Source organism: Mytilus californianus, unplaced genomic scaffold (genome assembly GCF_021869535.1).
Source record: "Mytilus californianus isolate M0D057914Y unplaced genomic scaffold, xbMytCali1.0.p SCAF_3, whole genome shotgun sequence".
NCBI classification, from domain to species: domain Eukaryota; kingdom Metazoa; phylum Mollusca; class Bivalvia; order Mytilida; family Mytilidae; genus Mytilus; species Mytilus californianus.
In genome coordinates, this window is record NW_026262679.1 from 105,491,749 (window position 1) to 105,635,927 (window position 144,179).

The following is a 144,179-nucleotide window of genomic DNA, read 5'->3' on the forward strand; positions in this document are numbered from 1 at the left end:
AATTTGCAGAGAAACCAATGTTGACCTCTACAATAGTTAACTAATTCTATAATTTAAAAAAACAGCCCTGTTGACTATACTACAAAAAAGATTCACAATAAGGTAAAGCAAGCCATGTTGACCTCTACCAATGCGTATGCTAATACATTAAAATTAAGAATTTTCAAGTCTAATATAATGTTGAAAAGCATTGGACTTCCATCTACCCATGTTTTGGATCAAGGCGTAAGGCACCCCTCTGGCAGCTATAGATGTTGCAGCTCCAATTCTGAAACAGTTACCTTTATAAAAATTTGTGTCTAAACCTACGATAATTAACAAACTTTTTACTGAAGAATTGAAATATAAACATGAAACAGGTTTTCCACATTTAAATCGAAATAAAGGACCATATGTACATTTATTTAATCTTAAATATTCCTCAATAGCTTTTACAGGACAGAGATTATTTCCAGGAACTTTAGCTATAATAATTGATAATGTCTTACTTTTCAGATTACTGTGTTTGTAAAACTTCATAGTAATTGTCATATTACTCACATGACCATTTACTCTTTCAAACCTTATATCTTCCTTTTGAATTACTCTATAGAATTCAGACTCCGTTTTAACTGCAATTTCTCCAATTCGCAAAAAACAAAAATGAGCCAAAGCCATCATAGCCTTTAACAAAACTTGATTATAAATGCCAACTATTACTTTTGGTAGAGCCTGAACTAATTTTACAAGAATATCATAGGTTATTGGCAACCTTGTATCAACAGAATGTCTTAACTGTTTTGTACCTTTCAACATTTTCTGAACAAAAAATGTGTCGGTTGGTTCCGGAAAAACAAATGTTATGTATAAAACTGATTGCTGATATGTATGATGCAATTGTAGACGGTTGGTAATTTTGAATAAACAAATGTGAAATAAAATGAGCAACCATGACATGAGTAGATGAGTAGATGAGAAGAACTACAAGAAAAAAAAATCTGACAAAAATTTGAATACACATTTAACATTCTATTATAAGATGACACTGTAGTATCAGATAATGATGCACTTAAAGGTATTTTAGTCATAGATGCAAAAATTGGGGTGGAATGGCTACAGGAGTTGGATTTAACCAAGGAGCAATCTGGTGAGCTATCTGAAAAGAAAAACTAGACAACAAGTCACAAATAACCATGAAACCTATAATTAAGAGCAGTTAACTGTACAATTTTTAATTCGATTATCAAACCTTCAAATACATTTGGCTGTTTAAAGTTATTGTAAACCAATAATATATAATTATAAATTAGGCCGTTAGTTTTCTAGTTTGAATTGTTAGCATTTTCCATGTATGGGCATTTTATAGCTGACTATACAGTATTGTCGTTTTCATTGTTGAAGGCCGTGCGATAACCTATAATTAATTCGATATAGGCAAAGATTGATACATGTGTTTTATATGCATGATTATATTATTACTTGTACCTTTACAATGAACTACCTCTGTGTATCAAATATTGGTGCCAGGAGCCTGGTTTTCGAAAGTACCTTATGACTAAGACATGTCTTATGATGGTCTTAAGACATGTCATAGTCGTAAGATATGTTTTCGAAAGTGTCCCAAGTTACGATATATCATAACTTTTGTCGTAAACTTTAGACCCCTCGCGACATGACTTATGATGGTCTTATGTTTATCACCTAAAATTTAATTACTTTTCGTGTATAATTTCATGTGCATTACAATAAACATAATAGTTGTGTTGCTCAGTCGGCTAAATAATAAAGAATTATTCTTCTCCACTTTGCAATTAAAATTTGAATCTCCTGCGACGTAAGATTTTGACTCCTTTTCTAACTACTAACTTTACATATTATTTCTTTCCTTATATAGTACTTTATTAACGTATTTGCACGGGCATTTCGTTAAGCGAACACTCGATATATCGAATCTTAAAAGTATTCACAATCAAATAACACTTCATGTATGATAATACATAAACGCGAAGTTCAAGATTTTTATTATAAATACAAACCAAATTTAAACAAATTATTCAACACAGAATTTAATTCCTTTTCATATATAATTCCATGTTCAATATAATTGGGGGAAAATTAAAATATTCGTAAGTAGTAAGATTGATTTGATGGATTTTTGGTGTTTTAACGCCACTTTTAAGCACCGCTTTTGTGCTATTTCGTGGCGGCCAGTTTTTATTGGTGGAGGAAGCCGGAGTGCCCGGAGAAAACCACCGACCTTCGATATGAAAACTGACAATCCTAGTCAATTAAGATTTGAGTCGAGTGCACCCGCACGAGCGGGGTTCGAACTCACAACCTCAGTGTTGACTGGCTAGTGATTACAGTAGTAACTACTTAGACCACTCGGCCACCGAGGCCCCTGTAAGTAATAAGAATGGTAATAACTTATATGTTCATACTTATTATCTTTATATTTCTTTTTATAATTTTTTATTTTTTTAATCATTATTTAAATTATTCACTTATGACAGTCATAAGAGCATCACAGGTATTACCTTTGATTTACATTCTATGACATATCATATGATAGTCATGAGATTTGTCTAATGACATATCTTACGATACTTTCGAAACCAGGCCCTTCTAACAGATGTGTCCAGTACCATGTCAGCCACTTTATCTGGCCCTTTTGTCTTTTTTAAGGAAGTACTATTGAAGACACTGAACATGGTCTATTTGATCGTTCTGCAATAACATTATTGAAACTGAAAGTTTAAAAGACAAAGTACATTTCAGTTTAATTTACCTAAACAAATACAGATTATACATTATCAGATTAGCCACTGGAATGGAATTCTCTAAACTACAGATATTTTATAGAGTGCAGTAAGCAGACTCAAGTACGTACTTTAACAGTACAATGACAGTTAATTACTTCTGGTGTTTGAAATATTGTTTTAGATTTACATTAAATCATTTGTGGCGACATATTTCTACAGTCAATAAATATCCTTATATATTCTTACGGATTGGTAATGAAAATTAAAAGAAGTAAAAATTTTAAAACATCAAGATAAAATAACTTGAAAACAGCACTGAAGAAGGGTACATGGAGGGTTTTTTTCAAATCAGTATAAAACATTACCTTCCTTCTGCTAAAGTCCATTTTTTAGTCTCCCGAAAAAAAAAAAAGAATTATATTTAAGTGCACATTGTTAAACATTCAACGAACATGTTCTTAATTTGAGTAAAAGCTAGACCAGGTTGAATTTGTTATAATTTTTTTTAATCGGATCATTATCAAGTAAAGAAATTGTGGCAACCAACCACAGTCCCGATGACCGACGACGACTGTATAGAAAAAGAAAATTTGGCACAATGTGTTGAACGTTTAAATCATGCAAAACTACCTGACTGTACATAAAAAAACATTTCACGATTTATAACACAATAAAAACCTTAAAAAAGAATCATAAAGTTGTTACGTCAGAAGCGCTATTCTGGATTTTTCTTCATGAGGAACGATTAAATCCCAAAAAATTGAAATGAAAGGATTTTTAAATACTTGAGAAGTTGTATGGCCAAAGGAACCTTATCATGCAAATGTATTTTGCCGGGTACTTAATGACGGATAGCGTTTGACGTCTTTAGCCGAACAGTTTTATCATTTTTACTTTTTTATATTCCTGTTTGCTGGTTCATATTCTGGACGCCATTCTTTGCTCCTTTCAATTGGTAAAACAGATAACAAAATACAAATCATGAAACTTTGACATGAAAAAATACTTAATACTAAACTCGTTCAAAGGGTATCTACACGTCTCAATCTTCAAAATCGATTACCTAAAAATACTACAATCGCTAACATTTTTAATAACAAAAATCGTGGTTACCCTTCTATCTATAAGTGTCATGCCAAAACATGACTTACATGTCCCCGTCTTTCCACCAACAATACGGTACGGTCCACGTTTAATGGTCGCACATTTTCCCTAAATTTTGAAACTGATATTACTTGAAAAACTAACAGTATTATATATTTACTCACATGAAACAAACCGGATGCGGTATTCAGTACGTAGGTGAAACTGGACGATATTTATCAAAACGCACGCAAGAACACCTTTATCGTTTTAAAAGACCCCATAAATTCAAAAGTATCATTTATAAAAACTTAATAAGCACAATCATCCTTTTAAATATTTAACAGTTCAACCTTTAGAAGTAGTTAATAAGCAGCCTGGGGAATCTCATTCAAAATTTGTACGATCACGAAAAATAATTGAATTAAATTGGATTAAAAAATTACAGACAGTCTATCCTCTCGGTCTTAACGACAATCATGGGAATTGGTAATATATCTAGAACATATTCTGTTAACATTTTAGATATAGTTTCCAAAACAGTACGTAAAAACCGTTCTCATGGGCGTAGAATAAATCGCAATCAAAGAAAATTTCGTAATAACAATACTAATATTTCGGACCTAATTTCTATTTCAAAAAACAACGGTAGACACTATCTATTAACCAAGCTCTGTTCTTTGCCTGTTAAAAAATTACATCAAATTTTGGAGGAATGCAACACAATTCCATATTGCAATCCTATGTATGAAATCGTCCAAATTATAATTGCATATTGTTATTCTAAATTGTTTCTCAAAATTGATCGCCCTGAAAATCACATAAAACATTTTATTAAAATTAAATATGTCAATAAAGGTTTTGATTTTGTAAATATTGCCGGTATTTTTAATGATCATTCTGTTAAAGAACAAATTCCTGGCTATTTTGATAATACTGAACTCCCTCTTATTTGTTATGTTTACAAAAAATCTACCCGGAAATATGTGTTTAATTACAGCGAAGTGTGTAAAGATGTTAATATCAGTGACAATACACCTACCTCATGAAATTGCAGTAAATCCGAATACATTTATGGCCCCACTTCCCATGTTATAACAGGAGACCTTAACATCGTTCGTGACCGAGAGTTGAAATCATTCCCCAGTAAAGGGCCTAAATATCGTCCCCCGTCAATTATTAATTGGAATGAGTGTCGTAACATCATTCATGACTCACTCCGTACTTACTGCTCTAAATGGATAAAACGAGAAAAAGCTGACAAGAAATCATTAGATTCTTTTTTTAATTCGGTAATGAACATAGTTGATATACGTATTCAACATTTTAAAGATCATTTTACTCCTAACAACAACCATAATAGCCCAATTTTCCGTATCAAACATAAGCTAAAAGAACTCGCCAAGGAATATATTTTTGTCCCGGCTGATAAGGCTGCTAACAATATCATTATTGTTTGACGTAAATTTTACATTGATGTTCTACAAAAGGAAATCACGAATTCACCAACATTCCAACTGACTCCATTTTCGGAAAATGACATCTGTAACAAACATAAACTTTTAGCCACCTCTTTACAAGCAGAACCAAATACAATGAAAGTTCCAACTATGTACTGGCTTCCAAAGTTGCATAAAACTCCTTATAGATATAGATTTATTTCGTCTTCAAGCCATTGTTCCACTACTAAATTATCTATTCTACTTACAAGTACACTTGGTACAATCAAAATCCTGGTAATAAATTGTTCAAATAAGGCCTTTAAAAATAGTGGAATTTATTACTTTTGGAGTGTCAAAAATTCGTTGGAAGTACTTGATAAATTGCATGCTTATATTGGTGATTTCGAATCTGTTCAAAGTTTTGATTTTTCTACCCTATATACCACGTTGCCTCATAATCTTATTAAGAAAAAATTCACACACCTGATTAAATGTGCATTTAAAAAGTCGGAATGCGAATATATATGTTCAAACTCTTTTAGGTCATTTTTTAGTAACAACAAACAAAAGAACTATGTCAATTGGACCTGCTTTGATACTATAACTACCCTTGAATTTTTACTAAATAACATTTTTGTTCGCTATGGAGATTCCGTATATCGTCAGGTTATCGGAATTCACATGGGCACTAACTGTGCACCACTTATTGCGGACCTGTTTCTGTATTGTTATGAGTTACAATTTATGACTAAAATCAGCAAAGACCCATCGAAACAAAACCTGATTCAAAAATTTAATAACACTTTTAGATATTTAGATGATATATTGGCTCTCAATAATGACGACGTCAGTATGTACACTAAAGAGATTTATCCTGCCGAACTGACTTTAAATAAAGCTAATACTAACAATGAACACTGCCCTTTCCTGGATCTTGATATCTTTATCTTTAACGGGAAACTTAATACCAAAATGTATGATAAAAGAGATGATTTTTCATTTCCTATTGTTAATTATCCATTTTTAGATGGTGACGTTCCCTTGTCGCCATCTTATGGTGTTTATATATCTCAACTTGTTCGATTCGCTCGTGTATGTAACAGCGTATTGGATTTCAACGAAAGAAATCTCTGTATTACTGAAAAATTATTACACCAGGGTTTTCAATATCACAAACTAGTCAAAACATTTACTAAATTTTATCATCGGTACAAGGATATCATTCGTAAATATAAATCAAAATGCAGACATCTTATACGTTCAGGTATTTCACATCCAATATTTTATGGTAATATTCTTTACAAAGCACAAAAATGTCGGCATTCACCTCAAAAGTTAACCAAACTTTTAAACAGACTTATTCGGAAAGGATATAGTTACGATACTGTTGTCAAGTCATTAAGGATTGCATATTTTGGTATTTATATTGATTCACTCATAGGGTCTTTGCATCGGAAATAAACACATTTATTCTAAAACCAGTTGTTGGCATGATACGGGTTATGTTCTCGTATATTTTATGATGGTATGATACTAAACCCCTAACGGGAGGGATTGTACTTGATTTTCATATGATGAAGACATAATCTTTCAATCAGTTTAATTGAGGTTTGGAGCTGGAATGTCAGTAACTGCTAGTAGTCCTTTGTTTATTTATGTATCATTGTCATTTTGCTTAGTTTCTTTTGTTACCTATTTTGACATCGGACTCGGACTTCTTTTAAACTGAATTTTGCTGTGCGTATTGCTATGTGTTTCTTTTTTTCTACATTGGCTAGAGGTATAGGGGAGGTTGAGATCTCACAAAACATGTTTAACCCCGCCGCATTTTTGCGCCTGTCCCAAGTCAGGAGCCTCTGGCCTTTGTTAGTCTTGTATGTTTTTTAATATTAGTTCATTTATATGTTTTGGAGTTTAGTGTGACGTCCATTTTCACTGAACTAGTACACAATTTTATTTAGGAGCCAGCTGAGGCCCACCTCCGGGTGCGGGATTTTCTCGCTGCATTGAAGACCCATTGGTGGCCTTCGGCTGTTGTCTGCTCTATGGTCGGGTTGTTGTCTCTTTGACATATTCCCAATTTCCATTTTCAATTTCAAATCAACCTATAAGGTCAATTTTCATGAGGGAGTTGGAATCGTATTTTCTAAATAATCTATAAAATATCAGCGGATATTTAAAAAAAAAAGGTATGTTAAAATCATGTAAGTGCCGAAGCTTAGACTACTGAGCTGACGATACCCTCGGTACTGACAGTCTATCAGAAGCGGTATCTACCCAGTGCTAGAAAATAAAAATAACACTTTATAAATAAGATGCGTCCGATGCGTTTTTCTTGATTCGCCATCATCAGGAACGCACAAAACAAAAACGTTGAAAGCCAAGGTTGCATCAATACTCAGCAGCTTTATGGTAGTACACTGCACATATGTTAAATATTAGCGCAAATAAATCTTCAATTATTTTTATATGTCTTCAGTCATCTTATACAAATTTTAAATCTAATTCATAATACTTATTATTCAGGAAGTATGTCTGAATTTTCTTTAAGGGTATCATTGTAGGTTCATCATAGAAATTTTGATTTGTTAAAGATTTTGCTTTAGACAACTTCCTCATTAGAGAAAGACGTATATTCACTTCATTTGTGCTTTAAAATATGGTTTCAATACATTTGAAAAAGACATTATTACTTGTAAAAAATTTTGTCTGTAGCCTTTAAGTTATTTATGCCTTTTAAAATAATTTTCAATACATCTGAAAACGATATTGTTTTGTACATAATACTGTCGGTAGCCTTAAGTGTTTCTCGTATTATTTTGAATATGCTTGTAAACAGTTGTACAATGTATAAGAGGTGTAACAACCGCAACACTGAAAAGCTTTTAGCTGAAATTTTAAGATCTGGACTCAGGAATACTATTAATGTTATTTCATTCATTCTTCAGAGATAATTGAACGAATAAGACACGTAAGTGAGTTTCGACTCAAAAGAAATAGCACTTTTGCTCTGGCAAGGCAGGCAGTACATGGCCAAAATCAGGAGCCTGTAATCTAGTATTTTTCGTTGGACGCAGTCTATCATATTTGTTTTTCGTATAGTATTCTCTTAATAAACCAGGCCATAGGTTTTCTCGTATGAGTTATTTTACGTTTCGTCAGGCCTTTTATAGGTTACTATATGGTATGGGTTTTGCTCATTGTGGAGGCCTTAAAGTGTCTATTTTCTATATATACATTGAAGACTTCGAAAGATCATGCAGTAATTACTTATGTTTACAAATGTAAAGGATAAGAAGTCTATTTCGTCACTCTTAATTCGCTATATTCTGTTTATCATGGAATCAATTTTGTTGGTCTTGCAGACGGTTAAATCATTGGTGGAGTTTGTGGTTTTAGACTTATCTTTCTTATCTTTCGAGAAACAATCAGGAAAATGGCAAATATGTATTTGATAATAACGAAATTTTAAATTCCTTACACCATAAGCATTTAATTTAACAAGGAAAAAACCCTGATTGTATTTTCATACGTGCGTGAACGTTCTGCGTTATTGTTTGGAACTTTTGTCCTTCGGTCCAATCTTATTTTATGAAGGTAAACTGTGATGCGTTGACGATTGAATATATCTGTATCATTCGTCCGATCACCTTGTGTGTGCTTACATAGGAAACGAAGTGTCGACATTAATAAGAATCGAAAAATATTCGGAAATCATATTATTTTCCAATGAAATTTATTCCGTATCATATAATCGAAAATTGATATAACATACTACAGTGATTATGATAGCTTTAATAGACCTTATCGCTATTTGGGGATCTGCGCCACTTTACCCGAGAATTTGCGACACTTGAACTATTGACGTCATACAACAATCATTTTTCCTTTTTGGCGTCAGACATTTCCTCTTGTGACTTCAAAATTTTACGGGAACTTCTGTAATGTCCAGTAATGGCGTACAAATAGGGATGGAGAGTTGTCTCATTGGCACTCATACCACATCTTCTTATTTATATATAAGATGTATAAATACAGTCATACCGTTTATTTTATTTTCGAAGTTGGAGAAGCGACACACACACAAATATTCTCCTATTCATACATGTGACAGAGTTGTCAAGTCACAACTGGAGATTTGAAAATTTTCTAGGCTATTTAGTAATACAGATGTGAATGTTGATTAGAATAGCAACATTCGGAAAACCACATCAAGCGTTAAGCTCAGATTTGTTGTATAGTTCACTAAACATGTAGCCAAGGTATCTAAGCATGAGTTCGGCTTTGATGAAACTTGTTTTAACGCATTTGGTAAAACTTAATATTGAAAAACACGTCGTAAATGGTTTAAAAAAATATTGCACCTTATTTACAGCTTGGATAAGTTCATTGCAAAAATGTAGGAAATAATACTAAACTGTTTCCTTGAATTCTTTAAAATGTTACAGATATCTCCCATATTGCTCATTAGGAATAAAAAGGACAATAAAAGTCTATTATCTTTTTGTAATAACGATTCATATTGAAACCTTTTAGAGTTACAACTGAAAGGAATTCCATTTCAACGTTAACCTAAATAACTTGACAACTAATGCTATAAACAAAGTCTCTAATACCGTAACGATGTCAAAGTGCAATTTACTTTGGAACAAAGACTTAAATACTTCATGGAAAATAAATTGTATGTTAAATTATATAAATTTGTTTAGTCTATTGCGCTGTTCAAAGATTCAAATACGTTTATATTGTGAAAAGTTGTAAACAAAACAAACAAAGTTAGTATTTTTAGGAGTTTTTTTTTAACCTGGAAAATGGAAAAGCTTTAGCCAAAGAAAAAAAAAGTTTTGCATTCTTATCTAGATGCTATTACTATAAGTCTTAATCCACAATACAAGAGGCAAACTATTTGAATACACTTCATTTATGCTGTCTGCTGCCACCTTGTAGATTAGATGCGTAAGCGGTTTGATTTTGTCATACACAATTGTCGCTTTTACAATGCGAAGAACTATTCTATACAATAAAATAATGGAACAATTTCCTCCTTCATTCTCAAAAAAATGAAAAGGGAGTTAGACGATATAATCCCCCTTCACCATTTTTCCACCAATATTTTTGTTTAAACATTATAAAAACGTAAGAATATACATACTCGCATTTTGAATTTCTCTGAATCATTACTTTATGGGTATTTGTTGGCTTTCGTTTTTTTTTTTTCAAAAAGAGGCAAAGGTCGCACTATAATTAGAGTTACGCATCCTATGAAAAAATACCCTGCATTAAAAAAAATCGCTTAACATTAAAACGATCTGAACAGATCGGCTGAAAGCCATGTATTCTACTTTAGCGATATTAGCGTTTTGACTTGAAAGCCATGGCATGTATTGTACTTTAGCGATATTAGCGTTTTAACTTAATTAAGTTAAGTTAAAACTAAATGTACTTTAAAAATTGTAAACCTTCAACAAAATCTATATTAAATCCAAGAAATTAAAAGAAGTAGCTTAATAAATAAATGATGACTATAGCATAGATCAGTTTAAGGATAAACAATCTGTCTAACAACATTGATACATTAGTTGAATTTGATTCATTTACCGACTTAAGTTTGATATGCAATTTCTTGGGCAGGCAAAATCAATTCGAAATAAAAACAGTATCGTTCTCAACATAGTCACAATAAAAACAGTATCGTTCTTAACATAGTCACAATAAAAACGAATTCGAACAAAGTGCGAAATATAATCATCTTTTCATTTTTAGCCGAGTTGCGACGAAGTCGAGAACTCGGCTTATATATGTTTTATGATAAATTACATTAGCTATTGATAAACTGAAATTTTTTGCAAATGGTTTGCTGGTGTAATTTTTTGAACCATATATCAAACAGTTAGTAAACTTGGTTTGAGAAAGCCCGGTGAGATGAAAAAATGTCTCTTTTGAATTTGAGATCTGTAGATCAAAGGTCAAGGTCACAGTAGTGAAAGATAGACTGTAATTAGGGCAAATATTGTGTACGAGTTAAATATTTTTAATTATATGTTCAACATTTACCAAAGCTTAAGAATAACAGGACCTCTGTATATGTTGGAGTAGGTCAAAGTTCAAGGTCCATCATTTAACATAAAGTGTCAACATACTTAACATTAGTTAAATCCTCAAAAATAGTAACCGAATCAAAAACTTGTGTTTCCTTTACTTCGGCTTTTGCACTCATCGTGTTTCTGGAATTTTCTTTAAACAATCCATTTAAGTGAACTATTAGTTTAACCACACTGGATCGTTGTTCCGCATTATAATATCGAGTATTAATTTAAGTTGAAAACTGATAGACGCATAGACGTTCCATATCACTGGAACAAGGTTGTGATACATTGATATAAATCATAATTCAAGTTAGAACATAACTGATTTTTCAACTGTAGTGAACTTTCAAATACCATAATGTTACAAAACACATGCTCTGTGACAATTATCTCGATTAAAAGAACAAATTTAACATTTAGTTAGAACAAAAGAACGACTTGCGTTATACAAACATCTTAAAATTCGCTCTAATTAAAACAAAGCGAAAACTTAAACGTACTATGCACTTGTACAATCATGATACGTGATTTGTGTATTGATAACATAATTGTCATGCTTGTTTGACGTTATATTCATTAGACAGTCTGCATAAGGATACTTTTTAAGAAGAATTAAAACGAAGCCAATACTATCTACCTTATTACTTCCCAGAAGCCAAACGAGACAAAAACCCAGCTATTGAGAGGTCAACAAACGGTTTGCAATTATATAATTGACCTATTTCAAGAAAAAAGTTAAACTTTAACTCGCCAAGTGTCTAGACAAATTTCATGAATTGCCACTTCTAAATTCTAAACTACTTCACTTTCACTTTCCTTGAATTATTTTCATTGCACAGTTTATCATAAATAAGGTAAATCAGCATGGTCAGTGTAGAAATGTCATGGCCATTTGTATTAATGTAAATAGAGAGATTTGGAGGAAAATAAATACATTAGTAAATATTTGGGTACAAATGGGGCATAATCACTTCTAATAATCATACAACCATAATGATTTCCACAATAGAAGCATGTTAACTTCATAGAACTCTATACTGCTTAGAGAAGTTGTGCAAATATCACTATTTGGATATTTAAAGATACAAAAGATACTGAAATTAAAATGAAGTTCTAAAAAATTAAACTTTCACAGAAAAAACAAGAAGAAGTCCGAAAAATGTGTATAATATCGCTATCAATTTGATTATACGATGATAACTATCAACTGAAAGGGAGGCTGAACGATCAATATCCAATTTCGCTGAGCTTATACGGTTGTAATTGAAATACCATAAGAAGTCTATTCATTGTAGAAACAAATAATTTAATGAAATCTAGGCGTCCGCAACTAGTTAATACTGAATCTGACACGATCATCACAAATTGACAACCATCATTCTAACCTTTGATATGACGAAATTACATATCTGTCGGCACCGCTCGTGTAGAAATGAATCGCTATTTGTAAATCATAAGTATGAAAAATAATCGTTGGTTTAAGTAGGTTTTCGTTGTGACAACATTTTCTCACGGAAAACATTTTATGGTACAATGTTTATTTTTCACAACAAAGCCTTAGCTTTAAGGGGTATTGGATTTAATTGTGTCTTATAGAGATAATTAGACGAGTACGCCTTAACATATTTTGAAAGACCTGGCATAAACGTTTGAATAGCTAGTTTCGTTTCTTGTTGTTCCTCCGCTTTAAGGATAAATAATCTATTCTTGTTGTTCCTCCGCTTTAAGGATAAATAATCTATTCTTGTTGTTCCTCCGCTTTAAGGATAAATAATCTATTCTTGTTGTTCCTCCGCTTTAAGGATAAATAATCTATTCTTGTTGTTCCTCCGCTTTAAGGATAAATAATCTATTCTTGTTGTTCCTCCGCTTTAAGGATAAATAATCTATTCTTGTTGTTCCTCCGCTTTAAGGATAAATAATCTATTCTTGTTGTTCCTCCGCTTTAAGGATAAATAATCTATTCTTGTTGTTCCTCCGCTTTAAGGATAAATAATCTATTCTTGTTGTTCCTCCGCTTTAAGGATAAATAATCTATTCTTGTTGTTCCTCCGCTTTAAGGATAAATAATCTATTCTTGTTGTTCCTCCGCTTTAAGGATAAATAATCTATTCTTGTTGTTCCTCCGCTTTAAGGATAAATAATCTATTCTTGTTGTTCCTCCGCTTTAAGGATAAATAATCTATTCTTGTTGTTCCTCCGCTTTAAGGATAAATAATCTATTCTTGTTGTTCCTCCGCTTTAAGGATAAATAATCTATTCTTGTTGTTCCTCCGCTTTAAGGATAAATAATCTAAATATGGTCATTATCCTTGTTTGTGTACAAATTTATATCTCAAAACTTTCAGCAAAAGGTTCATTCTCCTGTGAAAGAAAAACAACCAAGTAATTGTTGCTGATAAAACGGTTATTATAGCTACAATATCAATAACATGAAATAATCGCTTGGACTACATAAGATAAATCACGCTAGTTCCGTACTTTTTAAATAAAAATACACAATAATACAAACAAACAACAGATGTAATTGAAATGTTACTGTTCGTTCTGTCGAATTTATTTTTCCTCAGCTGAAAATAAAGTTTCCATGTGAAAAAACGTAATCAGAGCTTTAGGTCAATGATCCAGTTTTAATTGAATTTCTAATTGCTTTCACGCATTGTCTATTCGTTACAAATGTAATTCAGTTTCTTTAAGTGGATGATGTTTGTTTTTGTGAAAGAAAAAGAGTAATATTTCCTTAAAGACATTGTTTCTAAAGATATAAAGCTTAAGGTCATTGATTAGCCAGCTTTATACATTGTACTGCACGCAAACTATTATCCAAAAGTGTTCAGCTTCCATTAAGGCAATTGTGGGTTTGTCATGTTCTATTGTTTTATAGGTCTAATATAATATTGTCACTTTTTACAGCACTATGGAAGCTTGCTGTTCATCTTCTTTTACGTGAAGATAAATTTTGTAATCAATGATAATTTTCTTCTAGACAGAGAATAACTTTTACTACACGTTAATCGTGCTTCCATTAAAGCTATTTTATGATCTAACTATGGTCTGGTACTATCCTGTCAAAACATCAAATTATATGGCGTTATAGCTTATAATCATAAAACCTAAGGAAATAATAAAATCGAAACTAAATCAGAAATTATCTTGCTGCAAATGAATATTTTATTTACAATAACATTCCAAAATAATTTGAAATGACTTTCGCTATTGAGGATATGTAGTCAGTCATTGGAAGCGCTGCACATGCATTGATTTAAATAATATCCAATATCGAAGCTTTCAATTAGTAAAATGTACAAGTAGTATCTAAAACTAATCAGCGCAATCTAGTCAGACATTAAGTAACTTAACATGTATGCAATCCTCGGTGATTGTTATGTGCAGTTCGTTTTGAAATTACGATACTGAGACGTAACATTATGAAACCAATCAATCTTTTCCATTGAAGTTCATATTTTGCTTTTTGTAATGCTACAGGAACATTTCATCTATAATTAAAAATAATACTAATATTAAAAGGGAGAAAGAAGTACGAAATAAGGTTGCGTCGGTGTTACCCGTTATACTCCATTGAAATATGTGAACTTTAAAACGATGTATTTTGTATCGTTAGGTTGCTTTCTCATAAATGCTAACCGCGCATCTCTTTTAATGTAATTCATATTAATAAAAACAACCGCCATCAAATAAACAAATTATGGTGTTTTGTTAAAAACATGAAATAGAGCATATACACAAAAATGATTACCAACCTATATGTAAGTATATATACAGAAAATTCTTATGAAAGTTTGAAATTTATTTCCTTCGTAACTTGTAAAATCATGTATACAATGTACTATAAAGTTTTCAGATTCCTGGTGGTATTTTATGACAATTGTAATATATACGTGGGTGCCACCGGTGGATCAGGATCTGTTTACCCTTCGGGGCACATATGGCACCCCGGGTTGTACTAGGATCCGTTTAGCTCAGTATTCAGTTTATTATGTAGTGTTTTGTAGACCGTTGTTTGTCTTTTCGTCTTTCATATTTTTTCATGTATGATTTTGTTCGTCTCTCTTTCAATTGACTTATGTGTTTCCCTCTTGGTATGTTCCACCTCTTTTTTGTTAGAAAAAAATAATTTTGCAGAAAATCTATACAGGTCAATTAAGAGTTGAATGCCAATTCATTATGTTATATATGTGTGCACCAGTAGTCCTATTTAAAAAAAAAACCTTTCAAACATTCCAAGGTGCAAATTAGAAACATTACAAACACGATTCAGATGGTATATCTCACTGAACATTCTACGAGATGCACTTTATTTGGAATTAGTGAAGTTATGATATAAATTGACTAAGTTAAAGATCAAATTAACATAAAAGGTAAAAACATGGATTTTTTTTTATATTGGTAAACCAAATGAATATAGTCAAAAGTATAAGTTAAGAATGAAGTCCTGACTTCAAAAATTTGTAACAAGTAACTCAATATTAGTGTCACAAATCACCGCTATACTAATTATCATGAAGCAATTCCTTTTCCCACTTACAGATCACGTTTCCTGTGTTTTCCCTCTTTGGGCCTTTAAGTTATACTTTTTGCATGTACCCTATATGCAGGCCATAATTGCAATTTGAAAAAGATGCAGATTTTTCCTGACATGAAATATGCTGAAAAAAAAACAAAAATAGAAATCATGTTACCATTTCAACGTATTAAAACGTTTCCCAAATTCACTATCTTAACGCGGCACTTGATTTTATGAAGCTTTCCATGCAGATAGTGAGAATTTACTGTCATATTTGGAGACCACTAAGTCATTTCCAGTTGTATGTTTTCTGTAAAACTCTTTAGGATTCGGTTTTATATTTTTGTAATGACTTGCAGGAGTACAAGAATATATGGGGTCCATTAAAAAGTAAACATTTTAATGATCCCATATATTCCCGTTTACCCCCTGTAAGTCAATACTTGTCGAATTAATCACCGTATCAGTAGGTATGCTGCTTCTTTTCTACATGTAATTTTGCATGGGCTCCATAGAGATCTGTTACGGTCAATCTCCATATTTCATAGTGTCACAATGAACAATCGCTAGAAAAAAAACCCGTCGCAATTAATGGTTCCTTGCTATGTCGGAAGTATGAGCTCCTAAATTATTCCATGCCTTATGCTAACAACAATTGATAATGTCCACCATCCTTTGTTGTTTACAATCAATCGGAAGAATCGACATGCGCAGATACCTTCCATGCTTCTTCCCAAATACGTAGTTTAGTAAAATAAGGGATTGTATCGGAGTTGATAAATTTATTTTCCTCTCATGCAATGCATGTCTTGTGTACAGCTATAATTATCCCTTAGATCTCTAAGTCGATTAATACCGCCTCTTGCAAATTTACCAAATTTAGTAAAACATGTGAATGAATTTATCTTGTTTTATAATTTCAAATAACCTTCCAAACTGTATACTTAGGGAAATATAATAAAACAACAGAGTATGTACAGAATATATTTCTACTTGCGCCGTTGTTTTAATTTAGAATTACGAGAAAATGCATACTAACTTGTATGTCTCTGCTGGAGAGTTGTCTCATTGGCAATCATATCACATCTTCGTAGTTTTATATTAACATTATATATGAAAAAGGAACACTGCAATTCACGTTTTGTACTTCTCAAATAAAACTTGAAACTTACTGAAATGGGCATTTGATTATGATCCGACGACCTGGTAAAAAAAAACAGGGTTATCTTCAGAATACTCATGTTTTTGTCCTGAAAGTGTGGGTAACTTTTGCAGCTGGATGTTTATAAGTCTTCAATCTTCAAATTCATGTCATTTTAAATTTTTGTGTTTTTCTCTCAGTGTTTTTGGTTTGAGCGCTTCTGTTGAAGGTAAATAACAATGCGGACGCTCTTAATTTCTTTAAAGGTTATTTTTGATTTAGGCACTGTTTCGATATCGCTTCTTGTGGAAAACTAGTACAAAGTAAAATAACAAAAGTACCGAACTCCAAGGAAAATTCAAAACGGAAAGTCCCTTATCAAATGGAAAAATTAAAAGCTAAAACACATCAAACGAATGGAAAACAACAGTCATACTCCTGACTTGGTACAGGCATTTCCTTATGTAGTACTCAAGGGTAACATTAGATAGGTAGTCAGTGCTTCGGTACTGGCATGAATTATAATAAATTTAAAAATTATTAAGAAACTATAGCTCTAACTCCCTCAGGCAAGGTTGAATTAAGATGGATTGGCAATTCATTAAGGTTCCCTTTGGTCATACAGCTTTCCGAGTATTCAAGTATTTAACCGGCCTTTCTTTACTTTCGATTGTTTTAGGTTTAGGCGTTCGTAATGATAGTTAATCCAAAAAATGTGCCGGATGCACTCAATATACTTAGTCATTTTCCATATCTATCACTGGGTCGATACCGTTTCTGGTGGACTGCTACTCCGCTCGGTTATAATCAACTCTACCAGCTCTGTAGTCATTTTTTCAGTTATAATCAACTCTACCAGCTCAGTAGTCAATGTTTCAGTTATAATCAACTCTACCAGCTCAGTAGTCAATGTTTTAGTTATAATCAACTCTTCCAGCTCTGTAGTCATTGTTTCAGTTATAATCAACTCTATCAGCTCTGTAGTCAATGTTTCAGTTATAATCAACTCTACCAGCTCAGTAGTCAATGTTTCAGTTATAATCAACTCTACCAGCTCTGTAGTCATTGTTTCAGTTATGAGTTATTTATAACATACCCTTCCACAATTCTCCGTTGATAAATTTAAACCTATTTAAGAAACTAAAAGGTTGCAATTTGTTCGCTTAATCGTTACTTAATAAGGTAAATCCAGAAAAGCGCTACGGGTGCACCAGATTTACTAAGTTTCATTTTATTATTTAAACATTTCGTGGAGGTTAAAAGATGGCAAATTTTATACTGGAACATTTAGTTCCTATAAATCTAACGCGGTATCTGAAATCAAATACAAGTAACCAGAATGGGTCCAATGGGCCCAGTACAATTAAAATTTAGATCTTTCTTGATTCGCGTTCTCGTCAAAGTAATAAGCATAGCGAACTCATAGATATTCAATTATTACAATTTGTAAATGTTAAACCAGTAGTTGAAGTTTGATTAAATATTTCTAAGCAAAAAAATAATAATCAAATTTGGCATGTTGTATATTTTTTTTCCGTTACACAATGCAGGATTAAATAAAATGACAAATAATTATTACGAATTTCAAAGAGTGTACTAGAAAAATATTTAAATCAACTAATGAAAGCCTTATATTTTTACAATTACAATTACATAACCTAAGTTTTGATTTTTTTTAATCATTTCTCTTATTCGTTATTTGTCAATAGTGATTCAGGAACACATTTCTAGCTTCAAATTTCCTTTTTAGTATGTAATAACAAATAATAGAGACTATTGACGTTTATTGAAATGTTCGATTTGCTTTATCAGAATTTAGAATTAATGTATTTTCAGGACTGATTACATAATGGGTATTATTTGCTTTCTAATATGCACAAGCATTTGAAATACTTTATTTGCATTACGATAATCAAACAGATACAAATATATCATATTACTGGAAGTTTTTGTGTTTAAGAGGATAAATCTGTACATTAATCTAATCAATATTTTCGTTTTTTGCATCTTTATTAAGAAATAATATCCTCTTTATTTGATATTTTGCTAATTACAAAATTTATATAATCTCGATGAAATTAAAAACCAAACCAGTGTTATGTAAGTTCATCTAGATAAAATACGTTCAAACTGCTTATGTTTCTATTATTTTTGTGATTTTGATATTCCTTTTCGGTTGCTTAGAATTGAAATTAACTTGAGTTATCTTTCATTGTACGAGACTATTATAAGCAATACTTCATACTTGCACTTGCCAACACTTTTTGACATTCTTTTGGTTAAAAGTTATATTGAATGCTTGAGATTGAATCAATTTAGTAGTTTATAACAAACCAGAAGCAATACAGCTTATACATTGTAGATATATCATACATGTATATATCATAACAGAACATTTCAAATACAATTGGAGGCAGGACTGCAAGATATAAATCATCCAAAGGATTATCCATACAATTGGAGGCAAGACTACAAGGAATAAATCATCCAAAGGATTGTCCATACAATTGGAGGCAATACTACAAGGTATAAATCATCCAGAGGATTGCCCATACAATTGGAGGCAAGACTACAAGGTATAAATCATCAGAAGGATTGTCCATACAATTGGAGGAAAGACTACAAGGTATAAATCATCCAAAGGATTGTCCATACAATTGAAGGCAAGACTACAAGGTATAAATCATCCAAAGGATTGTCCATACAATTGGAGGCAAGACTACAAGGTATAAATCATCCAAAGGATTGTCCATACAATTGGAGGCATGACTACAAGGTATAAATCATCCAGAGGATTGTCAATACAATTGGAGGCAAGACTAAAAGGTATAAATCATCCAAAGGATTGTCCATACAATTGGAGGCAAGACTACAAGGTACAAATCATCCAGAGGATTGTCCATACAATTAGAGGCAAGACTACAAGGTATAAATCATCCAAAGGATTGTCCATACAATTGGAGGCAAGACTACAAGGTATAAATCATCAAAAGGATTGTCCATATAATTGGAGGCAAGACTACAAGGTATAAATCATCCAAAGGATTGTCCATACAATTGGAGGCAAGACTTCAAGGTATAAATCATCCAGAGGATTGTCCATACAATTGGAGGGAAGACTATAAGGTATAAATCATCCAAAGGATTGTCCATACAATTGGAGGCAAGACTACAAGGTATAAATCATCCAAAGGATTGTCCATATAATTGGAAGCAAGACTACAAGGTATAAATCATCCAGAGGATTGTCCATACAATTGGAGGCAAGACTACAAGGTATAAATCATCCAAAGGATTGTCCATACAATTGGAGGCAAGACTACAAGGTATAAATCATCCAAAGGATTGTCCATACAATTGGAGGCAAGACTACAAGGTATAAATCATCCAAAGGATTGTCCATACAATTGGAGGCAAGACTACAAGGTATAAAGCATCCATTGGAGGCAAGACTACAAGGTATAAATCATCCAAAGGATTGTCCATACAATTGGAGGCAAGACTACAAGGTATAAATCATCCAAATTGTTTGGATTGTTAGGCTTAGCCTTTAATACATGAGTAGTTAAATATCACTGACAGGTTCATAAGTTCTACCTGGTCAATGATTAAGCTATTAATAGCTCGAGTGCTATAAATATATTTTATCGACTTCCTAGCGTTGTAATAATCTCAAAGAGTACAAAATATTATACATGAAATAAAGAATTTAAAAATACATATATCGCAAACTTAAATACTTGTCAAAAGTTGTATTATATAGACCCATATCACTTTGACGTCCGTCCGTCCCCGATATACACACCGAAATAGGTTGTATCTCTAATTGTTAAAGTTGTGCTTGACAAATGGTTATAATTAACATTTCTTCATGTTTCTAAAATGTTTCAAGTTTGTTATTCATTACAGATTGTAAACTAAAGGTATCTTAACTTTATGTCTATTTCACAGCTACAGGTACTTCTTTATCTCTGAAAAATACATATATATACATTTAGTTAAGTACTATGCAGTATATATTTTAATTCTTTAGAGAAAAGCGCATATACTCAACTTTAAGAATCGTCACCCTTTTGGCTAGCCACAAAACCAGGTTCAACCCACCATTTTTTCTTAAAATGTCTTGTACCAAGTCAGGAAAATGGCCATTGTTATATTATAGTTCGTTTCTTTGTGTGTTACATTTTAATGTTGTGTTTCTGTTGTGTCGTAGTTCTCCTCTTATATTTGATGTGTTTCCCTCAGTTTTAGTTTGTAACCCGGATTTGTTTTTTTAAAAAAAGGGTTGCACACATTTTGGCAAAGAAAAAAATAATGTCTTAAATGTACATTATTTTTCAATATTAAAAACAAACTTGTAGCTTTAAACTGAATTGCGCGTAACATGTTGTATCAAAATGTAAAAACGTATGAGAAAATAAAAATTCTCATTTTTTTGTTTTATTTTCAGTCTGTTTAAAAAAGGGTATGACAGTTCCAATATGCTTGGGTCATTAATACAAATGTCAAATTTAAAAAAAATGTCTGTAACATTTGGTCTCTTGTGGAGAGTTTTCTCATTGGGAATCATACCACATCTTCTTATTTTATATTTATAGTATGTACACCCGACGCGAGTTCCGTCTACAAAGACTCATCAGTGACGCTCGAATAAAAAAATTAAAAAGGCCAAATAAAGTACGAAGTTGATGAGCGTTGAGGACCCTAACTTTCAAAAGAATTAGACACACACAGCTACGGTTATCTATTTTTTGGGTTAAAAATCCTTAGTAATTGACTAGTGTGTCAAAATAAGTGTTGTGTAATAAATCACCCCAGGACTATCATTCCGTCGTTGTAATTAAGAAACGTTTTATCACCAGTAATTTGGGGCATTTGTATGTTTTACCTGTTTTATTTCTTTTCGCGTTATCTAAATGTAAAATTAAATATTAAATTAGACAGAATTTTAATTCAATCAATGTCTATGACATAATTCAATGTAAAAGTTCTGTGAAATCTAAAATAGACACAGGAGTACAAACTAAGTAATCAACATCATGCACTTAATATATTTTTGATAACGCATATTCATTCAAAACGCATTTACCAAATTTTCTATGGCATTAATATGCGGGAATCATAGTCGATTATATGATATTTCAAAGATGTTTCCTCAGTTAAATATATAGAGATATATATCTAGATATATGAAATCTGATCAAATAATGTAGGATCCTCTTGTTTAGGATAATTAAGTCCTTTCAATCATTATGAGTTTTACTTTGCATGTTGATTTTAGATTGAAGTGTACAGTTCAGGCAATCTACCAGTGGGACATTCATGTGTTACTTCAACCATTACATTACCATTAAGAATCAGACGGGTTACAATATGTTTATTGATAACAATGTCCTTTTAAGGCTTAGTAATAGAACATATCATATGTAAAAACCTGTCAGAGACATCAGGCTTACATGTATAATGTAGTCATCAATGTAGTCACCAGTTGTGATGAAATAAAAATGTTTGAAAGGTCAAATTTATTACGAGAATTAAGAGAATTGAAATTTGTTTTTAAAATAACACAAACGGTACCAATTCTACTGCACCAGATGCACATTTCGACAAAAATGTCTCCTCAGTGATGCTCGATGCCAAAACATTTGAAAATCTAAATCGTATGCACAAAATGGGGAGCTAATAAAACCAAAACGTTCTAAAAGTATAAGAGCTTTGCATGAGGGAGATGTATTCCTTAATTTAAAATAATTTCCAAAATTTTGTAACAGCAAATTATCCGTATTTTCATGCTAGTACCCAAGTACTGGCTACTGTGCTGGTAATACCTTCGGGACTAACAGAACACCAGCAGGGGTATCGACCCAATGGCAATGATAAAGATCCCAAAATTTTGATAACCCACATATGCGGGGAGGGGGGTCTTAGTAGTGTGCATGATTTCAACATTTACGGAAAACGACCGTTTCAATCTAATTGAATGCCAGCACAGGAGTGTCGGACTACTAGCCTATGATAGCCTGATGTACAAAACGCCACCAGCAGTGCCATCAATCCAATACATTGTTGTAGAAACTCATCAAAGATACCAAGCTAATAACTGAGTACACCAGGCGTGTGTTTCAAGACTCGTCAGTGGCCTCAAATAATTTTTTTTCTAAGGCCAAATCAATAAAGAAATTGCAGAACCTTAAAACACAAAAATTCTATATAGCAGTATATATTTGTAGGATTTTGCATCAGAGAGTATAATTCAAGCTTACTTGTTTTTTGATTTTCTCTTAGTCAAAATTCATTTTTATTTGTGCATTGGTATATTAACCATTTTTATCCGTCTTTTCCGTATTAATTTGGGTTAGTAAGTCAGTTATTTCCGTGAAATAACTTAAAAGAATTTGAATCAATGCTTTTATAATCTTAATATGTTGTAACTGGTGCCAAAATGGAAGTCAAGTTCAATATCAAAGATTTTCATTTGTGCCTTTCTGGAGTTATGGTTCTTGGTGGATTGGGAAATTGCACTTTATGTCGTTTCTGTGCAATAACGTGAGTAGTTCAACTAATGTTTTAGAATTTCTAACATGATTTGTCGATTAGTTGTAAATGGGAATTGACTAGCTTTCAGTGACTGTGATCTCTCTCAGATCAGTACTTTGAGTCTTTTGTCTTTATATTATAAAAATAAGGAGATGTGGTATGGTTGCCAATGAGACAACTCTCCATTACAGACAAAATTACATAGAAGTAAACAATATTATAGGTCACCGTACGGCCTTCAACAATGAGCAAAACTAAAACCACTTAGTAAGCTATAAAAGACCCCGACAAAAATCCAATTCAAACGAGAAAACTAAAGGCCTGATTTAAGTACAAAACAATAAACGAAATAAATATATGACGTACAGCAAAACTCGACAGTGTTGTAATAGAACGACATTAGAACAAACTATAAAAATTAGTTGAGAAGGCCTTAACTAATCAGATCGATACAAAGTACAGATCTGAGAATACTCGCAGTAACTGTAAGCTAGACCAAAGCCAATAACAACTAATTCAAAGATGTATACTGTTACAGTGTTGAGTTGCTAACCTTTTATAATAAATTTATTTAAAGTATCGGTAAGTTTTCCTTGGTAAACAATATCCCCGTAATAATTAGGATGTGCTTACCCGTTTGTAATAAGTCTTCTATAGGTATACAGTCAAACTTCCAAACCAAATATATGGATCTATTGAAATATTTAGTAAATTACATAGATTACGTTCATTGAAACCCAAAACGTCATTACAGGCGCGGGCATACCGAACGAGTTGTGATATTTAATCACCTTAAGATGGTACCAAAGAAACCTCACCGTCCCAAAGAGGAAAATGAACAATAGTGAACGAAAAAATACACGCTTGGTTAAAATTGTTTGTGTAGAGTTTCTCGTGTACATCTGAAATATCTAACTCCAGGAAAGGACAGTTATTACCGTTTATATTTGATTTATTTAAAGTAAGTTCCATTGGGAAAGATAACGGTAATATTGCTGAATTTTACAATAAAATGCAATTTAGACGGGTTTATACGGAATTTGGTCATAAACTGTGATTCTTTACAGTACAGGTCTGCTATTAAAGGGGCGCAATTGGTGCCCATAGGAAAACCCACAACCTGTCGATAAACTTTATTGCCGAAACGTACACAAATGTTGAAAGGAGAAAATTTACAGTTATAGCAAAAAAATGTGCAATCGGATTTTTCAAACGACCGTAAAACTAAATAGGAAAACTTTTGTTTTATAAGATTATTTGGAAATGTAGTGTAAAAAGTTGAAAAGTCAAATCTGTCAACCGAATAAAAAAGACCATCAAAAGCACGTAATTTATCTAAAACATCCAAAGAATTTTTTATACGCCAAAAAAGTTAATAATAGTTTTTTCGTGTTTTATAACGAAAGATAATTATTAGTTTTTTTGTTATTCAGGCCAATCTGACAATATTACTGTAAAAGGCGTAGCGATTGTTCGATGTGCGAATATACCCTAAGCGCGACATGCATTGATAGCGCTACATAACAACCTGCAAAAATGTCCATGTTCACAAGGTTGAATTTTAGTTAAATATTTGACAAAAAATGCACCAACAATCAATCAGTTAAAAGGCGGAAGATGGAGAAGGGTTGATAAAAGGGTTGATTTAATGTCCTTCTATATAACTAAAGCAATGAGTATATAAAAAAAATCAGCCAATCAGATCAAATCATATGTTTCAGTGAACTCTGTACTACAAGTTAGATAGCCTTATTCCTTAACACTCCACTGACTTAGTCTTATTCCTGGAACCTAGATGGAAACCAAATATGATGAATGGAAAATATACCAATTAAGTTCAGAATTGACAAAAGTGCGAGCTTAAACAGTCGGCGATCTAGTGACAAAATATTACCTCCCCTAGAAACACTAAAAAAACTAGATCTTCTCCATGTTTGTTCCATTTTAGCAAGGACGCTATCAATTATGGATTCACGGGAAAACGTTCTGGTAAATATTAAAATAGAAATAAGTTGGAATAAAAACAAAACTTCCATTTAATGTTATCATTTCACTTCTTAAGTTACAAACGACGAGAACAGCAGGCTATAGAAGCTTGATGTAAAATTGGTTTAAAATGTTGCTATGCGAATAAATTCCTGGAGTACCAACTTTAATTAATTTTCTACTGGCTGTATACCTTTCTCGAACATGCTAATTATCCGTATATATTTACAGCTAGATCAGAGAAAGTCAGGGAAAAAATTCCAAAGGAATCGATATGCAGCAAAGATTGGCATTTTTGAAATTAAGTTACTAAGCAAATTCAAATGGAGCTTATCTCGATGTAAACATTGAATGTGAATAGATCGAGAAGACCGCAAATACATGTACAATAATTGAGACGACCTTTTCTTAAAATTGTATAAAAAAATAGTAGAAAGATACCTACTTTATAAGAAGAGCCATCTTTAATTTCTTAACCTGGACAGACAGACTTTTAATTTTTATATTCACGAAAAGACAATATTTCTCTGTTGTATGTACATTTGACAAGAGCAGACCGGAGTACGCGATAATTTAGGTTTGAAAAAATAAGTATACTTTGGGAAATTGTAACATGCTCACGACTTTGTGGAACACTCCGAAAATTGGTGACACGATAGATCTTTAGATTTTGTATGTACATGATTTTTTCAATTTTTTTTTATCAACATGCAGCAAAGCTTGGCATTTTTTAGATTTCAGTTTCACAAGCTTCTAATGCAAATTATCTCGATAAATACTGAACATAAAATATCGTTTATTTTCATGTATATTTCAAATAACACAGTTTAACGAAAGATACCAGAGGGACAGTCAAACTCATAGATCGAAAACAAACTGACAAATTTAAAATGTACAATTATTAATTAGAAATAACTTTTGATCAGTATCGCCACGGCATTGTTTTATTATTGTCTTTCTCTACTCTATCATAAGAAGAGTGAATTTTCTTTTATTTTCGTTCACTAGATTTCCCACTGTAAAGCGACCCTTTAACAGCAACCGACAAGCACACATTAATAGGAGATATGACTACTATGTGTGACCACGATTTTAAAATTTATCGAATGGCTAAACCTTTTGAAATTTATTTTGATAATTTGGTTGATTGATGAGTCAGACGATATTATATACAAAGAGAATTTAGTAAATAGGTGACAATGCTAGATGATTTTATCTAATTAGAAACTGAATTTATTTTTAAAAAATCGTAAAGACAAGAACGAAACAAACATCTAATAATATCCTTGTTTTACAAATAAATATATTTTTGATGTCTTTTTTAATCATTTATCCTTTTATTTTAGCAAGTACCAAGATTTGATACATGCCCGTAAACTAGAAACTCAGGATACTACAGAAACAAGAAAGGTCTGCTTCATTTCTATATCTTTTTCTAAAAATTGATGGTGATTTCCTTTTTAATACTTTCAAGTTCTAATTCTCGAGTAGTAACTTTACATTTACCACCAGCATCTGGCATGAACTATCTCAGATGAAATGGTATATTCAAGGCAACAGTAGTTTACTGATGTTCAAATTTCGCAAATCAACTATGAATATACATACCAATATTTAAAAAAAAAACGGAGGGAATGGCGGGAACTCCAAACGGAGCACCATGGGGTATATAAAATTAAAAAGATGTGATATGATTGCCAACAAGACAACTCTCTGCCAAATGACATAGAAGTTAACAACCATAGGTCACCGTACGAAATTCAACCATGAGCACTACCCATACCGCATATTCAGCTATTCAAAGACCTGATTTTTGCACAATGAACGAAAAACAAATATGATAAACAGCAACAAACGACAACCACTGAATTGCAGGCTCCTGAATTGAGACAGGCACATACAGAATGTGGCGGGGGTTAAACATGTTTGCTTGCACCAAACTCTCCCCTAACCTGGGACAGTGGTGCAACAGTACGCCATTAGAACAAACTATAAAAATTAATTGAAAAGGGCTTAACTCATCAGATCGATACAAAGCACATGAAAACTCTTACAAAAACACAAAAGTCACAAAGTACAGATCTGAGAGTACTTGCAGTAGCTGAAAGCTAGATCAAAGCCAATAACAACTATCAAAGTTCTAGTAACAGTTTTGAATTGGTAACATTTTAGAATAGATTTATCTAAAGGATCGATAAGTTTATTCTGATCGTATCTAAATTTATGGTCTCGGTAAACAACATCCCCGTAAAATAAGGATGTGCTATCCCGTTTGTAATAGGTGTTCTATAGCCAAACTTATTTTTTATTGAAAAATTTAGTAAAAGTTTAAAGTAAGTTGTGGTAACGAAATCCTTGACTCAATAATTTACCAGTAATACATAGATTACGTTCATTTAAATCCAAAACGTCACTACAGACACGGACATAGCGACTGAGTTGTGATATATAAACACCGTAAGATGGTGCCAAAGAAACATCACTGTCAAGAAAGAAAGAAAATTAACAATAGGGAACGAAAAAACGTCCTTTTTTGTCGAAAATATTTCTGAAGAGAGTTTCTCGTGTAAATTTTTAAGTAAGTTCCTTTGGGAACATTTCGAAAGTATTTATAAAATTCATGATTATTTATCGAACAAAAATCATCAAGATAACGGTAAGTTTTGTTGAATTCTATAATTAAATGCAATCTAGACGGGTCTATACGGAGTTTGGTCATAAACTGTGATTCATAACGATACAGGTCTGCTTTTAAAGAGGCGCAATTGGTGTCCATAGGAATATCTACAATCTGTCGATAAACTTTATTGTCGAAACATACATAAATATTGAAAGGAGAAAATCTACAGCTGGCATCATCTCATCACACCTCCTGTAAATATATCTAGCATAGTTACCTTTTTCATAAGAGAAAAAGGCTCTATATGAGTTGAAAATATTTAAATATGTCATCAGATTTTTGAAACAACAATATAATTAAATAGGAAAACTTTTGTTTTTGATAAGATTATATGGACACGTAGATTCGAGTGTTGAAAAATCATAACTGTCAACCGAATAAAAAGTACCATCAAAAGCACGTAATTTATTTAAACCATCCAAAGAATCTTTTACACTTTAAAAATAGTCAAATCCACTATTTTCATATGTTTTATTACGAAAGATAATTAATTGTTTTTTGTTATTCAAGATACTCTGACAATATAAATGTGAAAGGCACAGTAATTTTTCGATGCTCGAATTTACCATTAGCGCAAAATGCATTCATAAAATTACATAACAACACGCGAAAATGTCCATGTTTACAAGGTTAAATTTTAGTTTTAGATTTTGATAGAAAATGTACCAACAATCAATTAGTTTTAGATTTTGATAGAAAAGGTACCAACAATCAATTAGTTGAAAGGCGGAAGGTGGAGAAGGGTTGGTAAAATAGTTGATTTAATGTCCTTCTAATTAACAAAAGAAATATTAGAATGATTATATAAATAAAATCAGCAAATGAGATCAAATCATATGTTTCAGTGAACTCTGAGCTACAAATTATATAGTCTTATTCCTTAACACTCCACTGGTTCTTATTCCTGGAACCTAGATAGAAACCAAATATGATGAATAGATTGGAACATCAATACATTCTTTGGGTACCTAAGAATATCGTTAATTTGAAGGAAAAAACAGTGTAACGTACATGGTAATAATTATATTATAAATGCACAAATCCGCATAGACAAACAATATTTTGCAGAATATACGAGTAAATTTGTATGTTCCCTCAAAGATTTTAAACTAATCTAACATTCGTCTGAATAAAATTCCTTTCAAATATTGCCCAATGAATATCTGGCATGCAAAACTTAGATAGAGGACATGGCAGCCAGAAAATGCAAACCACCATAAAACAAATAAAGATGTTAATTGAAAATACCAGTTTATTTAACATTAGGGCTAACTACTACACCATTAATGCTTACCGCAAATATTTATCTTATGCAGACTGAAAAAAGTCTCAACGAAGTAATAACAGAAATTGCAAAAAAACGACAGTGTGTATATTTCGGGATGTTGTTGGTTACGGTAAAAGTGTCTCTAGGTGTGATTAGTATTGCAAAGAATTTGACTTACACTCAGAAATATACCAATTAAGTACAGAATCGACAACAGTGCGAGCTTAAAGTGACCCTTTAACAGACAGACACACAATAATAGGTTAATAATAGCAACACCTAGGTAAAATTTTTGAAAACTTTTTGATAATTTGGTTGATTGATGAGTCAGACGATAACATATAAAGGACACTAAATAGTTGACAAATGCTAGCTTACTTAATCTTTTTTGGAACTGAATTTATTGAAAAAGATCGTAAAGACAAGAACAAAACAAACATCTATTAATATCCTTATTTTACAAATAAATATATTAATGATGTCATTTTAATTATTTACCCTTTTATTCTAGCAATTACCAAGATTTGATACTTGCCCGTGAACTAGAAACGAAGGATACTACAGAAACAAGAAAGGTCTGCTTCATTTCTATTTTTTTTTTGTCTTCCAATTGATGGTGATTTCCATTTTATACTTTCATGTTCCGATTCTTGAGAAGTAACTTTACATTTGTCACCAGCATATGGCGTTAACTGTCTCAGTTGCTATTGTGTGTTAAGGAAACAGTAGTTAACTGATGCTCAAATTGCCACGAATATACATACCAAGATAACAATGAATTAGCACGATTCGATATTTTAAGCGTCTATTGCTATTCTTGCATCACCGTTATGCGAATCGACGCTCAGTCAAAATAATTAATAAGACTCAAACGGTAAATGTACAGATCACACAAATATAATGGTCTGTAATGATCTTAAACCGCGAAAACATGTCACTTGATAGCTGAGACATAGACACATCGTATCAGTCAACCAATTCTTGATGCTGACCTTCAAACGTATGAGGTGTCGATTCAAATTCCTCTTCGGCATAGCACTGCTTTGGCAGTATTTGTGTAAGGAGCAGACCTCTGTTATTGAAGTCTATGTACTATGCATGCGCATATGGTATCAATTAAGAAATGCAAACGATTTACGATAGGACGGAGGGTATGTTACTGCTGAACTATTGAAACTTCCGAAAGCTGAACCAGAGCTTGTTTTCATACAATGGCACTAACAGGTGTGTACCATAATTGCAAAACTACTCCAGCAAAGATATGAGAAAGACATTCTGTAATGAACAAGTTTTACGCCTTTCCGATTTAGTTGGTGGTTGCACTGTCTCAATATCGCAAATCACTTAATGTCAAAATTGCACATACAAACTTTGCTTATCTGACATTATTATCTGTTTTTTTTTTTTTTTTTTTTTTTTTTTTTTGCTTTTTTCCTGCTTCGACACTTATTGGTGGGCGCGACTTTGAGAATCGTGCAACGAATGAATAGGGGTCGTGCGAATATCTTTGTTTTTACTCCTTATACTTTTTAGCAGATTGTGAAACCGGTACTAACCATCGGTATACTACCTGAATATTCAAATTACTGTCGCCCGTACAAGTCGCCAACATTTACCAACGTTATTATAAGGTACTGTAAATTCGGAAATTATTGCAAGGTTTTTATTAATGCGAGAAATGCGACTACTTCTTTATTACAACGATAAGAACTCGCATTCTGCTATCTGATACATATTTCTTATGCAGCTTTTCCGAAAATCGCAATGATTAAACTCGCATTTTTGTTCTTTATTTAAAAGTCGCGATAATAAATGCACGCAATAATTTCTGAATTTACAGTAAATCATCCTCTGTCTCCCCTGTTATCCCAAACTGCACAGACTTGAAGGTCTGTGTTACTCAAGTTGTACGCTTGGCAGTAACAATTATCAAATACAAAGCAGATCTTACTATTTAAAAACTTTAAACTCGTTTATAGGTAAGAATAAATTGTACAATAACTTTCAAAGATATGTCACTAACGTCAAATTCTCCAAATAACCAAAAACCATTAGTGACTGATTTTGCTTAGTTCGATTTTTAACCCTTTGGGTTTTGTAGTTGCATCTAAGTAATTATTTATATAATTGAATGCAGATGGTCATTATTAGCTAAAATGAATTCTATCTAGTCCATATCCAAGTTAATGTGGACGAAAATTGTTTCCATATTTAAAGAGGTGTAAAGTACTTACAAAAAAGTAGTGACCCTACTTCCTAAAGCAAAGTTTACTGCTTTGAAAGCAAATCCAGAGAAGCACTTCGGACGCACGACATTAATGAAGTATTATTTTCATTTACTTGCACTGGGTCGATACCATTGGTCTCTTTGGTCATAAAGCTCTTCACGTGTTTAGGTCTTGTACATCCTTTGCTTTCAAATGCGTTGGTTGGAGCGTTGCTGCTGAAGGTAAATATAGAAAAGCGCCTCGCACACACAAATTTAACGAAGTTGTACTTTCATTTACTAGCATCGAGTCGGCACTGCTGTTGGTGAACTGTTAGACCCCGAAGGTAGTATCAACTCAATAGTCAGTGAGTCGGTACTGACATGAATTTAAAGGACTGTTCTTAAATTCTCCATTGATAAATTAAGAAATTATTAACATCAATTCTCTGTATGGATGACCCAAATATAAAAAATTGATGGCCAAACAATTTTTTTTTAAAGTTATATTTTTTGGGTTCAAATTAAAGGAATGAACCATGAGGACATAAAACAGACCAACATTTTTATCACCATTTTATTGCCATGGAACAAGGCTGTCCTTGGATTATATAGGCATTTTTGTGTATTTCAACAAGTGACGTATTATTGAAAGAAATTTATACAAATTAATACAATTACTTCCACTGCAGCAGTTGTGTTTAGGATAATACATGTGTAAAAAATCATTAAAACCACATATTTATAAAATTTGAGTCTAATTTTTAGCTTTAAGTGTGGTTATGTAGTTTTTTTATTGAAAAAGTACTTGATTTTTTGACCATTTTGAGCATGTTATTTACTCCAAAAGCAGAATTTCCCAAATATATCATTATAAAAAATGAAATAAAGGATGTTTTCTCATCAAATTTACCTAAAAATATTTTTGAGGCAATAACACTAAATGCCACCTACATAGAGATTTTGTTGATCCTCACCCTTATATATTATGGTTATATTAGTCGGAGCTTTACCAAAATATTATTAAATATTAAAAATTTAAAGAAACTGTATCAGTTGTGATTGTTAAAAAACAATTTAAAACAAATTAGCACAGCTCATCTCCTTTAATGTGTACAGTAATAAAGTACAGACCCCTGAACTGACTGTAGTGAGTTATGTCCCCTTTTTGAACTCTTCGGTAATAAGAGAGAGAGAAGATCTACACAAATGGCAGACAAACTAACTTCTGCTGTCAACTAAAAATATATTTCAACCATTATGAGTGTAGAATGCCCTTTCTTTAGGAAATTTGCATCAACCAATCGTCATCCAGGAATACCCTTATACCTGAACAGTTTCAAGCAACAAACTAAAACACATTTTTTGGCAGAGCTAGGGCTTATACATTGTGACTCCAACCCTCATGATAAAACTAACATTTGTCAAAACCATTTAAATCTAACTCACCAAGTATCAGCAAACAGGAGTAGGAACAATAGTGTGACGTTCCAGAATTATTAAAATGCACACAAGAAACAAAGTAGGAGCAAAAGAGTGGCTATTTCTGTAGACAGAAAAATTGGGGAAGAACATGTTCCCATCATCATTTACAGAAATACCGGATATGTTTTACCAGTTGGAACAGGTAGGTGAAAATATGTAAAACCGATAATAAAATGAAAAAGTTTCATGAAATTTTATGCAACTTACTAAGAAAAAGTTTAGGATAAATGTCAGAGAATAATCCAAAACCTAGACATGCAGAATTCACAATATGGACATTGGACATGTACCTGCCCTGTTTAACAAGCTCTTGTTAAGTCATGACATAGAATATAATATGGATGACAAATAATCTGACCCAACAGCTACATTTTATCAGGCAAATAGCAATGAAAAGACATGAAATCTGTTCTCCATATTGTCAAATCATCAAATATATACCGGGGGGGGGGGGGGGGGGGGGGGGAGTCAGGAGCACAACAAAATATTTTCAATCATTTTGAGGAAAATTATACTCAATTTTAAGTCGCTGTAACAATATTAACATGTACAGAAATGGGAAACGAATATGTTGCTTTGTTAATACTCAACCTTCTCAATTTATCAGTATCAGAAGAAAAAAATACATTATACAGTTAATTAATGTACAACAGAAAAAAAATAGACAAGCATATCATCCAGTATCCAAAACATTAAGCCATCTTATCTGCTCCAGGATGTCATGTTGTCACCTATAGCATAAGTTCATAAAAATGAATGAAATATTTAAAAAAAAAAAAGCTTATTATATTTTTTAAATAAAATTATTAAAAAATAATTAACCCAAAAACACCAGTTTCACATTGGTTCTGTGGCAGGCATTGTACTTGACACAAATACAGCAAAATTAAAGATAAGTTTGTTTTCCCTGAAGAAACGTTTTTTGTTAAATATAGGTAGAAAATTCATTTAACTCCATTTTGTTTAATTTTCAATGTCTTACCTGTAATACGCTTTATACATCATTTTCAGCTTGATGTTGTAGAAAGAAAAGAAAAGAAATATCAGTTAAACAATTTGTTTTCTGATTGTAAAAGCTGTCCAATATTATATCAAATACTATGTATCTATAGAATACAAAATAAATTAAATCTGAGAATTTAAATATAAATTTTCAAAAAGGACCTTTTTTTGGCTAGAAGGAAAACAAACAAAATTTTGATTTCAGTCTGATACTATGTGAGTGTCCATTAAAAAATTTATCATAGTATGGCTGTGTTAACCCTTTATGTTAAATAATTTAAAAGTGGTGATCACTAAGAATTGCACAGTTCTAGTTTGTTGATCTTCAATGAAGAACATTATAGGTGATCCGTCACATTCAAGGGTAAAAGAAATGTATATTCCAATCATGCTTTTGATCTGTTTGTGATACAATTAGAGGAGTATGGGTACTAATTTACTGATACGATACTCTTATACCATACAAAGGTGGCTTCATAATTATGTATTATTATAAATATGTTACCATAATGTAGTCTTTTTTCTTCCTTAAATTATAAATACAAACATCATTTATTTCTTTGAAAAACAAAAGGGCCATAGATTATGATATAAAAATATTAATACCACTTTGAAAGGAGTTGTTTTTCTTTCCATTTTAAAAGAAATACCAATAAACTAATTCACCTTACTTTCAAATACTTATCTGTAAACACACACACATATCATATAACTGAAATAATCACTGCATGTATGGAATTGTAGTATTGGAGAATAAACTTCATTGAGCCATGCATTTGGAATTTGATTAAGTGCATAGTCCATAACAATAACAAATTTGCAGGAGATCTCGAGAGTAAAGTAAACAACCAATACACCAGGCTCATAGGTCAGGGTCCCATACTTATACAATTATTATACCTTTAGATCAGAAACATCAGTACCATGAAGGAGTATTTGAAAAATTGCTTATTTATGTGCGAAAATCTTATTAGGTTAATAGTAGGTTCATATTTTTTGGGAAAAAAAGGGGGGGGGGATTATCCTTTTTGAGAATTTTTTCCAAAATTATGTGATAATGCCCCGCAAATTTTTATTTATAGATGTATCGACAAAAGTAAGCTCTTCGTTAGCTTGAAGTCATTTATGGTCTACATTTCTGCAAAAAAAAGTTTAGATGGTCCAAACTGGGCCCTTTTTGGCTAAATTTAACATATTCTTTAAGACCTGACTTCCTGCCATGTATACTCAAATAAGATATCACATATTGCTAGGTATATTTATGTTTTTTTACTAAGCATATTATGTTGTTCATCAGTGATGTTTTGTATTTAACCTTGCATTAAAACCTGAGTTTTACCATATTTAGAATGTCAGTTTGGAGTTTATTTTTTGTCCTGGTTGCTAGGGAAAGCCTTGTCTCTAGCAACAATAAAGACGTTACCATAGAATCAACATTTCTTGTTTATTTCTAGTTATAACACAACTAGCTTGTACAAAAGAAACCTTTTTCCAGTTGTATTTTTTTTTCAAGTGGCCACCTGTTGTTTGATACTTACAGAGAATTGATGTTAAGAAATAAAGTTTCCAACTCCCTCAGGCTAAGATGACCTTAGATGAAATTGACAATTTTTTAAGTCCCTTTGGTCAAATAGGTCTTCACGTGTTTAAGTCTTATACATCTTTAGCTTTGAAATGTTTTGGTTTTAGCGTTCCTGATGAAGGTGAATAAAAAAATGCGCTCCTGAGTCACAAAATTAATAGAGAAGTATTTTCATTTACTAATGTCAGTTTTCGGTTGTGTAATATTGGTTCCGCCTCTGTTTATGAGTTTTCAAAAAATCACATCTATATAGAAGGAGATGATCTTTGATTGCCAATGAGACTCAAATCAAGCAATGACCAATGGACAACGATGAAAAATAAAAACAATTGGTCTTCGTAGTATTTGACATAACTTTTGTATACTGTTGTATGTCCATTGATCGCTTTTCGTTTTTTGCCATGATATTGTTATTTTTTTTTCGACGTATGAGTTTGAATGTCCTTTTGGTAAATTTCGCCTCTCTTTCCAAATTTTCAGGTAATAATGCTCTTTAATTTCGTCACTGATCGGGTCTTATGTAGACGAAACCCGGATCTGGCGTACCAAATTATAAGCCTGATATCTTTGATGAGTTTTTTCTATAAGTTTTTCATTAAATAATTGACACTTCATCATCTCTGTAATCTTCTTTGGTTTTCGGATATCAGCTTTAGTTCTCGGATATTAAAGATATGTTGTATATATAAATCAATATTCTATAAATAAATTTATTAGTATTTGTCGATCAAAACATTCACGGATTACTGCTAAATCTAATATTAGCACTATATCACTTTAAGTTTTATGATATTTACAATGCAAATTTTGATATAATAAATAATGAACAATAAGATACAACAACTTATTTACTAATATTAACCGAGAATAGTTATAATGACATATTGTGTCATCAGTTATTTCAATTATGGAATTGCATATAAATAGTTCTTTGCATATGTTTCACGTTACATTCACCCACATGCTTAACTGGCAGAAGATTCTGTCCTGAAGTGTGATTGTTCATGAATATTAATCCTTCATTGTCACAACATATTATGGTCATTTGATAAACCTTTATCGACCGTTCGAATAGAATTGTTTTCTATACATGAACTTTTCAACCATTATTGAAGTGCAAACTGATAACTTTATATCGGATCTTTTGAATGTGATGTACTTATACAAATGGATTTTACATTGTTAATAATTCAAACATGCAATCCCGTCCAAATCAATGCATAGCTAAGTAGGACGATACAACATCAAGTATGCTAAATAGTGCAAAACAACTGCTTCTGAAAGCATGATCCCTTAATTTTTACAATTCTGAAGTGTTATCTGATGTCATCATTTATGTTGTTCTAAAGTTGAAGGAAAACACTTTGAAAGAACATGGTTCAATTAAATATTCGATTATTTCCTTTTGAAAAAAAAACATGTTTTGAAGTAAATCAGTACTTCTCAAGACTAGGAAAAATGATAATGTAAAATTCGAAGATTAAAGTAAAAATCTACGATGAAAGTGCAATATAATGTTAATCATTGCATACCTTTCACTGTTTTTTTAGACAATCACAACATATTTCTGAGACCAAACACAGATGTTGAGATAATTATTAAGTGTATCAATTGTTTCCTTCTAACAATTGAATAGACAGATTATTATCAAATTTTAAATGCACTTTCGTTTTTAAATAGAACAAGTGTCTCAGACAAAAGAGAAGAAAACATAGATCCGTGCATGGCATTGAAATAAATAATAAACCGTTAGCGTATGTTATATTATATTTCTGTACATGTGCGACCACCTTAATATGTTTGGTACTGTCTTTCAATTAGTCATCTTGTTGAAAAATATTTATCTTCTATATGTGTAAACACAACTCATTTCATTACCCATGTCTCACCATTCCAGTACCGAACTACCATTTTAAAAACATACAATTTTATAAAGCGATGAATAAGAATTGTTTTACTATATACATCTTATAAAGATAAACGTGTCAATCGTAAAAACACTATTTTGATAAATTTATATTACATATCACACTGGATAAAAACCAATTATAGAAGGACCCGTAAAGTGCTACCGGTTATGTGCGAGTATAGTCACTAATATTAATAAACAATTTGACATTAAATAATGAACACGTCTGTTCACACTGGACGCACTGTTACCCGGGTTTTCCATATGAGATGATTTCACAACAGTCTTTTTATCTTGAAAACCTGAAAAAGAATATCCTTTTAAAGTTTAAGAATGTATATCAATAATTCTAAAGCAATCCAGCCTTAAGATGTTGGATGTGTACTAATTGATATTTTAGTCTTAGATGCATGATTTTTTTCATTAGTTATTATTGGCTTTGAACTAGCTATCAGTAACAGCGAGTACTCTCAGATCTGTACTTTTTGTTGTGGGGATGTATAAGTACCCTGCCACATCCACTCCGTGTTTTTGTTAGATGTATTTCTATTTGTATCCATTTGATGAGTTAAGCCTTTTTCAACTGATTTTTATAGTTGTTCTTATGTTGTACTGTTACACCACTGTCCAAGGTTAGGGGGAGAGTTGGCGCCTGCAAACTAGTTTAACCCCGCCACATTCGGTATGTGCCTGTCCCAAGACAGGAGCCTGTTAGTCAGTGGTTGTCGTTTGTTGCTGTGTAACATATTTGTTTTTCGTTCATTATTTTGTACATAAATTAGGCCGTTAGTTTTCTCGTTTGAATTGTTTTATCATTGACATTTCGGAGCCTTTCATAGCTGACAATGCGGTATGGGCTTTGTCCTTGTTGAAGACCGTACGGTGACCTATAGTTGTTAATATCTGTGTCATTTGGTCTCTTGTGGAGAGTTGTAACATTGGCAATCATACCACATTTTCTTATTTTTATATTAAAATACATGTTAAGAATCGATATTAGCTAGACTAACTGAACACTTAACATCGGCCACTATCATAAAACATTAATCTTTTTCAATGATTACGCTGAGCAATTTGGTACATTTATAAAACTATATAATCTATATTTAGTCAAATTATACACGTAGTGGTCAGATACCAGATAACATTTGTACCTTGGGTAGTCGTATCAGCTTATGCTTAAAACAAATTCATGATCTGATCATATCTAACATAGAATTTGTTAGTAAGGTAAGTGTAAAACTATAATAATGGTGAATACTAAAGTTGTCTGTAAAATTTGTTTCTATGTATTGTTTTGAAATAAATAGTTCATTTGATTTCTCGTTTGGATTATTTCACACTTATCACGACAGGTTCTTTTATAGCTTTCAAACGGTATATGTTCGCTCATTATTGAAGGCCGTTTGTTGACCTATGTTGCTTACATCTTTTGGAAAGTTGTCTCATTGGCTATTATACCATATTTGAATATCTGAAACATACACTTACAAGATTTGAACATTTGATTTCTCGTTTGAATTGTTTCACACTAATAACGACATGTTCTTTTAAAGCTTTCAAACATTATATGTTCGCTCATTATTGAAGGCCGTTTGTTGACCTATGTTGCTTAAATCTTTTGGAAAGTTGTCTCATTGGCTATCATACCATATTTGAATATCGAAAAAATACACTTAAAAGATTTGAACATTATCCGTAATTGAACTATTTTTCAGTTCAAAATGAATAGAAAAGAATAGGTATATTGTGTTCATGACACAAAATTCCTACACACACTTGACAAACCCTAATTGAAGGAACAGATCCTTTTATTTGATATATTTTTTTCTTTGATTAGGTCATATCATATTTGTAACTTGAAACTAGAACAACCAAACATTACGTAAGTCGATAGGTTTTAGCATCCACAATCTTGTACTAAAATCCTGATGTTCTTTTCTTGAAGTATTCCAAAAAGTAAAAGTATATATAAAACAACATACATTTATATAGGGCAAATAGTACGTTTAATTATAAGGTTTCACTAAAAATACACTAAATATGTTTTACTTCGTTAATAAGTACAAGTCAAAAGATACTCACCACGTTTGTCATGACTTGAATCAGCTGAAAAAATACAATGTTATTTAAATGTCAACATATACAAACTATCTTAAAAATGGAAAAAGGTAGCAGAGATAATTGTGTGAATAGAACTACGTAATGCAGATTGTGTGAAACACTTGCAGTTAAAAGTCGCTACCCATTCTTTTTACAATGATTCTTGTAAAAAGTGTGTGCACAAATTCAGTACACATTTACTATGATCAGTAGTTAATTGTTTCGGCTTTCAGTTCACTATTTTATGGAGGTAAAATATCTCAGGTTGTTTGTGACATGCCATTTTTTAAAATTCTAACTACAATTATCCAACTTCCAAATTCTTATTCATAAAAAGTTGCAACAAAATAACGAGGTCATCTTGCTTATATTAAAATTATAACGCTATAAATTTTTATTGTAATAAACACTTTGTATACGTAGTACATTATTGTTGAGCATCTTTTGTAATATACATTATAAATTTCCTGGCTGCTGTAATGTGGAATTATGTGCTTAAATCTGCCAAAAACAATGTCATACAATTCCAAGGAAATTTAAAATCTTCATTGTTTCATATAGGTTTATATTTCACTTACCATTTAAGACGACAACATGGTGGCTATCAACGTCCTTTTTCGAACTCCGACATATATATACTCCAGTGTCCTTCATTGTGCTCTTGGCTATTTCTAACACACTATAAAGAGTTTTTGTTTCACTGTGTCTATATTCTGTAATGAGTATGCCAGCATCTATGTTTTGCTGTAATTTTAATCCATTATGAAACCAATCCATATGCTCCGGAGTCAATGAATCACTAGTTGCATTGCATGTTATACGGATAGGTTCGCCTTTCTCCGTGAAATTTGGCCCTGATATATGTATTGCTGAAAGAAAGAATAAGAAACCGAAATTTTAACATGCAGAGATATATTATATGAGTACCTGAGAACTTACAGCAATGGCATAATAAAGAATTTTGCGTTGCTTGTTGGCTCTATATATTTTTGTGATTATAAAAGAGAGGTGAGGATACCAAAGGGACATTCAAACTCATAAGTATTGGATTTGAATCTTTTCCCTTTCCCCATTTTATTTTCTATTTGATATTTTTGGTTTCGAAAGGAATGATTATTTAATACGGTATTACAATATCAAAACTAAAAACAAGGCATCGTACAGGCTTGTTCAAGAAAGAACTACATATGCGACAAACATGTGTGAATGGAAAAATGAGATAAAAGATGCAACGGTGCAGTGTTCATAATATTTTTTTTAAATCCAAAATTCTATAGCAAATCATGAGATATTTTACTTATAACTGTTGTGTTTTGTTGCTCGTCTGTCTGTTGGTAAACATGTTTAGAATGTTAAGACAAGCTTAAAGGAGACAGATTTAATACTGCAAAAAACTATTTCGAATTAAACCCCTAGACCTATAAATCTAAGCGGATTTTGTGTGTTTGTGTATAGCAATACTTTCCATGCAGTGATAAAAATTAGAAAACAAATACGACATGCTGTTAATATTACAAAAGAAAGATAAACATGAAATTTATGTGCAAGCTTATTAGTTTTTATAATATCTTATTACTAGTTTCAGCCATAATTCAGATAGAATATTTTGTCTCCAAATCATGTCTTTTTAATCGGTATAAATAGGAGTAGTCTGGTTCACGTCAAGCATTTGACAAAATTGTATATTCCTAAATTATACCGAACTGTGTATGCCCTTTAATCTCAATCGTGTAAATCAATTCAAAAATTCCTTTCACATTGTTTTTCAAGCGACGGATAACGTTCAGGTTATTCTATGAAATAAAACCCCAATAAAGTTTCGGGATTGAAATATGGCCACTTTGAAATATAACGTCCAGAAGAACATTGTAAGATATCTGATAAAGAGGGAAGAAGGGCATTTGTGCGATATAAATATCAAGTTTGCGTTCTGAATATTTAACATTTTTCAATGGACGTTAATGCAACTTATTTATCTATCAAATTGAATATAGTAAGTCAGACATTTAAAATGAGAGGAAAGGCTGGCAGTTAGCACGTTTAAAAACTTCCACTCTAGCACAGTACTGTACGATAGCATGATTTGAAAAGGAGGAGGTATGATAGAAACCATCATTTGGCACATGAAATTGCAAAACTAGTCAAACTCTTTCAGCCTTTCAAGATGATGTTAATCTTGGTGGTAAATGAATAGGGTGAAACAATCTGGAAAATTTAGGGCAGAAATGGCATTTGTGGTGTCATAACCATGTCAAAATAAGATAAGTTGATTTAAAATGACTATTTTTACACCTATGGTATGGCAACAATTAACATGAGCCAATGTTTTACCAAAAAAAGATGTTGTACATACGTTAACATTTCTGTATAAGACATTCTTTTGTGGTTAGCCCTTATATCAGTATCATTATGACAGCGAAATGAGTCTTTTCGGCAGTTTTTTAGTAATGCAAAGATTGTCTGCAATTTTAACTAACTTAACAAATATGATATTTAAAATCATAGATTCTGATATCTGACAGGATTATGTTTAATCTAAAGTACCTTTTTTTATAAATTCAAGAGGCCAAAATTTTGGCATTATCAACTTTTTTTTCCTTTATCATTTGTGACTTTAATGAATTAAGAAAACATGCAATGCAAGTATGCTATTGTGTTTCATTTAACGATTAAAATAATAAAAAAGACTTCAGCAAAATAACTTCAAGTGTAACATGAAATTTTAAAACATTCAAGATAAATTGGTTTACTATACCCGTATGATTCCGTGGGCTTTTAGTAAAAATTTTACTTGGGAAAACAGTAGCTGTATAATAAATAAAAAGTAAAATGTATGTCTTTACCACAAAACCATCGACTAAAAAAGTTTATATATATTGAAGACATCTCCTGCGTATTTTATTACGACCGTAAGTTGGTTTTACAGATTATCGGGGGAAAGTTTATGTAACAATCTATATTTAATGATAAAGAATAAATTGCTACTTTGTTTTTCATTTCAGTTAGTTTATTTTTTATTGGTTTCTTTGGAAAAGTAATTCACATGATAGTTTTAAGATATGTACACGTATATATTTTTTTATTGTGGAAATGCCATACTGTCGCTTAGTACAGTGGGCTTCATCAAAAATCGTTTTGTCCGTTTGCCCACACATCGTATCTTTATTTCCTCTTTAACCATTTGTTATAGATAAAATAAAACCTTCAAAAGATATATCGTACATAATAGAAGTTTGCACATCCTATTTTATCTGTTGATTCGAAAAATATTAGGAGTTGCACATAACAAAGCATAGACTTTGCCATAATAAAACTGATGGGAAAAGCGAGTAAATTATTATGTATAGAAAAGCAATGCATACAGCATGCTATGTTCTATTAAACGATGGTTAAAAGTGCTACTGTTTGAGTTTAAGAAAGAACTATTTTAGTATACATATATGAGTGTAAAAACTATACAAGCAAGATGGTCCTTAGTTGCAAAGTTAGTAAATCTAAACTTAGTGTGATTAGTAAGTGATTGTGTACCTGGACGAAATATTGTCTTCTTTTCTGAAATAGAATATTGATATAGATTGTCTCATTTTGCACGTGTAAACTATTTACTTACATTCGATTGTATGGGCAGTGCTTTAAACATGATCTAAATGTATATTATTTCAGGATTTCATTCAAACAACAATCAATCAATCAATCAATCAATCATTTATATTTAAGGAAATAATTTACAGTACTGTATTTGAAATGTTGCCACCGTCAAATCGTCTACTGAGTGACGCAACTTTCCAAAAACACTACTGTTATACTTAATGGAATGCAACGCCAGTGAAATAGTAAAACTAAAACATTTGAACATTCGAGGAAACGTCAAAAGCAATTGTGCAACTTTGTTTTCAATGAATGAGGAATTGACGACAGACGTCATTCAATCTAAAGTGGCTTTACATTTCATATTCCGTTACAAGAAGGAATATATATAATATTGAGCACAACTTTCAAGTGAAACATGATATGCTGTATACATATTTTTGCGCAAAATCCTTTGATAAGACAGTACCAACATACTTATATTCACAATATTTTACCATTATACCTTGTGAAATTTAAACTTAATCATATAGATAATTTGTTCAATTCTTCCAAACAGTTAACAGGCAAAAACATTATAACAATGATTAAATTCGTAAGAGATATGCTTGTGAAACACTTTAGAATAAGCTAGGAAACAAAATACGCAAAGAAATCCCTTTGAGTCATTTCAAAAGTTTTATAAATTGCTGGGGTTCACCTGTCTTAAATCTATAGCTTAATGGGATTTAACAGATTTAGCTTGACAGTGCTTTGATTTAAGTTAATTTACTCTTATTTTGTATTTGAATACAATTAATTTAATAGTACCAATTTCACTGCACCATATGCGCTTCTTGTTGTATGCTTTAAGAATTAAATCAATTGCAACTGTATCACTCGTGTTGGCATGTTTTTTCTGTCTTTTTTTACAAGTTTAATAAAATCGTAACCTATTTACAGAATACCCGACAATAAGGGCAAAGCTAATAAGTATTAATGTTTGATTATCGATTTTGAAATACTTAGTTTTTAGGTATTCTTCCCAAGAATGACAATTTATAATAGAGCAAATTAATGCATAATAACTTTGCAAGAAAATCTTGGAAATATTTAGTTATTCATGTTAAGCATAAAAACAGTTTTTATTGGTTCTATAGTTACAAATAACAAAAGCAAAATCTTGAATGTCCCCGAAATTAAAATGGCAAACTCTTGTTTTAATAACAAAAAAGGACGGTTTTATTTATTTCAATTCATCAATTTAGTTAGTTTTTATGGAATTTTCCTTGAGTGCATTGTGTACATAACCACCCGGTATATTGGAAACATTTGAAAGTTAATGTATTTTTATGAGAGAGTAAAGATAACTACAAATGCAAATTATTTGACGGATTAAAGGATTTATCTTTAACCAAAGGTTATATAAAATTCTATCATATACTTTAAAAGTGCTCTTAAAATACTAACATTATAATCAAAGAAGTTAATGTTCTATTTAATGGAGGTTAGTTTTAATACCATGTTTGAAAAGGGGCTGTCTTTCTCTTTAACATATTTGTCTTTCGTTGCAAAATAAATATTGTCAGCACTTTTCATTGAACCAGGATTTTCCCCCATTAATACATGTAACGTTCCTACGTACTCAATATATTAATAAATAAATTGATTAATTGTAAAAATGTATGCATATACACAAGTATTGCAAAACAGGCAGAGAAAACATAGTTTGATCAGTTTTAAGATTTTAAATAATATGCTATAAAATATTGAAAAAGAGAGTAATATATAGGCGAAATTTAAATTTATGTTCCTTTTTCAAGTCACCTATATATTGATTACATTTTGTATTGGTGCATTATTTGTTATTTTATAAATGAAAATAACATTAAAGCACTTTGTTTGCAATTACTCCAACTTTTCTTAAACAAGACAATATACGTCAAGTATTATATTGAAAATACCTCCATGAAAAACCAACCTGCGGTCTACGAATTGCATAGAAGTAGTATATTGACAATACTTCTACGACAGACCAACCTGCAGTCTACGAACTGCATGGGAGTATTATATTGACAATACTTCCATGACAAACCATCCTGCGGTCCACGAATTGCAGACTCATGGGTTCAGTTGATTAATAATTTAGTAAAATATACCAATGTTCATTAATTTGTTCATTTGTAATATATATCTACATGTTCTTAAAACGACAACACTGTCTTACTGAAAGCATCCCACATCTATGTTTGAAGATATAAATTATTTATACGTATACATGTTATTAAAGCAGAACAACACAATTCTTGAATTCACGACAATAAACACAGAAATATGTTAAAAAAGAAGATATAAAATTACCTTTGGTTTCTTCTACTGGAGGAGGATCTGAAAATAAAAGTTTCGTAATAGTTATATATAAAATAGGGACGAAAGATACCAGAGGGACAGTCAAACTCATAGATCGAAAATAAACTGACAACGCCATGGCCAAAAATATAAAGACAAACAGACAAATAATAGTACAGATGACACAACATAGAAAACTAAAGACTAAGCAACACGAACCCCACCAAAAACTGGAGGTGATCTCAGGTGCTCCGGAAGGGTAAGCAGATCCTGCTCCACATATAAAATTTATATAATTATAAAAAACATATTACAAGAGTAACAATGCTAAACTATTCAGTACTACAGATCATGCAGTTAAAATATTTTCTCCTTTTTTTTAGTTTTAATAGTAAAATATATATTGTAGGGTTTCTACCCGTGTTGGTTAATAATGGCTGTGTAATGCAATTGTTTGTTGATGGTTTATGTTTAAAATCTAGATATTAAGAGGGTATATGCCGCAAACTGTCATATATGACGATGTTCGTTTTGCAACAAAAGGTTTAAATATAAGTGCTGGTTTAAAGTAATGTTTTTCATGAAGATTTTTATAACAGATTTCGCCAAAACAGCCCAACCCGTCAAAGGTCAACTTTACTTTTGTGTAAATATATTTTATTGTTTCACAAATGCAATATGAACAAATCATTTACAAGAAGAACAACTACTAAAACTACACTACATCTCTTTTCGTCCAAAGGGAGAGATGAATATTACGGAGCAGTGAATGTTCGCAGTTACCTAGAAAACTAGCTCAAAGTACTTGACTTGCTGATATGAAAACAAATCACATATATCCTTATTTCGGTGTTGTATTTCGGAGTGGATTTCGTAGAAACGTCGTAATCAGTGCAGGATTTTATTGAAGCTAATCAAAATAAATGTACCAAGGAAAAGATGTATTGAGATAAAATTTATTGGGAAACTCATTTTAGGTATCGACTTACTGGTTCAAATTTCAATTTAGTGATTCATTCATTTCTAAAAGGACTTGTTTAGCATAGGTAACTGTTCAAAAAGGTATACACATTTAAGTTATGAAATACATATATTATTACCTGTAACATAAAGCCTTATTCTCCTCACTAAATCTTCTTTGGTACTTATTTGACAGTCGTAAAGACCAGCATGTGCTTTCGTGACATCTTTAATAACCAAATTCCATTTATAGCCTTTGTCAGTGTGGTCTACACTGTGACGTTCGTCAGTTGTAAAGACAAACTCGCCGATTGTTAAAGCATGTTTTTGGTCAACTCTCTTCCAGATAACCTAAAATTAATCAATAAACTGCAACATTGAGGAGATTCAAACAGTATATGTCCTTTATCTAATTATATCTAACTATATATAATGAGGATAATTTTTCATTTTAAAAAATAAAATAATAAAAAATACCGAACTCCAAGGGAAATTCAAAACGGAAAGTCCTTTATAAAATGGAAAAAATCAAAAGCTCAAACACATCAAACGATTGGAAAACAACTGTCATATTCCTGACTTGGTACATGCATTTCCTTATGTAGAAAACGGTGGATTAAACCTGGTTTTTTAGCTAGATAAACCTCTCACTTGTATGACAGTCGATAAATAAAAGATCTATCGGCTTTAATATCGGTAAGAGATGTCCCGTTAAGTTGTGATCATCATCAAATATCTGTTTTAAAGTTGATCAGAACGGAAGGAAAATCATAAAATGTATAAATCAGTTAATCAGTTATGGATTATTTACTTAAAAGAGCTAAAAGAACGAAAATATTTAATGGCCAATTCGAAGCTCGATGCAGACTCGTTGTAAATAAAATACCTTGGCGGTATAATCAACCCTTTAGAATCCGCCTCTCTGTTAATAGTAAACAGCCAAATATTTTTTTATTTACAAATTCAAAAAGTAGGCGGGTTCCTAAATACATCTTTCCATGTTCCTTAAGGAACTTCCATGTTTTTTTTTTCGTTGGATATTGTCCTTAGATTAAAGTACATGCATAATTAAATGAACAAATGGATGGTATCAAATAATAATAGGGCTAGCTGGATTAGAAAAGGCCATTAATTTTAAATAAGACATGAATAACTAAGGAATTCAAACTGTGTCATCCTGTGACAGTTTAAAAGTTCATTATGACTTGTTTATTTTAATATTTCTTATCATTTCCGCGTTATTCAAAAGTTATAAGTGCACGATGAGTGTCGCTCAGGAGTACTTTAAATTTAATTACTGTTTTTAACAATATTATTACTGAAAACATAATACCACCAATATTCAAAAATCGACCACAACATTTGTCATCTATAAAACATTTACTCTCCTTAAATTTATATAAAAGAGACCACTAATTATTCAAAATAATCATTTTGAAGAAATATTTTGAAAGTACATATTTCACTTTTTTAACCGATTCGTGATAATTTTTGTGTTAATAAAGGCTATCAACTAAACAGCGATGTGCGTATGATGAAATTTAGTTAGGTAGGAAACATAACTATATTTAATGAAAACAATATTCAAATCTTTAATTTCAATGTTTGAAAAACAACCCCACGGGACTGGCTTGGGTAATCACATTCTGTGTATATTTGTTTTGTTCTAAATACATAAAAAGTAAAATAACAAAAGTACCGAACTTCAAGGAAAATTCAAAACGGAAAGTCCCTTATTAAATATCAAAATCAAAAGCTCAAATACATCAAACGAATGGAAATACTTTCAATTGGACAGACGAGTATTCTAGTCTCAAAGAGTATCATCAGCTTATTGGTCAGCTGGCATGATTTTATAACATTCTTTTTTGATTAATTATGATTTATTTTAGAAACTAAGGTTCCAACTCCCTCAAGCAAAAATGGTCTTAGATTAAGATGGCTCTTCTTTTTATGTCTTTTTCATTCATTCAAGTAGCTCTTTAGGTATTCCGGTATTTATACATTCATGGCTTTCAATCATATTGGTTTTAGCTTTTCTGACGAAGGTAACGTTTTACTTTGGTTTCAGTTTATTCCCGATTTTTTGGGAGAAAGGTTTCCACAATTTAGTTCTCGAAAGCAAAACTGCATAATTGTTGCACTTTTCGGATTTTATAAGAGTTCATATTTTCATAGCTTTTTAAAATTGCATTACCGTGAAAGATTTTATGGCAGTCGCACTGATAATCTTCAATCAATTTTACAAAGGAAAATATCTCTGACCGCAAACCACAGAAATAGCAAAGGATTAAATAGTTGAATAAGATAAGGTAACAGATTCAGTCATTAAACAAACTTACGATGTTATGTTGTGAACAACTGGCGTTTGTGTATTGCAACATATTTGCCCGACATTGATACTGATAGATGACCTATGTAAACAAGCTATCCCCTATCCGGCGTCGCATCGCTTTCAATACAAACAAACAATCTATTATTTGAACAATATGCAATTAGACAAAAGTAATCAGATGATGTTTACATAGGTAAATATACCATATGTAAAAGATTTTCGTAGGTCAACATCGTTCGTCATGTGTTATTACTACAATGTTTCTGATTCTGTAAACGTGCATACTTTCTCGTTGTTTACTTTCGGCATATGAAAACCGTATGCGGTCAATTTCCGACTCGCAAGTGATGACAGTCGCTTTAACCACCTCGATAGGTACAAAGAACACTCAATATTGTTTGGTTATAATGGCTGCATATTGCACATAAAGATGATTCAGTTTCTTGAACAAACCATTGATCTTAAGACATGAAACTTAAGAAAGAATGAGTTTTTTTTATATATATATAAATATAAGCAACAGTGTAGTTTATCGATGTTCGCATCTCATAAATCGGTTAAGAAGACAAAGTAAGGCAAAAGACAAAACTGAAGGAATCTTATGAACTCCAAAAGGAGCAAGACCAGATACGACGACAGGGTAAGCGTCTCCTCTTTTCATGCAGTTGTATAGCTTATATTTAAAGGTCTCAGTTTGTTTCCTACATCAATAAGCCATATATCAAAAACCGTTTATATGGTCAGGACTTAAGTTCAATTTGAAACATGCATACCAAAATGAGTTTATACTTTTTCGATAACATTAACGTTATGAAATTTACTGCACCAGATACACATTTTAAAGATTGATGTCTCTTCGTGGATGCTAGAAGTCAAAATCTTTGAAAATCAAAAATCTAATACAAACTTTAAAGAGCTGATATAACCGAAAAGGACCAAAAAGTATAGCCAAATCCCGACATAGAATCGGAGTTATGTATGACAGAGATACATCCCTTGTTTTTGACTGTTTATTTTTAACAATATATATTATTTCTTACTGGAAAACAAATCTGATTTATGAATATCTGGGTTTGCTTTGAGCAATTTGGTTTTTTTTTTTATTGACGCAAATACCAATTATTTTTTTCTGACTATTAAATGTTGATATTAATTATTAAAATAATGTGGTATAATTGCCAATGAGACAACTCTCCACCAGAGACCAAATGACATAGAAGTTTACAGCTACAGGTCACCGTACGGTCTTCAACAATGAGCAAACCCCATACCGCATAGTCAGCTATATAAAGCCCCGAAATGACAAATATTAAACCATTCAAACGAGAAAACCAAAGGCCTCATTAATGTACAAAATAATGAACGAAAAACAAATATGATACACAGCAACAAACGACAACCACTGAATTACAGGCTCCTGACTTGGGACAGACAAATACAGAATATGGCGGGGTTAAAAAAGTTTGAAGGCGCCAAACCTCCCCCTAACTAGGGACAGTGGTGAAACAGTACAACACAAGAACAAACTATAAAAATCAGTTGAAAAGGGCTAAACTCATCGGTATAATTGCCAATGAGACAACTCTCCACTAGAGACCAAATGACATAGAAGTTTACAGCTGCAAGTCACCGTACGGTCTTCAACAATGAGCAAAACCCATACCGCATAGTTTGAAGGCGCTAAACCTCCCCCTAACATGGGACAGTGGTGTAACAGTACAACACAAGAACAAACTATAAAAATCAGTTGAAAAGGGATAAACTCATCAGATCGATACAAAGCAGAAATATATCTTACAAAAACAAGTCATTCAACAGTCAGGTATTGTATTATGGTATTATAGAAGACAAAGGTATTGTTTTCAAGCACTGTTTAACGTCCAGCAACATGTTTGTTCACGTGCTTCTAGTAATTCACAACGTAACAGTCCGCTGTAAGACTTGACCTTACCTGGACACATTATTCTGACTCGGAGCAGACCAGTCTTTGTTCTTACTCCGCATGTTTAGCGGAGAATAAAGGCAACAGTAGTATACCGCTGTTCGAAATTCATAAATCGATTGAGAAAAAAACAAATCCGGGTTACAAACTAAAACTGAGGGAAACATATCAAATATAAGAGGAGAACTACGACACAACAGAAACACAATATTAAAATGTAACACACACACGAACTATAATATAACAATGGCCATTTTCCTGACTTGGTACAGGACATTTTAAGAAAAAAATGGTGGGTTGAACCTGGTTTTGTGGCTAGCCAAACCTCCCGCTTTCATGGCAATGTTAAATATAACATTAAAATGACAACATTACATGACAGGACTACAATACAAATAAATGGGATAACATATAGGACAGAGAAACATACGAATAATAGCTAACAAAAGATACCAGGTTTAAAATTTAATACGCAAGACGCGCGTTTCGTCCACAGAAGACTAACTCAGATCAAAAAAGTTCGAAAGCCAAGACAAGTACAAAGTAGAAGAGCATTGAGGACCAAAAATTCCAAAATGTTATGCCAAACACGGCTAAGGTTATATGTCTGGGATAAGAGAATCCTTAGTATTTAGAATAATTCATACTTTTGCAAACAGTAAATTTATAAAAAAGACTATATAATAGATATACATGATAACACCGAAGTGGTGACTAACTACAGAATAAAAACGGATACATAAAACAACATAAACCAGCACATAAAAATTCACAGCCGAGTTGGCCAAAGAGATCAACGCAAAAAAAAGTGACGTCACATTTGAATTTCTGAAATTTCCCCAAAATAGGATAGAATTAGGATAGAATTCAAGATTTGGTTTATAATACTTATATAACATTTATTAATAACAATGAAAATTACAATACAAATTAATATAAAATGTGGTAGTAATTAGATAATTAATAGTATTATCATGGAAGTATTATATTGACAGGAACTCCAACAAGCGGACTTCAAACGTTTATAGTGCGATGCCGCAAAATCGTTAAGTATCTGTTAATTAACTCGTCTGTCTTATGGATGCATGGGTTCCGATAAAATTTTTGGAACCTCGTGAATGATCGTAATTTCGGAACATACCGAAATAACCGGATGTGTACTTAATTGTCAAGGAAATGACATTTACCGACCATGTGAATGACAAATATAATGTCAGTTTTTACGGGTTTTGCTGCTTAAAAACAAATAAAAAGAAAAGAAACGAAACGAAATCCCCCCGACTGTTTTCACCGATTAAAAAGACAAAAAAAAACAAAAAACTGAAGAGTAAAAATACTCACAAGCCATAAACATTTCAGTTTAAGTTACAATCAATTTTAAAATAGTAAGATTTATTCATGAGAGTGCCGTTGGCTAAACACGCGTAACTGTTATATACAAGTTAGGCTTGAAAATCATAAAATTCTCATGTAAAGTAAACGGAAAAGTTTTTATCAGTAATTATTATCGCGTTTTACTGCTAACTTTGACAAACATTTAACTGAAGTGTTTAATGAAAGAATTTCCAACAAAATTTAATCCAAAAGTTGGCCGGGGGGGGGGGGGGGGGGGGGACGGGGTTAAAGAGCTTTGATCCGAAAAAATATCAAATATTTTGATTTATTGTTTACTGAAAGTCCAATGGCAAATATTTCATGCAATTAAACAAGAAACAAAATCATTAATTGCTTAGCACACGGTGTAAGATGTTTCAGAACTGTTAAGCTTTTAAACACATAAATAAATTCTAATTTGGTTTCCATGATAAAAAAAATTAAACTGCTTAGGGCCCATCATGGTGATCGTTCTTTAAATGCACCCAGAAATATTTAAAGCCATCCGTAAAAATAAATCTGTCAGACGTCAGAGTAATCTCGGACTAGGTTGAATGTTTAAGGTTGTTTACAACTTTGGAATTATTATAAAAGGTGTAACAATTCATCTGCATGTCTCGTAACCTGATATTGCTATGTAGAGGTCATCACATGCGTGTAATTATTAACCTCATTTAGTCTTTAAAACATATTTGATAAATAAGTTAATAACATTTTACGATATTTTACGATAGAGAAAACCATAAATATTTGTGTTACACTCGATAAAAGTTTACAATCTTTAACTTAAAATTTGAGTTATCCGGCACCATCCGGCACACTACACGCGCATCACATTATTTTTTGCAAACACTCTACTTCAGAATCATGTAATTTTCCTAATCGGATATTTCCCGATTTCCAAGTTCCAATGATTAAAACATACTCAACAAAACTAAAAATAAGCTTGCCCTCTTTCCGAATGCAGTTAATTTTCTTATGTCATTCTGTTAACTATGGACCGATTTTTTCGATCTTTTCAGCTTTGTTCTTCATTTATTGAACGGAAACAGGTGTTGTTATTCATGTGGCGATTCACAAATAACCACGGGAGTTTCCGTGTTTATTTACATTGGTAGGTAGATAAGACAATCGATACCAAATCACGTGATAAGACCAGCTAAAGTTAAAAGAACAGGCGAAGGCGGCATCACAGATACCCCACAAAGGAGTTATCACGTACTTGACAAACTGAGTCGGAACCTTTTATTTTCTTGAAAAAATCAGTGGGATGGGAATGTGCTAATTTTTCGTTGGAGTTCCTGTCAATATAATACTTCCATGGTATTATCTAGCTATGTCGGTGTTTCTTCTAAATCAAACTGTAAACCAAATATATCGTATAAATTTAGTTGACCCAAACTAAAATCTAATTAATGAACTGGGTGATTAATTATCTTTGCCATAACACACGAATACAACAGAAAAAAAATAAGATTTACAACTGAGAATAACAAATATAACATCAAAACTAAATACATGAATTTTGGATAGAAAAGTACCGTGACACGTCTTATAGGAATGGGAATTCACACTCAGCAAAACAGTCACAATCGGGAATAAGTCACGTTCGGTAATTAAAAGATCAGACGACGTAATGTCAAACCACAATCTAACACATGGTGTAAAAATGTCCTTAGTTAGTTTGGACAAAGACACATCGTATGGATCGACCAATTCGTGATGGTGTCCGTACAATTTACGGAGTGTCATTTTTAATCTGTCCTCCTCATAACTTTGTTGGAGCAGTTTCTGCGTTAGGAGCACACTCCTGCATATGAAGTCCGTATAGTGTGAACATGCACGAGCATAACGTATCAACTGAGATATGTAAACACCATATGAAGGGGCAGAGGGTATGTTACTGCTGAGAAATGGGAAATTGATAATTGGGAAGTTGAAATCGTCCCGTTTATCATAGATTTTCGTGTGAAGTCGTCCATCTGTGTCAATATTGAGGAAAAGATCAAGGTATGAAGCAGTCCTTCTAGTATCAGTAGTATCCTTAATTTCAAGTTCACTGGGATATATGAGATGTAAGTATTGGAAATATCGGTTATTCAATGATAGGACATCATCAATATATCGGAAAGTAAAATTAAAGAATTTTGCAAGGTGCTTTTTCTTTTTGTCTTTTAGAAGGTTCTGAATGAATTCTGCTTCATACCAGTACAAAAACAAATCGGCCAGTAGGGGTGCACAATTAGTACCTATTGGAATACCGACTGTCTGTTGAAATATAAATCCATCAAACTCAACAAATATATTGTCGATCAAAAAGTCCAGCATTTTGATAATATCATCTTCAGTATATTTTCTGGTAGATTCAGTGTGGTTCTTCACAAAATATGAATTATTGTAACCCAAAACAAGAAATTTGTATCTACGATTCCCATTTTTATAGAAAAAGCTCTGTTTAGTGAGATGGTGAAGTCGATCTTTCAACTGAGCATGGGGAATAGTAGTGACACAGCAAATACCAAATGTAAAATCTTTTGTTTGATCTGGGTGGTGATCGAACCCACGACTTCGGCCACTCTCGAGGCGAGCACGCTCTAACCACCGAGGCGGTTGGATTAAAAATATACGTTGACAATAAGCCTTTCCAACTAACTTGCTTCATATTGTTTAATTTGTTTTGGCTTGATTAATGAGATTAAAAAGAGTATTTTTCAACTAGATGATCTACAAGATCTACTTCAAACTCTGGCAATTGATAAGTTGAAGAAATATATAGTCATGTAATGAATTGTTATTGCAAGCTCTTCGGATATTTTCTTTTCGATTTATCTCAATAATTCTATTTCTTATCCAGGTTTATGGTGTAAGATAAGGTCAGAGATTTAATAAGCTGGTTAAGACGGCATATTGATTCTAATAAAATTCTTGAAGATTTTCACAGCTTACATGGTTACTGAGGCAATGGATCATATTTATATATTTATTTTAAAGAAATTTCAGCTCTTTATGAAAACAGAGGGGGGGGGGGGGGGGGATACCAAGTGGACAACAAAAGAAAAAACCCTCAAACCAAAGGAAAGCCGACAATACCAAGGTAATCAGGAAACTGGAAATATAATGTTGATAGAATAAGTTATAAATTTTCTTTGCAGTTTCTACCAACCACTTGCGACATTGCACTGTGTTATTGTATGTCGCGACCTACTTATTCAATGACCTAACTTAACATCAGAAGTGCCATATGTTCATGTAAATAACGAAGAAGTACAAGGTAGGTATATGGATCTACAATTATTAATTAAGCAAAAACTATATAACAACATGATGTAATGACACGATGTCAAAGCAAATCCACAAGGAACCGTAACACAGCTGTAACGTACTGGTGTCGGTTTTACTACAGCCAACGGAAACTATTAATTAGCTTAATATTTACGAACGTAGTAAGTCATTTATCTAAATACCAGACGTAATGAGAATGATTAAAATGTACCGCAGACCATCAAGGAAAATAAACTATTAACTTGTATTAACCTAAGACCCATTACTTTTCGACACAACATAACTGACGCGATCATAGTCATGTAATAATTAAAATATGTGCATACATGCAACTATGAATATAAGTAGTACAATAGACCATGCAAACAATGTTGTCAATAATTTATTTCTTTGTACGTTGATGAATACATGATGGGTACAATTACTCATAACATTATCCGTGCATTTAGCATATGCCAAATCATAACTGATGATAACTATTCCAATGTTCTCCTACACTGTATACATGTACATAGCTAATTGGATTGCTGTTTGGTCAAGATATGTAATAATTACATTAGAATGTGTACCGACTGTATGGGTAATCAATTACAGTGGTATGTAAGGTATACAACATTCTCCCACGATAATTGGACTAATTCAGCAAGATACATATTTAACATAGATATCATCATATCTACTAATGATGGCATACATGTGTAGTTTTTATGTTTAGCGCAATTATAAATTCAATATACAAACCTTTTTAGTTCCGAGATTGACAATTGAACACGGTAGCACAGCTGTTTTACCAACGTAAACAGTGATATTTGTCCGGGTTTCTTTAAATGAAGGTAATATATAACCATTCCATCCAGCAGCCGAAACTGAAATAAAAGATACAAAAAATCATAAAAATATGGAAACGCAGTATTATTGACAATATATTAATCATAGATACCAGGATTAAAGTTTTGTACGTCAGGCGCGCGTTTCGTCTACAAAAGACCCATCAGTGAAGCGCGAATAAAAAAAGTAAAAAAGGCAAATAAAGTCAGAAGATGAAGAGCATCGAAGACTAAAAATTGCGAAAGACAATAAGACAACTACCCACCAAGACGATGAAATCAAATTAGTCAATATTATAATGGAAGTAAACAAATGGCTGATAGCGCTTTAAGCAAAATGAACCCGATGAGGTTTTTTCTTGGAACAATGATCTAGATTGATATCTGAAAATACCCGTATGAAGTCACCATAATTACCATAAAGCCTTCAAATGTCACATATTATCATCTGCATGACTGCACACGAACGTTTACCTTTTCAATTTACTTGCAGGTCTGACAAAAGGGTAAATGCCATATTTTACCAAAGAATGATGCAGGTGTATATTTGTACATTTTGTTACTATATGAAGTCAGGAGTTTGTCAATGTTGTAAGCATGTTTCTTTGCAAACAATAGAAAGAAAGAATATAATCTATATGATGATGGTGTACTAATCCGAATCGGTTGACCAACCGGAAATGGATAACTGATAGTAACACATATTTACAATAATAAATACCCATTATGTCAAATATCAAAATACTGTAAAAGGATTGCCTATTTTATAGGGTATATTTTTTTTAATCTATACCCCAATTTTCCCCAGACCCCCCACCCCTTCTCCCCTTTTTACCTTCCATTTTCAGCGTATGTTTTAAGTGTAAAGGGAAATATCCGTATATATGATAGCTGCTTGTCCAAGTTAAAAACATTTACGTTATATTCTTTTTTCGCTACCAGCCGTTATTAGACATAAAATCATATATTCACAACTATGATCTATGTTTTGCTAACGTTATTTCCGACAACTACAAGCCACATGTTCTAGAAATCTTCGTTGTCTCTTTTAAAAAACATATCAACAGACATCAGCTAGGGACGCCAGTTTAATGGGGTATTGCATTAAAGCAGATAAGAAAGAATAGTGAAATTATACCTGTTTTCAATATAAACGCGGTATCATTAATTGTAATCAAATGGTTTCTTCCAATCTGTTTTGATACTTCATTTATTTTCTCGATAATTAAGAGAAGGATTTTCCATAAACTTATAGATTGATCTGCATATCTGAATAACAGTCATCTGAAACATCCATAAAGACGTTTTTATTACTCAAAAGAGCTATTTTTTGTTTTTAATATGAAATTATATAATCATTAACTCAGTTACAGGTCGTTGTAGATTAATGTTCGGAAAGAATAGCATACTTCCGTTGTATAGAAATAGGATGACAAACGGGGACATGACAGATGGGAATTATTCTTATGACTAATACAAAAATGGAAAAATGTTGTAGAACAATAATTATTAAATTTAATAATTACGTAATGATATATTTCATAATTGAAAACGGCTTTGCTGCAGACACTGGAAGTGACTGTTAGGCTAGGGGACTCGTTTCATAAAGACACTATTACACGCTAATACATGTTGCATGATAATCGGATCATAACAAATAATACGGCGTATCCAGTGCTATTACTTTATTGCATGCCAATTTTGAAAGATAAATGAAAGAAGATTTTTGGTTAAAGTTGATTAAAGAGTAATCCAACGACATACGGACAATAAAAAACAAATAACATTGAAATCAGCATAATGGTCTTCGACAATAGAAAAGTGTCAATCCATTATGCCAAAATCTATCTGGCAGAGAGTTTTAAAAAAGTTTTCAATAAATTCAAGATAGAAGTCACTGCCAGATGGCAAAAAACATTATATGTAAGATGAAATTAAACAAGAGACAGCCACTTATGTGGTTTCTGACTGGGGACACGCTCGTGAACTCTTTGTGGGGATTAACATTTTAGTTTTTGACCCTCCCATTTTTATTTCGATTTGATTGTTTCACTATAAAAGAGATACATTATGATACTAATTGTATTAACTTTTCATTTCTTTCGTAAATATAGAATCAGATGTATTTCATTCTTCCTCGTTATGATAAGAGACTGTCGTGTTGCATATCAAACCAAAACTTCGACCAATATTTTTTCTGACGCTTTGTGACTGCTTTTTCCTCAATTCGTTAACTGTTACACACGCAAATATCTTGCAATATAGCTATAATACCTTCTAAAAACTATAACGTTACAATCCTTTGACAATTGTCACAAAAACAATTATTCAGTTAAACTCACTTCTTTCAAGATACGGCGAATATTTGCTCAATTGCATGAAACAACCCAAAAACACGTCATATTCCGGAAAAATTTTAGGCTTTTCCGGAAAAAAATATATCTCAACACCATATTCATGCCCTACATTTACTAAACCCAACTAATTTTTATCCTTTGATCTCCGACCGATGTTGAACCAAAGTGTTCACTGAAAGGCGATTACTTTAGATTGTATATTGTTTTTTTTTTCTTCAAATAAAACTTTCCATAAAAAGATACGAAAACCAAAGACACTATTGCGTAATGATGAATTTAGTCATAGAAAAGGTTAGGAACATCAGGTTACCTTACCAATTGACATTCGCCGATAAAGTTATCATATTTGTCTATGCTACGGTGAATTTTTATGCTCTATCAATCTGTTTGATTTTTTAATAGCTAGAAGATATTTGAAGTAAAGCATAATTTTTTTTTTATATTTAGATGAAATGTCTTGATAGAGAATGAAAGCGATAAATGATATAAGCGTCGTATATTGAAGAAATGTAATCTTTAATGATGGTTCCAGATATCTGAAAGTGAAGCTTTTCGTATTTCCAAGATGTGAACTAAGTGCAAATAATGCACGATAATATATCTTTTCTGGGAGCAATTTATCAATTGGAGTACGCACGCATTTGTGTCATAATGGGTGTAGTATAAGAATATGCTTCATTTTGAAGCGATATCAGAAAATAATCAAATCTAAAATTAGTTTCTTTACCTTCTTGATCCCCTAAATTAAATTCTTCCAGCTGCATGCTTGTAACTTTAAGTTCTTAAAAACACGTGAATGAGTATATGAAGGTTAAAAATGCTTTTAAAGACCTTCAAGATAAGTTGTTCTTTTTTAATTCTGCGCCTTGACAGATTTTACCATTAATTGTTGTTTAAAGAAACTAAATTAAAGTTCCAGATAAAAGCCGCATAGACAAATCTATAGCTCATTATATCGATTTCAAAATACAAAATACGCCACAGAAAACCTAGCATGTGTTTAATGGCCCTTAACATATAGTCGTCCTGAATATGAATGAAGTAATTACCACTGGACTTTAACAATAAGTGAACACAATCGGAATCGCAAGATCAATAAACCAAGTGATAAAAAGTTCGTCCCCTATCATGCTATTCCACATTATCAGTCAGTATATATATGGTAAGAGTCAAAGCATTGAACAAGACTACATTTTCGTATACCTTGAATATGTCAGATGGATAATACGCCAGTTGTTAGATGAATCTGTCATGTGACTTCCATCACCACGTGACAAAAATGTAAGCATCGTCACTTCCAACACAATCATGTTGAGCGAACGGGTGAAAAAGTTTGATGCTATACTGCACAAAATATACAGGAAATTAAAATCTAATTTGATGGTCACCTTAATTCCCTTTAGTCGTACAGGAATTGAGATTACGTTCTTACGGAACATAGATTATTTCTAGACTACCCTGCAGAATGATGCATCTTGAAAATGCTTTTATACTTTAATAGTGCAGGGATACAGGCGCTCATTCTATCTGGATAATGACGTCATAAGAGCGTGCGTAATAGACTTTTTTCATATTACCGACTTTTGACTCTGAAGTTTATATTTTTTCGACAGTCAAGTCAAGTAAGAGCAACGTAAAGAAGTAAAATCAAACTTTTAATCGGTACAATTTTTGGAGAAAATTAATTGCTTCATATTTTCTTTACACGACAAAATTCTCGGAAAACAGTAAACTTTCCCCTCAAATTACACCGATTATATGTTTGATTTTACTTATTTTGGTTGCTCGTACTTGACCGAGTACCAGGATGTCTACCACAGAAAAGGTAACCTGTAGAAAAATTAAACAATCCGGAGTCAAAAGTCGGTAATATGAAAATAGTTTATTGACGATCTTTTCCGGTGAAAGACATGATTCGAGAAACAGCCTATAGCGAACATGACTTTATGTGTGATCTATTGCAAAGTTAAAATGGTCTAGAATCTTGAGAAAACAGCGACACTGAAAGATCAACCAATGTGTAGTGGTGACGAAGATAATGAACTTGTAAGACCAGTCGTTCTTCTGCAAATTGTATAGCATTAAACTTGCTGTAGTAATTGTTGGGGAAGATTCTATTCTATCAGTTGAATGCAAATCGTCATCAAGAGTATAAATAACTTAATAAGATCTAGAAATGGATAATTGTCAACAAAATAAATAAGAAAATACTCCTAAATAGTATTTATTTATGAGAAATCGTTACATCATTACATGGTTTAAAAAAAACAACACATTTCTAAATAGCCAAAAAAATAACAAATAGAAAATATTCAAATTGCAGATTTGATGTAGTTCTTAAAAAGCAACATAACGATATATTCCAATCGGTCTAATGATCATATTGACTTGTATAGTATTTATTTTATTCGTAATAATTTATAATCAATATTCAGCGGATACAGAATGGCAACTTTCAGATATTGTAATTTGTTACTGTCAAAACTAATTCTGCCATCTATTATGATTCATTTTCAAATGAGTATAATTTTGTTAATAAATCGAATTTAGATAAATCAGGTTCAAATTCTGGACCTCTTCTATCAATAATTTCATAGTCGATTGCATTGTTGATCAAAAATGTTTCCGATTGCTGCAACCAATTACCCAAAATATCAAAGTAACGAAACACTAAAACATACATTAATATTTGTCTTGTAGATGGAACAGCTGCATCGCAATCTCATTTATCATACGGAACAGTTCAAAATAGGGCTGTATATCAAATTAATAATATTAAATTGGCATATAAGGGTGTAAATAAAATGATAATTGACAGGTTTGATATTATTCTTCAGCTGTCATTTCGGTATGTGCTTCCATTGCAATCTTGGATTTCCATTAAGGATATGAAAACATACGTTATAGATATTGGAAGAAACGGATTGACGATGAAAAGTATTCATAAGAAACAGACATTTCCAAATACATTTCAATAATGTGTTTCTTAATTAGTTTTTGAAACATAGGCTTGAAATGCATTCGTCAAAATTAAACTGCTGTAGGAGACATTATATTGAAAAAATCTCATAACTTTTTCCTTTTCGGAGGATGTAAAATTTTAAAGTATAAGTCAAACAATGATTAGTATTTAAAATTAGAAAATGACTTAGCCACAAGGGTTTTTATCTTTTTGTTGAATAATAAAACAAAGACGTAATATGTGTTTCCTCGGAGGGGAATTGTCTTTTTGAATAAAGATAAGAACAGCCATATTTGTTTTCATCTGTGGTTAGATTCAGAAGTTGCTGATTTCATATTATAGAAAGAATTCCAAATTACACTTTAAGAGATAAGGTAAATGAGATGTGTCGCACTTATGCCTACATCAAAGGTTAGTAGAAGTAGCATCTAATCTGTACATTTAGTACTTTCGTGTCTTTTACAGTACTAATTAGCACTTCAAACGCCTGTCTTGTCAACTTCCGGCAATCTGATGAGATAAATGTCACTTATGTTATTATCTTAGTATGTCAATTTCGGGACAAATCATCTCAAATCCATTTTAGTTGTGTACCTTAGAAATAGGTTCGTTCTATCAAAGAAGTAATACCATAGATCTATAGCTCTATCGTACAGATTACGCGGACGTAATATCCTTTGATCATATTTGTCTAGGGAATGAAAAACAGAAAATTCAAAATCCACTAAATGCATCATCTACCAGGCTTCTTGGTCCCATCAAGTTAAAGAAAGGCTCTTACCATGCTTAATCTTCTTTTTGATGTGATACAAAGTTGTGGATTATTGTATAATAGTGTCCCCAACATATTTCTAAAAATTGAGTATTTGTAAGTAAACTACGGAAGATCAATTTTTGACATCAGTAAAAAGGTTTTACTGCATGGCTTTATACACTTGCCGTGAAGTATATTTTATTGATGGTTTTCTTCATTAAAGTTTTAAATATTGTTTTTGTTTTATAACACGATGAAATCATATTTACATATTGAAATACATGTAATGATGTTTTGCGTGAAAGACTCGTATATCGATCAAAGATTTGAAGGCTCCTATGCGTTGTTATCTAATCTTTTAAAACAACTATCCTTTTTAAGTACATGCTGTTTACTTTTGCATTTATAGAACTTTGACATCTCCGTCGGTTTCTAATTTCATCGCCCTAGATCTATCGATTGTTTCAAATTGACTTATTCTTCAATTACAGTCACAGTAGGAAGCCTCCAGAGAGCGCTTTACAGATGATGTTCGGGAAACCCCAATTCATTGCTAAATGTTTAGATTACAAAAATATTTAATAAATTAAAGTATGGTTTTATTGGTTCAGTGATAAAGACAAAATTGGATGATTGATTTAATACGTGTGGACACCCAGTCATCCCACCTGGTTTGGTTAGATGATAAGAGATGACAGACCGATAATCTGCAACATGAGCCCTCCACCTAGTCAAATATTGGAAGTTAATACATATCATTAATGCTTTATTTGCTTGTTAAAATGGATTAAGTCGTACTATATGTGCTTAATGACTTTTGAAATTACAGTAAAGTATTTTGTAAAAGGTTGAGCTTGTAGAAAATTATTTTCGAATTATGGTAGTTATTTTAAATGATATGGTATTAAGTTTTTATAGATGATTATGGTTTGTCATTCTTTGTCGTGTGACTAACCGTTCGGTCTGAATCATTTCAACTCCAGATATTAAGAACAAATGGTTTTATGTTAGATATTAATCAAAGACTCCAGATATTAAGAACAAATGGTTTTATGTTAGATATTAATCAAAGTCTTAGGTGCACTTTTTTTTCCTGAAATGAATATTATCAGTAGAATTGGCGTAGTAGCATACAAAAATTTTAAAAAACCAACAACAAAAAAACATTTGCCCCACCAACTAAAACAGACTTGATTAAAATCTCTTAACTTTTTTAAAATCAATTCTTACATACCATAAACAAAATGAAAAACACACATGCCTTATTATATGTAAATTGAACAAAAAATGTGCAATAAGTTTAATGTGATTTATTTAATATGTCGTTCAATCATTGAAATGTCAAATTTAGGCCAATAAATTATTTCTTTAATTAAAATTGAAAGTTGTTACGTACATTTCTTAGTAAGACAATGGCAACATGTTTCCTTTATATATGTACACAGAATTAGAGAGAGAATAAAGGTAATAAAAACGGTAAACACGTGTAGTAATATAAATATTTCAATGTGCTCCTGTGATTGACAACAAGTGAGAACTAAAATTTTTAATTCAGATGCATGTATAAGCCAGCGTGACTAATTGTCTTTCCATAGTTTTATATTTTCTTGAAAACATGTTTCATTTTGAATTATTTGCCTGACCAGTAAATCTGTTTGAAGTTTATAGAAATATACACCGAAAGGTATTATAATACATGTTACACAAAAACCTTTTATTTTTTTTTTATTTTGATTAACTAGAAGGCAAAAACGAAAGTAAGAGTACCCTTAATGGCCCGTCAATGAAACTTGGTCAAAGTCTTTGAGGGATTTTTTTATAGTGACAACCGTCAGAGAAAACTGATCAAATACTTGGATGGAACAGAATAGTAACTGACAGTAAGGGGAAAAAGACTATAATACATGTATATTTTGATATATAAGGTCAAACTATATATTGAATTGTGTCCTGCCTCCTCGCAAAAAAAAATAAAGTAAGTAAGTAGGTAAGTAAAATGATTTTTTTTCAATATTTTACATAAACTGTATAGGAATAGATTTTAACGGTATTCGCTAAAAATTAACGGACTTAAGACGGTGCTTAACCAAAAATGTCCACAAACATGTCTTAGTGAGAGCATGAAAATTTAGGGAAGGTAGGGATAGAGAAAGCAACTACTTTTTTTCTGGCCTAACCATTTTGTATAATGACAATTTTCACAGATGTAACCCTCTCCAATAAAGTGACTAGCAATAAACTTATATAAATCCGACAAAGATAGATGTCAAGCTATGGATGTAAATGGATTAAGAAGTCTCTAGGTAATAATGATAAATAGTACTTGTCATCAACTATTATAGTATCTATAAGTCAATTGATTTGTCTACCATCCACTCTATTAAATTAACACCTAGATAGATTTCCTGTACAATTTTCTTATTTTATATCTACGCTAGAGTTTTTTTACGTGCGGTCGGAATAATATTATTTTGCTAAATAACCCAAGTAGTATTGAATATTTTTTTTATAATTAAGCGAAGGAACGTCAACAAAACTCTTTCCTGGTAAAAGATATAATCATCTAAATTATACTTAAGTTGTGCGAGTCATAAATATACAATTTTATCGATGTCTGCTTTGCTTTTATCAACAACTTAAACATATAATTTCTTCAAAAAAATAGATAATAACTAAACACATTTGGGAATAATGATAAATCTATCTACAGATTTGTATATTCATATTCAAATTTCGCCAATCCGTTGGTACTAGATCGTATAAGTTCATGAACACCTCTCGTATGATAAAGGTATTACTTTAACAAAAAGATTACTTCAATCTTACAGATTATCTTTTAGTCGGTATAAGCATGGAAGTAATATGAGTTCTATATAATACCCCCATGATATAAGTAAGGCATATCAGAAAGAAAGCTAGATTTAGTTTTGATAAGTTAACAGTTTTTCTTAATAACTTTTATTTGAATTAATAAATATTGAATCGACAGATTGAAATTTATACAACATAATTTATGTTTAATTAAAAATAAACAGAATAATGCTTAAATTGTCCTTAAACTGATAAGCTAAACAAATGACCATTATTTATATGTACATTATAGTATTATAGTTCAAATATTTAATCCTATTTCTTTTTACATCGCGATGACCGTGAGGGCATTCCGATGTATTGCTATCGCCTAGATTTCCATTGCGTAACATTCGTTTTGAGTTTTTTTAACTGATCTATGAACATGATAAATACGCGGATATTAACGAGTGCAAAATAACATTCCTTATCGTTTGCTATAAATACATCTCTTCAATGAGTACTGATAAAAACATTTTTGTTTAGAACATAGATTAATAACATGAAAATGTTTTGTCGTTAGATATATATATATATATAAGTAAAAAACATTGATAATATCTATGCACACGTACCGAAGAATTGTGTTGAAGCATGCGGAAGAATATCTCAAGAACGTTTTGCGACAATCCCGGCAAGAACCGGTAACTCTGCATAGAAGATTGTTTTTTTGCGGGAAAATATGAATGCCTACTCATATCCAATCTTTTAGAAAAATCGAATTTTTACAGAAGAGTGTCCACCATGCACTTGCACTGCACTATTATTAGAATAGTAGAATAGAATGATATACAAATGGATGAAAATTATATATACAATTAACTGTTATATTAATATAATATATAAAAACAGACCAGTGTATACTGATTTGTATCACTACAATATAATAGTTATTACGGTGAGGTTGAATTTCCTGTCATTTATTCATCATCCACGCACGAAATTGTAATAGAACAAAAATATATCTCTGTACATTAGCCTCAGTTTCAGGTATAGAGCTGGATCTTTTTCTGTGACAAGTGCTTTTGACTATCCAAAAGAACTTGCGGTCATCCGATGTTCAGTACTTCAGTACTTTGATTAAGGACAAGCCATTACAATCAATTAAGCTTTGATCTACCATCATAGTTTTTACAGATATGGTTTAAGCGATTCAATTTCCATTACTTTTGATCTATATTTCATTTAGCATATTAGATCATGAAATACATGAAATAAAACATTAGTGTAATAATTGGTTTTTTTTTTTCTTTCTTTAGGTCATGGGGGCTCAGCCTGTCTTTTTATTCCTGGACTCCGATGTTAATAATAAAACACACTTCGCACATATGCCAGATTCGCATATATATTTCAGTGAAGGTGGAGATCTAGAGGGGAAAACAGCCCGTCACATATACAATGTATGTATTCGTGTCCCAAGTCGGGAATGTATTATATAGACACCGGTCGGTTGTTGATGGCCGTATGTTTACCTGGATATACCTGTTTCGTTAGGTTGCTGTTTCATTGTGGAAATCCCACATCACCTTTTGTCCACTGAGCACATTATTTAAAAAAAATCAACGAAAATCAGATTTCCCCTTAAATATCAACTATTAACTCTCTTTATGAAAAGAAATTTCAAGATATACTAAAAAAAGTATTTTAATCTGTTCGCTTTTTCTGATTGGTTGTCACATGATAGTGGTAAATATTGCATTCATTATCAAGACGGAAACTTATGTTCAATGAACTAATGTAGTGTGTTCGGGAAAAAAAACACTCAGATATAGTAGGTGAATTTTGACTGCCGCTGGAAAATGAGGGCATTTTGGTATGACCAGAATTTTTGCCTTGCAACAATCAACCTACTTCCCCCTCTTGGGATATTTTAATCCTTCATGTCAATGTTTTGCGAGTCAAAGATAAATATTACTACACACCAAAAACTGTCTTTTGGTCTATCATGGTATTATTCTAACTTTTATTTAGCAACTGTTTCTTCAGTATTTATCTAAAAGTTTTAAATAGTAGATTGTTTAAATCATACAAATATTCAAGTCGCAGTGAAAAGAAGTTCCAAACAGAAAATTTTATACTTGTAAAATATATAAGACATTTATTGTATTCGTGTATTTGATATCCACATATATGATACCTGAAAATAATTCAAGGATAACTATTTAAACACAATGAGTTCATAGAATTAAGTACAAATAAGTATCGATATCATTAAAATGTTCATTTCAGATAATATAAAATATATATATAAATAATCAGGAAAATATTCGTCCTAATCACGCATAAATATTGGCTACTGGACGTTAAGCAACCAACAATCAAGGAAATGTTTCTATAATAAGAGTCTCCATATTGTTGTTAAGAGGATGAAAATAATTTTGTCGTTAAAAGTAAATGTATCGAAAAAGATTTATCTTCTTGCGTCAGGCAAGGTCGGATGGAAACTTTGGTATTAGATAGAACCAAAGATACCGTTTTGATTATTGATGCTGAGAAAGAGAATTAGAAAAATATCGATAAGTACCGTGTTGTTGAAAATCATTCCAAATGGCTTTTTTAATGAATAATGATGCGGTCAATGAAGTTAATAAAAATGAATCAGATGAGATGTAGTTTAAACGCCAATAAAAAAAATTAAACCAAAAATAGGCCACTCTAGAGGTCGACAAACTGCCTTTAATGATAGACAGGGTACATACAATATATCAACTCTAAATGGCCCCTAGTCTAGACAAGCTGTGAATGGTAAATACAGAGGCTACACAGAGTCATAAATTCCTTTAATGGAGAAAAACGATGACAATCTATGACATGGTATTATATGGATATCAACTCATTTTTGTGAGTAACCAAGCATCCTCGGACTCATCTTGATCCTTGGAATATCCAAAAGATAAACAAAGAAAGATAATAACGCACAGTATAAATCCGAGTATGTCTGAACCAAGTAAAATAGCTATTGCACACCACAAAATCCCAAACTACATTAAAAGCATTACTATAATCTATCGTATCATATAAATGCTCGCCTCTTCTTAAAACAGCTTATATGTGGGACTTATCTGACGATTTTGAAAATGTACCTTTTTACACTCTAACAGGTTCTGATAGTTTAAAATACTTAACTTCAACTTTCAACTTTTATTAACTCTCTAGAAGTTTACATTGTAACAAGAGGCAGACAAATCATACAAATATATTTTACAATGGTGAACAAGATGGAAAGAAATATATACATAATGATGTCAGTTACTTGCTAGGTATAATAGTACATTATACCTAATTCTTTGTTCACAAGTATACACATTAATAACAGGTGAAAATTATTCAGAACTAAAATAATGGGATTTAACAACGGTCTTTTCGAAAATGTGATTGTGAGCGAAATTCAGCCAAACATATTTTGTGCAAAAAAATGACTCGTAAAATTTTAAATATTAATCAATGTTTTTCTTGTATACATCTGGGAACAGTATATCAATATATATGTTCCTGTTACATGTATGCCGTCACATTGCCCGAATGTATTTTTTCTCGGATAACATAGGACTTTCGGTTACGGGTCTCGAAAGACAAGACGGAGACAAAAAAACAGCGATGCATTACATTTGTACCATAACATTTTAGTGTCGTCAGAATTACAGATAATGGAATGAAAATAAATAAAAGATTAAAACATGTAAATTGTATATTTCCTATATGTTTTTTTTAATTTATTGTGTTTTATTCACACATTTAACTAAAATGCCATGAAGTTAATTATGCAAATATTTCGCCAAGCTATGGTATACCCAACTACTTTCAAGTAGATTTAAGTCTAAATAATCGCTTAAGACTTTTATGCTATGATTGACAAGAAAGAGATAATAATTACTCAACTGTTTAAGATTCAATTCATGATTTCGACAAATTATGTAATATTTATACTTACCAGAGAAAACAAATGTAAACAATATCGACAGGAGGTAGTTCTTTATCCAACTCTTATATTCAACACGTTTCTTCATTTTTTTAAATCACATTTTGTAAAATTTTTGATTCGTATTTTGTGTCATCTCACTTAACTAATTTCCATGCTTACTAATCCTACGGAATATTACAGAAACCGTTTAGCACCGAATCTCTTGGGGTTATATCTGAAAATAACAAAAGTTACAAGTTAATTCAAATTCAATGTATTTTTAACAGATTCGCCTTTCCCTGTTCTGTAATGAAATGAATATAAATTTGCCGATAAACCATATATAGCATAAATAGTTATCGCCTTCTACACATTTACAACACTGCACCTACGAAATAGTATTTTTTTAAATCAAGATAAATTCAGTTATATTTAAATTCGAAGATGAGAAAATGATGAATTTAGTATTGATTTCTGTCATTTTATTACCTTAATTTCAGAGACGGCAGTCCGGTCTCGTTACAGTTTAAACGTATAATGTTAATCGAAGGCAGAATTCTTTTAATTACCTCGCTGTAATTATAGATACAATGCTTCATAGGTGCAGATCGAAGCCTGCGGTATAATACGCCCCATCAACGCTATTCAATGCAAACACTGAAGATACACAACGCAATGGGCGGTCAGGTTGTGATCAAAGGTCTACACGTAACACAATGTAAACGATTCTTTCTCTGCTTACAAATTGGGGCCAGAGGTTACAGAAAGCTTCCGTTAGATAGAAAATTAAACAGAAAATTAAAGACCTTCTTTGTTATTTTGATACCTGTCGATAAAAGGTATTGGTTCATTTAAGTATAACTTAGAATTAATTTTTACAAGCGAGTTTACACAATGTACCTTGTTCAATATTGCGTAAGTCTACAACTAAACAAATTGAAAGTTTTCTACGAAAAAAAATATTTAACAGTAGGATCGATTTTAAAATGGGTTTTGTGAGTATTTTTCATTGATATTTGATAAAATATCTAAATTCTTTCAGAGAATTTTGTCTACTCAAACATTTGTAATTAGTAATGATTTTGATATTTAATTAAATTTAAACTTTGTAGAGATTAAAAACAATGTAACATATGCTTAAGTCTTATGTCTCATTCTTAACTCGATTTCCTCGTCCTATTTCCATATTGCAAAGAATTTCTTTACATTAGAAATTAATTACACCATTTGGTGAAAATACAGAATGATATGCAATTTTCTATCAATTTTACCATTAACATATGATAATACTTACAATAGAAAGTGAAAAATGTTATATTAAATGTCACTTAGATAATATCCCTTATCACAATGACCTTAGTCCTGAATGAATGAAATCATAATCCTCATGGAATGTAGTTTATACTTTTTACAATTAATCTCTCATATAGGCCATTTTCCTGCTCACGAGGCCGTGAAATAAAAATCCCGTTCACTCATAATCGCAATCGACAATCAAATACAATCCGAATAATAATATTACTAATATTTAGATCAATCACTACGCAATAATTCGAACAAATATCATAACTATAAATCAACACTGACTTTCAATTTGATGGATTTGCATCTAATATGTTTATTTTTTATTCTATCATAACCACATATAATCATTCTATAAACATTACCACAGAAACATCTGGAGATGAATGTATCAAATGGTTATGCCACAATAATCTTAAACTTTCTTGTCCTGTATTCATATACGATCTATTTGTGTTATAAACAAAATTAGCACTGATTTTCCAAGATGTGAATGTAATATTACTTCACTCCAGTGATTTTCTTGAACATCAAATCGATGAAATGTACTTCTAAAACGAAATATCGTGTAGATAATAAAATTTACATAACTTTTTACAAAAATATCTCAATGTGGTTATTAGTTGAGAACAATTGACAGAAATTAAGCATTACGCGTAATTGATTGTTAATTATATAGACTGCATGAATTTTTTCCCCATAAAACACAGAATATTCCTGCATTTGATTGATATCAGTGGGATTCATTTTTTTCAGTATGTCACAGTCTGTTTTGAAAAACAAGATATGTGGTCATCGAGAAGCTCTTGTCGACTCCCAACAACGTAGAAATACTTTTATTAACCCCACATCTGTTTTAGTTAAACATAAACTTTGTTTATTATTTACAATACGTTAATCGACAAAAAAGCCTTTTTGTTCATTTTAGTTGTATTAGATGGTTTATCAAACAAACTTTTATTTTAAGTCCTTTTTATTATATTTATTTAACCACGGACCTTTGAGATGAACAAACACTATTTGGTTACTGAGTAAAGTGCGAAAGACAAGTTAGTATTTAATATTTGATTAACACATACATTTGACGAGAGAAAACATTAAATCAAAACTTAAATAGCGAATCCACAAAAATGTACCTAGGTCATTCCTATTTAAATTTACTAAGTGCTTGTCATATATTTTGTATTTTAAACTTAAACGTGATAATAAATGTGTGTTTTTTTCTACAAACATATTATCAATTTCTTCATCGCTACATTAAAGTAAAATGTAAGCAATTAAAAAAAATCAACGTTAAATATACGCAATGCCGTTAAAGCATTATAATTCCGGATGTGGGGTCTTTCAGCAATTTGATCTTAATTTGGTGGTAAAGAAGAGGCAGATGAGAGCAAAGGCAGATTCAAAACTCTTAACTCGGAGTGAAACTGACGACATCATGGCAAATAACGAATGACGACGAAAAGACAAAAAAAAAAAACCCAAAAAATCACTACATAGTAAACTTAAGACTGAACAACACGTACCCCATTCAAAATAGGGGTGATTTCTAAAGGGCAAGTATATTCTGCTCCAATAGTGGCACCCGTCATGTTGCTCATGGTGAATTCAATTCGGGGATAAACCTCATTCTCACCAAGCATGATGGCAAAATAGTTCAGTTACTAGTTATAGTATTTGTAGAACAATTATATTAATAACATTAAAACAATTTCTTTTATACAATGTATGTATGAACAATTCTTCAATATTCTTATACGATACTCAATTTATAAATGTGTATATAAATTGATTTATTATTTTCGGTCATTCAGCTGACTTAAATGACTTACATAGTTAACCTACACAGAAAAGCTCTCAGAAGTTCCGCGTTGAATATTGTGCATGTTAGCATAAATGTACTAACAATCTTGGAACAGGGAAAAAATAGAAAGGTTCCGGATAACAATAGCATGTTTATAGTTTACACTTCTTTTTTCGTGTTCCAATCCATAATTTGGATACAAAAAGAAGAAAATTGATTTACATAGCACATGCTACATTCGTCGCTTTTTACTTATGTCGACCGATTATTTATCTATAATATAGGCCACTGGATTTTAAGCATATAATCCTGATATGCAAGGTGTCTTTAATTAAATATGTTTGAAATAAAGATATTTCATCTATGTTACATATACAATAGTTCTTGAGTTCTTGACCTTCAACACTTTATATTCAACTTATCTTCTCGTTACACAGTAATTTTGTCATTGGAGGGGGGCAGCAAATTTGACCGGTTCATGCGAAAAGAATGAACCATCATCGCGTGTGTAACGTACATTAACCCATGGAATTATTATATTGACTATATTACTTCCATGATTGACCTAAAGAACAAAGTTACTACAAGGCTCTTCGTTTTAATCACACTTTGATAGAATCTTCCAAACAACATGCAAAAAAGTCATATTTACTAATTATATATGTTGTGAATTGAAACGCACTGCGTTGCTACTTGTTGCTTACAGGAACCGTAGCAGTGTTTTTTTAATAGTGGATCCATACTGTTTCCACATATTAATGACCAATACTTAAACGTAAATGACATTGATAAAATAACTCAATTGGTGGTCATTAAGGCTCCCTAACGTCAAAGCATGGAAGTATTAGTCAATATAATACTTCCATGGTCAAAGGAACCAACTTAATATTCACTTAACTACATGCCGATTCTCTTCTGTCTGGCTTTTTTCTATCGTAACACATGGTAATAGTGCACAAGAGGGCTATGAAATAAGCAATGTCAAATCCTCAATATCAGAAACAGTAACTCATCTATATTTTCTTAATTCCATTAATTCGTTTATACGAATAGTTACATTGAATTTGATTTGTTAGTATTGATAAATGAGTATTGTACCATCCCAGCTAGACGGTTTTATTAAAGGAACTGTATCAATTAAATACGGCCCCCATTTATCATATAAAGAGAATTTCATTTTCTTATTATTTGCGTTTGTTGATTTATAAAGTGTTTTGTGATAAATGAGGGAAGATTTATTACGATTAAAACTGTTGTGATGAGTACTATAATTTGGACCTATGTCTAGCCTTAGATCATTGAAACATTTCTCATAAACCGTTAATGAATGGTCAGACATGAAATAGCTTTCTCCGAAACTAATACAACTCTGCCTCAGAATATAATAAATAATGAGAAATAAAGCTAAATAAACGTGTTTATAGTCGTTATGTTTGGTATTGGTGTCGGAGGCAAATAATGTTAAAAGTGTTCCACATATATTAGTGTTACGGGCAAGTAACTTGAAAAGTACTAACATTTATGTAGATATTTAGCGTCATGGGCATGTTACGTACATTTGCTAGTAACGTAAAAATTATTCACTCCTATATCCATCGGTGTCATTGCTATATACATTGGTGTCACGAGCGTGTATGTTTACGAATTTTATCAGCCAGTTTTCTGCATATAGATGTGGTAAATATGACAGTCACGTGACACAAACTGAAGCCATAAATGCTATAATTCACAGATACAGAAGAAATTTCATATCATCTTTATAGTTATGTACATGTAAAGAAGGCAATATCCTCATAGACATACGGGTATGGGAGGCATTTATTACATATTGGCCCCTATACCATTCTCAGACTCCCATTACATTCAGTCGTCCTGATTTTTCAAGAAAGTATTTGCCACTAGATGTTAAGCAAGAAACAATCAATCAATCAATCAATCAAGCATATACATATCAGTACGAGGTGGCGATCGAGAGTCTGATGTGTTTGTTGAATGATATCGGGTCTCGTTTGGGATAGGGTACGACCTTATTTTCTCTAGCATACTTGTTATTTTGACAGTAGTATATGAATAAACATGCAATTGTTTAAGAAAAAAAAATTAAAGCAGATATGTGTAAAAATGTTTACCCACACCCGTTCATGTACAAAAGCAAGGATGCCATTTATAAAAGTGTTTGTCTTTTTACGTTTCTTTAAGTGTATAAATCCTTTATTCGGACTATTTCCTCACAAATTAGAAAACTTATGAGCTTCACAAATATCACCAGGAGAAATGATAGAATAAGAGGGAACCGATAGTTATCAAACTGGACTTTCTTATTCCCTATAAATTGCAGACAGCGTGATTTATCGATATAGCATGGTGCCTCCCATTCCTTTCATACAGGCTACAATAAGCATATCCGTGCTAATTGTTTTATTAATAAGCTTCTGTAAACTGGTTTCAGTTTTTAAACACATTTCAATTACAAATTGATGTAATTCCTAACTGGGATAGAAAGGGTACACTCGGGGTTGACTCAGGAAAACTGTTCTTAAGACCTCATTGCTACATTTTTGTGCTGTTTTAATATGTATACCGGGTGATTAATGTCGGATCTGCCTGTTCTTGTCTTGTATTGTGTTTAGAATTTGGTGTAATTTTTTGTGACTTTGAAATTTATTCACAGCTACTTTAAGTACCGCTTAAGTCGACGCTAGGGGCCGTCTTGACATTGTTGTAAGGTATGAATGATTCGTTCATTGTTGAAGACCCTCCAGCGACTGTCAAATAAAAGCCCTGTTCATTGATAATTTGTATTTTTCCATGCACATTTACTCCATATCCCTTTGTTTTCTATTAAAGGGCCTGAACACGGCTTAATGCAAGTTTACGCCCTTCAATGTAAAAGGTCATATGGTTATACATTATTTTTCTTTTAAATGATTTGATTCCGGGAGATTGGTTGTCTCACTTTAATTTAACCCATGTCATCTTTTTAGTTTAACAGAAAAGAGAGCCAGTTTTGTATTCTTTAATATAAAGTACAATTTTCCATGAAAAAACGACCAATTTTTCTATGTCCTGTAGCTTCGTATCTTCTCAAAACATTTTCTCGAACAATATCTGAACATCGGTGGACATGTAACATTGCCAAACCACACAACCGTTCACCCGTCATTACCGACCACTTCGACTATGCTATTTCGATATATTTTTAATTTTTATTAGCAATGTTTCATAGACTAACCGATACATATTTTTACAATTTAAAGTAGTTTTTAAAATTAGACGAAAGGTCCTTAAATATAATAAAACTCAAGTTTAAAATAAAATTACTAATTTACAAATGAAATTTAACGCTAAGACAATAGTCATGAAGAAGGGCAATCAATGAACAAAAGACAAACCCGGTAACAGATAAGACACATAACGACAAATTATAGACAATCAACACTGAAAACTAAAAATAAATGAGAAACATGGATAAAAAAAAACGGTCGACGTCAGAGGGTGAACAGAACTTGCTTCTTGCAAGACACTCGCCGTGAAAACAATTTGATATGAAGACAAACTTTTGTTTCAACTTATTAATTTTTTTTGAAATTTCCAACATGAGGCGTTTGCCTCATTTGCCTAAATGTAGTAACGGCCCTGATGGCAACAGTGCTTCATCTTTAAGATACGAACATGTTCAATATATATTGATTCTTGACTTGCCACGTGGTCTAGAGCGGAGTAAGTATCTTTGAAAAAGGAGGAGGCAAAAAATAAGTATATGATTTGTTTTGAATTCACAAAAAAAAATATTATCAAGAGCAATAATATTTTACTCATCGAAAAAACTTGACAGGCGGTTCTTTATTATCATTGCTCCAATAGGGACTTCTTGTGGGAGTAACAATCCCATGTGTAGTATCATTGCTCCACTAAGGACTTCTTGTGGGAGTAACAATCCCATGTGTAGTATCATTGCTCCACTAAGGACTTCTTGTGGGAGTAACAATCCCATGTGTAGTATCATTGCTCCAATAAGGACTTCTTGTGGGAGTAACAATCCCATGTGTAGTATCATTGCTCCAATAAGGACTTCTTGTGGGAGTAACAATCCCATGTGTAGTATCATTGCTCCAATAGGGACTTCTTGTGGGAGTAACAATCCCATGTGTAGTATCATTGCTCCAATAAGGACTTCTTGTGGGAGTAACAATCCCATGTGTAGTATTTGTATTATTTTATCGATCTTCAAAATTACACTAATAATTTTATGTTATATTGTTTATAGGAACTATATGATTTATTAACTTAGTTTGAACCCTCGCCTCGCCCCCTATATTTCCCAACCCATGCGTGTTATTTGCATTCGTTGAGTATAACTGGTTTTTTTTTCAAGATTATGTTTTTTTTCTTATTCTTGATCATACTTTAAATCTTTTGTTTTGTAATTTCGACTACAATGAAACTTCAATCAAAATGTCGCTCTATAATAAATACTTTTAAAACAACGGCATACAAACCGTCTCCACAAAATCCCCGACATTGTACCTCACAAAAAATGGCGAAACCATTATAGGTTTACGTGCTTTAATCCTCAAACTGGCTGATGTATTGCCAAATAAATTTTAATGTCAAGCGATTCTTATATTTTTAATTTAAAAACAAAAATTTTCCATGCTACTTTAAGTAAACATCCTTTGGGTATTAAAGCGTATTACATTATTTGCATCTGGTATTATTCATTGCATGAACAAAATAGTGCAGTCTTTGTATTATTTGCCAATTATATGCTGAGAATAATTACTTACAATAATCTTTGCAGCATGAAACAAATAATTTGGATGCTGTTAAAAATCTCTATATGCAAAATTGACTCGATTAACCCCACTGTTTTGTAATATTGTTAGAACATTTAACTTGATACCAGGAAGTTATGTAATGGCACAACAACAAACCTAAAACCGTGACAAAATAATAGATTTATTTAATCATGTTTTATTTCAAGTATCAAAATTTCTATTAAATCATTTAGTCTAAGACACATTTTTTCTTAGATATTCTATGAAACTACTGACATAAATACACTTTTTATTTTATATATTGACGTTATTAAATATATAGAGAGTATAATGCGAGTAAAATAGGGAATTTCATATTCCAATACAAAAAATTAAATTATGCTGATCAACAGATTTTGCCATTGTTTGATTGTAGAAAAAATGTAATTCTATGACAATAAGTGAATTACAGAAAATATAATGTTTATTTGCCGCTTACTTATGCCGTTAGTCCCCCGAGTGTATCAACAGCCATAGCAAAGTACTGGCATGAAAATACGGAAATAGTGTTATTAAAGTTTGCTGTTACAAAATTTGGAAATTGTATTAAATTTTCAAATATTTTGGCCTCAAACCTCAGTGAAGAGACATTTATTGTCGAAATGCGCATCTGGTGCAGTAATAGATCTATTAGTATCGTTATTTTTTATACTACCACTGGATCGATACCTCTCTGCCTGTGGACTGTTCGTCCCCGATGGTATCACCAGCCCAGTAGCCAGTACTTTGGTAATGGCATGAAACCAAACAATACTATTAAAAGACAATGTTTACCTTTTTTGTGTTATTGCCTTTGTTTTGAAACTTACAATAGATAGAAAAAAAACTGAATAGCAAACATGATCTACAAGACACGATCTACAAATAAGTTGATATAATTGCTGAAATTATTGGTTGAAACGTTATAGTTATTGCCCTTAAATTACATTTTTTCTCAATTTTTGCGTTGGTTGTTATTATCTTCAAACTTAAATAGACATTTAAATAGCCAAAATGATCAGCAAGACAAGATCCACAAATAATTTACATGTTACATGGTCCAGATCGTCGGTCAACTCCTTATGGGGGTTATTGCTCTTTAATGACGGTTTTTGTGAAGTTTTTGCTTATTATCCTGAAAACATTTAGTCTAATAGATATATAATAGAAAATTTAAAAAGCAAAAATGATCAGTAGGACAAAGATCTACAAATATGTCAAACATGGGAAAAATTGTCAGTAAACTCTGTTTAGGAGTCATTGCCCTTATATTTTGAATTTTACCATTTTCTTTCTGTTTTGGTGTAAAATTTGATGGATAAAGAAAAACTGAAAACAGCATAAATATTCAACATACCTAAAATAGTCAGTCGATTCATTATAGGAGTTATTGCATTTAATTACATTGTTTACCTTTCTTTATTTTGGGCAAAAATTATAGAAGATAGAGAGAAGAAACAATAAACCAAAATGAAATTTAAGTAATTTATTATTTTTTAGCCTACAATGTTGACGGACGAGTGCCCAATGTTGAAGATGCACATAGATCTAGGTGAGCGGCACAGGGTCTTTAGAGCCTTTAGTTGGTTTAATCAGCTCTCCAATTTTTGAATAAGTTTTGGATTTTCAAATATGGCCTATAGAGCATCAGGGGGGAGACATTTAATGTCGAAATACGCATCTGGCGCAGTACAATCGGTACCGTTAATGTTATTATTGATAATATAATATTTCCATATGTATTATCGGTGATTTTGTTTGCCTATTATATTGTAGATAAACTTGCTAATACTAAATTATTGTACCAGTAAATAATTTATTTGTATTTACTCAATTTGCCATGTGTTTGATCGAATCGCATAATTTTACAAATGTTAGTCGGATTACCAACTCTTTTTTCAAACTTATTATAGCACAGCATGGTCCGTGTCAAAATAGTGTCATTTCAGTTCAATAAAGAATTATTGAGAATTATATGAATAGGGCAATAAGTTTTTTTTTTGTGCGTTAACTTTACCTGAGGGAGTTGGAACATTAGTTGTAGTACTGTTATGTTAGTCATTAACTAACAATTAACCATCATAAGTCCCAAGGTCATTTTCTCACTAGTGACGTGCTAACATGGCTCGAAATGATGTCAATTTACGACTTTCCATTTACATTTCAATGGTTTGTTCAAAATTTTTTTTTCGATAATCTCTATATTGACTGTGATTATAAAACCCAATACATCGTAGACAAAATATCCATCAACCACAATAAAACAATCTACAAAACAATGTTCAATAAAAAAAACATTCCTAACTTATCTTGATAATGCATCTCAAATTCTTACCTCAGGCTTAATGGAAGTTGTTTTTTATTTTCCCAAAATAATTCTGATAATTGATTAAACTATATCAAACATTGAAAATAAATTCATTATTCCCATAGAATTCAATTGATTATCACATTAGCAGGTTTACAGTGACAAAACATAAACGACAATACTCAAGAGACGTCGATCAATGGTATGTTACATATTGAGATACCTATTCATTCTAATAGCAATCCTCTGCCATTCAGAGAATGAGTTAAGCAATTAATTGTTACCAATGAGGCAAACAGAACATAGTTTTATGGCTTAAGCTTACAACATCAAAGTTTCGTAATGCATTCAACAGGTATATGTTATGCAGCATTTCCGTGGGGCAGATCTATGGAGAGAGTTTTTGCCGAATGTCATCAGGAAAAGACATACTGATGCGTTACAAATTTTGAAAATGGGAATAAAATGCTGAGGAAAAAACTGAGACAACATAAAGATGTTTTCATGGAAACAACATTACCATCCATTACGCTATTACTTCCTGTAATGTTTTCAATTTAATGGTTTCTTCTAAATAAATTTTATGTACATTATTTGTTCAGTCTTTTTGTTCATACACAGTTTTTGTATTGTAAACACAATTTGTCAGATTTACCCTGAATTCAAATGGCATGTTTTTTTTTGTATTGTATATCTAAGATTTAGATATCATATAGTATTGTACTTTTGTTTCTTTGGTTTAAAACTTGTAACAGATTAAGCATTTTTCACTACTCCAAACATTTTTTTATTTATAACTTTAAATTGATCTTTATTATTTTGTTTTTAAATTTATACATTTTTTTATTACGAATTTCTTTTTCATGTTTTATTATGATGATGATAGATGGCTGCTTAACGTCCAGCGTCAAATTAATATGCAAATTCAGGACGAAAACATGAACGTAATATGAATATTTACCCTGCTTTGTACTAGACCGACACGCTGAGCCGTTTTTTTTAACATACTAGTTCACAAGGTAACAGTCCACAGGAAGACATGTCACCTTGCCCGAACACAAGTCATTATTCTGACTCCGAGCCGACCAGTCTTTACTCTTCTCCTTAATGCCGCGTGCCTAGTGGAGAATCAGCAACTACCAATTTTTAAGTCTTTGGTTTGAATTGGACGGGGTTTATTATGTTTTATTATGAGACGTATACTAACCTCTCGATGGTAAACTCTTTCTTACATAATATAAAACCTGAAAACGATGCACAATCAAAAGCCATAGGTACCTTATACAAATGAACTTTGACTTGAATTGTGTATTCTGTCAACCCAAACCGTTAATCTTTCAGTCATAATAAAATCTATAGTGATTAATTTCCGATTAAGTAATATACATGAACATATTTTTCTTTAAATTTCTCTTAGATGAATGTTGGTATATTTCCACAACGCTATTCAATTTTTTTTCCTTCATATAAATCATTGGGATGTTCATTCGACATTAATCAAACAGATCAGTATCATTAGTTTTGAATTAAGTGCAAAACTGTTAAAATTTCAGAAATAGCCTCATTTTGAGATCTTGTCAGTAATATTTAGATACGAACAAACTTTAAGGCTTTACGCTGACTATGCGGTAAGGGTTTTACCCATTGCTGAAGGCCGAACGGTGACCTATTATAGTTGTTAATTTCTGTGTCTTTTGGTCTCTTGTGGAGAGTTGTTTCATTAGGCAATCATACCACATCTTCTTATTTTTATATTTACCTAAAATGATAGTTTACTACAAACTGTATTTTATGAAGATGTTAATTTGGGGTTTAAATGTCATTATGGGTAAAGCCTTATTTTTTTGCTCATATCTATTTTATCCAAAACTTTAAAGTTTTGGTCAATTTCAACATGTTTTATAACTTCATTGTGAAATCACAAGTGACATTTCTCCACTTAAATGTCCAGATTATTTTGTCCTGTTAATTAGGGGGAAAATCACATCAATTTGGAAGGGGTCAAATAATGACTCTTATCATACACTGTATACCTCCGCCTCTGCAGAAATCTCAATACGCACTCCTTGTTGAAGCAACGTTGAAATACATTTCTAATAATTCCGTCTCTGTCTCTTTTTTTAAGTGATTAATTAAATTATTGTTGAAACTAAAGATTTCAGCAGCAAATAAAACAAATATAATTTGTAAACTGTAAGTGAATCCTTCGCAATCCTTTCTACATTTTGATGAAAAGTCAGTTTGACAACTTGCATCACATATTTATAGAATTCAATATTCAGCAAAAATTATATAACGTAGAGAACAACTCAATATGGAAATGAAATTTACATCATTATGTTATTTGGCAAAGTAATTTTTTATCCTGTTTTTATCATTACAACAGGTTTAACGGAATATTGAAATTCATCTTCCCCAGGGAGTTTCAATCATTTTCGTTACCGAAATAGTTCTATCTGCTTTATCGCCTATAATTTTCTGCATAGTTACAGACACTTTCTAACATTGCTGATCGTTTTCCCACTGAGTTTGATTTTTCTCCTAACCATGCTTGATAACCATGTCGTTCTCTTATGTTGGTCATTAGTTTATCTTTGGGAGACAATTGTTTCAAGAAAAGCCAATAATTTACATTTAAAATTATAAAAGCTGTTCAAATCCTTTTTTTGTTCAAATAATAAGAGGCTTTCGTTGTTATATCTGACAGGTTCAAAAGACTATTTACTGTACGTGTAATAATATATATACACACAAGCATAATCCAAATCAACATGAGTTAATCTAAATAAATGTTCACAATGTTCATACATTGTTTAATTCCCTTTAAGCAAGTGACTATTGTTATATCGAAAAAAGTTGTATGTCCAAATTTGTTCATGTCACAAAATCCAAACACACACTGAAGAAAAACGAAGCATAGAAACAGTGCTATCATTGCTGTTCTTCATCTCAAATTCGCAGTTAGGCTATCAACACGAAAAATATTTTGCACCTCACTACATATTCAAATTGACCCTAGCACCGGATTGAGTGAGCTTCTTTGCTATAATATGTCAACAAGCTACCCAGGAGAAATGTAGATCGACACAGACGCGGGGAATTATAAACAAATTACAGAATTTAAAAGACGATGAAATCTTTAAATACTGTCATAACTAGCCCGACTAAGTTGTCGCAGAATCAATATACAAACATTTAAATGATCACATTCAATATATTTTATAGATAGCTTGACAGAAGATCATTTGAATAGGACAAACAATTGGGATAGACTGCATACATGTATACGTGTAACAATTTTGATAATCAAACTGAAAGAGTACAATATAGTAGTACAAATAAGAGAAGTTACAAGTATCTCAAGAATATAGATACGTCATAACTGTAAAAAGAAGAAAACTGGTTTCCTAATATTAACTGATTCCTATCGGCCATGCGTCTAGACAGTTTCGTGTATAAAGATGCATATATAAACCGTTAATTTTGTAGCAATATAGAACAAGTACTAGCCGATAGCATACATGAACTACTTATCTATCTATAAGAAATCTATTTCAGATACGAAGAGGCGAATACTTATAGTTTTGAGCATCATTGATGCCTTACAATTTAATATATATAAGACATCTCTAATGTGGTAACCTCGTTATTTGACGGTTATCGTCTTGTCATTATATTAAACAAATTTGGACATCTATTGACAGTATTTCACAACTGTGAAAAACAAGAGCATCTATTGACAGCATTTCACAACTGTGAAAAACAAGAGCATCTATTGACAGTATTTCACAACTGTGAAAAACAAGAGGAGTATAAAAATGAATCTGGGTCTCATGATTGTTCAAACCTAATACACTGAATGGAATGAATACATTTATATACAAAATGAGTTTGAACAATGGCATTCTGAAATTTAAAAAAAACTTCGTCAATTGAATAATTTGACTTACTGTTGGAAATAACGATATCATTTTGGAATGACTTATTTAAAAAGTTATTCCAAATTGGCGAGGTTGTTCAATATATTGAACAAAGTATCCAAATTAAGTAAGTGGCAATTTTAAAGCAGTCCTTTTGGTCTGTTTAATTTGTCTTTCATTACATTAACCTACTTAATAGTCTGTAGACAGTGGGTACTTAATTCATTATTTGAAGAGTAGGAATATTTTTGAGTTTTATGAGTTCTAACCCAGCAAGTGACAGGCGTATTCGATTCCTATTTTAATTGACTAGGATTGTCAACAACGACAAAATCTTGAGTGCTGAAAGTAGCGTTTAACATCAATAAACAATCAATATAGCATAGGGTGCTTAAAAATAGGCGTTTCACATCAACAAACAAGCAATCAATCAATCTTTCAGATATTTAGCCCGGTTGTAAGATATTTGCTATCTTACTTTTCTAAAGTTACTTACCTTGTAAAATAAATAAGAACTTATTGTATTCAAATGTTGTACGTTTTCTTACTTTTATTAAAATAAATGTATTATCAGCTGGAAAATATGTTATACAAGTGACAGGGGAAAATTTATATAAAAAAAAACGTCATGAAGGGGATGACAATCTACAGTAATCAACAAGTACATGTAAAATTGAGAATGGAAATGGAGAATATGTCAAAGAGACAACAACCCGGCCAAAAAGCAGATAACAGCCGAAGGCCACCAATGGGTCTTCAACGCAGCGAGAAAATCCCGCACCCGGAGGTGGTTCTCAGCTGGCCCCTAAATAAAAATGTGTACCTATTAATGGTTTTTAAGACAAAGAAAGAATACAGGAATGCACATAATGGTTTTTGAGACATAGAAAGAATACAGGAATACAAAGAGTCCATAAAAAATGTATCCGTCCCCTCTTGCAGTAAACATTTTTACATAGATCCTGTTTATGTATGTTCCTGTTAACATCTACATTGTAGCCATTATAATATAAGAAATAGTACATGCATATGCCATATGTATAACCTACAATTCACATTTCCGATAAAATGTTTAAGTTTTTATGCACGGCCGAAACAAAAGCTATAAGCAGGGAGAAGTTATAACTTCGTAAACACTGGGAGCATGCTACAGAACATACATTATCAAAAGAATATATCTTGAATGTTGACTGTTGACGTGAATTCTTTCCGTTGTCACAATAACACAGTGAAACAGAAAAAAAATATATTCGGCTCAAAATATACCGATGAAATATTGAATTTACATTACATGTGCTACACCATATGTGCAGAACGAATTTCTGTATAAATAAATAAAAATTATAGCCTACCTTTATAAATACTTTATCTATGGCGGTCTCCACAGTGTAAAGAAATATACTTTTGATGTGACATAAAATCCGGTAGATGACTGTCCTAAATGCGTGTTAAATCCTCATTAAACCATTCGGATTCAAACTTCACATTAAGGTTACATCGAGTAATTTGTTATAACTTTTATATTAACCTGAAACAAAATTAGAAAATCTTGTATAGTTCACCTTTATCGCTTTGTTTTTCAATATAGTTCCCAAGATGTTTCTACTGAATTAGCTTTACTGGACCAAACGCAATAGTTTTAATTTGCCTCTGTAAGGGTCTAGACGAGTACGAAACTGGTTTATAGGAAACAAGATACTTTTTTTTTTTAAATGAGATAAAATCGTTTAATAGACTATAATATCTAATCAAAGCATGTTGCGCAATCATAACTACATGTTCATATCGTGAGTCGTTTATCTCATTCATACAAAACTATATTCACTACTATATATTTTCGAACATAAAATTATATTCACATGCAGGTATATTTTCTAAGACATTTTCTATCTTGACATTTCAAACTCTTTGTTTTTGAGAAAGATGTTAAAATCAAATGTTTCTTTCTAAAACATCTTTTGCCTTTAACAAAGGTATTAAATAACAAAGGAGTAAGATATGAAAATCCTCACATAGTTGGCCTTATATACTAAACAAATGCTATCTTGTTTTCGAAAGATACAAATCTTACTTTACAAAAAAAAAAACACAAAAAACACGGATTCTAACAAAGCGTTCTCCGAAAATGACGTCTTGTCTATTTTTGACAGCTTAAGGGTCCCTGATGAAGGTAAATTCAGAAAAACGCTTCGGATACAAGAAATTAATAAAGTGTTATTTTCATTCACTAGCACTGGGTCGATACAAATTACTCAGGTGGACTGTTAGTCTCCGAGTATATCATTAACTCAGTATAGTCAGTGCTACTCGCATGATTTATAACAAACTTTTTACATCTCCGAGTATATCATTAACTCAGTATAGTCAGTGCTACTCACATGATTTATAACAAACTTTTTACATATTCTTCGTTGATAAATTAAGAATTATTAAGAAACTAATGTTCAAACTCCCTCATATAGTTGATCTTAGATGAATTCGGCAATTTTTTTTATGTGCCTTTTCGTCATGCGGCTTTTCACGTGTTTAGGTCTTATAGTGTTCAAATGTTTGGGTTGAGCGTTCCTGGTGAATGCAGAAAAGCGCTTCGGACGCACGAAATTATTATATATTTTTTATGTTTACTTAATTCGCATGAGGCAGACATCATAGAAGGCTTTCAATGGTGAAATAAAAAGTTTAGCACTAAATATCAACTTCAAGATACGCGAAAGAGGGAGTGTCCTATCACTGAATTATAAACACCAATCACTTTGAAACTGAAATAAAAGATACCACACATACAGCTAAGTGTATATCATAGCTTGACATACATCTACAGATTAGCAGCGACGTCTCATTGAGAACTAAAATTTACAACATAAGAGATGACTTCAGAGTTCCCCTGCACTATATAAGTTTAATGTAGCAAAATATCGTGAGCGCCTGTTGAAATGAATACTTCTCAGTTGATAGGAATTTTCAGATAAAGCCTTATTCAAATCAGAATTTCGCATTTCCAATGGAGCTACTGAACATTGACTTCTTAATGGTAAAGTATAATAACTGTGTGTCTGAACACAAAAGACCTGTTCCATTTGTCGTATCCATAACATATTAGATATAATCAAACCGAAATTTAATGACAATACTGAAACATACATGATGAGATTAAAGACCTACAATTTGGCATAAATTATGAATAACTTAGAATCATAAAATTTCCATTCCATTTCACTTGAAAGCTCACAAATAGAAAATATAGAACCTACATCCAGCCGAATTGGCTACTGTTAGTTAGCTTAACTTTCATAAGTCAATATGTCAATCACACAAAATGAGCACATGCAAGAAAACAAGATGGACGAAAGGAAAATCAGTAGAAACAGCGGCTTACTGATGTTCAAAACTCGTGAATCTTTGAATTGTAATTATACATACACAGAGGAAATCAAGAGGGAAGTCAATGTCATAAATTTTAAATGGACCGAATGCCTCAAATGGGACAGGAATTGATTACCCGTCAGGAACACCTGTATTAAGGCTCAATCATAAGTGTTTTGTGAATTGTTGTTTATCTGTTTGTCTTTTTGTCTTTTGCCGATTATGATCTTTCGTCGACTTATAATGATATAACGAAAATGGAAAATTATTGCATCCCCAACTCATCCGCAAGGTTATTAAATATCATCAGTATACTACAGTGCAAAAATCGAAATGTAGAAAACCCGTAAGACTTAGACATAATCAAAAGAAACAGATACCGACCTACAATTAAAAATCAACGGCATGCGCATTTACATATGACGTTGCGCACGATGTATGTACCAATTCCATTTTGCTATAGATTAGCATAAAAATAAATACGTAGACTGGTCAGTTCGATAAAAATATAGTAATTTCTGATTTAATTCATTCCATTAGACTTGAAATTAAAGAAAAAAAGGAATCGAAATTTAAAATACCAGGAATTATAACACTTAATTATCTCATTTTTACGCAAAAACGTAATGTCCAACGTTTCATTTTATGTGCAAAAGATCAGAGATCCGTTTCTCTCCTACGGTATTTTTTCTCTGATCATCGTAAAACTTCACAATAATATTGCTATTGTTATAATTATTCGCGTGTTAAAGCAAAATCAATATCACTGAAACCGTAATCCGGAAAATGTTATTTTTGTAAACGGTCTGAAAAATGTCCAACCGTATGCAAAGTAAGTATATTTCGGGTTTGTGCATTTATACCGTGAAATTGAAAAAGCCGAGAGAAAAAATATTTATTATATTTTGAAAGTTTTTTTACTTTTCTCCTGGTTCATGATATTTTTTTGCCGGAAACCATGCGTATAGTTTCTATTGCAATGACTTCATAAAGTATAGCCATCTTGTCCCAACGAAAAAAACGCTGTATTTTCTTTAAAATTGAGGTTTTAACCAGCTGTCTATCAAATAAGCATAGTCAGATCATAAAAAATAAAACTTGGCGGTAAAGGTTTTTCTGTTTTTCTTCTTAAACAATATAGTGTTTAATATTTTTTCGTTAGGCAACAAGGTTTTTAGATCGTTTCAAAAAGTATAGCCGTTTTGTCCCAACGTTCGCAAAACGTAATTGATGTCATGCTCTGGTTTTTAATTTTATGTCGTAATTATTTGTTTCCAGTTTAATTCGAATGAAAATAAAAATACATGTATAAATTACAATACAACCAATGCATGAGAAAGGAATAGTTTAAGTTTAAATTCAAATGTTGACCAAATGAGATCAATATAAAAAAAATATCGGGATCTTAGGGTTTTTTTTTTATAGCATATTTGTTTAATATAAGGAACATTGTCTATCTGCAAGTTTTAAATCGTCAAAAGTAACATGTATATTTTTTTGTTAATAAAATAAAATAGAGAAAACCCATTGCTGGCAATTATAACAAGGATATGCCACAAAAATACGGAAATGAGAAAATTTAAAACATGAGTCCCGAATGTTTAACTTCCTAAATATTTTGCCACAAAGAAAGCATCGGGAAATGATAAAATATAGAAAGGAAACGGAAACGGGAAGAAATGCAACAAAAGGAATAAATATGCAAAAATAGGAGAATATGAATTCAAAATCTAATTTATATTAAAAATAAATCTGTGTAAATTTGGACATTATTGTATCGGATTCATTAATGCGAACTGCTGCCGAAAGGAAAATTATCAATTATGGCCTGGAAAGACTGACAACTCCTGTAAATGAATTTCATTAAAAAATATCTATACGACCACTTTGAGTTTTATTTGTAAATTTATGCATTTTTTCAGACAAACCGAAAATCGGTTACCAAATTCACAACAGTAAATTGACATCATCAATAATATGCTTGAACGCCTGAAACTTTCTTTGAAATCGTCGAAATCGCCTTATTTTGAGGAACGTCGTGAAACGCTAAGTAGTACCAACATCGTGCGCAACGTCATATACAAATGTAGCGGATGGCGCTGTTACTAAAGCCTGGTCAATACGATATCCTATTCATATTCAAACACATTCATCATCACGCAAAACATAAACCATGGACATTTTTATATTTATATAAATATAAAGAAACAGTTCAATTTTGAAAACTTGATATTGTCTTCCAGTTGAGGTTACCCGTCTCACTACATAACACAAAACGTTTCCGAGCCTAGCGTAAATTCTACTTCATCAGAAAAAATTGACGTCAAAGATCGAAAAAAAAAAATTCAAAACGTTTCAAGCCTTTTCGACAAATTGGCTTATACTACATTTATGTGTTATTGATTTTTTAAAAGTTAAAATCTGTGTTGCAAATAAAAGAGAAAATCAAGACTGAAAAATTAGATTGAAAAGGTAAAATGGTTACTTACAGTTAGTTGCTATGAAGAGTTGAATATCGACCTTTACCTGATAGCAAAAGACTACTTTTGATCCCTACAAAAAATATTTCAGTGAACCTTGCAACTTCATAATCTCTCATGTAAGGTGAAATACTTGTGTTGAGTGGCAGGATTAAAAGTTTGAATAGATGACATCTGTTTTGTATGGATTTTAGCTGTCTGTTTACATGATTAATGGACAAAGAATCGTTCTCGTCCTTATTTGTCATAACTTTAAACTAACACCAAACTCGATAGTTAGAGAAATCTTGATTGACGGAATTTTGCAAAAAGGAAATATGGTCGTAGAAACACCTTGACTATTTCAATAATTGTGATGTAAAATATCGAACAAACGATCATTTATTTCACATATAAAACCCACACGGAAATAATAACTATTATATCGTCATCAAAATCGTGGGCTATTTGCACCTGCAATTTAAAATTAGAAAAGGTGCAAAACAGGACATTTTGGATGCCGTACATATATTCTAAGAAAAAGATCTGACGCCAGAAATGCATTTGACGACGTTTTCTGGAATGCTTTGCACAATGTAAATGATTAAATGATTCGGCGTTCTTCTTACGGGCTTTGACATCTATATAAATTTGCAATGTGGTAGCTCGGAAATGAAAGTTTGGAGTTGGAGAACAAGAAAAAGCAATCAATCAGACAAGGACCGTTATTCCCCGAAGGAATTCACTATCAGAAGTCGTATCTTTTGAGTGAATGCCATTCCACATTTAGGTAAATAAGATTCAAGTTTTATACATTTAAACATCGGCGGCCGAGTGGTCTAGGTAGTCCATCTACTGTATCACCAGCCTGTCAACACTGAGGTTGCGAGTTCGAACCCAGCACGTGATAGTGCTTTTGACTCCAATCTTATTTTTTCCAGCAAAAAGAATGCACTCCTGCTTCCTCAATCAATAAAAACTAACCGCCACGATGAATCCAAATAGAGCAGAAAGTGGCGTTAAACAACAAAAAATAATCAATCAATCATTTGTACACTAGTTGAAAATGACTTTGCATAACAGACTTAATGACATAATAAAAATTCTGTTCCGTGTCTGTTCCCTCGTACATTTTATAACCAGGTTAAATATTTTTCTGTGTTACATTCCATTTTAAAAGTGTCATCAAAACGTTTGGTATTTGATTGTGTAATGATGTACATATGCAGATACAAACTAAGAGAATGTTGCAACCTTGTTTTGTAGAGGACACATTTTTTTTTATAGAGCTCGGTTGTTTGAGTTATATGCAATATACTCGGTATATATATATATATAAGACTTTTTTGGTCTTTTGGAAAATGTTGTTTGTGCTATATTTAGACCCCTCTACCAAGAAATTTGTTTTGCATGCACACGTATAAAAGTTGCGGTTTTTATCCAACGCAATCATAGGTTTGAACTTTGTTTTCAATTTAGACTTATTAATATTTTTTCGTTTGGACTTGTATTATATTTTCCTTCGGGTTTATATGATCCGTTCATCCTATTTCGACTCTTTAAAATTCAAGAGTCTATCCTATATTGAGGAAAACTTTATGGCCTTCCAAATACTGTTTCGATCCCTAACATCACTGAAGAGACATTAATTGTCGAAATCCGGATATGGTGTACTTATTTTTGCACCTTTTGTTTGCGGTATACCATCTTTTCCGCAAGTTTATTGTTTTCTGTTTGGTATAAGATTATTAATTTTTAAAGATCCATTTTGTTACATCTTGTGATCCGTTTATTTGGCAATCGCCAATGGCAGTCAGCAGGGTTTAAGAACATCAGTTGTTCGACCTGTTAGTCAAATGCGTTTTGTTAAAATATACTTTTTCACTTTTTTTGGTCTTTTGGAAAACGTTGTTTGTGCTGTATTTAGACCCCTCTAACAAGAAATTTGTTTTGCATGCACACGTATAAAAATTGCGGTTTTTATCAAACGCAATCATAGGTTTGAACGTTGTTTTCAATTTAGACTTGTTTATATATATATATATATATATATATATATACTTGTTTAGACGTACTTATCAAAATAATTAATTCTGTGACTGCATCTTACGATTCTCAACGATAGATAATTTAGCTTATCTGCAATCAATTCCATCTCCATGCCTAATATATCATGTACTGTGTTACACACTCTAGATTCTATTGACGAGAAAAGGAAACACTAGCCCACCGAAAGCTGAATTTTTAGTTCAGTCTAGGTGGCCGAGTGGTCTAGAGCGCTGGACACAGTGCAGGCTGTGTTGTCTCGATATCTCAATAACATGAGTTCGAATCCCGGCGAGGGAATAACAAAAAGAACAAATATTTGCTTCCGCAAATTTGCAGATTTAACATTGTTGTGCTGATATCTAGAGTAATTATTTATATTGGGCAGTAACTGGAAATTCATTAAGCAGCTATCAAAATAAAAAAAACAACTCCCTAAGAGTCTATAAATTATATAGTAACCAATTGAATGAGATACGAATCTGTTGCACGCTAAAACATAAACATATGACCATCGAGACATGTGTTCCCTGGTTCAAAATAATTATTTCTGTGACTGCATCTTACGATTCTCAACGATAGATAATTTAGCTAATCTGCAATCAATTCCATCTTCATGCCTAATATATCATGTACTGTGTTACACACTCTAGATTCTACTGACGAGAAAAGGTAACACTAGGCCACCGAAAGCTGAATTTTTAGTTCAGTATAGGTGATCGAGTGGTCTAGAGCGCTGGACACAGTGCAGGCGGTGTTGTCTCGATATCCCAATAGCATGAGTTCGAATCCCGGCGAGGGAAGAACAAAACTTTTCTCACGCAAATTTGCAGATTTAACATTATTGTGCTGATATCTAGAAAAAAAACTCCTTAAAAGTCTATAAATTATATAATAACCAATTGAATGAGATACAAATCTGTTGCACGCTAAAACACAAACATATGACCATCGAGACATGTGTTCCCTGGTGCAGTCCTTTTGTCGGAAGTAACCTAATAGCAGATCATAAAAACTAATAAAAGAAATATGTGTGATGTGAATTTTAAAGTCCATGCTTACCTACTATTTTTGAATGAACATGCATGTTTTTAATGTAATAGTATACTATGAATCACTTAATTATCATTTATTGTATTTTCTCAGTGATCAACCACAATTATGTAATTTGTCAAGGTATCAAATACACAAATATACTTTAATTGTTTAATTGTGACATATCTTGAATGATTGACATGGGCACGCACAAGAAATCCCACGGAAATACTAGATATGTATACTATCAAATATAGCATTGTGTAATCAAGAAGATGAATTGATCTTTAAAATCTAAACAAGAAGAGTTCGTGTAAAGTATATGTTATTGAATTGTTTCGAGCCAAAATATGAACCATTTAAAAAATATAGATAAAACTTCCACAAATAGTCGGTATCTCTCGAATGGCATCATTCCATGCGCATTATTTGCTAATTTTTAGCGTAGTTTTCTCCAGAGGCGATATACAATTATGAAAATAAAAACCTTCAATCGAGATGACTAAGGCCTTTTTGCTTCAAACAAGTACAGAATATGTGATATAAATCTCATGATCGCAGTCGTTACAACAATATTCTAGTAGCGGCAAGGGTCATTGGATGTATATTATTGAAACTCCATGATCAAGTCATCAGTCCTGCCAACTCAAGGTCAAAAAGACACAAACAATTTATACTTATTAAAACTTTCAATCTAAGTTGGTCTTTATGAACAGTCCGTACTAATTGGTAAAGGCGAAGACCATCTAATAACGACTTCACCTGATATCTCATCATAAAAGACAGTAAGAAAAAAGAAATAATTTTAAATTTTATCCTGAAGCCTATTTTTCATACAATTCAAACAAAACGCTGTGCATCATTATAATCATGCTGCATACCAAGCTTTATTTTGACTGGTCATATCATGTCTGATATTTTACTGTCATGCCTTGGGTGGTTGTTGTTTGGCTCTCTATCCAATATGTCATGTGGGTAGTCAGTAGTGACAATTTAATATGCAGATTATAGGTAGAAGGCATTAAACGAGAATATCAAACTGAATGGATAAAAGTCGAAATCAAAAGGACAATTTACATTCTGGAATATAAATAAGTAACAGGACCGGCGCATAGAGAAACAATATAAGTACCGGGACTGACGAACGGACAAACAAAATAGAAACAGTGAACGTAAAACCGAAGGATTTGGACACTAAGACACTCTTATGGAAACTTTTAGTCTTAGATACATGATTTTTTTTATTAGTTGTTATTGGATTTGAACTAGCTGTCAGTAACTGCGAGTACTCTCAGATCTGTACTTAGTGTCTTTTTTGTTGTAGGGATGTTTAAGTACCCGTCCGCGTCCACTTTTTGTTTTATTAGATGTATTTCTATTTGTATCCATCTGATTAATTGAGCCTTTTTCTACTGATTGTTATAGTTTGTTCTTGTGTTGTACTGTTACACCACTGTCTCAGGTTATGGGAGGGTTGAGCGCTCACAAACATGTTTAACCCCGCCACATTCTTTTTGTGCCTGTCCCAAGTCAGGAGCTTGTAGTTTAGTGGTTGTCGTTGGTTCATGTTTGTCATATTTGTTTTTCCTAAATTGTTTTGTTATAAATTATGCCGTTAGTTTTCTCAGTTGATTTGTTTCATATTTTTCATGTCGGGGCTTTTTATAGCCGACCATACGGTATGGGTTTTTCTCATTGTTGAAGGCCGTACGGTTGCCTATAATTGCTTACATCCACTTCATTTGAACTTTGGAGGATAGTTGTCTCATTGGCAATCATACCACATCTCCTTATTTTTATATAGTTACCCGAAAGTATAAAAGTAAGCCAATGATAAGTAAAAGATGTTAAAGTATTGAAAGAGTTATATCGTCGTTCACCTTGGACAATTTGTCTGACAGCATCACCCATAATAACGACCTGTCAGGTCATGATGATCAGCACAAAATGGTTGTAGTGGTTATTTTCTAAATGTACCATGACTAAGTTAATATATACTGTAACAATTTATGCAAAAAGCAGTAAGCAGAGTCCAGAAGGCACGTGTTGTGGATAAAATCTCTCAAATAGTGAAATGTAATGATATGCAGGTTATGCAAATCATAAAATATATGAAATGAAAATATGTTGCTACTCAGATCAGACAACAAAATGATAATTAAGACATTAAAGCTATCACGTTAGTCATAAACTTTTGCGTTGAAACGTCTTTTGGTATACACCCAGGTTTGAGGTAATACTCAGTCTTCCTTAATTGCTAGCAAATTTCAACTTTATATTTTTAGTCTATGAAAGTACATCTTATAGAACATTAAGTAAACTCTTTTAACATACATGTTTTTTTTGTTCTTTTCATTTTTTCTTTGATTTTTGTTGTCCTAAGTATATACATGAATCATTTGCCACTGGACGTTAAGTATAAACAACAATGAAACATGCTAACATTTATATAAAATCTGCTCCGAACATGTCAATTATTTATCATGCAAGAAGCAGGGTGCAATTGGTGAACATATGCACATTTTAAAGTTCACCGATTCAGCAAAGACGTTATTCGATTAAGACTCCAGTTTCCTAATAATCAGTCTATGGATAGTGCGAATCGAAAAAAAAACTGTTTCTTATGTGAAGTAGCGATGTTTTCTTATATTAAATTGTAAATGTGCAGACAATTTATGAGAAAAAAATATGTTTAATATTAAAAAAATATCAATAGATTAGGTACGGGATTACAACAGGGGAGTTTTATGCATAACTATAAATCAATAGAGTCTGAATTTGATCGTTACCTACATTTGAAGGTCGTTTTAAGGAAAAGAACCAAGAGCATCTATGAAACGAGAAATAAGGCTAGGTATCATTTATTTGTGGATATATCAACTGTCAACATAAGGTATAAATACAAACCAAAATTTAAGTCATGAAATATGTTCAATAGTAAAATAATAGCAAAAGTTTATGTCCGTGGAAAAATTGTTCTTGTGTAAATAAATGGATGAATGCTATTTATTTTATTGTAGATGTTATACTTTTTTAATGTAATAGCAGTTATTTTCTATTGCATCTACAACTTTTATTTTATATGATGTATCATTATTAGCTCACTGCTGAACGTCAACATTAATCTTTTAAGCATCTTTCGAAATTCTGAATTGTTTTTCGAACATATTTTTTTTACCGTCATACCGTGAAAATCTTAACAAAAATTTACGTCAAAAGAAACGAATTTTCGTTCTCTATTGTTAATTTTCCTTTTTTTGGACCGTTGTGTTCCTTTGATCCTTCTTAAAGTGTATATATTTCCCAACTCGTTCGCTATGTAGTAACATCTCAGATTCCAATGAAGGACATATGTGTATCACTGGTAAATTATTAAAGTCATATGAAACGAGTTTCTGGTTATTATAATGTTAAAGAAATTATTGAACCAATGCATGCATATCTTCTAAACTAAGTCCGCTGTGCAATTTGCTACTCATATCTATAACGTATATATATAATCGACAAAAGAACATTCATTCTTTGGTTGTTTATCGAAAACTTTGCCTATTCCATCCAAATTGTCATGAATAAATGCCGATGTTCTTGTTTGTTTAAAATGCATTTTGCAATATTGTCGTAATTGTTTTCATATGAGAAAAGTATAGCAAAAATAAGTTTTTCATAATAAAAACATATCGCTATTCTGTTAGAAAAATATCGCACTCATTTGAGAAAATATAGAATTATCAATCTATTACACGTGATTATGTCTTAAAATGCAATTGAAAACATTGAAAGTGCATTCCACTTTCTTTGCTACATGATTGTCTTAGTATTTGTAAACTTCAAAATTAAAAATCTTACAAATATGTTTCATTTAATCCAATTTGCCTATTGTCTCGTATAATACAAAATACTTGGAATTATATAGTGCAGGTGAAGCTATACATACGTTTTTTTCCTTTGAATACGTCCCTATATTAAAAAGGAAAATCATTTATTTACCGAAAAATCTTTTTTTCTTTTCTTACAAATGTGATATTTGTCTGCGATTTTCATACAATGCATCTCGTTTACAAAACAATATATCGCTACTCTACATAAGAAACGGGTTTTTTTTTCGATTCGCACTTGTAGGAATATGACAGTTATTTTCCATTCGTTTGATTTGTTTGAGTTTTTGATTTTGCCATTTGATAAAGGATTTTCCGTTTTGAATTTTTCCTTTAGAGTTCGGTATTTTTGTTTTTTTAAATTTTTTTCATAGACTGATAATACAAAGTTTTTGTTTGCTTTTTGTAATGATACTTATATTTTTCAAAACAGCAATGCTAAAATTAGTTTAAGCAAATCAAGTTGATTATAATTTGATCGAAGTTATTGCTATATTTTATTTTCTACGTAAAATAGTTAACGGCAGTTAAAATATGATATGGATAGGTTCCTTTAAGAAAAAGGAAAAGCAAATGATTCGTTCATTTTATCTTAACCTAAATATCTTCATAATTGCAAGAACAAAGTAAAACAATTGAACTTTTACTCCTATGTTCTATTCTTAGTGAGACCTGTAAAGTTTATTTGTCGGTGGTATGACCAGATAAAACTTTAAGATCAGTCATCATATACTAACTGATGCAGTGGTTTCAGACAGGAAACGTAATTTCAGACGAACAGGCGCCAACTTCAGCTCATACCGACCAGATTTCCACAACAAAACTTTCCGAAGATCTAAAAACCCCAATAGAAGTTTATTTTAACAAACGCATAGCTATTGCGAAATGACATACCACAAGATAAAGGGATAACTGACTCACATGCTAACTAGTCGATGCTAGGTAGCAACCAAATCTATGTCAAAACGTATTAATGGCAGCATTCTTTTTTTGACAAAGATATTAAATTACTGAAATATAAAAATTTCTACAAATTTAAATGTTAAATGGTACTACAGAATAACCATACTAGAGTCATTACATCACAACTTAAAGGTCATAGCCTCTAACAAGTATACTTAAATATAAAACAATTTATCATTAAAACTGTCTGCGATTTTCATACAATGCATCTCGTTTACAAAAGAAAATATCGCTACTCTACATAAGAAACGTTTTTTTTCGATTTGCACTTGTAGGAATATGACAGTTATTTTCCATTCGTTTGATTTGTTTAAGTTTTTGATTTTGCCATTTGATAAAGGATTTTCCGTTTTGAATTTTCCTTTAGAGTTCGGTATTTTTGTTTTTTTTTTAAATTTTTCCATAGACTGATAATACAAAGTTTTTGTTTGCTTTTTGTAATGATACTTATATTTTTCAAAACAGCAATGCGAAAATTAGTTTAAGCAAATCAAGTTGATTATAATTTGATCGAAGTTATTGCTATATTTTATTTTCTACGTAAAATAGTTAACGGCAGTTAAAATTGGACATGGATAGGTTCCTTTAAGAAAAAGGAAAAGCAAATGATTCGTTCATTTTATCTTAACCTAAATATCTTCATAATTGCAAGAACAAAGTAAAACAATTGAACTTTTACTCCTATGTTCTATTCTTAGTGAGACCTGTAAAGTTTATTTGTCGGTGGTATGACCAGATAAAACTTTAAGATCAGTCATCATATACTAACTGATGCAGTGGTTTTAGACAGGAAACGTAATTTCAGACGAACAGGCGCCAACTTCAGCTCATACCGACCAGATTTCCACAACAAAACTTTCCGAAGATCTAAAAACCCCAATAGAAGTTTATTTTAACAAACGCATAGCTATTGCGAAATGACATACCACAAGATAAAGGGATAACTGACTCACATGCTAACTAGTCGATGCTAGGTAGCAACCAAATCTATGTCAAAACGTATTAATGGCAGCATTCTTTTTTTGACAAAGATATTAAATTACTGAAATATAAAAATTTCTACAAATTTAAATGTTAAATGGTACTACAGAATAACCATACTAGAGTCATTACATCACAACTTAAAGGTCATAGCCTCTAACAAGTATACTTAAATATAAAACAATTTATCATTAAAACTGTCTGCGATTTTCATACAATGCATCTCGTTTACAAAAGAAAATATCGCTACTCTACATAAGAAACGGTTTTTTTCGATTTGCACTTGTAGGAATATGACAGTTATTTTCCATTCGTTTGATTTGTTTAAGTTTTTGATTTTGCCATTTGATAAAGGATTTTCCGTTTTGAATTTTCCTTTAGAGTTCGGTATTTTTGTTTTTTTTTTAAATTTTTTCCATAGACTGATAATACAAAGTTTTTGTTTGCTTTTTGTAATGATACTTATATTTTTCAAAACAGCAATGCGAAAATTAGTTTAAGCAAATCAAGTTGATTATAATTTGATCGAAGTTATTGCTATATTTTATTTTCTACGTAAAATAGTTAACGGCAGTTAAAATTGGACATGGATAGGTACCTTTAAGAAAAAGGAAAAGCAAATGATTCGTTCATTTTATCTTAACCTAAATATCTTCATAATTGCAAGAACAAAGTAAAACAATTGAACTTTTACTCCTATGTTCTATTCTTAGTGAGACCTGTAAAGTTTATTTGTCGGTGGTATGACCAGATAAAACTTTAAGATCAGTCATCATATACTAACTGATGCAGTGGTTTCAGACAGGAAACGTAATTTCAGACGAACAGGCGCCAACTTCAGCTCATACCGACCAGATTTCCACAACAAAACTTTCCGAAGATCTAAAAACCCCAATAGAAGTTTATTTTAACAAACGCATAGCTATTGCGAAATGACATACCACAAGATAAAGGGATAACTGACTCACATGCTAACTAGTCGATGCTAGGTAGCAACCAAATCTATGTCAAAACGTATTAATGGCAGCATTCTTTTTTTGACAAAGATATTAAATTACTGAAATATAAAAATTTCTACAAATTTAAATGTTAAATGGTACTACAGAATAACCATACTAGAGTCATTACATCACAACTTAAAGGTCATAGCCTCTAACAAGTATACTTAAATATAAAACAATTTATCATTAAAACTGTCTGCGATTTTCATACAATGCATCTCGTTTACAAAAGAAAATATCGCTACTCTACATAAGAAACGGTTTTTTTCGATTTGCACTTGTAGGAATATGACAGTTATTTTCCATTCGTTTGATTTGTTTAAGTTTTTGATTTTGCCATTTGATAAAGGATTTTCCGTTTTGAATTTTCCTTTAGAGTTCGGTATTTTTGTTTTTTTTTTTTATTTTTTCCATAGATTGATAATACAAAGTTTTTGTTTGCTTTTTGTAATGATACTTATATTTTTCAAAACAGCAATGCGAAAATTAGTTTAAGCAAATCAAGTTGATTATAATTTGATCGAAGTTATTGCTATATTTTATTTTCTACGTAAAATAGTTAACGGCAGTTAAAATATGATATGGATAGGTTCCTTTAAGAAAAAGGAAAAGCAAATGATTCGTTCATTTTATCTTAACCTAAATATCTTCATAATTGCAAGAACAAAGTAAAACAATTGAACTTTTACTCCTATGTTCTATTCTTAGTGAGACCTGTAAAGTTTATTTGTCGGCGGTATGACCAGATAAAACTTTAAGATCAGTCATCATATACTAACTGATGCAGTGGTTTCAGACAGGAAACGTAATTTCAGACGAACAGGCGCCAACTTCAGCTCATACCGACCAGATTTCCACAACAAAACTTTCCGAAGATCTAAAAACCCCAATAGAAGTTTATTTTAACAAACGCATAGCTATTGCGAAATGACATACCACAAGATAAAGGGATAACTGACTCACATGCTAACTAGTCGATGCTAGGTAGCAACCAAATCTATGTCAAAACGTATTAATGGCAGCATTCTTTTTTTGACAAAGATATTAAATTACTGAAATATAAAAATTTCTACAAATGTTAAATGGTACTACAGAATAACCATACTAGAGTCATTACATCACAACTTAAAGGTCATAGCCTCTAACAAGTATACTTAAATATAAAACAATTTATCATTAAAACTGATGAGTGCGCCTGTAATACGGTAATAGTTTTATTTATAAGGTGTTTTAAAATAGTTAAATTTGATCCACTGATAAGGGATAAAATCAAATAAATCATTCGAATTTTGATCAAATGATATGAATATTTTAGTATGAAATTCCACTTAATTAATAACTATTTAATTTATGACGGCATTTCTTTAGTGGTATATTAGTGAAGCAAATATTTATCGAAACATTTATCTATAGTACTCATATTTCATAATTTGATTTTAAATCAATAGATTATATGTAAAATTTTGATGTGAGAACTATTTGAATTTGTGTTCTAGCAATTGATTTCAGAATTATCAGTTAGGATATGAAAAAGTTATGACAACAATTCTAGCCTGCCCTGGTTTTGTATGGACATAAACGTTAAGATATTTTAAATACTGTATTCTAAATACTAAATATTGACTGGCATACAAATTAAATGTTTTACAAATACGTGCCATACCCTGGTCCGTAATCAGATTGCTTTATACTTTAATCGATAAATTTAGATTTTTTCCTTAAGACAATTTCACCTATAAACAGAGACATTTTATACCAGCGCATAGTATTTTGTAATCGTATAATATACTGACGGACTGTAAAAGTGCAAAACTAGATTAATTTTTTTAATTCTTCTTTTAAAATATGCAATTTTTGTATAATAAATGTATAAACATCAATTTCATTCATTTATTCATTGTCTAAACAAAGTTCGCAGTTCGAAAGTTGAATTGATTACCTCATGTTTAATGTTCAAATCATCTGGTATGCACTGAAAACCGGGTTTTGCCATTATCAATGGATCTGTCGCCGTCGTAGGCAATGACTGCCTGTAACCAACGCCTAAATAATTGACAGAAAGGTCGACCAATTTTGTTGGGCATGTTTTGAGTTCTATTTTGTTCTTTCTGATTTGGCCTCTGTCTCACTCATTACAGTGTGTTTTTGCAATTGTGCGATTTAAACTATAGGGCTTTTAATGTATTTCTGTAGTCGATTCTTAGGCATTTCAGTATATGGGGAACATTTATGGCGTGCATTTGTCTGCCATGAAATTCGACAACTTGATTAGCAGTTGACGTTGCGGTCGTAATTAATCAAATGTTATTGACGTTGCGTTGTCACTACATGATATGGTCATGAGTGGTCATCAACAAATCCCATCTGCCTCTACCGTTGTTGTAAGGACAGTAAAACGAGTTTCTGACGTGAAATTGTCTAGCACAGTTCGTTCATGTATTCCTGCCTACAATATTCTTATGGCCTCATTCAGGTTTTCATTGCTCAGTCTCGGCAATATGGAGATTTTTATTTACTGATTTAAATGTGGGTATGGATTGAAAGAAAAAAACCTTTAAAATTTTTTTATGGGTTTTAAATTTCGCTTTATGAAATTTGTGCAACTTCAATAATTCGGTATGTTCAATAATATCAGGTAAATCAGGTATTGAATTTTTCCCAACATAAAGAAGTATGGTAAGCATGAATAGTAGTTATATGAGGATATATCAGATTCATGATGTGGTTAAAAAAAAATCATCAAAATTTGTGTTGCGGTATTTAAAGTTCGTCAGTATAATATATGAGTCAGTCGCAGTGGTACAATATACCTTTACACGCTTGACAAAACGAAGGGAAAGCGATTGTATTGCTGTTCTTCATCTCAAAGTCAGAACGTAGCGAGGCTTTCAATACGAAGCAAATGTTCACACCTCACTGCTTAAAAGTTCAAAGGTATCAATTATCAATGGGTGAGGTTTTTTTAAGTTTCAATTATGGGTTTTTTATTTCCCTAACGGAAAGCCCGTTACAAAAAAGGCGATGTGGTACTTGTATATATATACGATTGCCAATGAGACAATTATATTCTAAATACCGATGAACAATGATGTAAATAACTACAGGTCATTGTAGGACATCAGAAAATGAACAACACCCATACTGTATAGAAGCCATAACAGGATCCTGGATACCAAATATGAAACAGTTAAAAAAAGAATTAACGGCCTGATTTGAACTACTACAATGTAACATTAAAATGAAAGACAATTATAGCGGACATGTGCAAACTCTTGATTTTTGGCAGGCACAGCAACTGGCGAGTTGAGTTTAAACAATGTGACAATATCAAACATTACCTAAAACAGCAAAAAAAAAGTTGACTCATGATTGACTCATCCAATCGGTTCTATGCACCATATGCAGGGTAGATTTCCTCACTGTGATATAGTTTTTCAAATACCTGAATCTTGTAAACCTCTTAAAAGAAGTAAAACATCGGTGAATAAATGGGTGTGAAAGTGAAATGACAAAAATATACATGTGTCTGGTCAAGAACATGTTTATGTGATATGAATATTAAACGAGCTTTGTACTAATCCAACACGAAGAGTTGAATTTCACCGTATCAGTTCGTTTGGTAACAGTCCATAGGAAGACATAAAACCCTACCCGACATATTATTCTCATACCTAGCCGACCAGTCTTTTTTCAAGTCTATGATTTGACCTGGCCTGGAATCGGACTCATGAACTCCGACACTCGTGTTTAGACCACCAAGGCGGATTCACAGATGACGACGGATATGTTCCAATCGTCGTAACCACAATCCCGTCCTCCTTTCCCCCGAATATAACGTTCCGAATAAGACTTATCACCGGATTTGTACTAACATTAGCAACACGACGGGTGCCACAGATAGAGCAGGATCTGCTAACCCTTCCGGAGCACCTGAGATCAACCCGGATTTTAGTGGGGTTCGTGTAGCTCAGTCTTTAGTTTTGTATGTTGTTTTTGTATACTGTTGTTTGTCTTTTGGTCTTTTCATTTTTTGCCATGGCGTTGTCAGTTTATTTTCGACTGAGTTTGAATGTCCTTTTGGTATCTTTCGCCTCTATTTTAAAGGAAAGTATTACGCAAAGTTACAATAAATTCAGCGGTATTATCTTGATACATCGCAAAATATCTTTATTAGAGTTATTTTTTAAACATCAAAACATATCAAAGTACTGAAGTACTGAACATCGGATGACCGCAAGTTCTTGTGAATGGTCAAAAGCACTTGTCACAGAAAAAAATCACATCTCTATACCTGAAACTGAGGTTAATGTACAGAGATATATTTTTTTCTGAGTCAAGTTCGTGCGTGGATGATGAATAAATGACAGGAAATTCAACCTCACCGTAATAACTATTATATTGTAGTGATACAAATCAGTATACACTGGTGTGTTGTTATATATTATATTAATATAACAGTTACATATATATATATATATATATAATTTCCATCCATTTGTATATCATTCTATTCTACTCTTCTAATAATAGTGCAGTGCAAGTGCATGGTGGACACTCTTCTGTAAAAGTTCGATTTTTCTAAAAGATTGGATATGAATAGGCATTCATATTTTCCCGCAAAAACAATTACAGAGTTACCGGTCCTTGCCGGGATTCTTGAGACATTCTTCCGCATGCTGTAACACAAGTTTTCGGTACGTGTGCATAGATATTATCAATGATTTTTTACTTATATATATATATATCTAACGACAAAACATTTTCATTTTATTAATTCATGTTCTAAACAAAAATATTTTTATCAGTATTCATTGAAGAGATGTATTTATAACAAACGATAAGGAATGTTAGTTTGCACTCGTTAATATCCGCTAATTATCATGTTTATAGATCGGTTACAAAACCAAAACGAAAGTTACGTAATGGAAATCTAGGCGATAGCAATACATCAGAATGCCCTCACGGTCATCGCGATGTAAAAATCAGTTTAATACTGTTATTTCTTTATTATGAAAGGTACATATATATATATAAAACAAAATCAAAAGAAATAAAAGATTTATGGGTTGGAATACAAACGGGTTTGTTTCAAAAACAGCCGTTTCATGTGTTCATTTTTATTCATTTTTGTCTTTGTTCCTATGTAATTATAAATTTATTTCCAATTTGGTAATGTTTATAGTATTATACCAGAAATACAATAAAATAAGAAATGTAAACCGCAAATTTAGTTAATATGAAACGATTTTTAAGCAAATTGATCACATCTCATATTGAATTAAAATAGGGGCCCGAAAGCCCCTGTATATATCTCATCGGGTACATGCACCTATACATTATCATGAATTCAAAATATGTAAAATTGTCTAGAAACGTATTTTATTTTCTAGATGACGTGAGTTTTCAAGATTATTGGAATCCATTGTGTGACTATCATATGACCCGGAATAACAAAATGTTATACAACTCAAAAGAGAAAACCAACAACCTGATTTATACTACATCAATGTATACTATACCAATAAATGAAAAACTAATGTGACAGACAGCGGAGTTTAACATGTTTAATATTGTGAATACTCAACCCTTGCCCCAAACTTGGACAGTGGTATAACAACACAACATAAGGACAAACTGTAAAAAAAAATGTCGGTCCGGGCTTTACTCCGTACCGACCAATAAGGAGAACTTGCAGTAATTGTTAGTTCAAAGCCAAATTTTGACTAATAAATAACCCGTGTTCTCCAAGGCTAAAATATCAATCAGTATACCTTTAGTTTAAAACGTCTGAAGCAGTCTGAAACTAAACTACAGGTATCTGCAGGATGTAGGACCATAAGTGTTAGTATCATGATATCAATACATCCTTAGTTATGTATAATAAACTATCAAAAATGAAATAGATGTCTATACTGATAAAGACAAAATTCAAAGACAGCATTATAAACAACATCACCGTAAGAATGAGAATCCTATATCCTATTTGTTTCAAGATTTATAATAATAACTGCATGGTTGTGTCTTTTCACTCATGTACATGCAAACAGTATTCCCTGAAGGAGTTTAATATATATATTTGTATATAGGTCACCTGAAAAAGAAAAAAGCGGGTCTTTCGCAATTTTGGAATTTTAAACATAAAAGACGATACAGGATAGGACGTCGCCCGGGTCATCAAGGTCCTATATTGCTATATGGACTTCCCTTTTTTTAATTAACCTTGGAGTTCGGTATTTTTTTTATACTTTTTTTTACATTTTCATCTTGTGCATCACATCTCCCTTGAAGTAAAAGAAACCAATGTATCCTATATCATATTCTGTTTCTTGTGCGCAACGTATTTTTGACAAACAACAATAGATGAATTGCAACCTGTACGACAAGCAAGTGAATAATTAACAAAATAGTGAGTTTTCCTTTTATAAGAAGTCATCTTCATCTGTATAGAATGACGAGTGAATAACCTATACAATGAATTAGTTAAAGTGGGCGATTATTTCAATAGAATATATTGAACAAGGGTCTTGCTTCAACTTATGGTCAATCTGATAAAACGCAAAATCATTCAGTATCACTTTCCATACTATAAAAACGCAATATAGTAGCTTTATCAATCATGAAAAGACTGAAGACCCACGCATTTTCAAATTGTAAAAGCAACAAAAAGTCTCATTTCGTAAAAAAGAAACCAGATCAACATAAAATTCAAGCGGTACTGAGTATCACTTAATTCAATAACTAGTACATACACAACTAAAATTATCAAATCCACGCATAAAATGAATGGTGTTTATGAAAAGTTCTCTAGATGAATTTGTAAGTACAAAAAAATGTACGATAAGAGGTGAATTTAGTCATCGAATTGGAATAAAGATGTAATATTATATCAGAAAATCATTATTGATAATCCAAAAAGAATCTGTGGAGTCTTTTTATAAATTCATATTTATGTATCCTCTAAAAGTAAATCACAAACATTGGGGTATAGCTAAATCATATACTGAAACAACTGTCTGATAATCTATACAAGCATAAAGTCTATAAGGGTCAATCATCTGAAAAAATAATAAAAAATATTGATATTTACGTAAAAATAACTAAAATTAACAATTGGTTGCCCCATTTTTATCTTCTTTCTTTTTATAAAAACTTAACTTAGATCCACTCTCAACTGATCTTGTAAAAAGTTTATGCTTGTCTATAAAAAAGTAAAATAACAAAAGTACCGAACTCCAAGGAAAATTCAAAACGGAAAGTTCTTTATAAAAAGGCAACATCGAAAGCTGAAACACATCAAACGAATGGATGAAACAACTGTCATATTCCTGACTTGGTACAGGTTCATCCTTTTATCCGTTAAAACGGTGGACAAAACCTAGTTTCATAGCAAGCAAAAAATCTTTCTTGTACGACAGTCGCATAGAATTCCAAAATAGTGACAACAATGTGTGAGCAAAACAAACAGAAACAATAGGTAAAAATGTCAAAAATTGGGTACAGCAGTCAACATTGTGTTATAAATTAATCTTAATCACTATAAAAAAATAAATAACTATTTCAACAAAGAAAATTAAAATTGTATACAGACACTCTATAGAAAAAGTACATAAGCAAAAATGAAAGACAAGAATACAAAATTGACCATAGCACAATAATACAATGGCGGGATGTATAAATACCGAGCCACGCCAAAAGTACATTACCAAAAAAATGGACAAAACAGTAAAGGTTAAAAATGTTCAAAGACAAATAAAAAGACCACTATAACACGTATTTAAGATGATAAACAGCGTCAGTACCTAGAATCTATACTTCAAGACCATCATGTATTATTTGTGAAGTTGATACGGAATATTTATCAACAAGGTCTTGGTATCTTTCAATGAACTTTTTTAGAAAAAGAACGAGATGTTCTTTGACATAACCCTGGTTCATCAACTTACTGCTCACTGGTGACGTTTTATAAAGTCTAAGTAGCATCTGCAAGCTGTTGAATACCGAATGAGTTAGAAATGTATATAAAGGCAACAGTAGTATACCGCTGTTCAAAAGTCATAAATCGATTGAGAGAAAACAAATCCGGGTTACAAACTAAAACCGAGGGAAACACATCAACTATAAGAGGGAAACAACGGAACAACAGAAACACTGAAGTGCAACAAAAACAAACGCCAACATACATAGAAACGAACTATTTGATAACAACTGCTATCCCATATGCAGATGAAGTTGGTATATTGCTGCTAAGGTTGGGGAAATTTATAATTTCAAAATTAAAATCGTCTCGTTTGTCACAGATTCTGGTACTGAGATGACCGCTTATGTCAAATTCACGGTATAAGTCTAAAATGAGGCGGAGGAAGCCGTGTTATAAATTTCTAGATAAAAGAGAGAAACATTAAAATGGAAAATAAGTCATAATTTTAAGGGCAATAACTCCTTTATGATGTCAATTGAAAACTTCTTCATCATTTCAAATATTTAAATATCTTGTTTTGCTGATAATTTTTTTCTGTTGACAGATCTATTCTCAAGATAGAAGGCAAAGATGCCGAAATGAGTCAAAAATCGTCATTCAATACATGAAATAAATATATGGTTTCATTCAGGTCAACATTTTTGTATATCTTATATTGCTGTTGATACTTTTCCAGATAATAACAAGAAATGCTTAAATTCATTAAATATGATCATCATTTTAGGGCAAATATACCTATAAGGTATCAATTTATAGCTGTAGTCATAATAGAATCTTTGTAGATCTTGTACATGTAAAGCTGTTGGAGTTTTTGACTGTATATATTTAAGGTTTCAAGATAATACAAAAAACTCGATAAAAATGAGGGAAAATTCGTCATTTATGGGAAATGTCTGATGCAAGGCGCTATTTATGGTGAATTAAGTTATTGCGGTTTTTTATAGTATTGTTTATCATTTTTTAACTGTTTACAGTGTTTCTTTTATCTATTATAAACAAAAAGTTACGACAAAAGAGATGACATCAGCTTTCCAATTGTGAACTTTCCATTTTTATGTAGCAACATTCCAGCAGCGCTTCATACGGAGTATATATCTCCCAGTTGCTACGATAATCCAGGGCTTATACTTCCTATCATGATTTCCTTGAAAGAGGGTTGCTGCTGACAAAGAAGCTATCAAACCAAGAGTTCCAAGTGGTGAAGTCGAAATCGTCACTTCGTAAATTTTACGGACGCCATCACGAGTTGGTTGACAGTTATGGAATATCCGTTTCACACATGACAGCGGATATGTTCTAATTGTCGTAAATACAATCCCGTCCCCTTTTCCCCGAATGTGACCTACCGAATTGGACTTATTACCGGGTTTTACTAGCATGAGCAACACGACGGGTGACACATTTGGAGCAGAATCTGCTTACCCTTCCGGAGCACCTGAGATCACCCCCAGTTTTTGATGGGGTTCGTGTTGCTCAGTCTTTGGTTTTCTATGTTTTATTTTGTGTACTATCGTTTGTCTGCTTGTCGTTTTCTTTTTTTAACCATGGCGTTTTCAGTTTATTTTCTACTTATGAGTTTGAATGTCACTTTGATATCTTTCGCCTCTCTTAATATGTTTCAATAAGGCAAAGTTGCATAAATTGAGAAATAAATTCTTCACGAAAGGGCATAACATCCTTTAAGGAGTAGTGTGAAAATTTTGATACTTATTATAGATAGGATCTAGATATTAATATTCTGGACATTTTTTCCGTTACATTTTCTGTATCTTGTATGATTTTCAAGATATCAGAAATATTACCTTCATTTTTCCCTTATGTGTTATATATAGCCAAGGCGACCATGTTGGACAGGATTTTAGCGAACGACGGACGCCAGGCGATGTAGATAAACTCATACATGCTATATAGAGTTACAGCTTTTGCAAGTCGGGTAAGGGTTGAAGGCAAAAGCAGTTTACGGATGTTCAAATCTTGCAAATCGATTAAGAAGATACAAATCAAGGTAACAAACATAATCTGAGGGCATCTAAAAAGAAGCGAGATCGGGTACGTCGACAGGATAATTGTCTCCTTAACCATGCATCACCCACCATGCGAATGCCAACTCCGGCAAAATGTCACAATCAAGAATGGGACATAATTTGTTAAATTCCAAATAAGACGACTATACGGATGATCTTAGCCCGCAAAAACATGTCGCTAGTGACACAACGGTCAACTAATGTGTGATGTGACATTTAAACGTCGATTTCAATCGGTCTTCTTCATAACTCTGTTGGAGCAGGTTTCGTGTTAAAAGCACTTTCATTTTAATGAAGTCCGGATATTGTGACTATGCACGAGCGTAACGTCTTAACTGAGCTTTGTAAACGGCATACGATGGAACAAAGGACGTCATACAACTTAAAAGCTCGCATGGCTTTTGGTGAAGTTACGCTTAAAATGACATAATACGTACTTGATAGATTTGTATATGCGTAAGACCCTTCTTTGTAGATAAACCTTCATGACAAAGCTTGGGACCAAAATTCTGGAAAACATTTAAAATTAAACACCAAAAAGAGAAATACATGTACTAAACAGATTAGCTAAAAAAAAATGCACAAGATCAACTTTAACCGAGGATAAGTAAAGCCTTTTCCAACTGATTTTTACAGTTTGTATAGTTGTTATACCACTGTCTTTTCTAGAGGATCCGAGTTATCAACGGGCCGAGTTGTTTTTTACTCGGGCCTGACTGGGTTTCGTTTGTAAAGAGTACCATTGATGTATGACTATTGGCAAGATACATACATTTTGTTCCAGAATAGTCTGAACATTTTTCGGAATATGATATGATGTGTTTACTATAATTATTTCAAGTGAATGAGCAAAATAGTTACTATATAATTTGAAAAGAATTGATGTAAAATGAAGTTATTTTGATGTTATCTCTCAAAAGATTTTAACTTTGTAGTATCAAGAAGGTGTTATAGCTATTTGCAAGATATTTTCTTTACAAGCAACGAAACTAGCATCCTAATAGATAATTGAAGCGCTCCTTGTGCTGGAGTAATAAATTAACATTGAAATAAAGATAAAGAACACTTAAGCATCATGAATAAATGTGGATAGTGTCCACATGTGGACACAGATGATGCCCCCGCTTGCATATCATATAGTTATAAAGGGACATAACTGAAGAACGGTAAAAGTGACGCTACCCAAATTTGAACTTGATCTGAGTTTTGTGGTAATAAGCATTGTGTGTAAGTCTCATAATATTTGGTTGAGGCTAACTTAAGTAGAGAACAGAAACTAAAAATTCAGCAATTTTTCTATTTGTAAACACTCATAACTCTAGAACGGTTGTGTATAAGTTTTACAACATTTGGTTGAGACAAACTAAAAAATTCAGCAATTTTTATGTTTATAAAGGGACATAACTCTAGAATGGTAAAAGTGTTGCCACCTAATTTCGTACTTAATCTGTATTATGTAGTAATGAGCATTGTGTATAAGTTTCATAACATTTGGTTGAGGCAAACTCAAGTTAGAGAACTGAAACAAAAAAATTGTACTTGATCCTTACTGAGTTTTGTGGTAATGAATATTGTGTATAGGTTTCATAATGTTTGGCTGGGGAAAACTTCAGTTACAGAATGGAAACTAAAAAATTTTGCAATCTTTCTATTTATAAAGGGGCATAACTCAATAATGGTTAAAGTGACACTACCCAAATTCAACTTGATCTGTGTTTTATCAGTGGAAGTCAAAATTAAACATTGCATTGTATAAAGCAATGATTGTAGTTGATTCAACTATAATCATGGTCAAAGGAAGATAACTCCAATTTTAAAAATATATTATATAAACTTGATATTTAGAAGAAAATAAAAATTTTGCAATTTTTCCTTTTATAAAGGGGCATAACTCTAGATCGGTTAAAGTGACACCACCAAAATTCAAACTTGATCTGTGTTTTGTGGTAATAAGCATTGTGTATCAGTTTCATAACATTTGGTTGAGGCAAACTTAAGTTAGAGAACGGAAACTAAAAATTTTGCAATATTTCCTTTTATAAAGGGGCATAACTCTAGATCGGTTAAAGTGACGCCACCAAAATTCAAACTTGATCTGTGTTTTGTGGTAATAAGCATTGTGTATAAGTTTCATAACATTTGGTTGAGGCAAACTGAAGTTAGAGAACGGAAACCAATTTCGGGACGTACGTACGTACGTACGTACGTACGTACAGACGGACAAGGGTAAAACTTAATGCCCCCTCCGCTACGGCGGGGGCATAAAAATGTGTTCTACGAATTACATTCCTGGCGCAATCATCAAGTTTACCACAACTATTAGAGCCTTAAAATAATTACAACTTCATTTGTTATTTTATGAACGATATATACTAGTATATGAAAATGATATCAATCAACAACAACAAAAGACTGAAAATGTTGACTATTTTTCGTATGCATGCAAATAAACACATCATAGATACCAGGAATGAAATTTTGTATATGCGTCAGACGCGCGTTTCGTCTACAATAGACTCATCAGTGACGATTGAATAAAACAAAGTTAAAAAGGCCAAATAAAGTACGAAGTTGAAGAGCATTAGGGACCAAAATCTCCTAAAAGTTTTGCCAAATACAGCTAAGGTAACCTATTCCTGAGATAGAAAAGCCTTAGTATTTCAAAAATTCAAAGTTTTGTAAACAGTTAATTTATAATTATGACCATATCAATGATAATTCATGTCAACAACTTAAACTTAACGTACATGACTACAAACTTATAAATTATCGATAAAAAAGAGATGACGTTACGTTGTTAAACCGTCAAAATAGTTCATCAATTCATTCATTATAGATCATTTTCCGGTAACTCATGGGCCCGACTTGTGGAATTGATTATCACGTTGTGGTCTTTTTCCCTTTTTTCATTAGAATATTTTTATTCTTCGTCAACATTAAAATAAAAGCTTTATTATAAAACTTGAACAATAAAATCTAAAAAAAATATTATGTTAAAATTCACGTCGTACAACTCAGCTCATACGACGATTAGACAGAAAATTGTACATTAACTTGATATTATGCATATGTATGTGCCATGCTTAACCGGTGTGCCGAATACTTTGCAATGACTTTGACAAGTTAACTTAGAAGGTAAAATGTTTCAATATTGATTCATTCCGCTGCATTTTTATGCATCTGCCCTAAGTCAGGATCCTGTTGTTTAGTGGTTGTCGTTTGTTGGTGTGGTTCATAGGTGTTTCTCGTTTCTCGTTTTTTTTTTATGTATAGATTAGACCGTTGGTTTTCCCGTTTGAATTGTTTACACTAGTCATTTTGGGGCCCTTTATAGCTCGCTGTTTGGTGTGAGCCAATGCTCCGTGTTGAAGACCGTATATACTTTGACCTATACTTGTTAACTTTTTATACATTGTGACTTAGATGGATATAGTTGTCTCATTGGCATTCATACCGCATCTTCTTATTCATATTGCCCATCAAGACATCTGTATCTCTTCAAATATCTTTACGATATTTTCCAAACTTGCGATTCATCATACATCATCATGAGTGTCTCATTCTGAGACTTACTATTTCAAATACGAGCAACAGCCTAAAAAAATAAGCCACATAATGTCTTCTACAAAGAACTTGTTGTTAGTGTAATATTGCTCATAAGTCATTATATAAATTGTATACATGTAAGCTGGACATTTCGTTTTCGTACACAAATATGTCAGGTATGACATCTTTCATGTAATGACGTCACATAGATGTTACAATAACAGTCTTTATCGACTTGTCCACAAACGAATAAAATTACAGAAAACAATTAGTCTGTTTTATAATTAAAATATGTCTACAAAGAGGTTGTTGCGAATAAATTAATTTTGTAGCACGGATATTGCCCATATTTAATTTACCATCTGTATACTACATGCAAGCTAGCAATTTTATTATCGTAAACTATGTCAGTTACTGCACGTAACATTTTTGCACTTGCTTGCAAAAGAAAAGGTAACACAAAACATTTAGATTATTTAGAAAAAATGTTGTTATCAACTCGTTTATTCTGACCCATCCACCTTTTTCGGCTCCGAATTAGTTTGTTATGGTGGTGTTTAAAAAAAACGAGACATTTCTATGGTCCTTATTTGTACAATTGATACTGCATATCTTATGTTTGCTTCCAAACATACGATTATTTCCGGAATTCTTAACACATTTTCTGCTTCAGTTCACAGAATGTATAACAGTCACTGAAGGTTGTTTAAGAAAAGAAATTAATGTTCATATACAGTTTTATCTAATAGAAAGCGACATAAAATCGGGTAATTGAATTATGATTAATATTTCTGATTCGATTCTATTTTTACTAAAATTGTTTGCACATTTAATCAACAGCCTTGACCAAAAACTTTTTAACAAAACAAGTTAATGCAAATATAACACGTAGTCGATACAACATAAATTTGTTGGTCCCTGATTACAAATTAAAATAATACAAGATAACAGTTAAGGTTTAGTAATGCCTCGTGTTTTAATTTCGTAATGTAGTGGATTAAGTCTGTTTGCGTTACCAATTACCAACTATTCAAACATTTTCGTTTATCTTTTTAAATGCATTATTTTCATTAAAACGCCACTGTAAAAATATATTTCATTTATATAATTTACTCGTTGCTAAGTGTAAACTTCAATATTGCAAAATAGTTTTCGTTTTCTATTTATTATACGTCATCACGTGTCTATCAGTTTCATGGTAAAAAATCCAAAAGTGCAAATAGGAATCGAATGGAATCTATTAAAGCTTTCATCTTCCATTCACTAACAGAATTAAATGGCAAAATATAGTACGGAAAAGACATATCAGCACTTTCGTTGGTCTTTAAATCAATTGAAAGTTTGAAAACTAAAGTAAATCGTCAATCATTTTGTATTTCACGGCCAATCTTTTCATGAACATCAATCACCTCTTTTAATATTTTAATATTCTAACATCACAGTTATAACGTTTTTCTTAAAATATATTGATACTAAAGTCCCTAAAATTACCAGATGCAATTATGTAATAGTGGTAGTAGGATCACAACCTTTATTATTAAGTCCATTACAGGGGGAAAGAAAGATCTGAAAGACATTTTTAATATTCTGATATTAAAAGAGAGGCGGAAGATACCAAATGGTTTTTTCAAACTCACAAGTCGAAGACAGACAGACAACGACACGGCAAAAACAAAACAAAATACGACGAAAAATAAAACAACAGTCTACAAAAAACAGCATAGAAAAATAAAGACTGAGCAACACAAACCTACTAAAAATGTGTAAAACGTTTTGTAAAATACCCCTTATCATTAAATTCATGCAGATGAAAATGTACTTCAAAACGATTAATCCCTTAATATATGTGTGATGAAATTTAGTAAAAGTCTCGATTAAATTGTAATATTTATATCTTTGTCTTAAAATTTCTTTGAGTTCAGTGGAAAATAGAAATATTGTCATTCCTAGGCACCTCGCACCCTGCATTAAAACCCATGTTTAAAAGGGGCGATATTTTTTTTTAATTATGGTTTATTTGTATGTTTCGGAGTTAAGTCTGGCGTCAATTTCGCTGAATTTTTATATATTATTGTTTAGGGGCCAGCTGAATCCCGCCATCGTGTGCGGGATTTCTCGCTGCGTTGAAGACCCATTGGTAGTCTTGGGCTGTTTCCTACTTGTTGGTCGGGTTATTGTTTCCTTGACACATTCCCAGTTTCCATTCTCTATTCTATGTAGAAAGTAAAAACGCGCAACCACGTCAAGTCGGAATGAGAACATTAAATCTTTGCGTAGGGAGAGTGCCGCGCTCTCTGCATTTGAAAGAAGCTCATACCTTGCCTCTCCTCATTTAGGAAGGGAAATGCGGTCTGTTGCAAGGCGTCGATATTTTTGCTCTCATCCAACATAACTTTTCCAGTGGCAGTCAAAATTCTCCCCATTCATTTCAGTCTACCCACTTTACCAAACATACCAATGGATTTATTATTTTAATTTCGTCTGGAATGTGCAAGAACTTTTTGCCACTGGACACCATTCAAGCAAACATCCAATCAATAAACGTTCAAATATTAACTGAGAAATATGTACTCCATATGAAGACGCCAACGGAACATTGCAACACAGGAAAGGAATAAAAAAAGAAAGCCGCCATATTTGCCATTCGTTTTACGGATGAAAATATCTAATTTACAGTTTTAATTTTAACATGAAAGTCTTCTAAATTACAGACATTGCGAAATTATCAGTATCAACGTTAGATATATTAATGATTTGTTTATTGACAATATGTAAATGTCATCTTAATAACTAGTTTTACTGTAGATAGTGAAAAAGTTTAGTCGCTAATATGAAATTCCAATGACTTTTTTCTAAACAAATTAAATGTGAAATAGAACTATCCATGGTGTTAATTAAATACCCTTATCCAATATTGATGATTTCGCTCCTTTGTAATAAGCATACATATAGAATGACTAACGTTGGCGCTGTTTTATAAAAAAAAAAGTATACCAAGAATACTTCCCTTTTTTCTTGCTTTCCGACAATTTTGACGTTTCAAACTAATGAGAAGATTACTTTATAAGATGGCACCCCTCTTAATGCTTTACATAATGTTAGTTATTGTGACTTCCTAATTCCTTACAATTAATTTATGTCAAAACATTACCAAAATCATAGCAGGTAGCTAATCTATCTCATATCCAATTAAAACATTATATTTATATAGGCGTTTTAGTTTGCTAATTGGCTATAAATATTATCCTGTGGTTTTCAACTTAGCATGTAGAATTGAATTTCAGGATTCAATGTTAAAATGATATTAATCAACAAACTCAAAGCGTTTACACCTTTTGTTAGATAATGACAGCAGAAATAAATTGATGCTTTTATATTCTGTGAGGAGTAGAAACATCAATCAAGAATTTTTAATTAACAGAACATGATGATGGTTTATCAGTTCTTGTATCATCAAAATATCTACATACACTCTACTACCATCAAGTACAGGCGGTATGTTTTAAATTAAATACTAAAAATTGTATATATGATTGAAATTCAAAATGGTGCATTTCTGTAATTGTCGTGGAATCAACAATTATAACAGAAACATAGAAACACCGAAAAATATTGGCAAAGATATAAACTGTACAAATTTTTACTGCACCAGATGCGATTTCGACAAATAATGTATATTCAATGATGCTCGAGGCCAAAATATTTGAAAATCTAAAACCTAATACAAACGTTGAAGAGCTGCTCAACCAACAGGAAGTAAAGTATAGCCAAAACTGGACAAGGAATCAGAGCTTTACATGAGGGAGATACATTCCTTAATTTAAAATGATTTCTAAAATTTTATAACTGTTTACAGTAAGCATACCAACAAGATATAATACGAACTACCTAAAATTTTAAAAGCCTTTAAAGTAAATCAGACCAATGAAGAGGCCGAATACCCACTTACAGTAAAACCAAGTGGTCAGACAGACAACTAGATAAAAACACCAGTGCCAATTCATTATTTTTTTTATACAAAACAAAAAATTTAATCAAAGATGACAAGGCATATTATAGATGGCAAGGCAATTTTCACTGTACATTTATATACTTAACTTTGATTTTTCAAAATGACAGGAAATTGGCCCTTTATTCTTTGCAATAAAAATCCATTTTCTAACCAATTCAACTATTTTTGGCAATTAAAGCTTTTTTACCCTGTTGTTATAGCAAATTATAGCGGTACGTTTAATCTAATTTTTCAGTCGGAAATTGGTCATGAAAGTCCTGTCAATATCTCAAAACAAACATTCGAAATTGCTGCGTTTCTCTTCATCCTGATTTCGTCCAATTAATATCTGGTTGGTATTGTCAACAATCAATTTATATTACATTATTTCACGCTGTTGCATGAGCACTGCACAGTATATTTCCCAAAATAAAACTTTAACAAAACTCGTGTAAAGAAAGTCATTCATTAGCAAGTATTTGAATGTAATAAAACATTTTGTACTTTATATATCATCAAATATTTTGTTTAGATTCTCAAAACAAAAACAAAAAAACAATCATTTCCAAAAAAGATATTAAAATTATCTTATTTTTCAATCATGTTACATTTATTATGCATTACTTCATTGAAAGAGGAAACATACAATGCATAAACAATGAAACAATGAAACAGTCATTCTTATTTAATGTAACCAAGGTCTAGACAAAATCAGGCTTATTGAAATTTCCAATCCAGTGAGTTCAGCAATCCCTTAGCAGTTCATTTGGATTATTTCAAGTTATATTTAAAATGTTCTTCTTGTATGTGTACATTGAAGTACCCACTTTGATTGAAATGACCAGATCCGTCTGCAAATGAGGATCTTTAACATTAATTTTAATTCTATGGAATAAAACACAAATATTCAGATCATAATTCCATAATGATGTAGGTGCTCAGAATGACTTGTGTCATTCCTGTATCAAATAAAGACGACAGTAGTTTATCGATTTTCAAAGCAGACCATTATAGATACAGTGAAATATGAATCTGATATAATGATACAGGTATTGCTACTATCACCAAAGTTGCTTCACCGATACAGTCAAAATCGAAAACGTTGTATACGATATTTTGTGCAAAATATCTTTTTAGATAAGGCTGTTGCTCTTTTTTTTAACAAAGGACAAAAAGGATGCACCTGCTTCAGGCAAGGTTTCGTAAAACCGTATTTGCTTATCTTTTGTCTATAAATGTATTTCTGCTTTTGATTTACACCTCAGCTTCTAACATTTAGTATTTTACGAAATATCGAAATATGAAGATAATAAATAGGCAAACAAAAAATCGTAGGTCGAGGTCATAGTAAATCAAAACATAAATAAGAAAAAAAACAAATAGTTACAAACATTACAAAAAATATTTCATACAAGATGATTTTGTTAACCCATATATGTTCTTGGAAAATAATTCGCTCTAATGGTGACATTCTTCGTACTAGAAGCTGTTGAAAAGTCTTTAAAAAAGAATTTGGATTAAAAAATGAATTAACATATAATATATCTCCCTTTGAAATATTAAAATTTCACAGATAAAAGTTGAATTCCTCAGGAATTACATTATTATTACTTTAAACTCTTCATCGGAAAGTAATGTTCCTTGGGTTTTAAAAAAGTTTTGATTGCATACGGATTATATTTCCAAAGGTCCTTACCAGTATATAATTCAAGTCTATTACTGCTACCCAAAATTAAGTTTTGATTACGACTATATCTTTTGCATCCATATCTCATGGGAATTTTTTTCCATTATCATTTTTATCCAAATAGTTGAACATTTTTCTGGAAGCAAAAGGATTGTATCATAAGAAGAAAGGGACGTTAATGCACGTTGTATGTATTGTTTTATGCATATAATATATATTTTTATTTAACTCTTTCGGTACAAAATAAAGACAATAGTAGTATACCGCTGTCCAATAGTCATAAATCTATTTAACTGAAACAAGTCCGGGTCACAAACCAAAACTGATGGAAACACATCAACTATAAGAGGAAACAAAACATAGTCGTGTTCCGCCTTTACATGCAACACAAATCTTATTGAACTATTTAAACTACAACAAGACTAATTGTTAGTTATAATGAGTATGAAAAACATAAAAAGAGTTGTGAAAACGCTTTCGTATTGAAAGGTTCGTCAATTTTTTTGTTACACAAATACCCCTAGTGTAATGATTTTGACCGAATCAAAAAGAAAGTATCTTACCTGTTTTATTTCTTGTAGAAATCTGGTCTCGAGAATATTTTCTTCTAGACAATGATAACGCACAGGTGGTTCGAAGTGGTCTATCAAAGTCACATTAGTTTTTGAATCAACCGTTTATCACATTCCCACCTAAAACATAACATACATATATATCATGGTGGATAACACTTTTCTACAAAGTTGATAAGAGAATCAACACTAGAGATTCAAAACAGAACATTAAACATCAACCCGACTTAATGTTAATGAGTCTTACTATTTTCATTCTTAATTATACGCCTTTTTGCATTTGCTGTTTCAGTTAATTATTTCGTTATACAAGATATTGTATTATTACTCCGTGTGAGAATCCTGATGTATGAGCAGCACCCTGTCTGCCAATGTTATATGATACTGAGAACTTCATGAGACCTTGTCACGCCAGATTCCAAAATACATAACAGTCAAACTTACGAATTTAAACTGGTATATCGGTGTCTGTAAGGAAGTAAATATAATAATTGTTTATCAAAAGAGGTAGAAGACACCCATAGGACAATAATAAATCAAAATTCGTAGAATAAACTGTTGACAAAGAGAAAAGCCTCGCCTATCGACAGAAAATTCAGAAAAAAACAATCTGACGGACAGCAACTTGCTAATTAATTCAAAGATGCTGGACCATGACCTAGGGGGCAGGGCCTCGAAATGGGCGACACACTAAGATGTAGTGATAGTAATGCAACTTTATAGAAAATATCATTGATCTATCACAAGTAGTTCCTGTCAAACTAATTTAAGCAGAAATCTTAACATTGAAAATTGTTTACTAATTGAAAGTTGCTGGACCATGACCTAGGGGGCAGGGTTTTGAAATGGTCGTAACTGAAATGTACTGATTGACCATGACCTAGGGGGCAGGGCCTCGAAATGGGCGAGACACTGAGAAGTAGTGATAGTAATGCAACTTTATAGAAAATATCATTTATCTATCACAAGTAGTTCCTGTCAAACTAATTTAAGCAGAAATCTTAACATTGAAAATTGCTTATTAATTGAAAGTTGCTGGACCATGACCTAGCTATGGTTTTGAAATGGTCGTAACTGATATGTACTGAAAGAAAATATCATTGATCATCACAACTAGTTCCTATAAAAACTAGCTTAAGCAGTAATCTTAACAAATGTTGACGCCGACGAGGACGCCGTCGTCGCCGGAAAAGCAACACATATGGCTCTCCTTTCTGCTAAAACAGACAATACTTTGGCAAAAAAAAACGAAATTCGACGAAGATAAAGTCAATAGTCTAAAAAACACTACGCAGTAAATTGAACATCCAAATGAACGTCCTTACTCAGACCAAACGTATTTATACTACTATATTATATTACGTATTTATACATCCCGTTCTACTAAAAGGACTCCCTGTCAACATCTGTTCTACTGTCAGACGGGAGATACGAAATACATAACAGTAGCTGTAGATTTGGTGTCCAACCAGATAAGAAGCAAGGTAAACATGTTCTCAAGCACTAGTTCAATAAAGTTATTGTGTTAAAGGGCCATTAGCTACGATTTAGAAAAAAAATAGATTATGATTTTTTTTCTTTTCAAACATTTATAAAAGTAAAATTTTGAAATAATATTTTGCTAAAAGCAGCCAATTTGGTTCAATAATGTCAAAATACGCTTGAAATAACGCTAATGTATTATTGGCTTGCAAGTAAATAGTAAATAATTCAACTTAATTTGGACCATATGCATGCGACCTTCAATTTAACCCTTCACTTGAAATGGTTTGCGCATGCGCGAATCATGTTCTGTTATCAAACGAAAAATAAGACCAACAAAAAATCATTCTTATACAAGTAAAAGCAATGATTTATTAAATCTATGACATGAAATCAAACTACAAAATCGGCATTACACGATTGCACGTGCTTATCTGTGTATTTGCATTCATATTTATGTTAATATCGGGTCATAGACCATCGGCATTCTTCGAAAGTCACCTCGATAATTAATAAGATGGCGTCCAGTCTGGAATGCTGGTACTTTAAAAAGATTTGTAAATTGTTTCTTTTGAACTTTTTGTAATTTGGATGTACGTTTAAGCATGTTATAAATCAAATATGATAATTTTAGTCAAATCGATGAACACGAATTTGACAGCTAATGTCCCTACAAAGTACATGTTTTAAACACTTCAAATTACTTTATGAATTGATCAATTTAGTAAAAAAATAGAATAGTTCGCACCTGTTACTTGATTTTTGAAAGATTCGTGCAAGATCTGACAAATATATGTTGTTAACAGAAATAATCAAAAAATATATTATATTTTTAGGAAATTAATAAGCAGACGTGCTTAAATTAATTCAAATAATGCGTATATTGTTAATAGCCTCGCTAAACGAGTGTATAATACACATTGACTTTTGTGTGCCTACGTTTCAATGTCCATTTACATTTTCCATTTGTAAAAAAAGTTAATGGATTCCAATTTGATTTCAGCAGATTTTTCTGTTAACAGTACATAAGTATATATTTTACTGTTGTAAAACAGCTCTATAACCACTGTTTTTAAATAAACCGCTGTCGTAAAAAGTTTTTGTCCAGTCTTAAAGAGTCATTCTACGAAAACATAGTCTGGTAGTATAAAAAAAATATTAACATACCGTTACTAGGAAAATTTCAAAATCATAAGTCAGACAACACCACTGCTAAATAGTTAATAGAAAAAAAGTTATAATTGACAATGTTCTTCACAGAAAAGTAGTAGCAAGATCTCCAACAATAACGAGGAATGATCTCGCTTACTTTAGAAGGGTAAGTTAGAGGACTAGTCGTGTTGGTCATGACAAGTTTGTTTTATTGGTGGAGTTTTGCGCCAAAGCAAAACAAATGTATACATAAATAAGAAGATGTGGTATGAGTGCCAATGAGACAACTATCCATCCAAGTCACAATGTGTAAAAAGTAAACAATTATAGGTCAAAGTACGGACTTGGCTCACACCGAACAACAAGCTATAGAGGGCCCCAAAATGACTAGTGTAAAACAATTCAAACAGGAAAACCAACGGTCTAATCTATATAAAAAACGAGAAACACTTATGAACCACACCAATAAACAACAACCACTGAACAACAGGCTCCTGACTTAGGACAGGTGCATAAAAATGCAGCGGGTTTAAACGTTTTAACAGGTGCCAACCTTCACCCACGTCTTTTGTTCCGGAGGAGTCGGATATGATGTTGGTGTGGTCTGTTGTACGATCCAATGTTTGGTAATACCTGTTATCCTAGGTTTTATGTAGTGTATCAAAGTGAAGAACATGAAATGGACCTGTTATCCTAGGTTTTATGTATAGTATCAAAGTGGAGAACATGAAATGGACCTGTTATCCTAGGTTTTATGTATTGTATCAAAGTGGAGAACATGAAATGGACCTGTTATCCTAGGTTTTATGTATTGTATCAAAGTGGAGAACATGAAATGGACCTGTTATCCTAGGTTTTATGTATTGTATCAAAGTGGAGAACATGAAATGGACCTGTTATCCTAGGTTTTATGTATTGTATCAAAGTGAAGAACATGAAATGGACCTGTTATCCTAGGTTTTATGTGTTGTATCAAAGTGGAGAACATGAAATGGACCTGTTATCCTAGGTTTTATGTAGTGTATCAAAGTGGAGAACATGAAATGGACCTGTTATCCTAGGTTTTATGTATTGTATCAAAGTGAAGAACATGAATGGACCTGTTATCCTAGGTTTTATGTATTGTATCAAAGTGGAGAACATGAAATGGATAATTAATTACAAACGTTTTTCAGAGGGATGGGAGAAAAGAACACATTTGCTTTTACAAAAGACAGTTTTATGTATTACTAGAGTAAAGACTTACACCCTATAAAAATATTCCGACCAGCATTCGTTTTGTTGTATATTACAGTATCTCTTTTTCGGTGTTTAGGACTCGTGATTTTGGAATAACCTATATCATGCAAAGTTCAGACTATAGCAACTAAAAGACAAGTAACATGTTATGGAATCTTAGCTAAAGAATATACAAAACAGGAGAAAAAAAAACAACTGTTGAAGGTCGATTTTGCCTTGTGTATTCCAACTTTAATCAATGAGTAGATAGGAAAATTGTCTATAAATGACATAAACGATTTAAGTGATACGTTAAGAGCAGAAGTGAACTATATTTTATCAAATAATGTCAAAATTCTAGACCAATTCTAGATCGATGAAATTTGAAAAAAAGATGAACGTGCTACAAAACATAAAGATATGCAAACAATTACAAACAAAAAAACAAATGGTTAGTTTCAATAAAACTCAATTTTAATTATAATGGTTACAAATGAAAGGTATTGTGAATATACAAACGAATGCTATTTATAGTCAAATGTTTCAAATGGATTCAAGAAAAAGTCAAACAGACGTAAATAAACGAAAATAAACGAAAACTGCCTAGGCGGAATAGACAAAGACTTAAGCAAGAAAACCTGTAGTCCGGTAAATGTCGTTCGTTCCTGTCTGCCATATTTGTCTTACGATCATTGTTGTATTACAATAAAGGCAGTTGGTTTTCATTTTTTTTTTTTATTGTTTCACACTTTTTCACACCGGACCTTTTAAAGCTTTCGGTATGTGTTTAGCTCATGGTTGAAGGCCGTACGATAAACTGTAATTATCACATCTTTGTTCTTTGTTGTCTCATTGGCAATTATATCAAATCTCTTTCTTTTTACATAAAGAAAGTTTTCATGCTCTCCTCCTATTTTATCTATTATCTCCTTTCCATCTGAAATATCTCTCTAAGAATAGGACGAAGATGTATTTATAAACATTGAAAAGATGTTTCCATTTTATTGTTACTGTTACGATAACCGCATATTACAGGTTATGACTGCCTCAATGACTGCACGGAAATCATGTGTATGATGCAGAAATTAGAAAATAAATATCCTTTGAATCTATTTGTTTACGAAACATATTTGCCAAAATATGGGACCATTCTGTAACCTAAATTTTTCGGAGCAGTGAGTAATTTTAAGTTCAGATTTAAGTTTGTTTGATCAGAAGTAAATGAGCCACTACCCTGAAATCAGTACACAATGAACGTCACAAAATGCTTCAAACGTACGTATATGATGTGACATCTCGTAAATATTAGTATTGTTGTTAGTTAAGGGTAACTTCATGTACTAAGACTATTAAGTGCATGGGATCGGTATTTTAAAAAAGTGTTCTTTATCATTCGTGCATGGCTCGCTGATTCCTGAAAGGCATTTTGTTAAGGTCTAATCTTTTTTTGTCTTACTGCTAGAGAAATCAAGTTCCTTCTTTTGAAATTGTGGTCATATTTTTGATAATATAATACATGCATTTTGAAATATAACTTAAATGTTTATATTTTCTTAAATTAGTTCGATGTCAATTAGGTCTATATATTCTTTGCAGTATTTATGCGTATCAAATCAAAACGTAAAATATCATAAATAAAAAAATAATTGTTATAATAAGACAAATCAATGTTATCTACTAGCATGTCTAAAAAGAGTTAGAATCACTTTAAATGCATGGAATGTACGCATCATACATCGTGAATTTCATATTCGCCACTTATGCCTTTTCAAATTGTATTAATAAGTACAAAGCATGTTCTTTTCCTGTTGATACTGATAAATCACCCGAACAAAAGTAATGCAGTGAGCTTCGAGTGTTTCACACCTCACACTAATTGCAAATGTTTTACAATATAAAGTTGCTATGTGTAATTAACATTGTTTTCGTGTCTATTTTACGAATGTGGAAACAGTTAATGTGTAACTTTACATTGCATAGATACCTGCTTTACGTATGTAAATATACAATTCTATGCCAAGGTGAGAATAATACACTTATTGCAGCTAAACGGGGTTTATTCCAGGAAGTTGGCCCACTAATTGGACACATAATTTTGTTTAGAGAAAAGAAGTCTTTTATTTTTCACAAAGTCCATCTTGGATTGCTTGTTTTAAAATTCGGATATTAGCAGGGGAAAAAAATACATAATACCTCCACGGAGTATTCCATCTAAAATTATAGTACACTATCATAGAATCTGAATAATGATAATTACAAAACCACATTTAAAATGAAATACATCGATCACTGAAAAGTTTTACGAATGTAAATATGCACATAACGAACAATTCACGTGTAGACTTTAAACAAAATTTCGATGGTTATTTTCATAAAAAAAATAATTCCTAGAATACCTTTACTATTGTTGATAACACACCCTCATTTTCACGATGTAAACTCGTGCTCGGAGAAATTTGCAATTATTATTTATTATAATTTAAATCGTAAGCTAGAGCATTGACTGCACACATAACCTTAAGGTCGCTTGAACGATCAATCGAGCTAGCGCATAACATACATCTCGAGCGAGCAACTCTTCTGTGAATTGCAGATATGATATAATTTCATATGAAATTCAAATATGATAGCCTGCTGTCCTGAATTTGTTCAATCCAGCAATAAGGAACCCGTTCGTACGCTGTGCTGGATGTGTAAATGGCAGAAATATTTAGCCCGGTAGAGAACGTTAAATTCATGGTGCGTATTTCGAAAATGTATGCTTAGTGCATCGCAGGTAAGAGTTTAATGCTAAAGTCAATGAACCCATGTTTTCAGCTGCAATGAATGTCGGCTATTGTCAGGCAATCCGCTTTGAGATCCTGTAAAATCATTCAGAAAGACGAGTGATATCTGTCATGACCTCGTTCAAAAACTCGTGTTTGTTTAAGACTATCATTGGAAATATAAGAGAAAGAATATTAACATTGTGTTGGGTTACTATTTAAAGTTTTGGAATTTGTATCTTATGAAACAACTGAATGTTGTCTCATCAAAACAACACCAATGGATTAGAGTCTACATTCATATGAATATAAAAGGATTCGTTCAACTTTGTTTTAAACAAACGCACGAGTATATTCTTTAAAAAGTGTGGAGGCGTTTTTCAAGGCTACAATGAGAAAATAAAGTCTCCTTTCAAACATTGATACAACACAATTCGATAAAGTATTTTTTTTTATATTTCCATCTGAAGATGAGATTATAAGTACAATTATTAATTTTGTAGTAAAAACTTTCAATAAATTTGTATTTGTAGTAGGTGCTGTTTAGATTTTTTCATTTATCAGCAGTGATTAATGCTGAACGTCAAATTCGTATTAGGCTTTTAAATTTATTTTGATCCCTATGAACGAAATGTATAAAAATCTGTTTAAAATTGCATTCCAAATAGTATCCCCTAATTAATCATGATATATCCATCTGTATAAGCAAGCAGAAATATAATTTACAAAATATTTCAATGTCAAAAGGAAGAATTTCGCTTAAAAAATTGTCGCTATAAGACGTTTTGAATTACATTTTCATAATGTCATTTCCATTGATATCAGCTAACGTATGAATTTGGATTATTTAATGAATGTTATATTGTGAGAACAGGGGCAATGTGTATATGTTGGTCATCTACAAAATGTCCTACTTATTAAAAGTGCATACATTTAAATAATCTTCATCTTCTTTTCAAATATGAAATCATTCGATTTTTTTTGTATGCACATACATGAACTGCATCCAGATGTTTGTTTTGTTGCAGTGGCCATGACTATATTATGGTGTTCAGCTATTATTGGTGGATGTAACCGGAAAGAAGCACCGACCTTCGACAAGAATTCTTACGCTGTTTGTCAATAAAGAGTGGAGTCGAACACACCTCGCCAAGAGCGGGGTTCGAGCTCTCAACTTTATAGTGGACAGGCACGTACCACTGTAGATGAACTTCTAAAACCACTCAACCTCTGAACACATAAACTGATGAAACAATGTTTAAGTTTATTTCAGTTTTGGTTGTTGAAAAGTCCGTATTACTATCACTGTTACGACAGCAGATGCAGAGTACACGCACAAATAATACATTTTTTCTAAACGATAACAATTCAAATATGAAGTAGGTTCCGCAAAATGGATGGACTGGTTGAAGGGCAAGAAATTTAGACTTCCACTAGCTTACAGAACGCATATTCGAAATGAGTCAGACATTTGACCTTGCAACAGGTCACTTATAACCCCATTAAACTTGCTGCAAGGGTTCTTTAATGTGTACAGAGTGTTAGCCGTTTCCAAAAACGAGGCATTGGATTTAACGTCCCCCATTCAGATCTGTCATGAATGTGTATTATACTGCAAAGCTAAAAGGACGACGCATCTTGCCATCCTTATCACATGCAGCATTGGTATAATTGTTTGGCGAGAGACCTTGTTATCATATTTCTATACATCACGCAATCATAGGAATTTTGAAATGATAAGGACGCAACGATTCAATAACTGGTACACTCGTGACATTAATCAATTTGTTTCGATAAGTGTTTCAGGATCAGAGTTGCAGGATAGCTTTGCATTTTTGGTTTCGAAATACCATTTTTTATAATTCAACATTTCTTGCAAGTGGAAAATTAATAAATACTTTTTTTTGTGATAAAATGTGGGAAAAGTATTACTTTACGTTTTTTGATATTCCTATGCATTGTTTGAAAGCTTTGATTAAGAACACGTGCATTCATGGATGTTGCGTTTTAATGGGATATAAAATCACCAAGTAATTCTATCTGCCAATGAAGATGATGGAAACATTTATGTGATATAATTACTATCATTTTAATAATGAATTTCCACTGATTTTCTCCAGGAGGGATTTAAGCTTCCTACTGTATTAAACAGATTATACGATAAAATGTCCCTGGTATCACAATTACACCCACTGTATGCAATCGACAGCATCAAATAATGAATTTCAAGTCTAAGAAAAAGAATATTCGACAAAACGATCATCAATATTACAAAAGATATTTATGCTTAAGCGGAATTCTTTAGAAAGCAAACACACTTCTGACTATATTAAATTTTTCACTTGATTACGTCAAAAGTATATTTGGTTTTGAATGTTCTAATTAAAGATGTTTTTGTCGGTTTTAGCATTGTATTGATGACGAATAATAACTATTTGAAAGGTTTCACAGAGCTGAATAACAAACAAATATTTCTTTGAAGGGTAATAATTCTCGTTTACAATGTTTCTTTTTTTTACAGAATAGCTAGTGACGAAAGCCTAATGAAGCTGAAAATTACAAGATCATTAATGTTAAGGATATTCTTATGTCTTTGAATCTCAAATTTCAGCCTTTCATAAAAAACGTCACATGTGTTTTCATTATTGACAATAGAAATTAAGTAGAAAAACAGAATACACAGCATGTATTTGTGTACAAAACATGCTAATGAATTATTTACTTTATAAATATGCTAAAGACTATCCTAATTCTGTATACACAAAAACTTCAAATGAGATATGTTCATAATAATCATGTACTTTTACTACAATGCCTTGTTTTATACCGGAGTGTAATGTCCTGGCTAATCATGAAACTTCTATATACCCTATTAACAATAAAATGCTTCGCTGAGCGCAGCCTGATACGACCGCAGAGGTCGAACCCTGAACAGTTGGGGCAAATTTGGGCACAATATTCAGGCTTGATACTGTCTGAATTTGGATTGTGTTCAAATTTTTGACATAATATAGGTTTCTGACACAAAATAAATATGGTCAAAGATCTTATAAATCCATTGCCCAATACTGTGCAATTGAAGATTTCTTCTTGAAACTTTTCAAAAATTCGAAATTTTTTAAATTTTGAAAAAAAAATATGAATCCCTTAAAAAAATTGGGAAAAAATTCCCCCCCCCCCCCCCAACTTCTTGAAACCCCAGCCTTTCCTTTGTAGTATGGAACCTTGTAGTACAATTTCAGAGGGATCCATACACTTTCACACAAGTTATTGTCTAGAAACTAGAAAAATGCTTGTTTTTGGCCCTTTTTTGGCCCCTAATTCCTACATGTTTGGGGCAATTAACCCCAAACTCAATCCAAGCCTTCCCTTTGTTATATGGAACCTTGTGGTACATGTCAGAGAGATCCATACACTTACACACACGTTATTGTCTGGAAACTAGAAAAAAGCTTGTTTTTGGCCCCTTTTTGGCCCTTAATTCCTAAACTATTGGCCCCATAACCCCTAAAATGAATCACAACTTTCTACTTGTGGTATTAAACATTGTGGTACAATTTCAGAGCAATCGAAATACTAATACACAAGTTATTATCCCGAAACTAGAAAAATGATTGTTTTGGGCCCCTTTTTTTTCCCTAAACGGTTGGGACCATCATCCCCAAAATCAATCTCAACCTTCCTTTTGTGGTATTGAACCTTCTTAAAAAAATTTCATAGAGATCCATTCACTTAAACTAAAGTTATTGTCCGGAAACCAATGTGTCTTCGGACGACGACGACGACATCATACCATTATACGATCCCAAAAATTTTTTTGCGGTCGTATAAAAACGAAGATCGGTACCGTAATTAATTTTAAAATCTGGACACTTCAGTATGATATGATTGTTAATTGGGCTGGGATATAAGCTCATATTCCCTGTCAGTGTGCTACATTCTATTTTCCTGACAGCTCAGGGGATATAAAACACTGACAGGGAATATGATCCCATATAATCTGCAAAGATAAGCGAGTTCGCTAACCTTGTAATGTCAATGTTTCACTGGTGTTTCAATCAAAATTAATTTTAGGTATTTCCATTAAAATGGACAGATCACATAAGGGAAAATATTCCTGCATTTGCGACTAACAAACATTTTACGATAAAAAAGTAAAATAAACTCGGCTATATGTCTAAAAATGAGTTATTCCCCGTTGACTTTGAATGATTACAGTACATTAAATCATGCATTAACAAATGTTGGTTTTGCACACCAAATTCCTTCAGTTTATGAATCAGTTCATCTATAATACCTCTCTTAAAATCTGTTTGTTTTGTTTAATCAATTTCATTAAATGCAATAGATTTTTAAATCAAAAAGTATTATATATATAATAATTAAATTTTAAATTATAAACAATGTAAAATGAATAAATAGATTTCATAAAACATCAAAATAAATTCAATTTCATCAATCAAACAAAAATGTGTTTCATATTATCTAGTGGCGTAAAGTTTTTAGTTTAACAAAACGAAAGACTTGAATAGACATTTTTGTAATGACATAATTCGAATATTGAAGAACAATACTCGTATGTTGAAAGCAATCTAGAATCTCACTGCTCAATATTTTCACGGAATACCATTTTAACCACAGATACGAACTCTAACTTCTTTGTTTCTAATTGTGATTGCATCTGCATTAGGCAAATAAACCTGAACTGTTATGGCATTTAAAGTGTACTTTCTACGTAATATGGATACTCGTATCTGATCAAACGACTAAGTTGTGCTGTTTTATTAAGATATTTTAGATGCTGTATCACAACAAAGCGTTTACTAAATAGACAGTAGTGGCGCCAAGTGTGAACTTCTTGTTTGAAAGTAGCACGAAATTTGCTTATTGCAAAATACCTGTCATTTTTTATCATTCTCAAGATTAGAAACATATACTGTAACATATGCTATATATCAGATAATTCATGATTGATAAAATCTGAATTAATATCAATACCACAACAAAAGGAATAGCTTGAATCTTCTATCTATTTTTAACAGAGGTGTCCCATGACGGCGACGGGGTTGGGGAGACATAGGTAAAGTCGATGCATCGTGAAATTGAGAAACTAGCAAGTGTAGGTTTCTCCTATTTCAAGTGTTCACAATAATACCTGAATTGTTTAACTGAAGTCAATCCTTCGAAGTTTTACGTGCGTCATTATGAGTTGGTTGACCGTCATGGACTATCTGGGATATGTTGTAATTATCGTTGTCATCCTTCCGTCCTCTTTTCCTCGGTTGTGACATCACCGAAAGAAACATAACTTCGAATTTATACTTACCATGATCATTACAACGAGTGCCATATCTGGAACAAGATCTCCTTACCTTTCCGGAGCACCCGAGATCACCCGCGGTTTTTGGTGGTATTCAAGTTGCCCAGTCTTTTGTTTTTTATGTTGTGTTTTGTAGACTGTTGTTTGTCTTTTTTTTTTTCGTTTTTCATTTTTGCCATGATTTGTCGGTCTCTATTCAACTTGTGAGTTTTGATCCTCTCTTTATTACCTTTCGTTAAAAAATAAAATGAAAAACCAAAATATCCGCTTCTTTAAGTTGAATTGAAGAAAATAAATCTTTTCGTAACCTTTGAACTGCTTGTACATGTACATGTATAACGGGCATTCCAATGGTACAGTAAGACAACTTACTAAACCATGTTAGTAGTTTTTTCCTCTTTCGACAGCTTATTCCACATTCATTCAAAGTTGTTGCGGGGGATATGTTTTTTATAATTTTATAAATGGAGCTTATCTTCATCTTCTCCGAAATGTTTTTACTTAATCTCTTTAATGTTTGGCAGTTTAACAATATAACGTACAGTTAATGACATAAACGGCCATAACAATACAGACAAAAATTGTTCGCCTGATATCTGCTTCTCATATTTTTACCCCACAACACGAACACTGTTATTTTATTCATTATGTTGCTGTTCAGAATGTTGGGATTTTTATATATGTCTGAGAGCATGACTGTGATTAGTAATAGAAGTCTTTTAAACTAAATAGACGTTAAAAGCTATATACGATACATTACAGTATAGGTCACAGTTTTTATTCTTCAAGAAATATGGGATTCAACATTTAACAGTTTAAAAATTATTGATTATATTAAAGAAAATCAATCTTTTGCTAAATAACACAAATAAACTGTTAACACAGATATATATCTAAACTCCGTCACCTACATGTGAACAGTTGTGTAACAACACAACATAAGGACAAACAGTAAAGATTAGTTAGAAAGGACTGGACTATAAGTTCATTATCAGAATTGTTTAAACGCTTGTAAACTTATAAACAATATGATACCGACTTAAAAAAAAACAATCTACAAATTAAAAATAATGGCAACGGAAAATAAAGATAAGGACAACAAAAATTTAACAAACATGCAACACCAGCTGAAGGATGCCTCCGGGTGCGGGAGTTTCTCGCTGCATTGGAGACTCATTAGTGGCCTTTGGCTGTTGTCTGCTCTATGGTCGGGTTGTTGTCTCTTTGACACATTCCCAATTTCCATTCTCAATTTTATTAACACATTAAAGATAGGGACAATAGAGGTTCATACACTACAAAATAGTTAATTCCTAGTATATGTCTATCTAAAGGGGCGTTAGCTGTTAAATCCATGTTCATCGGTTTGACTCAAATTCCCATATTTGATTTATAACATACTAAAACGTATATCTAAATTGTATACACAATTTAAGATGCATGGACTCGATAATATGTATCAGCCTTTCGTGTGAAATTGAGTCTACAACTTTCGAGTTTGATGCATTTCCGTCAAAAACTCTGGTTTAAGTGAACATCATTCGTGCGTTTAGGGGCATCGTCACTTCCGTTTCAATGTTGAGCAAGTGGCTGGAAAACTATAATGCTATATTGCACGAATTATTCGGCAAATCAAATTCTCATAATTGACAATCAGCACTACTGTCATTAGGGAATTGTGATTAAGTACTTACAAAACAAACATTATTTCTAGTCAATCCTGCACAATGACGATCACTAAGACGCTTGATTAACGTTAATAGTGCAGGGATACAGGCGATCCCCTCTATCTGGTAAATGACGTCATAAAGGCGCGCATAATTGACGAGTTTTTTCCGGTGAAGGATGAACTCGAAAGTGGTCTATTAACCAACGAGGTGACCTCAGAAGACTGACGACGGTCATATAACCGGATATAAACATAAATATAGATATAAATAGATAGCGAACACGTGCAATTGGATTTTTCTAGGTCTGTTTGATTTCATATTATAGGTTAAAAAATATGTTTATCATCGTTTTTACCTGTATAAGACTGAGTATTTGTGGATCGAATAAATCAACCAAATGGTTTACCCTTGTTTTACTTTCAATGTTGACATTCTTTTCCTTTAGATAGCTGAACACGCCTAGTACACGCGTAACCCATCTCTAGCTAAGGGGTTAAATTGAAGGTCACATGAATACGGATTCAATGAGGTCGAATTATTCACTTGCAAATGAATAATTCATCTGCGATGTTTCTTAACTTATTTTGACAAAATTGAACCAAACTGGCTGCTCGAATTATTACATCACTATTTCACCTTCATTAAAGATTGAACAAAACAAACAAAAATCATATCAAGTTTATTTTTTTTAATATCTCGTGGCTTATACCCCTTTAAGCATGGGTTTATTTAAATTACCTTTGTGTACTTTAATATCAAATTTAAAAGCTTCAAGGTAATGAGTTCAACAAAAATCTCAGTAAAGCAATTGAGAGAAAACTTCATAAAAATTAAAACGAATCTTAAAGATAATGTGCATCATCAACTCTCTTCGCGATATCAAACACCCAAAGAAATATGAAAGTGTAGTTAAGTGAAGTATTTGTTTCTTTTATCGAGACATTCCATGACAAAGTTCCATAAATCCTTTAAGAAAACTGTTTTATATTAACCTCATGGCAATTATTTTATCATTTTCGTTTAAGATTTCGAAACAGGCAATCATTGCAGACTATATCGGTTATATAAATAGTAGGCCGAAGACATAATAACAGGCTATTAAAACCGTTTGCCACTTACAGAAAGTTCTATTGTCTGGAATAATAAATACATGTCAGGTTTTATACGTTATTTTGATCAGTAGAACCCCTTTCTCCAAAAATGAAATTATAGAAAACAAAACAGATTATTGGTTGGTAAAACTTGATCATATGAGTTATGCACAAAAAGGGTTGTTTTCCTTTAGTCTCCCTTATTCTGATAGCCCGAAGATTAAAGACAAATCTCTAGGCTATCTATTCTTAAAAATATCTCCATTTCTCCGAAACTTGAACAATATTTAACATGATGTTTATAATAAATACACTGTGGCACACTTAAAAATAAAGTATGGGCTCACCAATCATCTTGAAATTTACATATTTTGTAAACATTCTTGATTTTCCTGCAACTTTTAAGTATATTTTTGTTTGAACTGGAAAAGTATGGATACCTATGGATATAAGTAACTCTATAGTTAGTGGGAATATATAAATATATATGGATATAAGTAACTCTATAGTTCGTGGGAATATATAAATACCTATGGATATAAGTAACTCTATAGTTCGTGGGAATATATAAATACCTATGGATATAAGTAACTCTATAGTTCGTGGGAATATATAAATACCTATGGATATAAATAACTCTATAGTTCGTGGGAATATATAAATACCTAAAGGAAAGCTCCTTCAAAATATTTTTGTTGTTAGTTGTGGCCTGTTTTCACCTAGGAAATATAGATGGTAAACTGCATAGAATTGATTTTTGATATGCGCATAAAATAATGTAATTTTATGACGTTTTATCATTGTAAATCTTGTCTATTGATGTGAAGGTTAGAAACTATTGGTTAATAATGAACAAAACCCATACCGGTTAGCAAGCTATAAAAGGCCCCAGCATGACAGATTTAAAACAGTTCAAACGAGAAAAACTAACGGCCTGATTTATGTACAAAAAATATACTAAAAACAAATATGATATTCCGCAATAAATGACACCTGAGTTTTGATTTTGTTTCTGTGAACTGTTGTTTGTTTTTCGTCTCTACTTGACCATAGTGTTGTGTGTATAACTCAGACATGTAGTGTTTTATTGCTCTATTAGTTTCATCTGACTTTTGTTTAATATTTGTAAACAATTCATTGAATGTCGAGAATAATTAATTATTTCAATGCTTGCTGCATGAAAGCATGCAATTTATATAGTCAGTTATAGAATTATGTGCGTCATTGAGTCAGTTAACCTTTCTGCTATATATCTGTCAGAACATTTTAACTAAATAAATATAAGCAAATTATGTAACACGACTGGAAATCCACAACCAACTAATTGTTAAAAGTTTTAGCAGTGAAAATCAAGGTTTAAAACCAACCTCAATATTATTGTTATGGACATATGTACATTCACGTCTGTCGATACTTATGTTTTGGCATTGCACATTGTCATGTTTTTCTCTGACTGTTACTGACGTCTTTACACTAAATCCATTGGATGTTGAATATGTACTCAGTCTGATTGATATTTTAGTCTTAGATACATGATTTTTATTGGTTGTTATTGGCTTCGAGCTAGCTTTCAGTAACTGAGAGTACTATCAGATTTGTGCTTTGTGTCTATTGTGTTTTTGTTAGGTTTTTTTTGTGCTTTATATTGATAAGACGAGTTAAGCTCTGCTCAACTGGTTTTTATAGTTTATTCTTATATTATACTGGTACACCACTGTCAGGCTCAGGTTAGGGGAGAATTTAGGCCCCAGTAAACATGTTTAACCCCGCATTAACATTATGTATATGCCTGTCCTAAGTAAGGAGGCTGTAATTCAGTTGTTGTCGTTTGTTACTGTATATCATATTTCTTTTTGTTTTGTACATAAATCAGGGCGTGAGTTTTCCCGCTTGAATTGTTATACATTTGTCATTTCGGGGCTTTTATAGATTACTATGCGGTATGGGTTTTGCTCATAGTTGAAGGCCGTACGGTGACCTGTAGCTGTTAATTTCGACGTCATTTGGTCTCTGGTGGAGAGTTGTCTCATTGGTAATCATACCAAATCTTCTTATTTTATTTTGTTTCCTGAATATTCTAGTTGTTTAATGATGTATTTGTTTTGCGCATCTATTACGATTCATCGAACCGATTTTAAAATCTCAAAACATAAACTTACACATGCAATTTACCTCAAATAACTTTAAAAGAAAATTTGAAGAATTTAAAGAGTTCTTTTAAGTTATTATTAGTTGGCATAGTCATGTTATTTCTTTGGTATTGCTATTGTTTTAATTCAATTAAAGTAGTCCTCGCGATTTTGTAAAACTCTTGTTTTTTTTCAAGTATATTCCGACATCTTTAATTGTTTATATTGCCTTGCAACACGATAAAAAAAATCATAATATTTCGATTATTGGGATTTCTCTATATACATTTTATAATGGAAAATTGGCATGCGATTCTTAATTCATAACTATTTAACGAACATGATTCAAGTTTGATAGTTTAGATTGATAACTGCTGTATAAATAGCACAGAATGATTAAAGTTTAAAACTGGTACAAAAATTGTAACGAATGGTGGTTCCTTAACATTAAGTTGCGAATATTTCATGTATATTTATGTAAATAATAACTTCACAATATGGTACATTCTGCAAAATGGATTGTCGAGCCAGAATAAAGGGGGAAATTTGGAATGCAATTAGATAAAAAGAAAACGTTAACTTTTCTTACAGTAGAACTAATCAACCTCTGTACGTACATGCCATTCAAACAGACATTGTAACCAAAGGTTTCTTTAATGTATACATAACATAAAACTTTTCCATTAAAAGACATCAATCATATTTAACGTCCCAATTCCAGTTTATTTACACATCCCGCACAGAAAGACCCAAATCAGCATGTATTGAACTATTAATTAACAACCGACAGTTCAATACATGCTGATTTTATAAAATCTAGTTTTACCACACGACACGCGTTCTTGTAAGCCTAAAAGGGGACTTAAAATGTAACACGTAAAATCATTCTAAATCCTTCAACAAAATGAAAAAATATGTATCAGTTGGTGTGTACAACTTCATCGGCGAAATGAACGATAACTGGTTTGAGCTGTTTTTGGTTTCGATGCATTGAGAAAGTTTTGTATTTATTTGTTCTGAAGCAAAACTGGTATATCACGTGATGCACTGAAAACGGTACCATACATTCATTAAATCTACTTTTTTAGGTAAATTGTAAACAGTAAACATCCTGTTACGTTATTTTGGACATGAATATACTATTACAGAACCCATTGAACATTTAAATGAAAGTATATATGCACTATAATCAACCAGATGCTCGTTAAATTGAAAATCGGTGAGCTTATGATAACTATTAATTTAGTAATCAGCAGATCTTATTTTATGGGGAAGTAAGAATGTTAAAACAATAGATTAATAAGAGAGAAATAAAACTACTTTCCGTGAACTGTGATTACAAAGTAATCTGAATCTCTTAGTGTAGTGAACAGATAAAAGACTGATCGCTTTGATACGGAAATATGAGAATGTTACGTGCTGAAGCTGAAAGTGTATAATATTTATAGGACCAATTAACTTGCGTGTTCTATCAATATGTTAAAAGGGACGAGGTAAATTTGACCTGAATTTATTTTACACAAATGATATTTTCAAACATATATTCATTCTTGTTACAATTCACAGTATTCGATGCATATGTGGGATTTAAAATTTTAACATCAGTTGCTAATATCAGTTGTCGTATTTCTAACCAAGTGGACGTATTACAAATGATAGATAATAACTAAAACAAAGAATATGTTTTTATAAAGCCCAGTTGATCGAAAGATCCATTAGGCTAGACACAGTGAATGCGATATTGCTTTTAATATCTCAACAACTTGATTTCACAACCCTATTTGGGATCGAAAGAGTTGCGCAAATTTCCCTTGAATTTATTTGAAACCAGGCCCATTTTGAACACGTTTTACAATCTTTAATAAAATTTGCACTTTGACTTTATGTTGTTTACTAATGAAGTTTTAACAGCATTACGGCTCATTTCTGAGCATCTGCCTAAGTTAGTTATAAATGTCTCAAGATGACTCAAAACTGTAATTTAATACATTTTTTTGCAAAATGTAATAGTGTTTTAGTATCTACAGATTGGTTACATCAGAACTCCTAAATATCCATAAAATATTTGCCACTAAACGTTAAGCAAACAACAGTCACACATAATTCCTTACATCCACGTCATTTTAACTATTGTATATAGTTGTCCCATTGGCTATCATACCACGCTTCCCTTATTTTTTATGACAAGCAATCAATCTCAACTGAAACTAACACTATATCGTAGAAAGTCATTCTATAAGTTTGAATTGTTTAGATATCATTGTAAAATTGTACTAAATTTATCATTGTATGAAAAGGTGTCCTACGGTACAAAATTTTTTTTCAAAACATGAAAGCCTAACCTTTCTAATATAGGATCACAAGTATCATCAACAGCAATGCATTGCACTGAATTTTGTGAACGTGTATTTATTCTCAATATAAATGCATGAAATTTCCGTGTGGAGGTTAATTTGGCAAACAAATTATATTTGAACCCTTCTCATTATTATCGTTGTTTTGTTTTAATATTCATGCTGGAAATGTTTTGCGTAATGAACGTTATCGCGAAATAATTAAACGGATATAACCACCGCGCGAAAAGTTCCACTTTTATAAAAACAACTGGCACGGTAGTGTTTACTTTCCAGGAACTAGGTTGCTCTTCTGTGTACCCTACTTGGTCAATGTATCAGAAGTTCAGAACACTATGATTGTACAAAAGATACAGACTCTACTGAACATATTTTCCCAAGCTGAGGGATGAATCAGGTGTAGAAAAAATAATTTTACATACAGGTAAAAAATAAATTCTTTGAGAATGTTTTTAAATTTTGTAATCACTGCAGAATAAAAGACCTAGTCTTAGAGCTAATTTCATAATGCTTATAGAGTAAAACTTTGGTGGGGCTTAATTGCTTTGTTTGTATAAACCCGCCTTTTTTATATTTTTTGCAATGTCAATCTTAATTACAATGCATGAGGAAACATTTATACAAACAAAGCAACCAAGCCAACCAAAGTCTTAATCTACAAGCATTAGGAAATTAGCTCTAAAAGCATTGGTGACCTTAGGTCTATAAAGATAGCAGAAAAAGTAAACGTTCATCATATATATTCAAATTTATTTCTGAATATCATACTGAAAGTACTTCAGTAAACTGTGTATATAGGTTCTGGTTCAGTGTTAGAAAGTGGTGCAGTTTTTTTAAAAGGCTATCACTTTCACTATTGCCCAGGAAATACTACCGTCCCACCTTAATGGATATTAGATTGTAAGAAAAAAAACTACTAAGTACAATATATATGACCTAACTGTATTGTATTGAAAGCATTCAGGACATACATCCTTATTCTACTGCTTTAAGAGAAATCAAATTTGAAACACTTAAGTCTACGACATAACAGTACAAGAGAAGTAAACACTAGGGGCCTTTTTAAACTTGCAGTGAGCTGAGAGTTTTTTTTTTTTTTTTTTTGCTCTATGTTGAAGGCCTCACTGTGACTTTGAGATGTAGAACAGCAATAAAAGCGCTGTTCCTTTGCTTTTGGTGTGTTTTGTATCCTTTATTTTTCTATTACATTTGTATATATGTTTAACATTAAGTAAAAGTGAACTCTTTTTAATACGACCAACAAGTTATTGTTCGTTCTACATGTAGCTTTTTACGACACGAATGTGTTAATGTTGTCCATAAAAGCCTTATCTGTAACATATACAGTTTCCATGTGAAATATTTTTTTTTCCACAACAATTAATTTCCTTTAAGAACGATAAAATCTAATTAGGATTGTTTTTCTTCTTAACCCATTAGCTTTTCAGTTACATGGTGAAATAAAATGAGTGTAAAATTAGTAAACAGTGCCTTATCTTTCATGGAAATAAACTCGTAAAGTGAATCATGTCAAGACCAATAAACCATGTTATTGTTTTTATTCAAATAAATATTAATGATGAAATAAACATAAAATTGTAGATTTTTTTTCCATTTTAAACCCATTTAAGATAGTAGTGGTGGTTAATGACCGAAGAAGTTTAAAACAAAGGTAGACATGGATATTTATTTGTTAGAGCTGTGTTAATCGGCATGCCCTTAAAAGTGGCGGATCCAGGTGAGGAGCGTAGAGGGTGTATGCCCCCTGTTGATCGTAAAACAATATTTCATGTTTCTCGCATATGATTTTGTAGCATCAGATCGTTCAATATTTTCTTCATATATTCCGTTTTCGCAATACACATACCCTTTCGGAAATCATAGATCCTCCCCTGCATGAATGTTGAATGAATAAGTGGTATAAGTTACACTGTAGTTTACCGATTACTTAACGCAAACTATCATCAAGGTAACGGTAAGTGTTGTTGCATCTATCAATTAAATATTATATAGACGGATATTTACTGAGTTTGGACATAAGAGCTATCTATAACAGTACAAGAAGAAGTCTGCTATTTATTGGGATGTCCATAGAAATACATGCAAATTGTCGAATAACTTTATTGCTGAAACGTACATACATGTTGTCAAGGAGAACGTTTACATATTAAAACATCTAAACAAACTTCCAGTCAGTATATCCATCTATATTTAAATTTTCATTACAGAAGAAGGCGTTATATTCGTTGCAGCAAATACATTTGCAATGAAATTTTTTAAAGGATCATTTAATTGAATAAGAAAATTTTAGTTTGACAAGAAGATATGGTATTAGTGTAGAGAGTCAAAAACTCATAAATGTCGACCGAATTGTCAGGACCACCAAAAACGCGTAATTTAACTAAAATAATATTTTCATTTACTTTATTACAAAAGGAAATAATACTGTTCTTTAATAGTAGCTAGAGATAAAGTTAAAAGCATTGAAAGATGAGTTGAACAATCACTAAAAGACGAGATGAAACGATATTTGACGGGTGTTTGTTTCGTTTATGTATTGATATTCAACTGTTCAAAGGATGCTACTAGCTAAGAAGTGGTAATGATATGAGCGTTTACCATTTTACTAGTGCGCATGTAGAAGAATTTATAATTTCATACTTAACAACTTCCGTGAAGTATTTGCGTCATACCACCACCACATCATTGGCTGCTTTGTAAGATGGTACGAACACACATCGGTATGCGTGTAGCTGATTTTTTTTTTCTTGTTTGTCTAATGTTTCTTGCCATGTAGATGTCAGTTTCTCGTCGAATTATGAGATTTGAACGTTTCTTTTGTATCATTCCTCTATTTTATTCAAATAAGAATCAAGAGATTTTTTATAAATGAGACCATTTTTTAACAATAGAAAGACGAGCGTCTTCAATAACATAATGACACTTTTATCTCAATCCATTTTCGATGAAGGATGATATTTTGGTCCTTTTTGCACAGAGTTTTTAGCCTCTCGGTCTAAAAAGATGTTGAGGTTTCTGTGATAACATGGTTATGTACATGGATTATGTAAAAAATTCGACGATTCACAGTCTCATGTTGAATCATTTATTTTCAATATTGACGTCTGACGTAACTGACGTATAATTATAAATAATTATAAATAACCAAAAACATTTACTGGGGTTCCTGAATGTATACTAAAAGAGGGACGAAAGATACCAGAGGGACAGTCAAACTCATAGATCGAAAACAAACTGACAACGCCATGGCCAAAAATAAAAAGACAAACAGACAAATAATAGTACAGATGACACAACATAGAAAACCAAAGACTAAGCAACACGAACCCCACCAAAAACTGGGGGTTATCTCAGGTGCTCCGGAAGGGTAAGCAGATCCTGCTCCACATGTGGCACCCGTCGTGTTGCTTATGTTATTACAAATCCGGTGAATAGTCTAATTCGTTAAGTCACATTCGTGAAAAGGGAGGGTATTGTAGTTACGACATAAGGAACATATCCGATATCATCTGTGAAACGGTTATTCCATAACGGTCAACCAACTCGTGATGGCGTCCGTAAAATTTACGAAGGGATGACTTCAACTTCACCATTTGGAACTCTTGGTTTAATAGCTTCCTTGTGAGCAGCAATCCTCTATAAAGGAAATCATGATAGGAAACACAAGCCCGGGAATATCGTATCAATTTAAATAGCATGTGATTCTTTTTTATCATAATAGGGAGACATAAAGTTTTGAATCGTACAGTCATTGAATAAACTAAATTAGCGGATTCAATCAATACCTCCATTAATATATTTAATTATGAGAAAATGCAAGCTAAGAAAAGCTAGGAAATAGATCTATGCCAAAAACAGAATTTAAAATCATCATGGATACCAGGCTTAATATTCGGTACAAACGACACCGTTTAGTCTTCTAAAGACTCATCAGTGGCGCAGAATCAAAATTGTTGGAATTTCAAAACTAAAACGAGACTGAGGAGCCGGGGTTTAAACTAAAATTCCAAATATTTATGAGAACTTTGGCTAAAGCATTCTTTGCTAAGGGTAAACAAATCTAAGTGTTCCGAATATTTGAACGCTTTATAACCTAAACAGTAAATTTAGAGAAAATGACCGTATCAATGATATTTCATGTCAACGTAGAAGTACGGACTATTGGGTTGGTGTTTCCCCGGGACGAAAAGTCCGCCAGCATTGGTATCTCGCAAATAATGTATAAAATTATCAAAGATGCCATGTTCATATTATTTAGTACACCAGACGCTCGTTTCGTCTACATAAGACTAATAAGTCACCATACAAATAGTGTAAGGTCTATTTGAAACAATACAATACGGTTCATAAAATGTATGACTCCTGAAATTCTTTGCAAAGAGAATTATAAAGATTTTCTTTTATAGTGTCTGATTATTCAATTACATTGTTTGTAAACACAATTAAAAATATCGCACCTCATTTTTATACAATTATGAAAATAGCTTAAATATAACTTAAACCTCAGTTTAATTTTCATAATTGCATATAAACTTTATTTACGAGAGTTTCAAAATTCATATCTTCATGAATAATGACTGTATTGAAATTGATCGACAAAAATATCTTTTTATCATGCTTAGATAATAAGAACTAAATGAAATGAAATGTGTAGTTTTATTACAAATGTGAACTACTTGCAAGTATGTTCCAAAATAAAACTTTTCGGTAACGACAGTGTTTTGCTAAAATTGGAAAAGGCTTAATGATATAATTAAGATTTATTTGATATTTGTATGAAGATAAAAACATATCACATTATAATAATAAACTTAACAGTTGTCTTTGGAAAATAATTTGCAAGCTTAATTGTATGGCGATGTTTCTCTAATTCTGAAATTAACAAACAAGCAAATGTTTCAGAACTTTATGCAAAATAATATTACTTGAAACCACTGTTGTGACGTCATCCCCTTCAATTCACACAGTATAGCCATTTTGTTTCTTTTTCCATGTTTCTAACCAAACATATATATTATACCCTAATGTATTCAATTCTTTCAGCGGAATATTTACTTGGACAGTCTTATGTTTTCTTAAAACCTGTATATGATTTCAGATATTATTATCTACGATTTTAAATACTATTCTTGTAAAATGATGCAAATGTTCTTGAAACACCATTTCATCACGAAAACATGTTTTATAAGAAGAAGCATTGTTACTATTTAAATGGAAAATTGAACATTTCAACCACACAATAAGGAAATAGGTCGAAGAACATACCATAACAAATGAAGAAAGCACAAGCAAGAAACCAAGAGTTCATAAAATCCGATTGAAAATCTAAAGACTAAACAACATTGACCTCTCAATGGGAGAGGAGGGCGCTAAAGTGTAAGCAGCCGACTCAGTGTGTTGGCAGAGTGTCATGCTCTCTTCACATTTAAGAACCCCTGTAACAAACATTAAAGGAGATCGTAGCTTTCCTGTTGAAAGGTTAATTTTTTGCTGCATTTTCTGCTCCGACTTGTTTTTTCCTCCCTGCACCATAGCTAATATTATCGGTAGATACCTTACAAAAAGGTTTTATTTTTATTCGATAAATGTGATTGACTGGACAATTTGTAATAATTTTAATTCAAAAATGCATTATAATCATAATTTAAAGAATTATTAAAAATAAAAAAAAATAATAAATTTAGATATATTTAAATAGAATACCACGTCCGAATGGAAAAGATCGACATTTTACTACCATTTCGGTTTTTCAAGGACGTTTGCACGATTAAACAAAAGAGATAGGATTGTTTTATCGATTTCAATACTATTATGAGACATTAAAAGTGATTAAAAAGAAGTAAAAGGTGTAATTTTCAGTCTAAATATATAACTTAAATATTTTGAAATCAAAACTATCTTGAAAAAGAGAATAGAAAATCGGTGAACATTTTGTCTCTGTATACATATTTTTACTTTTTTTATGACTGACGTAAAGGGCGATTCTCATTTGATTTCACTTACAAAACATTTCTTTTCAACTTCTGATCGCATTTATAGTAAAAACGTTTATACAAAAATATGGTGTGAACTATGCTTTTTTCACAACTAA

At 31.9% G+C, this 144,179-nt stretch overlaps 1 protein-coding gene across 8 annotated transcripts; it reads right to left on the reverse strand.

Moving 5' to 3' along the window:
• Window positions 1-36,459: 36,459 nt before the first annotated feature.
• LOC127735670 (immunoglobulin superfamily DCC subclass member 3-like) lies at window positions 36,460-119,014 on the reverse strand. Of its 8 annotated transcripts, XM_052245912.1 has the most exons (10): window positions 118,878-119,012; window positions 84,718-84,893; window positions 69,266-69,470; window positions 56,326-56,450; window positions 46,792-47,002; window positions 45,704-45,730; window positions 43,304-43,327; window positions 40,354-40,644; window positions 39,758-39,781; window positions 36,460-37,974 (listed from the first exon to the last, which is right to left on the reverse strand). In XM_052245912.1, the coding sequence occupies exons 3-10, from the start codon at window positions 69,339-69,341 to the stop codon at window positions 37,832-37,834; spliced, it is 921 nt and encodes a 306-aa protein (XP_052101872.1). In that variant the 5' UTR covers window positions 69,342-69,470; window positions 84,718-84,893; window positions 118,878-119,012; the 3' UTR covers window positions 36,460-37,831. The 8 variants fall into 8 exon arrangements, with proteins under 8 accessions (XP_052101872.1, XP_052101879.1, XP_052101874.1 ...); XM_052245919.1 differs by lacking the exon at window positions 43,304-43,327 and having other exon boundaries at window positions 118,878-119,014; XM_052245914.1 differs by lacking the exon at window positions 118,878-119,012 and having other exon boundaries at window positions 84,718-84,950.
• Between the last annotated feature and the right edge of the window lie 25,165 nt (window positions 119,015-144,179).

Bases quoted from the DNA above. Each gene is read 5' to 3' on its own strand.
- LOC127735670 (XM_052245912.1), bottom strand. From the start codon at position 69,341: ATGAAGAAACGTGTTGAATATAAGAGTTGGATAAAGAACTACCTCCTG. The intron at 47,003-56,325 runs GTTTGTATATTG...GATTAATTTTAG, and splicing joins TCAATCTCGGAACTAAAAAG to GTTATCTGGAAGAGAGTTGA. The intron at 40,645-43,303 runs GTACACAATCAC...TCTTTCTTTCAG, and splicing joins GAAGACAATATTTCGTCCAG to CAATACATATATCAGGGCCA.